This window comes from Sebastes umbrosus, chromosome 14 (assembly GCF_015220745.1).
Source record: "Sebastes umbrosus isolate fSebUmb1 chromosome 14, fSebUmb1.pri, whole genome shotgun sequence".
In the NCBI taxonomy this organism is placed as follows: domain Eukaryota; kingdom Metazoa; phylum Chordata; class Actinopteri; order Perciformes; family Sebastidae; genus Sebastes; species Sebastes umbrosus.
In genome coordinates this window covers 11,570,064-11,714,242 of record NC_051282.1, presented here as the reverse complement: position 1 = coordinate 11,714,242, position 144,179 = coordinate 11,570,064, and the positions used below count along the sequence as shown (strand labels likewise).

The following is a 144,179-nucleotide window of genomic DNA, read 5'->3' as shown; positions in this document are numbered from 1 at the left end:
GTGACTGACTGGGTGACTGGGTGACTGACTGAGTGACTGACTGAGTGACTGAGTGACTGACTGACTGAGTGACTGACTGAGTGAGTGACTGAGTGAGAAACTGAGTGACTGACTGAGTGACTGACTGAGTGACTGACTGAGTGAGTGACTGAGTGACTGAGTGAGTGACTGACTGAGTGACTGAGTGACTGACTGGGTGACTGACTGACTGAGTGACTGAGTGACTGACTGAGTGACTGGGTGACTGACTGAGTGAGTGAGTGAGTGAGTGACTGAGTGACTGAATGGGTGACTGACAGTGACTGAGTGACTGACTGACTGACTGGGTGACTGACTGAGTGAGTGAGTGAGTGAGGAGTGAACTGAGTGACTGAATGGGTGACTGACAGTGACTGAGCTGACTGACTGACTGACTGGGTGACTGACTGACTGAGTGAGTGAGTGAGTGAGGAGTGAGTGACTGAAGTGACTGACTGGGTGACTGACTGAGTGGACTGGGTGACTGACTGGAGTGAGTGAGTGAGTGAGTGACTGAGTGACTGACTGGGTGACTGACTGAGTGACTGAGTGACTGACTGGGTGACTGACTGACTGAGTGACTGAGTGAGAAACTGAGTGACTGACTGAGTGACTGAGTGAGTGACTGACTGAGTGACTGACTGAGTGAGTGACTGAGTGACTGAGTGAGTGACTGAGTGAGTGACTGAGTGACTGAGTGACTGAGTGACTGACTGAGTGACTGAGCGACTGAGTGACTGACTGAGTGACTGACTGAGTGAGTGACTGAGTGAGTGACTGAGTGACTGAGTGACTGACTGAGTGAGTGAGTGAGTGACTGAGTGAGTGACTGAGTGACTTACTGAGTGAGTGAGTGAGTGAGTGAGTGAGTGAGTGACTGACTGAGTGACTGACTGAGTGACTGAGTGACTGACTGGGTGACTGACTGAGTGACTGGGTGACTGACTGAGTGACTGAGTGACTGACTGGGTGACTGAGTGACTGACTGGGTGACTGAGTGACTGACTGAGCGAGTGAGTGAGTGAGTGAGTGACTGACTGACTGGGTGACTGAGTGACTGACTGAGTGACTGACTGAGTGACTGAGCGACTGAGTGACTGACTGAGTGACTGACTGAGTGAGTGACTGAGTGAGTGACTGAGTGACTGAGTGACTGAGTGACTGACTGACTGACTGGGTGACTGACTGAGTGACTGGGTGACTGACTGAGTGAGTGAGTGAGTGAGTGACTGAGTGACTGACTGGGTGACTGACTGAGTGACTGGGTGACTGACTGAGTGAGTGAGTGAGTGAGTGACTGAGTGACTGACTGGGTGACTGACTGAGTGACTGACTGACTGACTGGGTGACTGACTGAGTGACTGGGTGACTGACTGAGTGAGTGAGTGAGTGAGTGACTGAGTGACTGACTGGGTGACTGACTGAGTGACTGGGTGACTGACTGAGTGAGTGAGTGAGTGAGTGACTGAGTGACTGACTGGGTGACTGACTGAGTGACTGAGTGACTGACTGAGTGACTGGGTGACTGACTGAGTGAGTGAGTGAGTGAGTGACTGACTGGGTGACTGGGTGACTGACTGAGTGACTGAGTGACTGAGTGACTGACTGACTGACTGGGTGACTGACTGAGTGAGTGAGTGAGTGAGTGACTGAGTGACTGACTGGGTGACTGGGTGACTGACTGAGTGACTGAGTGACTGAGTGACTGACTGACTGACTGGGTGACTGACTGAGTGACTGGGTGACTGACTGAGTGAGTGAGTGAGTGAGTGAGTGACTGAGTGACTGACTGGGTGACTGACTGAGTGACTGGGTGACTGACTGAGTGAGTGAGTGAGTGAGTGACTGACTGACTGACTTGGTGACTGACTGAGTGACTGAGTGACTGACTGAGTGACTGACTGACTGACTGGGTGACTGACTGAGTGAGTGAGTGAGTGAGTGAGTGAGTGACTGACTGGGTGACTGGGTGACTGACTGAGTGACTGAGTGACTGAGTGACTGACTGACTGACTGGGTGACTGACTGAGTGAGTGAGTGAGTGAGTGACTGAGTGACTGACTGGGTGACTGGGTGACTGACTGAGTGACTGAGTGACTGAGTGACTGACTGACTGACTGGGTGACTGACTGAGTGACTGGGTGACTGACTGAGTGAGTGAGTGAGTGAGTGAGTGACTGAGTGACTGACTGGGTGACTGACTGAGTGACTGGGTGACTGACTGAGTGAGTGAGTGAGTGAGTGAGTGACTGACTGACTGACTTGGTGACTGACTGAGTGACTGAGTGACTGACTGAGTGACTGGGTGACTGACTGAGTGAGTGAGTGAGTGAGTGACTGAGTGACTGACTGACTGACTGAGTGACTGACTGAGTGACTGGGTGACTGACTGGGTGACTGACTGGGTGACTGAGTGACTGACTGACTGACTGAGTGACTGGGTGACTGACTGAGTGAGTGAGTGAGTGAGTGACTGAGTGACTGACTGGGTGACTGGGTGACTGACTGAGTGACTGACTGAGTGACTGAGTGACTGACTGGGTGACTGACTGACTGAGTGACTGAGTGAGAAACTGAGTGACTGACTGAGTGACTGACTGAGTGACTGACTGAGTGACTGACTGAGTGAGTGACTGAGTGACTGAGTGAGTGACTGAGTGAGTGACTGAGTGACTGACTGGGTGACTGACTGAGTGACTGAGTGACTGACTGAGTGACTGGGTGACTGACTGAGTGAGTGAGTGAGTGAGTGACTGAGTGACTGAATGGGTGACTGACAGTGACTGAGTGACTGACTGACTGACTGGGTGACTGACTGAGTGAGTGAGTGAGTGAGTGAGTGACTGAGTGACTGAATGGGTGACTGACAGTGACTGAGTGACTGACTGACTGACTGGGTGACTGACTGACTGAGTGAGTGAGTGAGTGAGTGACTGAGTGACTGACTGGGTGACTGACTGAGTGACTGGGTGACTGACTGAGTGAGTGAGTGAGTGAGTGACTGAGTGACTGACTGGGTGACTGACTGAGTGACTGAGTGACTGACTGGGTGACTGACTGACTGAGTGACTGAGTGAGAAACTGAGTGACTGACTGAGTGACTGAGTGAGTGACTGACTGAGTGACTGACTGAGTGAGTGACTGAGTGACTGAGTGAGTGACTGAGTGAGTGACTGAGTGACTGAGTGACTGAGTGACTGACTGAGTGACTGAGCGACTGAGTGACTGACTGAGTGACTGACTGAGTGAGTGACTGAGTGAGTGACTGAGTGACTGAGTGACTGACTGAGTGAGTGAGTGAGTGACTGAGTGAGTGACTGAGTGACTTACTGAGTGAGTGAGTGAGTGAGTGAGTGAGTGAGTGACTGACTGAGTGACTGAGTGACTGACTGGGTGACTGACTGAGTGACTGGGTGACTGACTGAGTGACTGAGTGACTGACTGGGTGACTGAGTGACTGACTGGGTGACTGAGTGACTGACTGAGCGAGTGAGTGAGTGAGTGAGTGACTGACTGACTGGGTGACTGAGTGACTGACTGAGTGACTGACTGAGTGACTGAGTGACTGAGTGACTGACTGAGTGACTGACTGAGTGAGTGACTGAGTGAGTGACTGAGTGACTGAGTGACTGACTGAGTGAGTGAGTGAGTGACTGAGTGAGTGACTGAGTGACTGACTGGGTGACTGAGTGACTGAGTGACTGACTGAGCGAGTGAGTGAGTGAGTGAGTGAGTGAGTGAGCGAGTGAGTGAGTGAGTGAGTGAGTGAGTGAGTGAGTGAGTGAGTGGTGTAGTAACAGTGCTGGTCATCGACCAATGAGGAAACTCCATCAGTCGGTAGACGGTTGGAGTTTCCTCATAGTTGCTCTTTCTAAATGAAAAGGAGGAGAACAGTTCTGTGTTTAGGTTTTCTGTGGAGTGTGTCAGTGGTTCAATGTATCATCACATAGTGCTGTTGTTGAGCATGTGCTGTTGTTTATATTCGTTTAAGTTACGTTATGTTGTGCTTCGTATTGTATTATCGTGCATTCACACCAAGCGAGAAGCAAATGTTCGCCTCTCTTTCCTCCATCAGCCACAGCGGACAATTTTCCAAAAGCTCCCTCTTTCCACCGGGAGGAGAGAGAGTGTTTTTATTGTCCTCAGACCACACACACATTATTGTGAGTTGCTTGCTCCTCAAACGCGAAAGGAGCAGCAGCAATCTTCACCTGATGTGTCCCAACCCAAAGACATATAGGTTTGATTAAATCAGTATCACCTGTAGTTCCAGCTGGCCAGAGTGAACATGATGTTGAGAGTCCAGATCCAGATGTTTTAAGCCCTTTGTATTGGACGGGCTGGTGTCACTGACAGGTGAGCCAGAGGACCAGACACCCGGGCGTATTTTACGCGTCACGGGCGGATCGTAGTCTGTGATTCTATCAGTGCTGACCGGCTCCTACTACTACTACTACTACTACTACTAATACTACTACTAATAATAATACTACTAATAATACTACTACTAATAATAATACTACTACTAATAATAAAAATTATACAAAATGTCAATATTTGTGTTTTAAATATGGAATGCACCCAGTAATATGTGTAATTTGATTGTAATGCGATTATATTTTGTGTTAATAATCTGAATCTGTAAAGTAACTAAAGTTGTCAGATAAATGTAGTGGAGTAAAAAGTCTACTATTCCCTCTGAGATGTAGAAGTAGAAAGTAGCAGAACATGGAAATACTCAAGTAAAGTAGAAGTATACCTCAAAATTGTATTTAAGTACTTAGTTACATTCCGCCACTGAGTACATTTTATACTGTTGTGTTTTTTCAAAGTATTATTTACTCTTCCTGTTGGAATAAAATAATTGTTAATTATTTAACTGCAAGGTAGTAATGTGTTTTTGATGCATTAAATCATACCGGGATGTTTGCTGAAATTGATTGGATGTGGCACAGCCAAACCGAGAAACAATTCCACCAGCCGCCACTGGAAACGATATTACCGGAGGAAAAGTATCTCCTGCTCTGGAGGTGTTTAATTCACCTGCTGATCACGTTGAGGCCGACGTACAGCCAAACTGTACCCTTCGTGCGTAATTACGCGCGATCAGGCAACAGAAACAGCAGGACATCATGTTGTCTGACAGTGTTTGTATGCCAATCTTTGCAGGAGAGACAGAACCGGAGAGTGAACCGGTGTCAAGAGTCTTGTGTGGACATCAAAACGGCCGAGGTACCGCGAAACCACCGTTCCTGATGAACCCCGGTTAGTTGGAACGAGGGCAGCTCGTTATGGATAAAAAGGTGGACCAGAGTCCTCAGAAATGTTCCGCGGCTGTGGTGAGAGGAGAACAGCTCAAAGAGGCAGATGTCGGTTACTTTGTTGATAGTGATGTGTTCATGAGTGAGGAAGGTGTAGACTGGAATAATGCGCTGATTAGCTCACAATCTGGGATGAAAACTCAAGCTGATCGTTCTGCTGATTATCGCCACTTTGTAGTGGGTGATAACGTTTTGGCTCTTCTGCCCATTGTTGGTTCTGCTATCACTGCATGTTTTTTCCGGCCTTGTCCTGTGTGTAACCAGGCTCTCTCTCTCCAGAGGAGGTCTGAACCTGGTCCCCGCGGCTCCTGTTCTGAGAAGGGCTGATAATCCTCATGTAGCTCAGAGGAGAGCCGGTCCGAGCCTCTACTCCAGACTGACCCCGTTGTCAGAAAGGAGCTGTCCTCTAGGCTGACCTTCAGTCAGTGACCTTCCAGTCAGTGACCTTCAGTCAGTGACCTTCCAGTCAGCCTACAGCAGAGGTTCCGGCCGGATCTGCTCCGGACAACCTAGCTTTTCAGCAATCTCCTAGGTAGGAAAGGACTATGACGTCAGTCATGACATCACAGACGATGATCGATCAACCAATCAGTGGGCTAAATGCGGTAGTTTATTCAACGTCAGCATAAACATTATTTAATAATATTATGAATAGCTCTGAACCAGAATCAGGGTTATTAAATGACCGTATTCCTATGATGAAATATAGTCATTTAAATGCTGTTGAAACAACAGTTATACTGTATATAATGTATATGTTCTTAATGTATATGTTCTTAATATGCCCTTGTACAAAGTATTTCCTTTTATAATTGTAATGTAAATGTAATATAACTTATTATTTTAACGGAGCTTCCCAGCAAAAAGTATTTCACACGTTTGTACCTGTATAACCGGCGTGACAATAAACATCTTGAATCTTGAATATAGTCATTTAAATGCTGTTGAAACAACAGTTATACTGGATGTAACCTGGACATTTCATAAAAACTTGTTGTGTGGAATCAGGTTGGAGCGTCATAGCCCTTTAACATTTGACGTAGTAATGTGCAGAAATTGTCAGGAAATAAAAGTAAAGATGAGCAAAATCAATATAATGACAAGTTGTAGTATTAGAATTACCTGTAATTACTATTGGGTAATTATAGAGTCAAATCAAAACATAAACTCTTTATGACTTTATGACAGCTGCTAAATCAGGCCATGTGGCAGACGGTGACGTCACACATGACATAGAACATAACTGGTAGGACTGCTGACATCTTCTGTGACGTCGTACATGACATCACAGAACATAAGAATCCCCACAAGAATTGTGACGTCACTTCACAGATAGTCTGCACTCAATTACGGTCAAATCAAATAGAATAATCCAATAATCCGACCATGCTCACTTTGATTAGTAGCCTGATGATCAAATGTTGCTGCCAGCAGCAGGTGGAGTTAAGGGAAGCTTCAATAGCCTAATGCCAAGCTAGAGGGAAATGTTGATTTACCAGAAGATAAAGGAAGAAATCATTAATATGTTTTCAGTTATACTCAATGTATGTTGACTTACACTGTAGCCTATTCAAGGTGACATTTGATGTGACTGCATCATTAGAGCTAAATAAATGCAGTATTGCCTTTGGTATTGGGCTAATATCATATTTGTTTACAATTTGATTTGTATAAATAGCTACATAAAAACCTTTTTATTAAACAAATATAGCCTACATTTATGTACAAAATGTGGAAATGTATGGTGTATGTAGCCTAATGTAATGCATACAAAATACATTTGACATAGATATATATATATATAGATATATATAGATATATTGGATGAAATGTCAGGTTACATCCAGTATAACTGTTGTTTCAACAGCATTTAAATGACGATATTTCATCATTGGAATACGGTCATTTAATAACCCTGATTCTGGGTCAGAGCTATTCATGATATCATTAAATAATGTTGATGATGACGTTGAATAAACTATCGCATTTAACCCATTGATTGGTTGATCGGAGATCATCGTCTTTGATGTCATGACGTCATGACTGACGTCAAAGTCCTCGCTCGAAAAGTTTACTTATAGGACCCGCTCTGCGATCAGGTTCAAATTTCGTACCTAGGAGATTGCTGAAAAGCTTTTTAAGCTTTTTCTAAAGGGGGAACCCGTGTAAGGGATTGGCTGAAAAGCTAGGTTGTTCGGAGCAGATCCGGCCGGAACCTCTCCTCTAGGCTGACTGAAGGTCACTGAAGGTCAGCCTAGAGGACAGCTCCTTTCTGACAATGCGTCAGTCTGGAGTAGAGGCTCGGACCGGCTCTCCTCTGAGCTACATGAGGACTATCAGCCCTTCTCAGGCCTGGAGCCCGCGGGGACCAGGTTCAGACCTCCTCTGGAGAGAGAGAGCCTGGTTAGTCTCAGGACTGGTCGGCCAGATTGGCTGAGAGAATGATGAAGTAACAGTTCTGGTCAACGACCAATGATCATGACTCATTGTTGCTCTTTCAAAATGAAAAGCGGAGAACAGTTTTCTGTTTACGTTTTCTTTCTTAACTTACCCTGTAAAGTCCAAATGCGTTGTCCTTTCCCTCAAACCAACATTCGCGCACTCACAAGCCGATCCGGTTACCTGCGGTACTACAGCAGGTAAACAGAGGAGCAGAGCGCGCCGTGCTGCGGGCGCTCCAAACCAACTTTACGCACACGCGCACCAAATTTTCTGAAACACACAAACAGGCCACGATCAAACTTCTGCTGCAGACAGCTTTTACCGTTTAACTGACCCAAATGGTCCAAACAAATCACAAAGAGCTCGACTAATTATCAAAATGCCCAAAAGCACAAAAATACACATTACCAGATCTTATCTACACGTCGCGGCAGGAAACAGCTGGACGAGCCCTCAATCTGTCATAGCCCGGCTCCTAGGACATGACAAATACGGGAAAGGACGCAGTGAATGATTGTAAATTAAAGATATTTATTATAAATAAATTAAGGATATACAGAAGTAACTACCAATGTGGAGTGTGTCAGTCAGTAACATCAGTAATGTAGATGTGGATGTGTGAGCATGATGAAGTGTGATGTGTTGTGAGTGAAAACTAAAGAAAAGACAAACAAAGGCAGCAGGTTCTGGCAGGGATGAGTCCAGGTGAAGGAGAGAGAAAGAGAAAGAGAAAGAGAGAGAGCATCGCTTGATTGGGGCTTTTCTGCTCAGGGCGCACCAGCATCAGGTGGTGCTCTGCATCAGGTGCTGCTCTGCATCAGGCACCTTCTCCATCATTACATAGTGCTGTTGTTGAGCATGTGCTATTGTTTATGTTCATTTAAGTTACGTTATGTTGTGCTTCAAATTTTCGCCTCTCTTTCCTCCATCAACCATGAAAGAAAGAACCACTGCTGCTGCTTTGTACATGTTGTAGAAGTCACAGATATGTCAGAAAACTGGGATGTCATGAACCTGTATGAGCTGCATCACATACAGTGCCATTGCACTGACTGTATATAGCAAGCCACCGGTCGCTACTGTCGCTACTATTAATATTACTATTTAAAAACATCACACAACTATCGCATAGCTCATTAATTGATTGATTGATTGATTGATCGGAGACGTCGATATTGTCACTTTCGAAAAGAGTTTCTTTCTTTCTCAAATGAAATAAGATGACATATAGAATATATCTGAATAGTCTACTATGTGTCTCAGCTTCATAACTGTCACCAGAGGTGGAATGTAACTAAGTACATTTACTCAAGTACTAATCAATTCTGAGATGTCAGCAGTTCTCACTTTATGCATCATGTAAGCAGCCAGATTACACAGTATTTAGGCTCCAATAGAGGCAGTATTGAGCACAGCACGGAAATGTAACCTGATGCAGCAACTTTATCAATTCATAATAAAAGACATGTTTGTACCTCAACTTGTAACCCACAGATATAATCGTCCCTTACAAAATACACACACTGCATGTTGTGTCTCCTGACACAGACGCTCAAATATTCCCTGGAAAGCGTATTTGGGATGCTGTATAATAAATGTGGGTTGCTTTTCTATTCATATTTGCGGTGCTGTATACTGATATTTAGTCGAGTTTATATTTTGGGCTTGGGAAGAATGTGACCCACACAGAATGTAATCACATTGAAGTTTAAGTATTTATTGTGTTTTGATGTAAGATGAAGTGTATTTTTGGGATTCCTATTGTGTTAGTCCACTGTGGATCAGTGTTGGATCCTGTCCTGGCCAGCAGGAGGCAGTAGAGGAGCGTTTGTAACTCAGGGAGTGTCTTTACTCAGGGACTGCTGGCTGAGAGACCTGTCTAACAATAGCATGATGCTTCTGTCTCACCATTTCTCCTGTCTAACAGGACATTTATGTCTGGCTGCTTGTCCTGCAACACCAATGAGCTTATTTACCCTGAGTGTGGCCTGTCCTGTGAGATTTTCTGTTGTTGAAGTTTGTGTTTCTGTAAATTCTATCTTTTACCCTCTCTCTTCACAGCGTTTCTAATTAGGAAATACATACTACAAATAAGAAATACATAGTTATTGCTGCTGTAAAAACACTCAATTTCTGTGCACAAGAGGACCTTTCATAGCATTTGTGTTGCATATAGCAATCAGAAGATAATGCACTGAATGATTCATATGAAAACATAATGGATTATTACTTAAAGCTACTGCATTCAAGTAAATATCTGAGCAAGTGTGTGTTGGATATATTTATACGCATATCTTGGCAATATATCCTACTTCAAATGTATTTTGTATGCATTTCATTAGGCTACATACAACATACATTTCAACAGTGTGTACATAAATGTAGGCTATATTTGTTTAGTAAAAAGGTTTTTATGTAGCTATTTATATAAGTCAAATTGTAAAGAAATATGATATTGCATTTATGCTACAATGAAACCAACTGAAAATATGATATCTGTTGGCCTACAGATTGAATTGGATAATGAGAAAGAATACCAAAGGCAATACTGCATTTATTTAGCTCTAATGATGCAGTCACATCAAATGTCACCTTGAATAGGCTACAGTGTAAGTCAACATAAATTGAGAATAACTGAAAAATTATTAATGATTTCTTCCTTTATCTTCTGGTAAATCAACATTTCCCTCTAGCTTGGCATTAGGCTATTGAAGCTTCCCTTAACTCCACCTGCTGCTGGCAGCAACATTTGATCATCAGGCCACTAATCAAAGTGAGCATGGTCGGATTATTGGATTATTCTATTTGATTTGACTGTAATTAAGTGCAGATATCTGTGAGGTGACGTCACAATTCTTGTGGGAATTCTTATGTGCATTGATGTCATGTACGACGTCACAGAAGATGTCAGCAGTCCTACCAGTTATGTTCTGTGTCACGTGTGACGTCACCGGCCTCCCTATATTAGATTAGTATTAGCATTAGTAATAACAGCATACATGATATCTCTGCTTTTTGCCAGCACACTTTGCCAAATGTGTAACGTTATTTTAAAAAGTGTTATATAGGTAAAGCTTGACTCATGCAGAATTGTATCAATACTATACTTGAATGTTTTCTGCATATTTGTGGATCACCTTACACCCGTTTTTGATTATTTGATTATATTGTTATCCAAAGCATCCGTCTGCCACATGGCCTGATTTAGCAGCTGTCATAAAGTCATAAAGAGTTTATGTTTTGATTTGACTCTATAATTACCCAATAGTAATTACAGGTAATTCTAATACTACAACTTGTCATTATATTGATTTTGCTCATCTTACTTTACTGTTATTTCCTGACAATTTCTGCACATTACTGCGTAAAATTTTAAAAGGCTATGACGCTCCAACCTGATTCCACACAACAAGTTTTTATGAAATGTCCAGGTTACATCCAGTATAACTGTTGTTTCAACAGCATTTAAATGACTATATTCAAGATTCAAGATTCAAGATGTTTATTGTCACGCCGGTTATACAGGTACAAACGTGTGAAATACTTTTTGCTGGAACCTCCATTAAAATAATAAGTTATATTACATTTACATTACAGTTACATTCACATTACAATTATAAAAGGAAATACTTTGTACAAGGGCATATTAAGAACATATACATTAAGAACATAACATAAGATAAGATAAGATAAGATAAGATGAACCTTTATTAATCCCCAGAGGGAAATTCAGGTGTTAAAGCAGCAACATCAGCAAACAGAGTGAAACAAAGGAGAGGTAAAGGTATACAACAATTATAAAAACAATAAATAGAGATATAAAAGATACAGAGTGAATGGGTGAACATAGTGTGTGCAGTCCGTCAATAAATACATGTAATATGTGCATATGTGCAGCCTATAAAGTGATATATAGGATGTAGAGTAATAATGAATACGGTCATTTAATAACCCTGATTCTGGGTCAGAGCTATTCATGATATCATTAAATAATGTAGATGCTGACGTTGAATAAACTATCGCATTTAGCCCAAAATATATCTTATACTGTATATACTGTATATATTCTTAATATACTTTCAGATTTCTTCTCCCTGTGTGTCCTGTATGTCGCTCTGTGTCTCACTCAGGGATGCAGGCGTTGGCCCTGACAGACGCCGGCTCTACTACAGACGCAGCTGACCGGCATTCACCTCCTCTCTCTGGGCATGAACGGATCAAGTGTTCATCCATTCTTCACCCGAAACACTTCATCGTATCTGAAGTTAAGTGGCATGAATAGTAGGGATGCACCGATACCGATCCGAATACGGTCATTTAATAATATTCAGAGCTAGGGTGTGTGCCTTTGTGTTTTCCTTTTTGCGCCACCCGAAACCCTCGTTTTTGGTTATTATAATTCAAACCATTGTATGCTTTATTTTACTTTAATTTCATTCACGGCAATAAAACAAGCGATTGCCTGATAACACCGGCTGTATGTTACTTCCTTCACCCCTACACCACCTCTGGGTTGTAACACATCCAGTATAACTGTTGTTTCAACAGCATTTAAATGACTATATTTCATCACTGTAATACGGTCATTTATTAACCCTGATCTGGGTCAGAGCTATTCATGATATCATTAAATTATGTTTATGCTGACGTTGAATAAACTATCACATTTAGCCCACTGATTGGTTGATCGGAGATCATCGTCATCACTACACAGACGTCATGACTGACGTCATGACAACAGAGACGTCATGACTGACGTCACAGTCCTCGCTCGAAAAGTTTACTTATAGGACCCGCGCTGCGATCAGGTTCAGATCATCGTGGTTAATATTGCTGGAAAGCTGGGTTGTTCGGTGCCGGTCGGGGTTCTCTATGAGGCCTCTCCGGATCAACATTGAGCAATCGAGGACTATCAGCTGTTAACTGAAGAAGACGGAAGACTGAAGACTGAAGACGGAAGACTGAAGACTGAAGAAGCAACGTGGTGGGTGGTGGGGGGTAAGTGAGTGACTGACTGGGTGACTGACTGGGTGACTGACTGGGTGACTGAGTGACTGACTGACTGAGTAACTGACTGGGTGACTGACTGGGTGACTGACTGGGTGACTGAGTGACTGACTGGGTGAGTGAGTGAGTGAGTGAGTGAGTGAGTGACTGAGTGACTGACTGGGTGACTGACTGAGTGACTGAGTGACTGACTGACTGAGTGACTGACTGGGTGACTGACTGAGTGACTGAGTGACTGACTGACTGACTGGGTGACTGACTGAGTGACTGGGTGACTGACTGGGTGACTGACTGAGTGAGTGAGTGAGTGAGTGACTGAGTGACTGACTGGGTGACTGACTGAGTGACTGGGTGACTGAGTGAGTGAGTGAGTGAGTGAGTGAGTGACTGAGTGACTGACTGGGTGACTGACTGAGTGACTGAGTGACTGACTGAGTGACTGGGTGACTGACTGAGTGAGTGAGTGAGTGACTGAGTGACTGACTGACTGACTGGGTGACTGACTGACTGACTGACTGAGTGACTGGGTGACTGACTGAGTGAGTGACTGAGTGAGTGAGTGACTGAGTGACTGACTGGGTGACTGAGTGACTGACTGGGTGAGTGAGTGACTGAGTGACTGACTGAGTGACTGAGTGACTGACTGGGTGACTGAGTGACTGACTGGGTGACTGAGTGACTGACTGAGTGAGTGAGTGACTGGGTGACTGACTGGGTGACTGAGTGACTGACTGGGTGACTGAGTGACTGACTGAGTGAGTGACTGACTGACTGAGTGACTGAGTGACTCACTGGGTGACTGAGTGACTGACTGAGTGAGTGACTGACTGAGTGACTGAGCGAGTGAGTGAGTGAGTGAGTGAGTGACTGACTGACTGACTGAGTGAGTGACTGACTGAGTGACTGAGTGACTGACTGAGCGAGTGAGTGAGTGAGTGAGTGAGTGAGTGAGTGAGTGGTGAAGTAACAGTGCTGGTCATCGACCAATGAGGAAACTCCATCAGTCGGTAGACGGTTGGAGTTTCCTCATAGTTGCTCTTTCTAAATGAAAAGGAGGAGAACAGTTCTGTGTTTAGGTTTTCTGTGGAGTGTGTCAGTGGTTCAATGTATCATCACATAGTGCTGTTGTTGAGCATGTGCTGTTGTTTATATTCGTTTAAGTTTCGTTATGTTGTGCTTCGTATTGTATTATCGTGCATTCACACCAAGCGAGAAGCAAATGTTCGCCTCTCTTTCCTCCATCAGCCACAGCGGACAATTTTCCAAAAGCTCCCTCTTTCCACCGGGAGGAGAGAGAGTGTTTTTATTGTCCTCAGACCACACACACATTATTGTGAGTTGCTTGCTCCTCAAACGCGAAAGGAGCAGCAGCAATCTTCACCTGATGTGTCCCAACCCAAAGACATATAGGTTTGATTAAATCAGTATCACCTGTAGTTCCAGCTGGCCAGAGTGAACATGATGTTGAGAGTCCAGATCCAGATGTTTTAAGCCCTTTGTATTGGACGGGCTGGTGTCACTGACAGGTGAGCCAGAGGACCAGACACCCGGGCGTATTTTACGCGTCACGGGCGGATCGTAGTCTGTGATTCTATCAGTGCTGACCGGCTCCTACTACTACTACTAATACTACTACTAATACTACTACTAATACTACTACTAATACTACTACTAATACTACTACTAATAATAATACTACTAATAATACTACTACTAATAATAATACTACTACTAATAATAAAAATTATACAAAATGTCAATATTTGTGTTTTAAATATGGAATGCACCCAGTAATATGTGTAATTTGATTGTAATGCGATTATATTTTGTGTTAATAATCTGAATCTGTAAAGTAACTAAAGTTGTCAGATAAATGTAGTGGAGTAAAAAGTCTACTATTCCCTCTGAGATGTAGAAGTAGAAAGTAGCAGAACATGGAAATACTCAAGTAAAGTAGAAGTATACCTCAAAATTGTATTTAAGTACTTAGTTACATTCCGCCACTGAGTACATTTTATACTGTTGTGTTTTTTCAAAGTATTATTTACTCTTCCTGTTGGAATAAAATAATTGTTAATTATTTAACTGCAAGGTAGTAATGTGTTTTTGATGCATTAAATCATACCGGGATGTTTGCTGAAATTGATTGGATGTGGCACAGCCAAACCGAGAAACAATTCCACCAGCCGCCACTGGAAACGATATTACCGGAGGAAAAGTATCTCCTGCTCTGGAGGTGTTCACAGTTTTTCTCAATTGTTTACACACAAATACTGGTACTTGACACACAATGACCACAACATGTAACTCATGCACCAACCCCCTGAACCAATTCTGCTAAACTACAAGCACAATTCCTGCTTTACACTCAAATTGCAGTTCTAAAACACACTTTTTTCAAAACACTACACACAATTCTCTGCATTTGGCACAATTTTCATGAAGAAAATCTCGTTTTCACAAGGAACACACTGTCATTCAAAATTCTAAAGTCAATTGCCCTACTATGCACACTGACTCATCACATGGGCAAACACCTGTCACACAGTGTTACAATTAGCAATCAGTTGATGCTTTTCATGGCTGGATTCGACATGCTAAGCGATATTTCCCCCGCTGCTTGGCCAGGGAAAACATTGCTTGTGATGTGGATGAGGTGCTGTGGCCAGACCGAAACAGAAGAGAGGATGCAGCATAGTTGTTTTTTTTCGTTTTTTTTACTGTAACTGTATACAGTAAATTCCTCTGTTGTTTTGTATGTAGACCACTGTATGTGCAACTTTGTGTTGGTTGGGATGTACACTGTGTACATTGTTTTTGTGGGGAAAATAAAATATATGTGTTACCGTGTATTTGTGTGTTCTGAGTATAAAAACAATATTCTAAATTATTTTACAACACACTTATGTATGTACTGTCTGTAGTAAGTGTAACACTGAACAAAAAAAAGACAAGTCATTATGATGAATGGAGAAGAAGTGTTTTCCATTCATCATAGTGTTTTACATTGAGCACATCAGTGTTCAACTGGTTCTTATAAATGTCTATTCATATGATGGTTTGTGTGTGTCATTTGAAAACAAAATACCATTTTGAGAAGAAATAACATTGTTTTGAATGTAAAGTTTCATTTTGCAGGAGAATTGAGGGGTTTTGCCCATTGTGTGTGTGTTTTTTGATTTGTGTGTAGAGTTCTGAGAGTATGAGGCATGCTTTCAGAAAATGTGTGTAAACAATCGAGAAAAACTGTAATTCACCTGCTGATCACGTTGAGGCCGACGTACAGCCAAACTGTACCCTTCGTGCGTAATTACGCGCGATCAGGCAACAGAAACAGCAGGACATCATGTTGTCTGACAGTGTTTGTATGCCAATCTTTGCAGGAGAGACAGAACCGGAGAGTGAACCGGTGTCAAGAGTCTTGTGTGGACATCAAAACGGCCGAGGTACCGCGAAACCACCGTTCCTGATGAACCCCGGTTAGTTGGAACGAGGGCAGCTCGTTATGGATAAAAAGGTGGACCAGAGTCCTCAGAAATGTTCCGCGGCTGTGGTGAGAGGAGAACAGCTCAAAGAGGCAGATGTCGGTTACTTTGTTGATAGTGATGTGTTCATGAGTGAGGAAGGTGTAGACTGGAATAATGCGCTGATTAGCTCACAATCTGGGATGAAAACTCAAGCTGATCGTTCTGCTGATTATCGCCACTTTGTAGTGGGTGATAACGTTTTGGCTCTTCTGCCCATTGTTGGTTCTGCTATCACTGCATGTTTTTCCGGCCTTGTCCTGTGTGTAACCAGGCTCTCTCTCTCCAGAGGAGGTCTGAACCTGGTCCCCGCGGCTCCTGTTCTGAGAAGGGCTGATAGTCCTCATGTAGCTCAGAGGAGAGCCGGTCCGAGCCTCTACTCCAGACTGACCCCGTTGTCAGAAAGGAGCTGTCCTCTAGGCTGACCTTCAGTCAGTGACCTTCCAGTCAGTGACCTTCAGTCAGTGACCTTCCAGTCAGCCTACAGCAGAGGTTCCGGCCGGATCTGCTCCGGACAACCTAGCTTTTCAGCAATCTCCTAGGTAGGAAAGGACTATGACGTCAGTCATGACATCACAGACGATGATCGATCAACCAATCAGTGGGCTAAATGCGGTAGTTTATTCAACGTCAGCATAAACATTATTTAATGATATCATGAATAGCTCTGACCCAGAATCAGGGTTATTAAATGACCGTATTCCTATGATGAAATATAGTCATTTAAATGCTGTTGAAACAACAGTTATACTGTATATAATGTATATGTTCTTAATGTATATGTTCTTAATATGCCCTTGTACAAAGTATTTCCTTTTATAATTGTAATGTAAATGTAATATAACTTATTATTTTAACGGAGCTTCCCAGCAAAAAGTATTTCACACGTTTGTACCTGTATAACCGGCGTGACAATAAACATCTTGAATCTTGAATATAGTCATTTAAATGCTGTTGAAACAACAGTTATACTGGATGTAACCTGGACATTTCATAAAAACTTGTTGTGTGGAATCAGGTTGGAGCGTCATAGCCCTTTAACATTTGACGTAGTAATGTGCAGAAATTGTCAGGAAATAACAGTAAAGTAAAGATGAGCAAAATCAATATAATGACAAGTTGTAGTATTAGAATTACCTGTAATTACTATTGGGTAATTATAGAGTCAAATCAAAACATAAACTCTTTATGACTTTATGACAGCTGCTAAATCAGGCCATGTGGCAGACGGTGACGTCACACATGACATAGAACATAACTGGTAGGACTGCTGACATCTTCTGTGACGTCGTACATGACATCACAGAACATAAGAATCCCCACAAGAATTGTGACGTCACTTCACAGATAGTCTGCACTCAATTACGGTCAAATCAAATAGAATAATCCAATAATCCGACCATGCTCACTTTGATTAGTGGCCTGATGATCAAATGTTGCTGCCAGCAGCAGGTGGAGTTAAGGGAAGCTTCAATAGCCTAATGCCAAGCTAGAGGGAAATGTTGATTTACCAGAAGATAAAGGAAGAAATCATTAATATGTTTTCAGTTATACTCAATGTATGTTGACTTACACTGTAGCCTATTCAAGGTGACATTTGATGTGACTGCATCATTAGAGCTAAATAAATGCTGTATTGCCTTTGGTATTGGGCTAATATCATATTTGTTTACAATTTGATTTGTATAAATAGCTACATAAAAAACTTTTTATTAAACAAATATAGCCTACATTTATGTACAAAATGTGGAAATGTATGTTGTATGTAGCCTAATGTAATGCATACAAAATACATTTGACATAGATATATATATATATAGATATATATAGATATATTGGATGAAATGTCAGGTTACATCCAGTATAACTGTTGTTTCAACAGCATTTAAATGACGATATTTCATCATTGGAATACGGTCATTTAATAACCCTGATCTGGGTCAGAGCTTTTCATGATATCATTAAATAATGTTGATGATGACGTTGAATAAACTATCGCATTTAACCCATTGATTGGTTGATCGGAGATCATCGTCTTTGATGTCATGACGTCATGACTGACGTCAAAGTCCTCGCTCGAAAAGTTTACTTATAGGACCCGCTCTGCGATCAGGTTCAAATTTCCTACCTAGGAGATTGCTGAAAAGCTTTTTAAGCTTTTTCTAAAGGGGGAACCCGTGTAAGGGATTGGCTGAAAAGCTAGGTTGTTCGGAGCAGATCCGGCCGGAACCTCTCCTCTAGGCTGACTGAAGGTCACTGAAGGTCAGCCTAGAGGACAGCTCCTTTCTGACAATGCGTCAGTCTGGAGTAGAGGCTCGGACCGGCTCTCCTCTGAGCTACATGAGGACTATCAGCCCTTCTCACCAGGTTCAGACCTCCTCTGGAGAGAGAGAGCCTGGTTAGTCTCAGGACTGGTCGGCCAGATTGGCTGAGAGAATGATGAAGTAACAGTTCTGGTCAACGACCAATGATCATGACTCATTGTTGCTCTTTCAAAATGAAAAGCGGAGAACAGTTTTCTGTTTACGTTTTCTTTCTTAACTTACCCTGTAAAGTCCAAATGCGTTGTCCTTTCCCTCAAACCAACATTCGCGCACTCACAAGCCGATCCGGTTACCTGCGGTACTACAGCAGGTAAACAGAGGAGCAGAGCGCGCCGTGCTGCGGGCGCTCCAAACCAACTTTACGCACACGCGCACCAAATTTTCTGAAACACACAAACAGGCCACGATCAAACTTCTGCTGCAGACAGCTTTTACCGTTTAACTGACCCAAATGGTCCAAACAAATCACAAAGAGCTCGACTAATTATCAAAATGCCCAAAAGCACAAAAATACACATTACCAGATCTTATCTACACGTCGCGGCAGGAAACAGCTGGACGAGCCCTCAATCTGTCATAGCCCGGCTCCTAGGACATGACAAATACGGGAAAGGACGCAGTGAATGATTGTAAATTAAAGATATTTATTATAAATAAATTAAGGATATACAGAAGTAACTACCAATGTGGAGTGTGTCAGTCAGTAACATCAGTAATGTAGATGTGGATGTGTGAGCATGATGAAGTGTGATGTGTTGTGAGTGAAAACTAAAGAAAAGACAAACAAAGGCAGCAGGTTCTGGCAGGGATGAGTCCAGGTGAAGGAGAGAGAAAGAGAAAGAGAAAGAGAGAGAGCATCGCTTGATTGGGGCTTTTCTGCTCAGGGCGCGCCAGCATCAGGTGGTGCTCTGCATCAGGTGGTGCTCTGCATCAGGTGGTGCTCTGCATCAGGTGCTGCTCTGCATCAGGCACCTTCTCCATCATTACATAGTGCTGTTGTTGAGCATGTGCTATTGTTTATGTTCATTTAAGTTACGTTATGTTGTGCTTCAAATTTTCGCCTCTCTTTCCTCCATCAACCATGAAAGAAAGAACCACTGCTGCTGCTTTGTACATGTTGTAGAAGTCACAGATATGTCAGAAAACTGGGATGTCATGAACCTGTATGAGCTGCATCACATACAGTGCCATTGCACTGACTGTATATAGCAAGCCACCGGTCGCTACTGTCGCTACTATTAATATTACTATTTAAAAAACATCACACAACTATCGCATAGCTCATTAATTGATTGATTGATTGATTGATCGGAGACGTCGATATTGTCACTTTCGAAAAGAGTTTCTTTCTTTCTCAAATGAAATAAGATGACATATAGAATATATCTGAATAGTCTACTATGTGTCTCAGCTTCATAACTGTCACCAGAGGTGGAATGTAACTAAGTACATTTACTCAAGTACTAATCAATTCTGAGATGTCAGCAGTTCTCACTTTATGCATCATGTAAGCAGCCAGATTACACAGTATTTAGGCTCCAATAGAGGCAGTATTGAGCACAGCACGGAAATGTAACCTGATGCAGCAACTTTATCAATTCATAATAAAAGACATGTTTGTACCTCAACTTGTAACCCACAGATATAATCGTCCCTTACAAAATACACACACTGCATGTTGTGTCTCCTGACACAGACGCTGAAATATTCCCTGGAAAGCGTATTTGGGATGCTGTATAATAAATGTGGGTTGCTTTTCTATTCATATTTGCGGTGCTGTATACTGATATTTAGTCGAGTTTATATTTTGGGCTTGGGAAGAATGTGACCCACACAGAATGTAATCACATTGAAGTTGAAGTATTTATTGTGTTTTGATGTAAGATGAAGTGTATTTTTGGGATTCCTATTGTGTTAGTCCACTGTGGATCAGTGTTGGATCCTGTCCTGGCCAGCAGGAGGCAGTAGAGGAGCGTTTGTAACTCAGGGAGTGTCTTTACTCAGGGACTGCTGGCTGAGAGACCTGTCTAACAATAGCATGATGCTTCTGTCTCACCATTTCTCCTGTCTAACAGGACATTTATGTCTGGCTGCTTGTCCTGCAACACCAATGAGCTTATTTACCCTGAGTGTGGCCTGTCCTGTGAGATTTTCTGTTGTTGAAGTTTGTGTTTCTGTAAATTCTATCTTTTACCCTCTCTCTTCACAGCGTTTCTAATGAGGAAATACATACTACAAATAAGAAATACATAGTTATTGCTGCTGTAAAAACACTCAATTTCTGTGCACAAGAGGACCTTTCATAGCATTTGTGTTGCATATAGCAATCAGAAGATAATGCACTGAATGATTCATATGAAAACATAATGGATTATTACTTAAAGCTACTGCATTCAAGTAAATATCTGAGCAAGTGTGTGTTGGATATATTTATACGCATATCTTGGCAATATATCCTACTTCAAATGTATTTTGTATGCATTTCATTAGGCTACATACAACATACATTTCAACAGTGTGTACATAAATGTAGGCTATATTTGTTTAGTAAAAAGGTTTTTATGTAGCTATTTATATAAGTCAAATTGTAAAGAAATATGATATTGCATTTATGCTACAATGAAACCAACTGAAAATATGATATCTGTTGGCCTACAGATTGAATTGGATAATGAGAAAGAATACCAAAGGCAATACTGCATTTATTTAGCTCTAATGATGCAGTCACATCAAATGTCACCTTGAATAGGCTACAGTGTAAGTCAACATAAATTGAGAATAACTGAAAAAATTATTAATGATTTCTTCCTTTATCTTCTGGTAAATCAACATTTCCCTCTAGCTTGGCATTAGGCTATTGAAGCTTCCCTTAACTCCACCTGCTGCTGGCAGCAACATTTGATCATCAGGCCACTAATCAAAGTGAGCATGGTTGGATTATTGGATTATTCTATTTGATTTGACTGTAATTAAGTGCAGACTATCTGTGAGGTGACGTCACAATTCTTGTGGGAATTCTTATGTGCATTGATGTCATGTACGACGTCACAGAAGATGTCAGCAGTCCTACCAGTTATGTTCTGTGTCACGTGTGACGTCACCGGCCTCCCTATATTAGATTAGTATTAGCATTAGTAATAACAGCATACATGATATCTCTGCTTTTTGCCAGATGTGTAACGTTATTACAAAAAGTTTTATATAGCTAAAGCTTGACTCATGCAGAATTGTATCAATGCTATACTATTATATTTAAATATATTATTATCTTTAAATAATAAACAATAATAACGTCTTAAATTCTCTTATTAATACATGAAATATGTTTACACCAACCAACATGTCAACACCAGATGTTTTCAGACGGTAAAATTCACATCAGTTCAATTTATAATATTTCAATATAAATGTTCATTCTTTTAGGATCAAGTACTGGATAGGAATAGAAATGTCCATCCCATAGTAAACCATGGAAAATACAGTATTTGGATCTTTTGGGTACTAAACCATGTGATGTTTATTAAAACAAGACTATGGCTGGATCGTAGGCTATATGGTCAGTATGTGAATTTGTGGCTAAATTGTTACACAGATAGTCAGTGGTCATGTCTATTGTGTTTTGTGAACAGTTTTTCCCACTTATACCTTAATATTTGATTGAAAGACAACTTAAAATGAAGCAAATGACATTCAGTAATAGTAAATGATAACATTTACTAGTCATACATTTTATACAAGGTGAAAAGGTATTAACATGACATAAGCAAGGTTAAAAGTATTTTAGTTTTTTTTATTAAAGCATGTGTATCAAAAGCATTCATATAAGTGGTGTGTAACAAAATACATACTATACCCCATTCAGAAAACACGCGTTTTAAAAATTGTTTGCTTGTCGTGTTGTGGACAGACCTGACATAGCATGAATTCAGACTTTTTACTAATCAGCATCATTATGTAGTTATTTCGGCACACTTTTGATCCGTTTACAACAACTGTCATATTCATGCCTGGATGACGTTATGTTGAGTGTTGATGGAGTAGCTCTAATGTTAACATAGCCTGGTATTGATCGATCCAGACTCCGTTCAGAAAACAAGCATTTTAAAAGTTGTTTGCTTGTTGTGTTGCGGACAGACCTGACAAAGCATAGATTCGGTCTTTTTACAAATCGGCATCATAATGTCGTTATTTCGGCATCATTTTGATCCGTTTATTGCAAATAAATCACAGCACAGTCTGTTTATTTTGGGTTCATACCGCCTAACTGTGCTGCGTCTGCTCCAGGGTGTTCTGCCCAAAGAGTCCCTGGGGGGTACGAACGCAGAAAGAAACGTTCCGGGAAGAACCAAGTGATACCTGGAGGTAAAGCATTGTAAATAGTTATTGTGTTACATTTTATTCTCTATTTATTGTTTATTGTAATTAGCCACGTGATAATATTATGAGAACACCTGCTAATGTAAGGTCCTTCCTTCCTGCAGCTGTCAGACTCCACAACCAGCACTGCTCCCAGTAGACCACTTACACACCAAAAAACTGACAATAACCTGATATTTTCAGGTGGAATTTCATTCATTCGTTCAATCATTCATTCATTCATTCATTCATTCTCACTGTGCAATATCATTTTCCACCTGTGCAATTTTGTTAATAGTCTGTTTACTGTCAATACTATATATACTGCTACTATTTTTATACTTCCCTCTATTTAAATGGTTCATATTTTGTTACACTTTGTTTAGCTCTTTTTTTACTGTGTTAGCTGATACATCTTGTTTTCTGCACTATCCCCTTTGCAGCTGTACACTGCAAATTTCCCCATTGTGGGACTAATAAAGGAATATCTTATCTTATCTTATCTTATCTTAAACATCCAGTTTAGTGTAAGCCAACCAGTGACAGTATAAAATAAGTCCAACAGACTCAGAAGAGCTCAGTTAGAAGCTCAGTTTTTAGTGAAAATCCAGAGATCTCTACTCTATGCTTATTATACTATATTTATTGTCTTTTGTTCATTTAGAAACAACAGAGCAAACATTCACAAACGTCCCCAATAACAACATTCTCGGTACAAAGAAGCTTAAAAACATAATATTAATATAAAATAAGACATTATAGATACAGGAAAAACATACGCATACAAAAATAAATAAATACAAATAAAATAAAAAGAATATACACAAGTAAAAAGATAAAAATTAAAAAGAATAGAATCAAATAAAAAGTATTTCTATATATATACATACGCATATACAGTAAATGCATGTACAAAAATAAATATATAATCAATTTAAAATCAGTGTACAATTCAGTCATTATCCTATTCTCTCTCCCTATTCATACTCTATGCTTATTAAACTGTCTGCTGTTTATGAGATCCTTCTTCTTCCATACAATGCAATACCATATTTTGGCCAACAGATGTCGCTATATTGACTGTCAAACTTACTTAATTTAATTAAATAATAACACTAAAGGCAACCACAACTGGTTTACATACTTCTGAATTTTTTTCAATTTCTATATATTCATTAATGTCCCCTTTTTGTCAGATCATTGTGAAGATAGACTGTGTTTTAGTGGTACACTTTTTTTTTTTTGCAGGAAAATAGTTCACGTTTCCTCGTTCTGGTGAGGAGAAGTCAAACAGGTTTGACACAGTACATTCAAGGGAAAAATTCACCCTAAGATTAGAAAGGATTTGACGTTGTGAGTTGTTCATAAAACCTGTTATTAGTTCTTAGGAAAGCACCAGTTATTCCAAAATGTCAATAATGTTACTGTCCTCCCTTGACAATAAAATGTCCCTGCTCTAATTGTTGGGAGCTCTGGTCTTTATGGACTACTCATGTTAAACGTATCTTATGCATTAACACCCTGTGTATTTAAATCAACAACAGTGCAGTCTTATAAACCTCCTGGAGCAATCTAATTCATGCAACTCCACTTGTAATCAAGAAGTGATGTGAGATTTCAGCCTCATGTACGCAGAACAAAATAAAGAATCCTAACATGTTCAACATTAAATAAATAAAAACATTATGAAATAATCATATGAATAAATCATGTAAAATATCTAAATGAAACAATATTTTTTTAAATAATTGGAGAAATATTGAAGCTCAACTCAATTATGAAATGTTATTTCGTCATTTATTTTCATAAATTAAATTTATAAGATATCATTTTTTATTTCATTGAAGATATTTTTCATCTCAAGCTTGTAATGAAATGTGTCATTGGGAAAAATGCCATAATGAAATAAAAGCAGACTTTTTAAGAAGGGCATTTTGAAATAAAAATGTCTATTATGAAAAAAAAGTCCTCTAAATGAGTGTAATTATGAAATTTGAGAAGGAATGATAACATTTTATAATGAGTTGAGTTTTAATTATTCCTTAAATTAATTATTAATTAGTTTAATATTATCAATTATTTTGTAATTATTTATTGTGTTTCTTCTAATTTATTCATGTGATTATTAGCTTCATAATTATTTATTTATTTGAGCTCCTGAACAATGATACCAACAGCAAGTTTTACATATTGTAAATTTAGGAAGACAATGTATAAGTATTGGAATCATGACACAAAAAGTAAGATTGGTGCATGTTTAGTATGTAGGTTTGTTTATTTGTTTCACACGTATAAAACATAAAAAAAAGGTGTGGTAGCAACCTATAATGGCTTATATAAAAAACTACACCCAAAGGATATACAATAGGTAAAAATAACTATCATGACAAAAATCAACAGGACATTTTAGATATTAGTGTTGAAAACATTTTACATATAAAAAAAATACAGTGTAAAGTTCAAACAAAACAAAAAAATTACAAAGAAGCAGGAGTAATTGTCATATTAACAGTTTCACTTGGTATAGCAGCATTCGACAAACAAACATGACTCTCAATAATCAAATAATCACAACAAACACAAATCCTTTACCTGTTTTGTAAGTGCTTTGTTGTTTTTTTAGCTCATTTCGAAGCAAAATGAAAGAGCAGATACAGTATGAAGTGCAAAAGCTTTCTTATATGTAAACAGCGACCGACACTTGCCAACGCCTGAATAAAATGTTCTACTCAACATCCTCTGACATCAAATAATAATTACACTCTGAGAAGATAATTGGTGCCTTGGGACTCCAAGTGTTCCCATAAAGCATGAAGCACGTCAATGGTGCAGTCATGACGGCAGCAAATACAACACTTAATTCCTTCTTCAATGATCATTCAATTGACTTTTCACCCACTGCTATTGCATTGGATCAGCTTTGTGTCATCTTAATCCATTCAAAAGTCCAATACTCTTCATTATATACATATATATAGTTTGATGGTGAACATATCTAAGAGCCTGTACTAGTCTTGATGTGGTTGTGTTTTATTGGGGCCAGAGCCGGCCCTGACTAATGTAAGGCTAGGTAGTTATGTTGTTGTGGGATTTTAGTGTAAAAATAATAGTATTAAAATGGTATGAGTAAAAAAAAGTTATAAAAGTTATATATGTAAAAACAATTTGTCCGTCATTTGGTTTGCCCTTATGGATGGATGACACCCCTAACATCCGCTTATGATGCCCATGCCCAGGGCCGGCTCTGATTGGGGCCGCTGATTCATTGGCCTTGGGTAAACATAGGTGCCCGTGTGTCCCCAGGTGCCCATGCGGGAGTTCAGCCAGGAGCTATCACCGTGCTTCTGCATCATCTCCTCTCCCTCCTCTTCATCACTGGATGCTGCCTCATAGTCCTCCTCTGAGCTGTTCTTTCCAGTGCTGTCTCCTCTCAGGCGAGACAGCTCATCTTCCGTATTCCTGGTGTGGCAGAGGCTGCAGACCCTCAACTGCTTGGTGGGGTGAATGTGGCCTATAACTGCACGCTTCTTGGAGCACGCATTGCAGACCAAAAAGCCACATTTTCGGCAGTGGTGCCGGCGTTTGGTCGTAGTGAACTTCTTGAGGCAGCGCATGCATTTGAAGGCGGCCTGGTCTGGGATCCAGGTGACGGCTAAGGCGGAAGTGGGTCGGCTGCTGCTGCCGCCCTGCAGCAGTTTTGACCGGCAGTCTTCGATGTGCTCCATCCAGGCCCGCTTCTCCTCGCAAGTATTGGCGGACACAAAAAACGACTTGCGTGGTGTACGCATCAGCCATTGGTTCCCCAATCCCTCACTGTTCTCCATGTCCTCCATTTGGATGTCCTCTGAAATGACAGTGAAGATGGCATATTGGTAACAGCGCAAAAAATATGTGGATACTATAGTATGGTCAACACGCTTGTCCAGAAAAACTGATTTCTTTGCTTTTCTACCTGTAAACTTCTCATTTCTGCACAACAGGACCAGGCATGAATTGAGTTGAATGCAGTTCAATCAACAAATCAACATGTGTTCTGACTTTGCCTTGACTTGCAATGAAGGTTTTCATTGTTTTGCGCAGCATAAATTTAATTTAATTTACCTCCATTGTATTGCCTTGTTGTGAAAAGGCAACACCAAAGCAACAGCAAATACTTGGTCACTATATCTTGTATGGAGCTTTAGATACAAATGCTAGTTTGATCACTATCTTTCTGCCTGACTGGATAAAAGTGTTCTGCTCGGCCACAGGAAAGAGCAGATGCAGTTGCTCACCTAGAGGGATCATCTTCTGTTTTTTGTGCCAGCGGCCGTTCAGTATGATGCTGCCGTACACCAGCACGTCGTTGAAGAGGAAGAAAACCTTAGGCTGGGACTTCCGGCGACCCTGCTTCATCAGGCGGCCCTGTCCCATCAGAACCCGACCTGGCTTGGATAAAGGCTTTCCTGTCGGACCAAATGAATTCTCAACCGCCTGGATACGCTCAATGTTCTCCCTCTCAAACGTTAACAGGTCCATCGTGGTGACCGAATGTCTGTCGTATCACTGAGCTCACACATGAACAAGGTGTCAGCGGCAGGTTGGGTGGTGTTTTATAGAGGATTGTTTCCTGATGATGACTCAATGGGACTTCATTGCAGACAAACAAGTTATACAAGAAATAGGGCGAGGTGTTGGGCAACATGTTGAAGTACACTTACAAGTCTGTTTATTTAGGATATAGGCCTATGTGTTTTTAAAGTTAAGAAGTTACTCGGCAATTTCAGAGCAAACAATAACAGGTGAAAAGTAACTACAATTTTGAGCTACTTGTGCTTCATTATTAACATTTTATACTACTTTGTACTTCCACTGTAGCACATTTCAGAGGAAAATAATGTATTTTTTACTCCTCTGCAGTTATTTAACAGACACAGTTGCTAGTTAAATATTTAGATAAGGAACTTACATGCAAAACATACAGTATGATCAGCTTATAAAACACAATACACTGTTATAGATTAAACACCCAACAATATATAAAACAGTTCAAATTAGCTACACCTCCATCAATTACGACATTTAAATGATGGCTTTCGTGTTAATGCATCAATAATAATGATCCAGTAATAATAATAATAATACACTGACAGGGGTCATTATTATGTTCTGCATAATGAATAGCCTAATTTGAACTTCTCCATACTTTGTTGACATAGCCGGGCCAGTCGTGCGTGCTTTTAGTGCACGTGACCGTGCCCCACTGGCTAGCTCACGGCCGCAATGCTCTCATACAGCGGTTACAGCTGACTCGCCGTTGCAATGTTGAGAGCCGTTGAGAGGCAATAGAAATGCTCCCAATCCCGTATTTAGCAGCTTTAAGTATTTAATGTTCAAATGTTTATCATGTTTACCATGTTAGGTTAGCATGTTAGCATGCGGACATTTGCTAATCAGCATACAACACAAAGTAGCCTGCAGCTGATGCTGATGGGAATGTTATTAATTTTGCAGGTATTTGGTCATAAACCAAAGTACTGGAAAATTCAAAATTTGACCTTATATTAGCGCTAGAGATGAAACGTCGGAAGTTCTGATCTGTTCAAAACAATAATAAATAGAACAAACTAAAATACATGAATCAACTCTTATGTCAAAAAATTTAGCTATTATGAAATTTCGGTGTCAATATAAGCTACAACTTGGATGAAATTGGAGAAATGAAGCAGCATCTTCAATACAAATGCGTCACAAGAGACTGAGATCCTTACACTAGGCCTACATATACATATATATATATATATATATATATAAAAGGAATACTGACTACACAAGATATTTCACAATCTGTCATGGTATTATGTTATCGGATTGAGCAACTCAGCCAGCAGCTGGACTGAAAACAAAACAAACTTTACTGCCAACATAGTGACTCACATGCTACCTGTCACAACTCTTGTTGAAAGGTACTTCCTTGATCAACAGTGATACTACACAGTGTGTGGTAAACACTGGCATGGGAATCTCCAAAGGGTGAGGGAAAAGAGGTTTTGATTATTCCCTCTTCGGATAAGGAAATAATCCCTTCATGAGAATCACACAAAGCCTTATTTGGACAAGAAGATTGACAACAAGTTTATAAAGAAAACATGAAGCCACATCCAGCCGCTGGTTAAGTTAGCTTAGCATAAAGACTGGAAACATGGGGAAACAGCTAGCCTGGCTCTATCCAGAGGGAACACAATTTGCCAACCAGCCCCTCTAAAGCTCAATTAACATGTGTGTCAACTGCAGTGTCCAACCAGCAGAGGCTCCAGAGCCAGGCTAGCTGTTTCCCCCTGTTTCCAGTCTTTGTGCTAAGCCAGGGGTCAGCAACCTTTACTATCAAAAGAGCCATTTCAGGCAAAAACAAAAAAAAGAAAATCTGTCTGGAGTCGCAAAACATTTGAGCAGTGTGATGAAGGTAACACAGTTTATAGTCTAAGTATATAGTATATAAGTCTAATGCAGTGAGGGCCAAAGTGCAAATGTACTACGGAGTATTAGGGCCACATTGAGGGAAAAAACATCTGAGATTTCCAGAATGAAGTCGTAATATTACGAGAAAAAAGTTGTAATATTATGAGAATAAAGTCATAACTTTATGAGAAACAAAATCGTAATATTACGCTGCTGGCTTTGGCTACATTTTATGAGAGTGGTATCGATCTTCTTGAATAATCAAGCTTTATTTTGTCCAAATGACATATTAATAATAGTGTTCATCACACATTAAAGTATTCATAAAGTTATGTGTCATTTAGCTTTTTATGCTAATAAAGTAACTATAAAATGTTACAAAGCTCCCCCTCTTCTCTGTTTCTCTCTCTGTTATCTCCGTCACACCACAGTTGAATGTATTGTCCTTTCGCATTAGTGAAGAAAAACAAAAACTGACAAAGGTAAGGAGACTGGAGTCCGTAACAGACTTGTTTGTGTAGATACTCCAGGTCTGTAAGCATCAAGGCCAGTATGTTGCAGAGCCTCGCCGCACCCCTGACAGCTGCAACAAAACAGATTAACAGGCTACACTTCACAAGAGGCAGTTTCAGGCAAGAAAAAATATCCCCAGGTCTCCATAAAATGTGCCACAGAGGCTCGTGATTTGTGTAATGTTTAGAGGAAAAGAATAAACCAAACTTAATATCCACTTTCAGTATCTGGTTTATATATGGAGCCACTGTGAAAAGTGTATTTACTCTGAATTCAAGAGGTATCTATCAACTGTAGAAACATCAGTTGTTGGATCAGAGGTGGTGGGTTTTGCTGTAGGTCAGCGAAATATGATCAAAATAAGCTTTGAAGAAAAAATCGTCTTTAATATCTTATCCAAGCCAAACGTAAAGGACATGTGTGCATATCAAATAAAGGTTTGGCCCTTTGTTTGGCAGGGCTGGCTTAAGGAATAGGCTATAGGCGGTCGCCTATAGGGCGCCATATTCTGGGGGGCGCTGGTCTCCCTCTAAAAAAACCTCATTTTCTGCATTAAGGTAACAAATGAACAAATAAAGAAAGAAATACACTTTTCACCCATGTAACTCTTTCTCACACTTTTTCATCTGCCCTGCACTGTGCCATGCGCATCACACCAGCCCGAGGACGGGTCAGGACGTAAGATCTCTAGACGGACAAATGTCAAGAGGTGCAGATCTATTTTTTTCACATTTTATTTCTTCATAATGAAAAGGTCCAAGCCTTCAGGTGCAGAAGTGTAACCGGTGGACTTTGCGTTGTGTTGGTTAGAGAGCAAAGTTGCCGTGACACCGGGATCTCTTCATAGTTGGCCTCTGTTTATTCTGATAAACACACAGGGAAACAGAACCTCCAGGTTAAATCTACTGCCTGCTCAAGTTCCTCTCCCACAGGATAATTGTACAAAAGGGCGAGCACAGTGGCAAAAATATTAACCCTGGAATAAAGTCAAATATACAGTAAAACATACCAGATAAACACACAGGAAAACAAAACCTCCATGTTAAATCTACCACCCGCTACAGCTCCTACATACACGATTACAGTATACAAAACGGAAGTTAGCTGAACTCGCCGTAACTTTAAACTAGCAGCATTTACTCTTAAAACAACTATTTTTAAATGCAAGTTCGTTGAAATCAATATATTGACAGGTTTGGATTGACCTTTTAACATTATAGGAAACAAAAACATAAACAAAACTACGATAATTAATGGGATGGATAAGGATAATAAATGAGCCAAAACAAATGACAGCCACCTCTCCCACAGGATAACTGCACAAAAGGGGAGAGGGGATTTATAGCAGGGACCACAGAAGAAGAACTTCACATATACTGGAGTTTGGAGGTTCTCTCAGTCAAAATAAACTATAACCAGATCAATTTTGTGTAATTATAAAAACCAGTGAACAAGATAGATATAGGGTACATAATGACCCTTTTACATGAGGAAGAAAACAGAGAAAAGAGTGAGAGAAAGAGGTCTGATGTTGGCCTGATTCATATGTTTCTTATCTCTGTTATTCTTTGATTCTAATCTCTTATCTAGAAGCCGGGGATCTTAAGTTGCACAGTTGATGACTGGTTTTCTTTCTCTTCTTCGAGTGGCAGATTTACAAATATTCAGGAGGAAAACAGATTATGTGAACTACGTGACACTACACAACCAAGCAAACCTCAAGGAAACAAACTCGGCATATTTTTGATTTTCTTGAGGACAAAAGTGAGTAATATGTATCTCTTATAGTCCAGTAAATGCTCCTTCACTTTATGATATGTCATGATCAACAGGGACATCTAGTGGCCACAAGTTGTCAAAGCTGTTCCAGTAGTAAGTGCATGTTTTATATCCAGAGTCCCAGGTTATAAAAGAGCACACACAGCAGAGTTTTATTCATCTTTATTTAATTTCATCACACTACTCTACAGACTTACAGCAATTATATAATTACAGAGACAATAATATGCAGGATGGAAAAATAAAATTCCCATGCAGATATTATCCCCACTTTTCTCACTTTGTGCAAGACTTTGACATAATGGCACACTTTTTTTTTTTTTAAACGTTTACTCATGCTTTTTTTTTGGCTTAACTGCAAATAAAATCAGTCGTGGTGGTTTGGCGTCTAATAGGGGATTGGTCCGTAGTAGGCGGTGTAGGCGGCGATGATTCCCTGCGTGTCCATCATGTCCTCACAACCCAGGTTGGCCTCACACACTTCTCTCAGGCTGAGTGGAGACAGAGAGAGAGAGACATGACCACAGTGAAGCAACATAGATGCTATTCATACAGACATGGCTTCGAGTCATACATAGAGAACTTTCTGTGTAATTCTTGAGTCAAAAATGTTAGATTAACGTTAGATTAAAAAGCACATGCTGTATGCTATTGGAGGGACATACTGTACCTCTCCAGCTGTGTCAGGGATAACTGTCCGGCAGCTCTCTTCTGCCTCACCACCTCGGAGGCCTGCTCCCTCTCCACAAACAGACCTGCACATATAACATCACTGTTTTTTTAATTGTATTTAAACACACAAAATGTCTATCAATCAATTTAAATCAAATGCATGTGAAAGATTCAACCTAGAAACTCAGCAGAAATCAGTGTTAAAATATGGATTAATGTAGATTTAATGCAGCGTGTGGAAGACTGAAATATATGTTTAAACTGTCTTTATCAATGTTCTATAAGTTTGTGTGTATAAATATATATTAGGGCTGTCAATGTATGCCATCATATGAAACTAGAAAACCTAAGGAATCCATTGGTGCCAACCATGTCATACTAGATTGTAGCTTCTAAATAACGCTCAGAACTTATTCTAAATTTTGGGGAGGAAAAACAAGCATGGACATTTTCAAAGGGGTCCCTTGACCTCTGACCTCATCATATGTGAATGAAAATGGGTTCTATGGGTACCCACGAGTCTCCCCTTAACAGACATGCCCACTTTATAATAATCACATGCAGTTTTGGGCAAGTCATAGTCAAGTCAGCACACTGACACACTGACAGCTGTTGTAGCCTGTTGGGCTGCAGTTTACCATGTTATGATTTGAACATTATTTTTTATGCTAAATGCAGTACCTGTGAGGGTTTCTGGACAATATTTGTCATTGTTTTGTGTTGTTAATTGATTTCCAATAATAAATATATACATATATTTGCTTAAAGCCGCATATTTGTCCACTCCCATGTTGATAAGAGTATTAAATACTTGACAAATCTCCCTTTTAAGGTACATTTTGAACAGATTATATATATATATTAAACCTTTATTTAGCAAAAGATCCATTTAGACCGAGGTCTCATGGGTGCCATGGCTGAATATCATACATAAAATAATTTTATAATCACAAACAATGAAATAATAAAAAAATAAATGAACCATTAATTTAAGAAATCAGATTAGTATTAAACTAAATGTTAAACTAATAATCTGTTAAATTATTTTACTGTTTCATCTGGAAATGTTTTCCACTCAAACTGACTCAAATATGTCACATATTAATGTGACATTGATCAAACAGTCAAAAACAATATTGCTGAATCATAATCTTACCCTCCTGAGCGGGGCTGTCAGCAGGCTGGGAGCCGGTGGAGGCATCTGAGAGAAATAATATGAATAACAAGTCAGTTGTCCGGACCTTTATTAGTAGTAGTAGTATTTTTTAAAACTTTGTTTGCAGATATACTTGAAATAATATAATAATATACTATAATAATGAGCTTTTCTACTTCTTACCTGAAGTCAGACAGATGACAGCCAGGGAGCAGAGAACCAAGATGACCAAAGTCTTCATCTTTCAGCTTCTTTCTTCAGCGTCAGCAGTATCAGGCAGCAAAGTTCGACAGCTCTGTCACTCTTCTCTCTCTCGCTCTTTCTTTTCTCAAATTTATGCATAAATACACAGTGGTTTTATAGATGCGGCCCTCACTGTGACGTGGGTATGTGATTGGTTAGGGAATCATATATCACACACCCACGCCGATGCAGAGACACAAAGCTCCACAAAAATCACGTATGCAAAAAACTGATTTTATGTATCTGTTTGCATAAATGGACACACAAGTAAACGCATATTGAGAAAGAATGTGTGCTTCCAAAAGGTGGGTATTTGTTTTAAAGCAGAGGTGATGAGGAATAAAATGTGGGTGAATCACAGACACAAATATCAGCCACTGGGTGTCTTTCAAAGAAAATATTTGACACCTTGTTCAGGTCACTTTAGCTGCTGAGAAACCAGGTTGTCCTTGTGCAGTTTTCTTCTTCTACATCTTGAAATGGAAGAGGGTTTTTTTGTACAAAGATGAAAGAAAAGTAGCAAAAGAAATAAAGAAGAAATGCTTAAAAAGATGTAGAATGATGTGAAATGACTACTCGCTGTCAGTAATAAAACATTGAATGAAATCTAAGGAATGTAACAATGTCTATTTATTATCTATTTTTTTCTCTTTTTATCTATTTTATTGCTATTTATTATATTTTTTTAACTTATCTGCTTTCCTTTTCTGACCTCTGTTTGTCAGTTTTACTGATCTGTGATTGACATTACATTTTGTATGTTTGTCTGGATGTTGTCTGTCTGTGTGTGTTTGTGATGGGGTAAGCTGTGAATTGAATTGCCCTTCTTGGGATCAATAAAGTTGTCTGAATCTGAATCTGAATCTGTATCTGAATCTCAGGAATGCAATGCCAGTTGGCAGCCTGGAGAGGTCAGAGTTTTCCAGCGCACCCACACACTTTTACATGCAGGTCACTAAGTGCACACAGCAGAGAAAAGCATGTTAGGCAAACTGAATGGGAGAAACCGCAGTCCCACACGATGTGACATGATTTGAATCCGAGGGTTCTCTGTTTTATTGCAGACCGCTGCGATTTCCTACAGAAAGAAAAGCAACATTTAGAGAAAAAACCCCAGCGTGTTTGAAGATTTGTGGGAGGGCAGTTTGAAATGGAAATATTATTTTTACCCAAAACAAGAGGGTGGTTTGCCAGTGAAGTGTCAGAGAGAGCTTCATACAGTGGAGTGGAACATATTCATTAAAACATGTAATTCTTTTGTATTTTATTGGTTAATTAGAAAGGGATGTTGATGCTAAATGTAAGACACAACTCACTTTACAACATATTGTTACATTTCCAAAAACTTAAGAACTTCCTTGATTTATGATGTGAAAATGTCCTCTCAGATTTTCTTCTTGTTGCTTTTTCTGACCTGGATATTTAGATTCTGGACCGGTCCTGACAGTATTCTACCGGGGTGTAATTTGACTGTCTGGGTCAACGTCGGTGCCTCGACGGACCTCAAGGATTCAACTTTAATTGTGCACATCTGCAGCCTTGTGGCAACATGAACAAATAAACATCCAGTCTTTTGAGGACGGTGCCATGCTGACGTCTACTGAGTGCTGACCTGTCTTTGTTTGTGTGACTGTCTGCAGCAGCAGCGAGGATGCATTGCACAGATTCCTCCTGAGGTTACAATCAACCACGTCTTCACTACAAAATCAGCAGTAGGTTGGATACGAATTAAAATACTTACTTCAGTACTATACTCAAGTGCGGTTTTGAGGTACTTTTAAGTTGCTTTCGGGGGTAAATATTGAACTTTTTACTGTGCTACATTTATTTGAAAAATATAGTTACTAGTTACTTTGCAGATTTAGATTTTACATTAAAAACATCAACAGTTCATAAGATAAAATACATTGTTAAAGATTAAACCCAACCCGATCTCATGGGAAAGCGTATATATATATACCACGAGATTACAAGGACATTCCGCGTGCCATGAGATGGCATTTTAGGCTTTTCTTTAGGCTTTTCGAGTGGCATTTTTACGCCACGCAACAAATCAGTAACAGCCGCAGTTAGGTTTAGGCAACAAAACCACTTAGTTAGGTTAATGAAGACCATCATGGTTTGACTTAAAATAAGTACGGATACGGAAATATAATTCGTATGGAAAGAACGTAACAGAAGTACGAAAAACACATCACTAACCTCACTAAAAAACCTGTCACAAACGTCACTAACGTAACTTCAAAGTAACTCAACAACACTTTGGGACACGAACATCGGTCTCCTGGTTGAAAGTCCTGTTTGTTCCCTCTCCCGTTCACCATACGCAGTCTTTCTCACTTTTTATTCTAAGTCGCTAGCTCTGAACGTAGCATATTTACGCAGATGCGTTTACATTGTAGTCATTACAGACTACATGGCGTACAAATGACATGCCAAAAGCGAGAACGGTGTTCTTATAACACACAAAATGACTTGTGATTACCGTGTCTTTCATACGCCTTTTACTGCGACCGGGCTGATTAAACCAGTGGTTCAGAACCTTTTTCAGAAGCGTGTGAGTGTGCAGTTTGGGACTCTTCGTCACGTTTCTGATGTCTATGAGTTGTAAGTTCCAACAAAACGACCTATCCTCAAGAAATGGCTTAAGAATGAGTAAAAAATTGTACAGCAGAACATTTTTCTTTTTCCAAACCCAATAAACTAGAAAATGGTACATAAAGCAGAACAAAACATTATCTAATAATGTCATATTTAAATTACAAACTAGTACTGAAACTCTTCTGAATGAAATCCTTTCTTAAATATTTTCCCTGGCTGTTTTCAAAAGCCTCTATGTTAATCTCCTAAAACGTAAAAAGGAAAATATAAGGGCTGTCAAAGTTAACGTGATAATAACGCATTAACGCAACGTTTTGAAGTTAGAGTGAAGATACTGGTATCAAACTAGAAAACCTCAGGAATACATTGGTACCAACCATGTCATGCTAGCTTGTCGCAAAGGAGGTTAAATAACGCTAATTTTGGCGAGGAAACACTGGCATGGTAATTTTCAAAGGGGTCCCTTAACCTCTGACCTAAAGATATATAGGTAGATATATACATACATTTGCATAAAGCAGCATATTTGCCCACTCCCAGGTTGATAAGAGTATTAAATACTTAACAAATCTGCCTTTAAGGTACATCTTGAACAGAAAAAATGTGCGGTTGATTTCTCATTAATTGCAATTAACTATGAACAATCATGCGATTAATCATGATTAAATATTTCAATCGATTGACAGCCCTATAAAATATATGTGCTTAACTTACCCATTCAACTCTATTCTTGGTGTGGCCTTTAAAACACATGGAGCTGTAAAGTTATCTTGAGCAGTCACAGAAATTGGACCAATACTATCATTCTAACATCTGCCACGCATTGCAAACACTGACACTGAACGCCACATGTTCTCACACACACCCATGTGGCAAAGAAATTGCATAAACAGGATTAAGAGAAAACCCAATAAAGGGGATTTTATTGAATCATTTCAAAGCAGTGTAAATAATCACTGACAGCAGTGCCGGCCTGGATAAAAAAAAAGTGGATAATGTGAGAAACGGTTAGTGGATAGTGAGCGAAAAAAAAGCACTTCACTCGTGCACAGATCACATAAAGCTCATAAATGCTGTGAAGGTGTGATAATAGTGGATATAAAGTTATCTTGAGATTACACAAGAGATGGGCCGTGAATTCTCTACACGGGTGTAATGATGGGTTGCAAGCCACACTGTGTTTATAAAAATGTGTTTTCTTCTAGGAGTCGTCCAGAAGAGGCCACAAAAACAGCCACATAAATTATACAAAAAGTCGTCATATGTGGAATGAAGGAACGCGCAGACGTTAATGATGATTCTGCGTTTGACAGACAGATGCTTTCTGTTCAGTATCGACGGGTCGCGGCTGGTCTCTGGGGTTGAGTTTGGGGGCCAAAGTATCTCTGGTAGGCCCGCTGGAAGCCGTGGCTGTAGGCGTAGAAGCGGCAGGGAGAGTAGTCCTCGCAGGTCTCTGCACGCCTCTCCTGCGGAGACTTTATCGTCCTGGACAAGAGGGGAGGACAGATATACATCAAAAAAGGCTAGACAGAGATAGTTAGAGGGAAGGATGGTGAGAAGAAGGAAGAGGATTGTAATCAGAAACAGCTTGTGTTTTTGTTTTGTCGCCTCTCTTCTTAAATTCTTTCATTCTAGGATTTAGTTTCAAGCACATGTAGACGTTTAATAGTGTAATTACTAGGTTTTGCCTTAATGGCTTACTATAATGTCTGTGCCTCTCTGTGGTTTTACATATGTTATGTGCTGTGTATGCATGTCTGTGGTCATGTCCTGTATACCTCATCAAGTTGTAATGGTTGTGGCCGTTCCCTCTGGGTGGGTTCTGTACATTACCCCTCTGCGGCGTGATGAACGAGTTGGCTCGGTTCGGAGGCACAAACAGATCTGGAACCACAAATGTTTACTTGACAAAAAATCCCTATTTCAATCGGGTAAAGGCATGCCCATCGTGCAACTGATCTGAGTTAAGGGTAGGGGGTATGTTAGTGAGGGTTTATACTGTATAAACAGGCGGTGTCTAACTGTTAGAATTGCATGCATGTTTTTCCACGAACGAGAGACAACGTTTAATCACCTTCAGCGGATTCTGAGCTTTCACTAGAGTCTACGGGAAAAACATGGAATCAGGTTAATCATAAATGATTGATGAATGGGATGTATATTATATGTTATGAATAGATGAATGATAGAGAAGTGAGGATGTCGGCGGAGGGATCCGTACCATAGCAGACGCAGAAAGAGACCGCGGCGAAGAGTGCCAGAAACTGAAGAAGGTTCCTCATCCTGGGGCTTGTTTATGTGTCTGTCGTGCTGGAAGAGAGGAGAAAGGTGTTTCATGTGAGTCATGTCGGCACCGAAGTTAAGAGTTAGATGGGAAAAGAAGGAGAAAAATGAAAGAGAGAGAGAGAGAAAGAGGCTCAGGTTTTGAAAGTGAGGGTAAACAGGAAAGAACCACAGATGGCTGAAAGTGGCAGCGTTTCTAAATTGGTGCCTGTGGTTTTGTGCATATGACCCGTATATATACATCTATACATGCTGGCGAGTTACTGCAGTGGACAAACCAAAGTTATATATATATTCATAAGACCAGGGCCACAAACGCCACTGAATCTCTAGTAACCTCAGTTTCTAGGGAACAACCACAAGAGAAGATCTGTCTAACAGCTAATAGAGTCCACATAGACTGAAGCTTAACACAGGGAGATAAGTGGTCATTATAGAGAGGCAGACCCACACACACACATCTGCACTCAATCACATGCACAAGTGACCTAAGGTAAGGTGTTTGTGTGACACCTGTACAAACAGTAATGGCAGATGTGTGCAACAGGCCAACACACACACGCTATTCGCATGCCTGCACTCCAGAAAAGCTTTCATCCCCGTCTTCTGTTTGTGGGATTTGGACGGTATTCTGTTTTCAGCAGCCCTCCTTTTCACCGTCAATAGCAGCTTTCATTATACATAAACACACACACACACATGCACGGCGCGTGTGTGTGTGTGTGTGTAACATCAGCCCCTCAGGCATATCTTGGCTTACAGTCGTACCCAGGCTCACGGCGGGCGCAAAAACAGAGAGCCTCGAGCCCAAAAGTTCACAGAGACTGGCAGAGACATCTAGACAAGTGTGTGTGTGTGTGTGTGTGTGTGTGTGTGTGCGTGCGTGTGTGTGTGCGTGTGTGTGTGTGTGTGTGTGTGTGTGTGAGGTGCTGACAACAGTGTCTACAGAGTTTTACGCCTGTCTGAGTCTTAGTAGGGGTCCTGGTGGGTTCGTATACCCTGCAGGCAGAATGTGCCCACCACATTGGAAAAAGCCACAGGCATGATGCTGGGCACGCACACAACCAACCTGAGGCTACATATTAAGTACTCTTCACACAAACAGACTGTATAGGCCTATTGTGCTATGAGGACTGCAGCATTATACAACAACATTACAAAAATGCATCAGCTAATAAATAAAGTGAGCAGCCGAAGTTTGGCTTGTTTAAAAAGAACTACTTCTACTTTTCACCTGCTGTTAAGATGATTTGTTTTACTCACCGTGAAAAGGTAATTATGGAGTGAGAAGTCTTGGAAATATCTCTCTGTGCGTGTTTTTCTCCCAAGGAATATCCCCTAATTCCTCACAGCGAGACTTTTATACTCACCTCTCTTCCCCCCACCCCTTCACTTCTACCCACCGACTCCCTCCCCCTTTAGCCCTCGCCCTCTCTCTCCTCCCTCCTCATACTATCAGCCCATGTTTTCCACCGTTTCATCAGACCGGGGTATTAGCTCACTCTCTCCCAGACTCCCACTCCCTCCACCGAAAAACACAGAAGGTGACGGAAAGGCGAGATGGAGGAATTCGAGGGAAAAACAAGTAGGGAGTAAACAGAGAGGAGGGTGAGGGTAAGGCTGGCACGGGGACATCTAACCTGCTTCGTAGCAGGTACATGATAATATTCGCTGCTGTTTGCCAGCACGGCAGCATGATATTAAAAGCCCATCCATACACACACACAACACGGACTGACTGACACCTTTTGACCCCGAATGTCTCAGCAAAACTTGGGTTGGTATTTTGTTCTCCAGAGAACACGGACCGTTGTTTAAAGGCAGATAAGGAGGGAACTATCCCTTTAACATTCATGAATAGAAGCTGTGTTCTCATCTAGGCAATGAACTCAGTTTGGGAGTCAGCCCGGTTGCAGGAAAAGGAGTATGGATGACACGCTAATGCGCAAGGCAATATAGAACACCTTTCTTGCTTTTCGTGTATCATTTGTACGCCATGTAGACTGTACTGACTGTAATGTATATGCATCCGCGGAAATATGCTACGCTCAGAGCTTTAGTGATGTAGAATAAAAAGTGAGAAAGACTGCTTATGGCGGGCGGGAGGGAGAGTGGATGGGTCCAACAAACACAGGACTTTCAACCAGGAGACCTTTATTCAAGACCGGTGTTTTGTTTGTAACTTACGTTAGTGTGTTCGGTAGTTAATGTTACGCTGTTTACGTATGTATTTTACTTAGTTTATGTTTTTATATTAAGCCAAACCATGACAGTTTTGTTGCCTAAACCTACGTAACTGCGGATGTTACTGTAGTTTTGTTGTGTGGCGCACAAATGACGTGAAAAGGGGTGTACAAACCTGGAAATGCAACCCGTTTTCACTCCCAACTCGTCAAAAACCTCTTGCGTTTGCTAACCCTAACTAAGTGGTTGTGTTGCCTAAACCTAATTCCCTGTGAAAACTGAAGTTTATTTTGAAAGGACACTATGCATGAAACGAGTTTATATTGACATGCCGTCCCTGGTCCGTCCAAAAGTAACGCAAGAGGGGTACCCCGTGCGTTGGTCTCCGATGCTGATGGGCACTGACCAAACGGCGGTATTTGACGAGTTGGGAGTGAGGATGTGTTGGGAAATGAGTTAGCATTTTTGCCTTTCCTGTTCCCTCGTCTGGAAGTCAATGGGTTTTTTAAATGGGTTTTTAATTAGATGCCTGAAATAAGGTCTGTGATTAACACATGCTTAAGAGATTATAACGTTTTGTTCTATGATATAAAGTGGCTAAATGAGAATACAAAACGTCATCACGGCGAGCACTAGTCCACCTTTAGCTTAGTGGTGGCGACGGGAAATCATGCAACCGTGGTATAGTTTGTTTACAGCCTAACGTCAGCTTTTTACTTCTTCCGATTGCATTTACTCTTCTAAAATCATGAAAGTGGTGTTAATTTGTGGAGATTATCTGGCTGAACAAAACGTGTAAGTATCATTTTGCCACAGAACTTGTTTTCTGCAATAATTCAAAACCCAACGGTAAGTTCCCATTGGCTTTTTGTCGAGGGAAGCAGTGCAATTCTAACTTCCTGGTTGAGCCTACAAAAATATGTTGTCCCTGCACCGCTCTATTTATACGTCTTCCCACGGGATCAGGTTGATAAAAACATCCAGGTCCACTGTATTACTGCTGCTATTCTAGCAACATAACACAACACCACTTTGGACACTTTACTCTCCGGCATGTACTAACCTTTTTAACGACTCAGCAAGTCTTTAGTGCACCTACTTTAAAGTGAGAGTAGACATACAAAACAACAAACCCCATGGTGTAGGCTATATCTAGGAGTTACGTTACACCACATCACATTTGGCTGAGGTAAAACATCTGTGAATAGCTGCGTGAAAAGCAGACTCTCTCCCAACAGTAAACAAACCAGAATAGGAGGACGGGCCATGCCAGGAATCAGCTGGACTCAGACGGAGAGATAAACATTAAGACAGACATAAAGATGGAGATAAACCCCTCTGACAGATAAGAGAGACATTCAGACGGAGCTGAGAGAGAGAGAGAGAAAGAAAGCACATGTTACTGGATGTTCTTGGCACTGCGGCTGCAGACATATTCAGTGATGTGGTCGTATTATTAGGCTGTTAACTCTGGAACCATTGAGCAGCGGTTTGGTCCTCAAGTGCAGATATTACATGTAAAATTTCCACAGGCAGATACCAAAACAAAGGAGGGGAAGAAGGATGAATGAGAGGGACTGTTTTCGTCAAGATTTTAAAGTTTGTTCCTAAACTGAAAGGTGGAGTGGGTGATTGCATGGAAAAAAATAGTCAAATAGAGTCTTCACCCCTCTCCTCCATATGTTCTCTTTTATTTATGCCCTCTCTAAAGCCGTATTTCTGCTGTTCTCCTCATCTGCATCCCCCTCTTCAGTACTTTTCCCTTTTCTCACTCCCTCTTATGCAGTCAACGTCCTGCTATGACCAGACTCCCCCTCAGCCTTTCCACGTCTATTCGGTGCGAGACGATATCCAGTTCTTGAGAAATGTTATGAATGCGTGTTAGATGTTTTTTGTAAGCAGCGAAGTGTGCCAGAGGCCCAGATAAATGATAAATGAAAAACAGAGGGAAGGGAAAAACAGGATGGGATACGCCCAGCGGATATGAACATGATGGTTGTGACTAACAGAGAGCACCTGTGCAGTACATCTGGACTTGGCCTGAAGAGAGAGTTACATTACGGGAGCAGGAGGGGATTAAAAGGCCAATTCAAGTAAGCAATGTGACCTTGGAGGCGGGTAAATTACTGGATCAGATTCTATTGAGGCTGAACATTATGATAGCAAGAGTCTGTGGAAGAAGAAGAAGTGCAGGGTGTGGATGGAAGACAGAGGAATGGAAGGAAAGAATGAGCATTTGGCGGGAGAATTAATGCGAAAAAAAGTGAGGGAAAGTGCATGAATTTCATAAGGAGGGCATGACCACAAATGTGTAAACTACCCAAGTAATGTCTGCAAAAACACATATTGCAACCTGTCTGGGCAGGCTCGTATTTCCCTCAGTGGTTGGACAGGTGTAGCTGTGGCTGCTCCGTGGCTGTAGGTCAGAACGCAGACAAACAGTAATGTAACAACAACTCCCAAACAAAGTTTTTTAGCCCTAAACTGGCAAGCCCAGATATTTTTCCCCTATTTTTACGTCTTATTTTCTCATTGCTGTGATTCACTTTTTAAGAATTCTATTTGAAAACAGTAGACCGAAACATTAAGGAGTGAGTGACTCAGATAGAAAACATCATGTGAGGTAAACTCTGTCTGTGGGATGGAGGAGGATGGCCAGACTGGACAGAGGACAGACATTACTCAGGACTGTCCTCCTTCGCTCAGCCTCTGATGGCCCTGTTGTCCTGCGGCTGTGAATTTTAACATATGAATGTCGACATGTCATCGTGCAGATTTATGACTGTTGCATAACGCTGGCATGGATCTTCAAGTCTGCTTGTTTGTTATTGACTGATTTGATCTGAATCTGTGGAATTTGCACACGCAGAGATAAATTGTTTCATTATCTTTCTTGTCGGGAAGTCATTTGAAACCAAAGGCAGTTTTTTTCCCGTCAGTTCTTTTTTCCATTTGGTGTCTCTCCAAGGCCTCATCACCGATTAACAAAATCCAGGGCACACATACAGTGTAAGTATGTGATGAACAACGATCATGTATCCGGGTCCTACCTCCATGCCTACATACTCTATGCTTGGATACCAAAACTGACCTCTTAAACTTAGAGTGGAAATTTTAGGTTCAACATTTTAGGAGATACGCTTCGGTGCTTTCTTGCCTAGAGTTAGTTGAGAAGGTCAATACCACTCTCATGTCTGGACGGTAAATATGTAGCTGGAGCCAGCAGCTGATTAGGGACTGTACACAAATTCTTGAGGTGGGGACGGGCACGTGAACCTTTCACAAAAAAAGAAAAAAGAATCTCCCCGCTGGTCATAGACTGTATATAGGAAGTGCAGGTAGTCACCGTGACATCACCCATTGGTTTGTGGACTGCCGTTTTGAAGCCTCAAGTTTGGCATTTTGGCAGCAGAGGGTGGAGCTAAGTACAACTGAACGCTGAATAAGACATATTTAGGCGCCCACAATCTTACAATTAACTTTCATGAACTGAAAACACACTGTGAAAGGGTTAAAGTTGTAAGACGAAAACACAGCTAACTCCCAGACCGGACAACGCCGTGGTAGCGACCTGTCAATCACAAGGTAGCCACGCCCTAAAGCATACCCTGCTTTATGGTCTATCTGACTCTAAATGGGACCATCATTTACTAAATGAACATCATGCTGTATTGAAGAAGACTTGAAACTAGTGATTGAGACCATGAACTCATGTTTACAATGTTTACTGAGGTAATAAATCAAGTGAGAAGTAGGGTCATTTTCTCATAGACTTATATACAATCGGACTTCTTTTTGCAACCAGAGGAGTCGCCCCCTGCTGGCTGTTAGAAAGAATGTAAGTTTAAGGCACTTCTGCATTGGCCTCATTTTTCAGACCCTGAGGTTGCTGCCTGCCGCTGGTAGGTTTTGTCACTTTTGAACAGAGCCAGGCCAGCTGTTTGCCCCTGTTTGCAGTCTAAACTAAGCTAACTGGCAGCAGCTTCATATTTACCTAATTGTACTTTTCCAAAAATGTTGAACGATTCCTTTAAATTTCTTTGCTTTTTTATTCATGCACCTTTGCATCTTGCCCATCAGTCCTAAAATCAACCACATTTTCCTATGTTCCTCAAACGTAACAATGCAGTGCTAACCAGAGCACGTTGCTTATGATAAAGAACAGCTTCTACTCCGGCAATCATTTCATTAACGTAATTCCTGCTGTTACATGACTGAGTAGAAATAAATTTGGATTGCTAATTCCTCTGGCTGAATCGAGGTTTAGAGGTGGATTTTGGATCTCGAGCCACAAATGACTCATAATATTTAAACACTCTCATGATCCAGAGTATCCTTCTCTCCAAACAAATCTTCTAACTGTCAAGCTGATTGGTGGTGGGGATAAGCGAGCGAGCTTGCTGAACGCTGTGCACCGTCTCACCTCTTTCCCTCCATCTCCTCTAATCTCCCACTGCTGCAGTCAACCTGTTATTACACAGAGATCACATAAGTACACATAATTCCAATTAGGAAATAATTTGCTTCAGTGCGAGAAAAATGGCATCAGGTTGAGTCCTGCATGATTTTGGGTTTAATCTTCAGTGAGAGGTTGGTTTCACAAGATTGTTCTACGTTCATCTGTAGCCCACGCAGGTGCATAGTTGTTTTTAACCTTATTTTACGTCTACCTAGAAGTCTTCATATAAACCTACCAGGATTTGGATGTGCTTGGCTTTGGCATGTGAGCTGTTCAATTTTACACACAGACTTGATTATTGAAGTATGTCTTCAATCAATGCTTTAATAATAGGGGTCAATTCAGGAGACGCTGCACGTGTGTGTGTGTGTGTGTGTGTGTGTGTGTGTGTGTACGTGTTTCAGTATAATCTGCCTCTATTTCTCATAAGAGCACTATCCAACTTTTTCTTTTTATGTGCTGTTTGCTTTGGTGGCCCACTGCTCTTCTGTGGTGCCAACTCTAACAAACTGACCTGCAGGGCATGCGACCAGCACCCACCTACTCCTGTCAGGAATCTCACACACACATTCACACACATAAATGCACCGCATCAGATAGCGTTCGCAAACAGACAGCACAAACAGACAGCACAAACAAGCCATCGCAGACGGCGGACTCCGTTTATGAAAGGCAGACGAACGCAGTTATATGAAAGCGCGGCAGATTGCTCTGCTGTGGAGGAATTTCCACGAACCAAGATCCCCACAGTGATTGTTATGCACGGCCACAAACTCACTAACTGCAGCAATCTGTTCATCTATAAACAGCTTCTATTTTCCTCTTTCTGGCTCCTTTCCTCTCCATCTTCCTTTTTAGCAAAGTCTCTCATTCCTTTTCCTTCTATCTATCGTAACATCTTAACAACTTGCCCACTCTCTCCATCAAACACAACAGTGTCGTTGTCCGTTGTTGTTCTGCATCTTTTCCTCTTGGCTATGTATTCCTGCCAATTATGCAAACCCATAAGTCTTGGACTCCTCACCGGTTCTCTTTGGGATTCTAAACTTAAACGTTACAGCTTTAAGCTGACTGTGCAGCCAGACACAGTATGTAAACGGGTTTATGTGTCCGTGAACTGGTCACACCAGCATTTCAAACTGAACAAAATGTTCGCGTCAAGCTTAACGTGGTTGAACTCGGACTTGCAAATTTGCACCTTTGACCACTAGCAAGCGGACTTGACAGTGCTAGATAGTGTCTACAAGGGAACCCACTAATTGGGGAAACTCTTGCGAGATGGTTAAGGTCAGGCATTGATCTCATTGAATAGTTAAGTTTAGGACAGGTTGTTGAGCAGCGAGTCTTGCGAGAGTTTTCACAGATCTCAGATCAGATTTCGCAATTTGCAGGTTACCTTCAAGACACGACCCTTTGAGAGAACGGAGAGCCGGACAGTCCAAAATGGAGGACGCTATCGTAGCTTATTAGCTGTGTTGCACCATGCACTTTTATTTAACCTCCTCTGTCAGAGTATAAACTACTCCAGGAATGGTTTACAGACAGTTACCTGAACCCTAACGTATCGTCTCTTTAGTGACCAAGCTAAGCTAACAATCTAACGAGTTTGGATACCTTTATTTTCTCCTTTAATTTCCTCTGAAATAACTTTTTATTAAACAAAAATGGTATACAATGGTGAACAAATGTCAGGGGAATGGCCCCCTATAGGCTACAGATACAATAGAGAGACGCTCCGAGAGCTGTTGTAACTGACGAGCACTTGCTGGCTATCGTGTTAGTGGTTGGCTCTCCAGCTACGGGAGTTTAAGTAGCCCAGCGAGTAGTCACTAAGGGTTGTTTGTTATTTCTCCTCCATCCCATGAGGCTTAAATAGAGGAAAAGTCACAGCATCATATTGCGTCATATCATTGGGGTGCAACACTTGGGCAGTAAAATCTTGTCTGCACTTGCCGAAAGGCTGGCACACGATCATAGAACATGGAGATGATTGATTCGTTTCACCGGGGCGTCTGTAGTCAGCCTTGGGTCGAAATATATTTTATACGACAATAAAGATATGTCTATAATGGCCACCATTCATTCGAGCGTACCCAAAAAGTTCTGTCAGGCCGAGTTCACCCAGAAAGCATCTGAGTGGACACCATCCCTTTAGTTCCAGCGCCGTCTGCTGTAACCCTCCAACATCGGGTGGGGTCAGAGACTGTGTCTCAGCCTTCATTTAAGCTGACCTTTTCACCCCATCTCTTGTCTACAAGCAACTACCAGCCCAAATTACAGTGTCCTCTCCTATAGTACTGCAAAAGTTTCATTTATCCAGTCATATGCTTAGTACTTCCCAAACACATTCATCTTCGCTAAAACCTTACTATTTAAAACACTTTGCAGTGTACAGTCTCACGCTTGTGCAGGCGCGATACTTGTCCGTGCAAGTCCAAAGATTTTTTAAATAGTAAGGTTTTAGCAAAGATGCATGTTTTTGAGAAGTAGTGAGCATACGACAGGATAAATGAGATTTGGATTATACTGCACGAGTTGTGTGAGTTTGTAAACGGCTGTTTTGATATAGTTTTGCTGTTGTTAAATGTGGACCCCATTTACTTCAGTTCATCAAGACTCTTCTCTGTTCCTGGATTTTCCGTTCACCGTGGAGGCATGCGAGAGGAATAAAGTTTTCTTCAAGAATTCAAGGTAACACAGGGGGAGGTATTGATATACAAATTGTCATGTTGGGGGTGAAGTATTCCTTTAAAGGCTGCTACAGTACCTGTCCTAAACAATTTGTAATTTTGCTCTTCTCTGTCATATTGTCAATATTCTGCTACTGAAATTTCAGCTTGTCATCTCTTTGTGTGTGTCGCCCTCTCTTTATCTGCCAGTTTTTTCATCTCTCTGCAGCCCTCTATCTTTTCTCTCCCTTTGTGGTTGTCAAAAGCGGTCAGCGTAATCACATGTATGCAGCCACTAACACAACAGGCCGAGCGACGAACCAACACATCGTCTGCAACCGAGTGGTGACACGCAGGCAGCCAGTGTACAGAGTGACAGGGAGCCAGTTGCACCCTACAACCCCTTCAGCTTCTTTCAGGCTCACATTCTCTCAGCTGTCATCTTATTTTAGGGTAGCACTGTCTCAGAGAAAAAAACCTACAAGACCTCCATCCCCGAATTACCAAGGCAGGACGTGTCATGATAAAGTTGCATAATCTTGAGTAGCCCGTTCCTTACTAGTAAGTTAGAGATGAGATCAGGGACCAAAATAAGTTTTATTCATTTGAAATTGGTACAAGGTTGGTTCCTGCAGCCTCACCGGTTGAACTTAATATAAATCGAATATTAGTTCGACATATTTTCTTTAAAAATGTTGGCCATCATTACCATAATAATACTACTTTAGGAGCAACGAAAGTCAGACGGCAGCTGGCGGTACCACGGTTTTGCTCTCTGCGGGTCACATTACCGCAGTTTTACAAGCGTGTCGGAGAACTACGGTGGCCTTCAGGTAACGTACAAACGTGAAAGGTTCTCTCGGGCCAGTGTTTGGTTCGCCCATTCTGGGCTACTGTAGAAACATGGTGGAGAAACATGACGGACTCTGTGAACAGTCATGAGTTGAAACGGCAATAAATATTGGACTTTGGACATTAGTCAGGTACATAACATAACACAGCACATAAGCACTTAAAGCTGGGGTCGGTCTTTTTAAGAAACTAGCAAGAGTATGCTAGATTTCAAAACATATCCAACCGAAAAACCAAGCCCAGTGTTGCCAAATCGTTTCCAATTAAATAGCCAATGTTGCCAGATCAGACAGTTTCCAGCCCAATCACGACTTAAAATCCGCCCAATTCAATAAAAACCAGCCCAAATCACAACCTTTCCAGAAACCTGTGTAAAAGAGTAAAAAGATTATGCACAATAGAAAATACATCGTAAGCATGGAAGGCTTCACATCTGCATCAAATAACAAAAGATAACATGTTGGATAAATAGTCGCAAACCACGAAAGAGTGCAGTCAGACAACCAAATACACAAATTCTCATGTCAATGATGATGACGTCAAGGTGAGTAGGTCCTTTGTTATCCCTAACCACAACTGAATACAACTCATGTCAATCAAATATTTCTCAAATTAAATGAGTCAATAATATAACAAAAATTGTATTTGAAGAAGATTACCAACCCTAGCTTTAATAAGCTGATTGTATATCAAGTTATGTTGTTGACTTTGTTTTCAAGTTTGTCTGCCCCCTTGAGGTCAAAGATAGAAACTAGTTGACCAGATATAGCATAAATACGTGGGCTGTATGTCGTAAACCAAATCAATTACAGGTTTACACAGTGGAATATAGCATGGCGTGGTCTGTACCAACATGTATTGGTATATATTATAACTAAAGCAATTATGCATAAGCTCAGGCCTTAGCAGAGGAGCCTCTATCCACTGCAGCTAAAGCCCACATAATATTGTGCAGAGGATTAGAAGTCCACACACAGGGAGCGCTATACCCACAAAACCACATACTTTATTCATAGCTGACTCTGGTATGCATGGAGTTTGTGTGATGCTGAGCTGTGGTCAGATATACAGAGGTGTGAAACCTCATCTGTCCTCTTTCAACCTCTAAACTAAAGCAGAGATTTTCACCTGCAGGATGGCTGCAACAGTGAGACTCATCTGCCCCCTGCAGGTGTAAAGGAGTGATTACCAGTGGTAATGACACCAACATGCATGCATTAACAAACGCTATTGTTTACTGACTGATATAAGCATACATGTATATATGTAATCGTTTAGAAGATATAGCCCTTATCCAAACGAGTGAGTTCATACTTCATGAGGGCCACTCCTTTATTTGGATTTCTTGGCTTCCCTGTTTGTCTCTTTCTCCTGCTTGTGGTCTCGGATCTGTGGCCAACGCAGTAACTCTTCACTTAAAGCTTCAATTTCTGTATTCTTGCACCGGTTCTCCTGCCAAATGAAATGTCAAACATGTCCCTTAAAGTACGATAGACACCAGTGGGCATGAGAAGTCTCCATTTTCTTGATGTATTTTTGGCTTTTCCGCTCATTTTAAAGCAACATATGAATGGGTATATTCATGCGAGTGGTTGCATATACTTTAGTTCCCACAATTAGCTATATGAAAAGCATCTGCTCATGAATCCTCTTTCGAGACCACTCCTCTGAGTCTTTCCATGTCTCTGGACTTTTATGCTATTAAGCTCAATGAGAGCCTCACTGTTAGCCTGTCTCTCTGGAGCTTTCCTGACCTCTCCCTGACTGCCTGAGAGCCGCCAGCTAAGACTGGTAATGAGATATTAGCCCTGACAGTGGTAACAGGGGAGAGTGTTATTCCCTTATCTCTTCTCCTCTTTTCTCTCTTCTCTCCGAGCACCGTCGGAAGATTTACCTCCCTTCACTCTTGTAGGAAGCTGTAGCATCTCTTCTTTATTCCCCTCACTGTTTCCTCTTCTATAGCTTAATGTCTCTTCTGTCACCCTGTTTTTTTGTAGGACCTCTTTCGCACTCCATCTTTCTTTGCTGCCATGTGTCTGCACATTGTAACAGTGTGAGTGGGTGATGGACTAAAGTGAAACTTCCACCTTGGCTCCACATGCCTTACAGCTGGGATCTAGGTGCAGAGGAGGCTGTCAAAGTTCCCTGAAACTAAATCTACTGTAGCAGATTTATGTCTGAGCCATTTAACAAACTGTACAAGTATACAGCAAAATGTCCCCATGGACACATTGATCTCAAATTCTTGCTGCAGAAGTTATAGCGCAGGATGGAAGGCCTGATGTAGAAGGTTTTGGCATTATAAAAATGTTTTTTAATGTCACGTTTTTGGGAGCTACGTTTTTCAGTTTGTTTCTTTTGTGCTTCTTTTTGTTCATTTTGCGTCTCTAGCTATTTTGTGTCTCTTTGTATTCATTTTGTGTGTCTTTGTGGTTGTTTTGTGTCTCTTTTTAGTTGTTTTGTGTATCTTTGCTGTAGTTTTGTATCTCTTTGTAGTCATTTTTTGTATCTTTATGGTCATGTTGTGTCTCTTTGTTGTCATATTGTGTATCTTTGTATGCATTTTGTCTCTGTTATCATTTTGTGTATCTTTGTTGTCGTTTTGTGTCACTTTGAATCTCTCTCAGTGACATTTTGCAGGTGAAGCAGAACTATCGTGTTCTGCTGTCGGTTGAAAAAAGAACTGCACACTGGAGATGAAGAGAGACACTCTGACTTCTGAAAACAAAAACAAATATTGGGTTGGATTTGGTTGGCACACTCAGTATTAAAAGACTCTCAGACTCTTCAGGGGCTTCTTCTAGGCAGAACTTTTTGTTGAGCTAGAGAGACACCTTCATGGACTAAACTCCAAGTGTGCTTTGTGAGGTCACAGGGTTTGTTTTCTGTTCTAAAATACTCGACATGTTGTCGATTTTATTATCTCACAGCCTGTCACAACCTATAGGAGCTATAATGTGTATGCCTCGGCTTCCTGGGTTTTAATGGCTGCCTAAGAGCGGCAATCACCGCATCGCATTGTTACAGACTCTGTTAAGTATTAATGAGTACATTACTACACTGTGGGCTGGAAATGGGATGTTTAGCTAGCCAAGGGCGTATCCTGCCTTGTACGCACACATGGGACTGAATAATGAAGCTGAACAGATTGTGAATTTATGGTCTGCGACCGAAGACATAAACATATAAATAAGCATTAATCGTGTTCATCAACAGTATATCAAGTTATGCGGCAAAAATAGGCACTGGTATTTATGGTGTGAGAGAAAAACACCATGCGCTGATATAGCTAAATAGTGTTTTTGAAAATGTGTTTAACACAAGTTCAAACAGATGTTCCTGTTAAAAGCTCCCAGGATGTTTAGAGGAGTAAAATAATGAATTACTTAATAAGTGCATTTTTCGTCTCTTTGTAGTAATTTTGTGTCTCTTAGTAATCATTGTGTCTCTTTGTAGTCATTTAGTGTCTCTTTGTAGTCATTTAGTGTATCTTTGTAGTCATTTAGTGTCTCTCTGTTGTCATTTAGTGTCTCTCTATAGTCATTTAGTGTCTCTATGTTGTCATTTTGTGTCTCTTAGTAGTCTGTGTGTCTCTTTGAAGTCATTTTGTGTCTCTTTGTAGTCATTAAGTGTCTCTTTGAAGTCATTTTGTGTCTCTTTGAAGTCATTTTGTGTCTCTTTGTAGTCATTTGGTGTCTCTTTTGTAGTCATTTAGTGTCTCTTTGTAGTCATTTTGTGTCTTTGTAGTCATTTAGTGTCTCTTTGTAGTCATTTTGTGTCTCTTTGTAGTCATTTTGTGTCTCTTTGAAGTCATTTTGTGTATCTTTGAAGTCATTTTGTGTCTCTTTGTAGTCATTTTGTGTCTTTGTAGTCATTTAGTGTCTCTTTGTAGTCATTTTGTGACACTTTGTAGTCATTCAGTGTCTCTTTGTAGTCATTGTGCGACAAAAACTGCACGGACTGTAATAGTGTAATAGTGTTTTTTGAAAATCTGTTGAACACTAGTTCAATGTTCCCGTTAAAAGCTCCTAGGATGTTTAGAGCAGTAAAATAATTAATTACATTTATTGTTAATGCTAAACATACAGTATATAGCATTGACAGATGGGCAATGAAACTTTTTAATTTCAAATTTTTCCTATCTTTTTTTTAATATATACAGTAAATATGAGGCTTTTGGAAATAAAATAAAAAACATTCATGAATAAGCTTTTCCTTTTCATGTATCATTCCTTTTCATTCCAATCCAGAAATGAATGCAGCATTTATAAGCTCTGCAGGCAAACGCAGGAAACATGTGCACAATGTAAAATTAAAGGGAACAGAGATGCGGGGGCCGTTCTAGTCTCACAGCGTGCGATATAAGACTGAAAACACGGCTGCGTGACACCACCGAATGTAAAATCACATCACATCAACTCAAAGGACTAATTTCCCCCTGGTGTGCAAAAGCCTCAGAGGGATGTCTCTGAGCACTTGCTACGCTGAATAACCTTTTTGCTTCCTCATTTCTCCTCAATTCAACCTGCTTCCTTTAATCTTTTAGCGCTCCTTTCTGCATTCAGACGCGCAGAATCCATCCTCTATCTGCTCTGCCCTTTTGCTCCCACCTTTTTTTTCCTTCTTCTTCTTCTTCTCCTGGTTGCCTCGCAGCTTTTTGCAGCAGTGTAGTGGATTGATTTGCACGCGATGCCTGAGATTTGTGTGATATGCAGGCAGGCAGTGAGGAACCTAATTACAGCGAAAGCATTCATTCTCCTGACGTGTTGCGCATGCCAACACACAGAGACGCACATTAATCTCTAAACATGTTCCTCCTTATATGTGTGTGTATATGTGATAAAATAAAGCACTTGTGCTACAGTAGCATAACCATGAGTGTGTGTGCGTGCATGTTAGTGTGTATTTCTGTTTCTGGGTTGCCTCAGACTCTATTCATTGCCATTAATGCCGTTTCCATTGCTTTGGAGCCCGTGCGAGCGTCATCCATTCTCTATCCTGTCCTGTGTCATGACAACGTCAGCCTCTCTGATTTGGTGATATCCAATTAGTCTCTCCCTCTGAAGAGAAAACGCTCGCCGCTTCCAATCTAATAAGTATCCTCCCTTAATACCAATGGAAGCCTTAAAGCCCAGATTACAGCCTCACCCAACCTCCCTGCTCCCTCTCTTTTCAAATCTACTGTACCTCACTTTCACTGTTTTGCTTTCTAAACCTCTCTCCGTTGCTCTACACCCACTCTGAGCAGTTGGCTCGACTACTATCACAACGTGGGCATCCCGAAGTGTGAAAGAGGTTTTTCAGGAGGATGAAAAAATACGAACGCATCCCTTGTCAGGTCAAGTTTATTCTCAGTGATTGTCTCTTATCTCTGAACACATTTTGGCCCCTTCTCGAACCTCATGCACACCTCATGCGTATGATGCAGATGTTCCTCACCATTATGTGTAAATGGTATCTCACTGCAGCTATACACAGTCCCTCAGGGAGTAATCAATTCAAATGTGGTCGTTGTGGTCATGATGTGTCCCTTTGTTGTAATTTGGTCCCTTTGTGGTCATTTTTTGTATCTTTGTTGCTATATTTTGTGTCTTTGTAGTCATGTTTTGTATCTTTTAGGTCATTGTGTGTATCTTTGCAGTCATTTTTTGTCTCTTTGTTGTAATTGTGTGTATCTTTGCAGTCATTTTTTGAGCCTCATGCACACCTCATGCGTATGATGCAGATGTTCCTCAGCATTATGTGTAAATGGTATCTCACTGCAGCTATACACAGTCCCTCAGGGAGTAATCAATTCAAATGTAAGTAATGAGGAAAGCGGATTCATTTGTTATTATGGGGTTAAAGTCATTAAAAATGCATAGGAGGCGGGGAAGCTTTTGAGGAAGACAGATGAAACAGCCGTTACTTATAATGATGTTGATATTTGTTAAGAAAACCTATCCACTCCTGCGACTATCTTCCTCTCTGCTCAGTAAATTATTTAATCTTTAAACAAAGAGGAGGGCAGGGTAAGCCTAGTTTAGTTAGTTCATCTTTCTGGTGTGCTTCTCTCCTCAGTGAGACTCTTCACCTGTATAGAACCCTCCTCAATCTCATGTTTTTGTAAACTGCTTTGCAGTTTGTGTGTATATGGCATTTGATGAGGCCAAAAGATCTGCAGAAAGGCGTTTTATTCAGTTGTAGTGAGCTACTTGTTTTCCTAGACCTTTGTTTTTAATAATAGCGTGGTTATGTGTAATTATAACTTGTCTTGCTTCTGCCTTTAATTTAGGCTCTGATTTATTTTGCTTCTTCAAATGTGACTGCAACTAATGCAGTTTAGTTGAATGGGAATGTCATTTTGTAGGAGACAGGGTTGCTGTAGCTGCTCCCGGTTGAGGCTAGCAGCTTGAGATTACATTAGCCGCTACTAGCATAACACACCTGGATTTCTGAATGAACCGTCAGTCGAATTGCATTGTGGGTAATGTTTTGATATGGAAGAACAACGTATGAAATACATTACATACAAGTCTGACAATGTTATAGAAGCACAATACTTGGAGAAGTATTCTTCAAATGATCTGTTATATATTGTAACAAATTAATCAATTGTTCACAACAACAGTTTCGTTGTAGGGGAACGTCATTTTTAGGAGACAGGGCTGGCATTCTTCCTCCATATCAAAACCTACGTTACCCGCGACACAAATCGAACGCTGATGGTTCGTTCAGAGATTCAGGTGTGTTATGCTAGTAGCAGCTAATGTAGCCTCGAGCTGCTAACCTCAAGCAGAGATGAGGGGCAGCTACAGAGGTCTGGTTAGCTCACTTCTTTCTAAATCAACACCCCCAGATTTGTTTCATTTTCAAACTTGTGGTCTTCAAACCCAACTGCCGCTGACTAAAGTGACATCACCCGAGGCAATGTATCAGACTTCACACAGCTCCCTCTGGAGCCACAAAAGGCTTTATACATAATATATACTTATACGTTTTTCACATATAAATAGTTCTAGAAATTTCTGGACTTCTCAGTCTGCATCCTAAACAGCTGTATATACTTCCATCAGGTCGCCGCTACAGAGTGCCGCTGGCCCGGAAAAATACACATAAAAGATCTTTCATTCCCACTGCCATCATCACCTTGAACAGTTTAAAATAGGCAACATACTTAACTTCAGTCTATTCTTACACTGTTCTTGTCAGTTATAATTGTATATCGTGCCCTATGGGCAAGTGTGTATCTCTGTTTTGGCTATGTCTTATATGTGTTTTATCTATTTATTGTTGAGCCTGTCAAAGACAAATTACTTGTGTAATTCTAGTTACTTGTGACACACAATAAAGTGCTTCTTATCTTATCTTATCTTGCTTCTCCTCTATCATTTCTATCACATCAAAGCCAAGGTCACATTTGCATCCGTTTTCTCTCGGTCTCTCTATACTACTTGAAGTTTGTGTGATACTCTGTGTTGAATTTCATACAATAACATGCTTTCTTCTCACCGAGACTGAAACCAATCATCCTTCATGTCCAACCTCACATCAGTTCAGCCTACTCATCTTTACATCTTTATGAAAACGGTCGTTGTGTGGACGGATTTTGATGCAACACTGTACAATCAGTGAGGCGCACGTTTTCCATTGAAGAAATTCTCATTTTGTCCTTGCTTTAATTTCTGATTCATATAACATCAAAGCCAAGGTCGGGGTTCAACAAATAGTATTCAGCGTATGCTGTACAACATGAATCTCAATGTTTATTCTCCTGTTTCATATTCTGATTTCGCTATAATGGCTGCAGGATAGCAAAGTCGTCCGCTGCCTCCTTCCTCTACTTTTGCACAATGTTTTCATTCCTGCCTCAAATGAAATATGGCATATTAATAATTGCACACCCACACACTTGCTGCTGCACATGTAGCTCACAGCTCGCCTCGGTCTGTGAAGCGAAAAATAACAGGATTTTATGGCAGAGGGGGCCTCGCTGTGACTCTTCTGTGAGAAGTTCTGCATTTCTGCAGCGTAATCCCAATTCTTTGAGACTTGCTGAGGAATTTCAGAAGAAAAGTGGGATAGTTTGGCAAAGTGCCTGCCAGGGAAGAACACTTTAGCTGTATGTAAAATGCATGGGCACACAGGAGAGTCAAACGGTAAGATTGATTTTTTTCCCCCTCTGGCGGACAGGCAGCCCGTTCGCACAAAAAGGTGTAAGAATGCCACGTTAATGCGCAAAGCATTTAGCGTGTGATATGAATGCCTTTCTTGCTTTTGGAGTGTCATTTGTACGCCATGTACAATTCTACAATTTCATTTAGCAGATGCTTTTGTCCAAAGCGACGTACATCTGAGAGTTCTTACAACACAAACAAGGATCTAGATAGGAGGGAGCAACGTGAGTAAGTGCCAACAGCAGCTTCAAGGTCGGACACAGGTGCCGACAGGCAGTGCACAGGGTGTATAGAAGCAGATTTTTTTGTCATCATCATCATCATCATTAAAGCTGCAGTGGGTAGAAACGGAGCAAATATGATTAAAATTAGTTATTTTTATATAACGGTCACTATATCCTGACAGTAGTGCATGAGACTGATCGGGAGTCTGCCGTCCAGCTGCCATCTATGAGAGCCGGCTGTCAATCACTTGCAAATATGAATCAATATTCTGTTACTGTAATGCCTATTTCTCGCCTCAAATGTTTTCACAAACATCTTGTAGTGTACTGTTTAGCTGTAAAATGAGAAAGTTTGTGACCCACCAGCCATGTTGAGATCAGTTGAAGAAATACCAAGCACTTTTAAAAGTCTGAAAACAGAGCCATGATGAGGGGCAGAAGTCTAGTTTTCTCCCAGAGCACTCACTTGAATTACAATATGCTGAAAGGTTATTATGTAATTTTTGCCCAATGATGCCAAAAAAATTCTGCCTACTGAAGCTTTAACAACATCAACAACGTCATCAATATCATCAATAACATCAATGTCATTAGGTGCGGAGGTGTTCATGAAAGAGCTGGGTCTTTAGCTAGTAGTCTGTACTGAGTTCAATGTAAACGCATCTGCGTAAACATGCTAGGCTCAGAGCTAGTTACGCAAAATAAAAAGCAAGAGAGAGGGTGGATGGGTGGGGAGTTGGAAGGGTCCAACAAACACACAACTTTCAACCAGGAGACGGTGTTTTGTTTTGTAAGTTACGTTTGAGACGTGTTTTCTGTAGTTATGTTACGCTGTTTCCGTAGGTATTTTACTTAGTTTCCGTACTTATTTTAAGCCCATCCATGAAGTTTTGCCTAAAATAAGTGGTTTTGTTGCCTCAACCTAACTGCGGGCGTTAACATAGTTTTGTTTCGTGGCGCACAAATGACATGCGGAATGGCTAAAATGAGTCCTCATGACACGCGGACTGTCCGTGTAAAATGTTGTGCCATTTATACGCTTTCTCATGAGACCGGGTTGGGATAGGAGTGCAACAAATTCTCAATGACAATTTTCAGCATGTTAATGGATGAGACATTTGTGTGTTAACGTTACACAAAAATCAAACAAACACAACTGCAGCAATTGCAGAAATTCTCCCTGCGATAAATAACTTCATAAATGTCTTCTATATGATTTTCACCTGACAGCTTTGTGTCATGGACAAATACGCTGACAGAAACGATACACACGAAGACATAGAAATACAACCTGCGCTCTGCAAAGGAGGAAAACAAGACTTAAACAGTTCCTGAAAATGTTTTGAGGAACGCCTCGTGACGACAAGCGACATAAGCCAATGAAATGAGATTCAGGTCAATCTGCCCTTCAGAGAATTCTGCCCAGTGTCCAATTAGCTCAGCACGCTGGCTTCTTAAAGTCTTACATAACACTGACACACACAAAGGAAAATTCCCAGCATCCCTGGAACGATCCCAGGAACAGAAATAGAGATTAGCCATAACAATGAAAAGGACAACTCGTCTTTTTATTACTGCAGTAAAAATATGTGTCTCTATTGCAAGGTAAACTGGTAAAATAAAACCACAAGTTGCTGAAAGCTAAGTACCTCAATCAATATGCTAACAAGTCAACACTATGACTTTACAGGCAATGCCAGCATGTTCTTTTTATTTAATGCTTATTCATCAACAGAGAAATACGAAGAAATTGGAATGTTTTTAAAGAGGAAAATTAAAATTAATCAAATAGAAAATGATTATATTTACTACAGGCAAATCCCTATATAAAATAAATTTGCTAGATGCCATGAAAGTAAAAGATTTAGGCTAAAACTGAAGGGATTTTGCACTTCAAAGCTTAAAGAAGCGTGGCAGATAGGAAATGGAAATGCAAAATGTGTTTGCATGAATGAGTAAAATCATTAGTTGCATTTGAAGTGAATTTCTGTGAGCCATGCCATGGAATCCCAATTGAACGGGAGAGGATTGGCCCGTGAATACTGACTGAACTGAAATTAAAATGACTTATGTAAAAATACAAAGCAGGGTTGTTAAGATTCTAATATCTAATATTAATGCAACAGAAACAGCGGTGATCTCTTATGAATAATGTATGCGGCGCATCTGAAAGCAGTTACAAAGTAGCCTAATCAAGAGATATAAAAGAGGTGGCAGATGACATAGATCAGGATAACAACTAGGTACACAATATGAAAATATGAAATAGAATAAATAGAAGATTGCGGCATCAAGGCCATAACAAATGGAAAAAAACAAAAACATCACAGATCTGGCAGATCAAACAGAATAAGAAACTTTACATGAGTAGTTTTTACGAAGAGATTGAACAGGATGATACTACTGACTCTTTGTTTCAGAGTTGCAGAGCCATGACCAAAAAAGCTTGACTAGCCTCATCGTTGAGTCTGTCTGAAGGATCAGGAGATCCTGAATCCAGGGCCAGCCAGCAGGGGAGATAGGCTCCCATCTCATGTGGTTAAAAGCCTCCTTACTAGAGTCACAGCGGTGTCTCATGTGAAACAGGAGCTCCGTATGAGGGATCAGCCTAAACTGAATTGCATACAAAATACTTACAGACAGCACAGACACAAGAGTATGCATCTGTGACACATGTACAGTAACTGTTTGTGTAGTGTGCATGCATGTGATCACAGGTAGGCTTGTGAAGTGTGTCACTAATGATTCCCAACCAGGGGGAAGACATAGGAATGACACGATAATGCTCAAGGCAAAAGCGTGCAATAAGAACGCCGTTCTTGCTTTAGGCGATTTGTACGCCATGTAGTCTGTACTGTCTGCAAAATGCATCCGTGTGAATATGCTACGCTCAGAGCTAGTGACGTAGAATAAAAAGGGAGAAAGACTGCTTATGACGGGCGGGTCCAACAAACACAGGACTTTCAATCAGGAGACCAGCGTTTTGTTTTTCCTAGTTAAATTTCTGTAGTGACATTTGCGTACATGTGACGTGTACTAGGTAGTCTGTGTTACCGGTGTTACGCGGTGGTCGCGCACACACCGATTACATTACGTACCCACTGAAATATTACCTAAATGTAGCCTAATGGATAAATGGTTGTGGAGGTGGAGGTGTTGTTGAAGGACTACTTGAGTTGACTGGGCTGTGGGCGTGTATCTGAAAAAAAAAAAAAAAGGCTGGGAACCACTGACTTAGCGTATGAGTGTGCAGTGTGAAGTCAGAGGTTAATATTGCTGTCAATGTCCCGTCAGCAAGTGTTCAAATGGGATTAGGAAGTGTCCCGTGTGCATGTGATCTGCTGTTTGCACTCTCTGAACATGTCCTACAACTGTCAACACCAATACTGGCCCACCACCATCTGACCTCATATTTACCAGCAGACAGTCTGAACTCTTTGCCCCTATTCATATGGTGCAGACATGTTAGGATACGTGTGGTTCATGCACAAGACTATTATTAGTCTATGCTACATTATACACACATTTAAACTGATATTTTTAACACTCAGCCCCCAAAGGAGGCTTGAAAGGTGGCTGTTAAAACTTTGTAGTTTCGGTCATTGAAAAAGGTTCCAATGGTGTCAAGTTTTCATCTTAGAACAAAAGTATCAAAACATCCATTAAAACCTCTCGAATCACTCTTCCAGCATTATCCACTTCTCTGCTGTATTTTCTCCAATATGGCTAAATACATGCAGAAACAGTGATGGGCTCAGGCTGTCTGAGGGGCACCAGCTGCATGCGGTGGGGGTCTAGCTTGTAGAGCAACCTATATGGTACTGCATCTCATCTTCTCAATTTTAAGGCCATTTATCACGTTTTCTCTACTGGAAGGGCTCCCTAGAGGGCACCTCATCACATTTACTCTACTGGAAGGGCACCCTAGAGGGCACCTCATCACATTTTCTCTACTGGAAGGGCACCCTAGAGGGCACCTCATCACATTTACTCTACTGGAAGGGCACCCTAGAGGGCACTTCATCACACTTTCTCTAGTGGAAGGGCACCCTAGAGGGCACTTCATCACATTTTCTCAACTGGAAGGGCACCCTAGAGGGCACCTCATCACATTTACTCTACTGGAAGGGCACCCTGGAGGGCACTTCATCACATTTTCTCTACTGGAAGGGCACCCTAGAGGGCACTTCATCATACTTTCTCTATTGGAAGGGCACCCTAGAGGGCACTTTATCATGTTTTCGCCATTTAAGGGCCCCCTAGAGGTCACTTCATCACATTTCCTCTACTGGAAGGGCACCCTAAAGGGCATTGCATCGTGTTTTATCTACCACAGGGGAATTCAAGAGGGCACCAAGGGTGGGCAGTCACACCCCCAAGTCCACCAGCGTGCAGAAATATTGGGTTATGAGTGTTTGGAACATACAATCTCTCTCCACCCATAATTTAATAGAGTTATCTTTATGAAGACCATTTCCTCTATCCTACTGTAACCACAAACATCATCAACCACACTGTAGATGGGTCATTATTTAGCCATACAAAGCTGCTGGAAATACAGTTTACATTTCACCCTTAGTGTGTGCAGAGAGGATCAGAGCACAGTAAAGGGTTGACTTGAAGCTGAGTGAATTTTAATGTGTCTGGGGTCTCTTCCCTAAAACCTTAATTCTATCTTTAAATCTTGTGCTAATGGTCACATTTTCCTATTTTTGGAGGAGATGGCTTAGAATTTACACATATAAATTTGTCTTGGACACAAAGCGTGAGTTCAGCATCTGAATCCAAAGTGACAGTAGAGACAGTGGTTCAGTCCCGTCTAGACCCTTTACGCTTAAAAAAAAAAAAAAAGGTGCATTTATATGCCGAGAATAGTCACTCATGGTCTCTTTGAGCTTTTTGCGGGGTGGGAAGCAAACCTCCATACATTCAAAAGAACATATGTTGGCTACTGTATGCCTGCACTGTATATGACGGTCCTCGAGCCAGAAAGCTTGGACGTAAAAAGAGTATGGTTTCCTCTGAACACACACACAAACACTGCGATTCATGAGCTTCATGAAAGAACAGATTTGTCTGTTGAAGTCGTACTTAGCTGATGTTTGACAAGCTGTAATATGCTGCCTGTGAAGCTGAACAAACCCAGTACCCCTTGTGTAATATTGCTTTTTCAAGTCTGAGTCCCTCTGTTAAGCTAATTAGTAGCCTACGCATTAGCGTGTTCTACGCCGACATAAGAAGAGTGGGCTCCAGGATTGACATATTGACCTACACTCGACCCTGCACAGGGTACAGTTCAGCCCAGTTCATTACTGAGGAGTATTATGCTAATTATCTGCCTGCATACTTAAAGAGGCGACAAGCTTAGGTGAGTTAACTGTACCCACAGAAGTATTTCTGGAAAGTCTCCATAAACATTTTCAGCATACTGGCAAGTATAGTAGATTTGTGATGTGAATACATTGATGAAACAGGCCTGTTGCTCATAACTGTGGTTCCCAACCTATAGGCTGATAATCCAGAGTTTACATTAACAGCCTGTGTACTTAAAGAAGCCAGCTCCGTCCTACCTCCAGCCTACATACTGTTTAAGAGGCTTAGTCATTGTCCTGGGCTGCTTTAGGGACCAGATGCCCATCTTGCCCTCAAAACCTCAGCCGATCAATGTGCAGCATATGATAGACCCCTATCCCAAACCAATATGAAATGATAAAAAAAATCGCAAAATAAGTGTATGTTTTCATTGTAAAAGGATATTTGAAATTTGAAAACCAACTAACTTTCATCATTATTTAAAAAAAACAGATAACTCTAATCACCATTTAGTGGCCCTTGCTTCCAATTACACTTGAGTTAATCAGTTGGAGAGAATACATGACTAAATAGATATTTAATAAGTATGATTAGAGCCACTTAAAGTTACTATAAAGAACTTTTAACTAGTTATGAAACACTCTCAATTTAATACTGATGCCTCTTTATGACCTATAGAAGCAAACAAGACCATCAGCAAGAATATTGGCGTTTTCTATGTACTGTAGTTATTCTTAATGAAACAAAATCAGACAAAACGACTTACAGGTTCACCAGAAACTCCTTCAGCTCAGACTCCAGTGGGGCCCCCAGTGGGGCCCCCAGAGGGGCCTCCAGTGGGGCCTCCGGCAGCGAACAGCCCGCCGTGGACAGACCCAGATCCAGACCTGCAGTCGGAGCTCCGGCGGGAAGTAGAGAGCTCTGCGCCACACACACCATGCTGCTGGAGACCTAGGGCGTTTTGCTGGGCCCGCTGGAGGGGACGGAGGCACAGGAGAATCAGAGCCAGGACTGCGAGGGGCAAACTGTCAGACCCTGTTGCAGTAAAATGAAAGGTTATCGAAAAAAGGTTCTCAAACTTTTTGGGGCCAGGGACCCCTTACAGGGAGAAGATTTGCCAAGAACCCCCTCGTAATTGTAACACTGATTAAGCATTATGCCATTTGTACTCTTAGATGCCATTGGAACTATTCTAAAACTTTCCAAACAAAATACTTCAGACCTGTTTCGTAGTGATAAACGGAACCACATTTCAGTTTGAATCATGTCAATATCACTATGTTTTGCCCTGATATTCCAGGTGTTTTGTAATTAGATGTAGTTTTAGCTTGGCTTGCTTCATGGCTTCGCTCGCCAGCACCTGAAAACACACGACGCATTTTGGTCTCCCGTCAGTGTTCTCAATAAAACAAAACTCGATATAACTGTCGTCATATTTTCTCAATTTAGCTAGTTTGGGCTTAGCGTGACTTGACGATGTGGACTGACTCATATATTTCTCCATGCTCGCCAGCTTATAAGTCACGCTAAGCAGCAGCAGGAACAGTTTGTTGCGCCCTGAGTAAAGTGACTGATTCATGACTTGACGTAATGTGTCACAATCATTTCAGAGTTTCTATTGGTCGAAAGCTAACATGGTGGGAGTAATGGACACACAATATGCATGTTTTATTGGCGGAAATAGTCCCCATCTGTAGATGTGTACTTTTTAATGATACAGCACAAATTTAATATATGGCAAATTATTTCACGGACCCCCTGACAGAGTTCCACAGACCCCTGGGGGTCCCCGGACCCCACTTTGAGAATCACTGATCTAAAGGGACTCTGGAGGTCAGAAACACTACCGCTTTTGTTCACAGGGACAGCAAAAATCAACATAAAATTAAAGTTCCTCGTAGTGACTTTAAAGATGTAGCTGTAATTATGAGCATTATGCTATCACCCTTTGGAAAGGATTTCATGGAGATCATTGCTAAACAAGTTGCTAATTTTGTTACAGTTTTGGCAATGTCAGTTAGTTGGTCCCCCACTTCCGTCCAGACTGAAATATCCTCAATAGATTGCCATGATATTTTGTACAGACATTTATGTTCCCCAGAAGACGAATCCCAATGATTTTGGAGATCTTCTGACTTTTCATTTAGCAAATGTTAACATGCTAACACACTAAACAAACATGGTAAACATTAGGCTATAGGCCTACCTGCTAAACATTAGCATGTTAGCATTTCCATTGTGAACATGGTAGCATGCTGACGTTAGCATTTAAATTACAGCAACGCTGTGTCTAAATAATTCAATTCAATTCAATTTATTTATATAAATCATATCACACCTCACCTTTTTGTCATCTCTCAGGTCCAGTGTCGACACAGTAGGCTATAGCACGTTTGTAGTTTGATGTGATGCTGTCACCTTGGTTTCATCTCCCTTAAAAACATATAGAATATATCCAAAAATATATAAGATAATAATTCAAGATAGAATGCAATGAGAGGAGAAATCAATTAATTCATGAATATAAGACATGAAGAACAAAAGAATGAAAAAAGGAACAAACTGAGGCCTTCTGTGAGGAGTTTTTCCTGTGTCTATGTGAGTTAGTGTTAACGTCTCTAAGTCTGTAAATGTCTCTTGAGTTTCAAAAAATGGTTGTTGGATAATTTGAAGACTAAAATGCCTGCTTACATAACTTCCCATCAGCGCTCTGTGGTTGTGTCATGACTGTTTCTCGGTACTTGTCCTGCATCCAAACAAGCTAATCCGGGATCCTCCCTCTAGATCAACATGTTCCACACGCAGCGGCCAAACCATTAAGAGACAACTTTCGATCATTATATCACACCAGTTTAGATGTACTGTACCAATCAGGCGAGGTACATTTTAATATTATTTGACATCTTAAAGGGGAACTACGCCAATTTTCAAAATTCATACATGATCTTATGGTCAAATACAGTTAAAAAAAAATATTATTTAACATGAACTCTCTCCCAAATCCAAAAACTAGAGTGCTAAAACTCAAACTTGTGATGTCATCAAGTATAACGTGTGGAGCTGCTCCACAGACGATGAATTGGTTGAGGTGTTATAGATGACACTGAGAGCACCCAGGGGAATGTCATGAGTATATGGGAACATTTTCTGTTTCACAACTGTGAACACTACAATAGAATAAACCTAATTTGGGTATAAAAAATAAAACAAACATGCAATGTCTCCCATTCATTGTCTATAGAGCAGCTCCAGACTTTCCCCTGATGACATCACAAGTTTGAGACTTACTTCTCTGGTTTCTGGCTTTGAGAGAGAGAGGAGCTCATGTTCACAAATATTGATTGAACTTTACTAGGCCATGGAAATAATATATTGGAATACTTCATTTAGGTGGTGCTCCCCTTTAAACGCGTTATTTTACCTCTCCTTAAATACTGGCAAGAAAGTTAAAAATACTGTTTTTTGAGGATTTTCATTCACCTCATTCAAGGAAGGAGTAGCTAACTATCTAGAGGCCTGAAGACGAAGGCAACTGGACCTGCTAAAACTCCAGGTGCATGTGGCGTTTGATTTTGCACTTCTAGTTAGATGACTGGTGTTAATCCGTTTAATCACTGCACCACTGGCCCTTCCACATGCGGGTGCAAAACCCATGCTGTGAAGCTCAGACACAAATAGACATGTAATCAACTCGAATTTGGAAGAAATACTTCGAAAATAAGCTTACTTAAAGCTGAAAGTGAACAGAAAAATGTGATGTTTGACATTGTTTGGCATCATGGGGGAGGGAGAAGCAGGTCACCTACACTTTTTGGTGTAACAATAACAACGCTTTCACATCTAGAGATGCAGCTTGGCACTTCGACTCAGAGCCAAAACCCGATTAAGGCAATGATTTATCAAAACACTTTCTTAAAACGTCCTCTAATTCACAATCAAAGACGCAACTTATATTGCAGAAAGAAGAGGCTACTTTTATTGAACATTTAATATTTATCAAATTAAAAGTCAAAAGAGACTATATTCTTTTGTATAACGGAAGTAATCTAATAAGAGTGTTGACCACTGTTCAATGGTGGCTCCAACATCCAACACGTGAAAACAGCATCTCACATGGACCTGAAACGCGACCAGCAGGTCGTCTCCTCGCAGCTTAGCTGAATGCAGGCGTGCTGAGGTTTAGAGGGATAAGCCTGATCAAATCCTTCCAGATTGATCTTTGACACCGTCTACCCAGGTAGGGAGGTTTGCGGCGGGCGGGGTGATGAGAACAAGGACAATTAGAGTTAGGTAGGGTGGGAGGGGGGAGAAGATGCTGGCTTTGGTGGAGACGTTTGACCTTTTTCCAGGGCCCATGTGACTGGAAAGAGGAGGACGTGGAGATTACAGATGGAGGTATAAAAGCACAAGGAGGACAACACGCTTCACAAACTCAAGAAGAACAAAGAAGCAATCTCTCAGAGCAGAGATCGGCGGTAGCCTCTTGGGATATCTGTGACAACAGGTGAGAAAAACCTCATTGACTTGACTCCTTTAATTATAGTCTAGCAGCTTTTATAATATTCCCATGGTAATAGTAACTACTTGTGGACTGGTTATAAATCAAATGAGTCATGTCAGCGCTGAACTAGTAGACAATGCATGAATTCAGATGATAGTTTGATGGTTAGGATGGCTTTAACGTAGATATGCATTTGTGCATCGCTGGCTAAAACTCTAGACTGATACAAGGAAGATGAATGATTGAAAACTATGACATGTTCGTCTTATCCTGTGCTAGCAACGTGGTTTGATGTGGCACATTAAATAGCTAAAAAGGTGGATAAAAAATGAGCAAAGTGTAGGTTGAAGTACAGATGTGACTAAGAAATACAATAGTTTAAAACAACAACAAAGAAAGAGTCTTCAAAGACATGAGTAGAAACTTAAAGGAGAGGTCAGGTGTGTGTATTTTCTAACGCCCGATGAAAAGAGGATTGACTTCAGGGGCAACAGTCACAGCAACAGATGGCTGATAACATGTCGGGCAGCGTCTCCACAGATCTCTACACATGAGAGCAGGAAGATAAATATGCTCTTTGTAACCCGATCCACAGGCAACCTAGATCTGCTGCTGCTGCTGCTGCAGGTGGCGCATATGTTTGAGTTACATAACGCGCCAGAGCAGGGTGTTTTCCACCTCTGTCAAATTGCCCTAACAGGATTACCAGCGTCGGCAGTCAGGGGAAGGAGGTTGAAAGCAGGAGCTCGGGCAGGATACTGCTTAAAATCAGGTTGGGGATGAGGACAAGAGGGACAGACAGGGACAGAAAACCCCACCATGGCTAATGTTTTTGATACAGCCTCCCAAGAGGAAAAGAAATTCACTGTGATCAGTGAATTTCTTTGACTGGAATAGTTAATAATTTAGTAATTAAAATGAGATATCTAAAGTACCAAACAGCAGCAGTTGAATGTGTGTCTAAATTGATGACTTAATGGAAAAGTCTGAGGTCCCATTTGGCATCCCTGTTGTTCAAGAAGGGCAATTAGTCCGCTGCGGATTAGAGTGGGATTAGAGCTAATCTGGTTGTTTAAACTAATCTGCATGATCTCCACTGATTGGCATTGAGAGCTGGCAGGAAACAGGATTAGCAGAGGGCAGCAGAGAGAAAGAGGGCAGAGAAACAAAAGAGGAAGCCACAAGAGGAAGCTGTGATCTCTGTGTGTCTGATGACACTTTTTTTTCCTTCTTGTCTTTTAGAGACCCTCAGCAGCAATGAACGCCAACCCCCCTGCGGGAAGCGCCCTGGCCCCCGGCGGATCGACCGGCCCCACCACACCCAAGAAGGGACCACCCAAGTTCAAGCAGAGGCAGACCCGTACATTCAAGAGCAAGGCCCCAAAGCCAGGCCAGAAGGGGTAAAGACAAAAACATTTATATTTATACATAAATGCAAACAATGAAATCAGGCCACTGACCTCGCTGTTTTCTCTCCTCCAGCTTTGGCGACGACATCCCAGGCATGGAGGGTCTCGGCACAGACATCACAGTGGTGTGCCCATGGGAAGCCTTCGGCGACATGGAGCTCAGCGATCTGGCCAAATACGGCATCATCTAAACCTGCTGCCTCCTGCCTTCCTGACCTGCCTGTACCTCTAATCCTCTCCGCCCGGCCTTCTCTCCGCCCCGGCTCGGCACGCCGTGATAAGGCTGCCAGCAAACCCCCTAATGCCCTCTCGTCTATCTACCTCATGCTGCACTCCACTAAGTGGATAGGAAGCATAATAATGTTTTTATATGATTATACGATACTGTTTATATATATATATATACTTGAAATGAGAAGACGAGAAAAAGAACTCCACATACCTTTTCCCCTTCATCCATCTATGATAGTCTTCTCCTTACTTAAAGCTTACCCCCCTCCTCATTTGGACTCCCCTCTCACCCCCCGCCACTCCTGTTCCACGGCAATGGACGCAAGCAAAACACTAGTTATGACTAGCTTGTATTTGCTTCTAGCTGTCTATTAAAATGTAAATAATTTGTTCTCAGCGTTTGAACTTTTTGACCTTGACTCCCGTCCCACCTTTTGTATTTCCTCCCACTTTTATTTTGCGTTGTATTTTCTACTCCTTGTGCACAAGGTTACTGTAAACACCACGGGGATGCGAGGAGAGTGTGTAATATGCTGTGATGGTGAAAACTACAATGCACTTTCTTTCATGTGATCATGGAGGATGTACTCCCTTTTATCCCATCTCTCTCTCCTTGCTGCTATCTGAACCCACGTCCCTCCTTAGAGAAAACAAAAGGATGATACTCAATGTTTTGCGTTGCAAGCACAATACCACAGTAGCTGTACTGTGAGCTGGCATGTCCCGATAGCTGCAGTAAAATGTGTATATTTTAGTACACATGTTGTCCATCTCTTTCTTTTCTGGAACACCTAATAAAAGATGGAAAAAATCATGGCAGTCTTGAAATTAATCACAAGCAAAAATATGTCAAACAAAGGGAAACAAACAACAATCATGACTTGATATCACTAATATGAAACAAAATGACAATACTCTCAAACATTTCCTAGCAGTCTCCTAACTCAAATTGATGACTTCTCTGTCTTAGCTACAATGCTGTCTAATAATAATTACCACTCATTTTAAGGCTTCCTGAAAGCAACACGCTCCCAAGAGGTTCTTCGTTTGGAAAAAGAAAACAAATCATGATATTAACAATGAACTGTGTTCTTTCTCATCTCACAAGGAAAATAAATTATCTACTAAGTATAAGATCTAGCTCACAAATCAAAACCCTCATGGTATTCAAACAGTAAGCCCTGGGACTTATGATGTTATATTTCTCTGTTGAAAATATGATATTTAAGATGTTATATACAATAATATAATAATTTTCTGTAAAATAAGACAACCCAGTCAGTTTTTTGTGGGCGGCCTAGAACAGAAAACACAACTGTCTTTGCAAACGTGCACCATATTTTTCCTCACAAGCCAATCAGAGCAGATTGGGCTTTTCCGCTAAAACGGAGCGTTTTAGACAGAGGGTGAATACAGGTATATTCAGACAGACACTATGAGAGAAATAATGTTCTTTTGAACATTAAAGCATGTAAACATGTTCTAAAAGAAACCCAAAATACCAATATGAACCCGGATATGAGCAAAATATGTCCCCTTTAAATTCACTGTTAGAATGATGACTTGTCAGTGTGTTTTCTTGCCAGATTCGCTCTCAGCTCAAAATAGCGTTAGATCAGACTATCGCTGCAGATAGCGAGCCAGCCCGTCCTGTCCATTAGACCTCTTGACCCGAGACTAACTAATATTACAAACCAACTAAAATAGTAGGTGACACCATCAGTGTTTGCTTTGTAGTTAAATTACAGATACTGGTTGGCTCAGTTGCAAACAAACTAATGTTATAAGTTGCAGGTGCACACAGTGACAGTCTGTCCCACACACAAGGCTAACGTTAGCTAGCGGGCCATAGCCAGCTAACTGTTAGCAACCATTAGTTAACGTTAGTAATCTAGCTACGTTATTGCAATGTTTCTACTCATCGTTTCAATGCTTGGGGAACGGTCCTGGATTTTTTAAATGGATCCTTTCTTCAATATTAATTTAATTATAGCCCCTGACAATGCTAACATGCTTCATTTACCATGTTCACCATTTTGGTTGAGCATGTTAGCATGCTAAAGTTTGCTAATTAGCAGTAAACACAGCGCACATTTGGTCATGAACCAAAGTATTGGACAAATTGAAAATTTGATCTGATGATGGCGCTAGACGAAAGGTCAGGGGGTCAACAACGTTTTTACTCCCTGACGTGGACATAAATGCAACCAGAGGAGTCGCCCCCTGCTGGCTGTTAGAAAGAATGCAAATTTAAGGCACTTCCACATTGGCTTCACTTTTCAGACCTGGAGGTTACCCACTGGACTACAGTGATGCTGCCAGCGTTGCTAAAACATCAAAAACAGAAATCTGGTTGCAAACAGGTTGGAAAAATGAAGATTTTAAGCTGTTAAATTCACCACAGAAACACTAACACATGGATGTTCTGTCAACATCCTTTAACACTGTTGTCCATTGACAGCTTTTCCCCAGACACTTGGGTTGCTATGGTTTCTCTTTCAAAATAATGACGTGCTATCAGCACTGAGTGAAACTGTACACAAATATTTCACTTCTTTCCACTTCAGCCCAACCTAAAGACAGTGACGGGGATTTGTGAGGGACATTCCAAATAAATTATGTCATGCTTGAATACCTCTGGTATTAGGTTACACATCAGGGAGACTTAAGGTTTGAAGTATTCAGTAATTAAGACATTAATGTTGTTACATACTATATACAAAACCTGCATTCATTCTGCTCCTGCAGCAAACAAGCTTGATGATTAAAAACATAAAGCTGTGTTTTGCAGCAGTACAGTGACTTTACAGTTGAAGAAGTGACTTAACCGGACACACCCTGTAAACTCTGTACGTGTAGAGGCATGAGTTGGCCTTGTGAGAGGCAACAGTCGAAAGCACTCTCCATTCTTGACGCAACCCCTGAGGCTAACTCAACACTTCCAAATGTTGTTGCTGTGATTTACCGGTAACTAAGGTGACGGCCGGTCCTGTTCTGTATTCCGATGAGACTGGGATGAGTCAGTCGGATTCTCACCTTAACTCCCTCACAACAACAAGCCCCTCACCCCTTCTGAGCATGTGAATATCTCATTCACACTCTGGTTGCTCCACATAAAGTGAACGTTATCGAGAGCTGGGATGCAAATTCTTATAGGAAATGAATTCATAACTAGGGAGGAGTGAAGTCTCCCTCCCCATGGGTGTTTGTGTGTATCATCACCTCCAGGTGTGTGTGAGCCCCACCTTTAGTCTGAGGGAGGGGCATGGAGACACAGGAGGGGTCTGACTGACAGGAAGGTATGAGTGGGGTTGCAGGTTTCTCTGCTCTTACCCAATCTGTTTATGTAAGGTGAAAGCAATCCTCTTTCCCGGTGGCTCTGGACCTCAGCGACTCCAACTCATTCCCACTCTTCCTCATTGCGTGCTCTTCCTGTTACCTGGCACAGATATGGGAACATCGTTAGGTTAGGAGGCGCATTAAGCCGTTTATTGCAACACTTCAAGCCAAACTTGAAAGACTCTAGACTTTTGCAGTGGGATTTGGAAGTGTTTACTCTCACATCCCAAAGGATAAAAGGTAAGCTCCAATGTTTTTATTATATACTTTTGGTCCAGCTTTGGAGATGGCCTCTTATTGTCGGGTGTAGCTTTAATAGTTTAAATCAGTGGTTCACCACCTATTTTCTTTAAAGCCGCCCCTACTTGTGTCTAAGAAAAACTGAGCCCCTGATCCTCAATTTGAATAAGTCGATACAGTATATTAAATATTAAATGAGTTAGTCTTTTTTTTATTAAATCAACTTTCTTTAATGAATAGAACTCATCAGTTTTGTCAACATGAATAAAGTGATGACGTCTTGACGGATTTGTCTTTATTACGACTTAATTAATTTACTATAATAGTGTTAGAGCCGAAACAGATTTTTTTGTTATTGAGGCTAAATAAATGTAATTCACGATGTTGCTAGATTGCTGCTAGAACGCCCAGCCCACAGGTGCGTCAATAGGTTTTTCACCGCAGTGAAAATGTTGTTTTTGAAAGGCTAAATGCCAACAAATATGAATTGAAACTGAATATTTCATTAGATTTTGCAGGAAGTAGGAAAAAATACTTTTCTCAAATAGTTTTTGATGTACGAACTTCTGTATAAATTATCCAGTAAGTGTGTTATTATGATTTTAGTTATACATGAGCAAATCTAATTGTGACAACTCAGGCAAATCCTGGCGCACCCCGTGATCTTTGTCGTCCCCTAAGAGGGGCCCGGACACCAAGTTGGGAACCTCTGGTTTAAGTCATCGTCACCAAACATGTACATCTATTTTCCTTATAACACTCAATGACATTTCTGGAATTTATGGGCACTCTATGTTATTGGTTTCGTCTAATAACTGCGATTATAATTAACTAATAATCAGCATAAAAATGACATTACAATAGGCTAATCAAAGCCTCTGGGAACTCATAATAAGATGGAAATAATCTCCTTAAGTGGTGTGCTTTGCAGCCATTGTTATACAAATCTTTCCCCACTATGTGATCTCCTGTCTATACAAATGAAGGCCAGTGTTGAGCCAAAGTTGAGGGCGTGGGTCATATTTAATGAGTGATTAATCCGACTAAAGGTCATCTTTGATTCTCTGACGCTGAAACAAAGGCTCTGTTACAGGCTGGAGGAAGTAGCAATCAGCTATCAGGAGTGAATATCTCTCACCTGTACAGCATATAAACCACAACCCCCCCTGTTGTGTGTGTATTCTTGTATGTCTGTGGCAGTTTTATGAGCTGATGCAGCACAAGATTTGCCTTTCATGTCTGCTGCTCTGTCCCAGCCTCACCTCCGTGTTGCAGTATTTTTTTTCCTCCATTCTTCACCCTGGTCTAACACACTCCTCTGCCTTGTTCTGGCATGTTTACGCACTCCCTCCTCCTGCGCTCTTCACTCTGGCTGTCAAACCGCTCTCCCCTTTTTTCTTCTCCACGCTGTGACCTCTGTGTCTTCCATTTCATCCTGCTTGTTTTGCGCAGTCAGTCAGTGCGCTGTTAGCGTGCTTAAGGACACTTCTATTTGATGTCGTTGAAATGTTTTGTGCTTTTTTGTCTCAGGAGAAAAGGATCTTCTATATCAAAGGACACATAAAAAGGAAAGACTGAATCCCCACGGGGATTGCTAAAATGAATATGGCCTTTTCATCCGAGAAGCACACAACCCTTTTCCCCCTCCTCCTCCTCCTCCTCCTCTACGTCCCTCTCACCTGTCTGTGCCAGTCAACCAACAGCAGCTCAATCAATGCCACAACCACAACCAGCACCCCATCCACTTCCTCAAATGTTACTTCCATGAAGGGCGTGCGAGGCTGCGGCAGAGGACTGAACCCCATTTATAGGTACCTGTGTGACCGCCGGGCAGCGTGGGGTATTGTACTGGAGACCCTGGCCTCTTCAGGCTTCCTGTTCAGCATGGTTCTCCTCGTAGGCTTGCTGATCTGGTCCCTGTGGATCTGTGTTTCATCACAGAACCAGCGCAGCAGCATCGGCGGCACCGTAGCCTGCATGTCCATGTACTTGTTGGCCACGGCTGGGATTTTCGCCATCACCTTTGCCTTCATCGTCCGCCTAACCCCTCAGACCTGCCCAACCAGGCTCTTCCTCTTCAGCGTGCTCTTCTCCCTGGCCTTCTCCTGCCTGCTGGCTCGCTGCCTCGCTCTGCTGGGCTTCGCGGCGGCCCGCGGCTGGGGGGAGCCCGCCTTGGCCCTGGGGCTCTTCACCGTGCAGGTTATCATCTCTACCCAGTGGCTGATCCTCGTGTTGGTCCGGGACAAGAAGCCGTGCGGCTACAGCCAGGAGGAATTTGTCATGCTGCAGATTTACGTGCTGTGCCTGCTGGCTATCAGCTTGATCCTCTCCCTACACTTCCTGCACCGCTCCTGCTTCACGTTCAGCTACACTTACACGGTTGCCGCCCGCCAGCACAGCCGAGGACAGGCCACGCTGCTCTTCCTCACACTGCTGCTCTCCGCCTTCATCTGGGTGGTGTGGATCACTATGCTCATCAGGGGGAACCCCGAGTTGGACCGCCGGCCACAGTGGGACGACCCAGTGCTCAGCATTGCCCTGGTGGCGAATGGCTGGGTCTTGCTGATGGGGCACGGGTTGGCCCAGATCGCCTTCTTCTGCAGGGGGGAGGCCAAGTCCAAGGACATCCCTCTGAGCTTCGCAGGCTGGACCAGCCACAACGCTGAAGTCCCAGGACTGGCCAGCCCGAAGTCGGGGAGAGAAAACGGGAGCTTTGAGAGTGACGGTGAGAACGGGAGAGGTGAGAGGCTGTCTGTCCTCATTAGCCAAACTGAGTGGTGCTTATTGAAAGGTTGTGAATCATGCTAAGGGGCGAAGCTAGATGAAAATGATTAAGGCTGCAACTAACAACTCTATTCTGAATCGATCAATCAATTAATTTTGATTTGGTGGATAAAATGTAAGAAATTATGACACAATCTCAATGACATTTCTCAGAGTCCAAGTTGACATCTTCACATTGCTGGCTCGGTTCAACCAACAGTCCAAATAACTATCACATAGACGGGTTTCTTGTATACAAATATTACTGGCCGTGTGCGCTCCCAGGGGGAAAAAACGCTTTGGCAATCGTTGTAATCAACGTAGATTTCACATTGTTTGTACATTCTTGTTGACTATACCAGACCCCTGCAGAGTCCGACGACCAGATACCATTATCATATGACGTATTAGTATGAGATTTGTTTATTATTATCACCCGTTATGAAATGGGTAACGTTAGATCAGACATACGTGTGATTTGTCTTGGGGGATCTGTGTATGTTTGGTTGACATTCCGGTCAGAGTTTAATTTACGTGAGTCCCTCTTGATGGCCGTTGCCAGACACTTTTTCCTTAGCGACTCCTCAACAGGTGTAACGTTGAAATAAAACTGGAGACTTGGATTTTTGTCTTGTTATTCGTACAATCAGTCACACAGCAGCTCTTTGTATGTCGGAAATGTAACACCAAAAGTCAATACAATATTGCAGATATGGCCGAATCAAATGTAAATGAACATTAGCTAACGTTAGCTTCCAAGGCCGCTAGTTGTTGTGACCACGAGGGAAGCGGAGCGGCTGCCTGCAGCTTTGCTAGCGCTGTGTGACTAGAATGCTTTTGCCCATCAAGCCTGGATCCATAATCTCCTTCTGGTTTTTAGCAAAGACGTGATCCCTTCAGATTATTAAACATTTTCAATCCATCTTTTCTGCGGTTGGTGCAGTTTACCCATGGATGTATTAAAATAACTGGATACAGCGTTGGAGGCGGGGCCCCGGTCATTCCTATGAGAGTTGCTCATTGACGCATGAAGCCTAAATGGCTCGACTTCCGTCTGGAAAAGTAACCGTATCTTGGCGTATCTTGGGCAACTGGGACATGCGCAGTAGCATCCGCTCGGTCACATGACTCGGTCACGGGGTCCCTACGTCACGCCGTCATCACGGCTTGCGCTCCAGCCTCGGTCTGGGTCTCACTCACATGAATGGAGGAAGGGAAATAACTCTGGATTCAGCTATTAGTGTATTTTACAACTTTAAAAACTTATTTTTTAAATAAGGTACTGGGAAGTTGATTCACCTCAAAAATAAGTATCCGCTGAGTTACAGACGTCTCTTTCCCCACGTACGTCTATGGGAAAAAGTATTTTTTGGCCCAAGGCATCACGTGACGGACACAGTAGTGACACTACGAAAGTCGGGATCGTCGACCGGCACACTTCCTGGGGGCTTGATGCCTGACCCCTAGCTGCGTGCGCATCTCGGTAATGACGCTGCACAGAAACCAGTCTTGTAGCAGCACCAATGAATTTTGGGATATTTTCCGCTTATCGACTACTCAATGTAGAAACTAATTGTTTCAGCTCTAACAATAATAATAATAACACCTCACAGAATGAAGTCACTTAATCATTTATGTGTTGTAAATACCGGCACAATGACGACAAACTGGCATTAGCTGAATGCTAACATGCTAATGACCATATGAGTGCTAACATTAGAACAAACCCTGACCTGTATGCCTGATAGCTAATAGTACAGTTTAGTTAATGAAAACAACTTACCCAAAATCTCAAGTAGCGCACTAATTTGCCTCCATGCCTGCTGCTTTCTGTTAAAACCATGGTAGCTATGGTTGGTGAAGTCTTTTAGCTCCAGGTAGCTAAGTCACCACAATGAGAGAAAAACAAACCGTTAATGACGTCAGGGCGCTTTCCCGCATTTTTTTTCAACTTGAGGCGTTCAGGGGCTCTGGTAAAAACGAGAGGCGTTCAGGGGCTCCGGTAAAAACGCGTTCAGCAACACAAATAGTGGAGCGGATAACATCCATTTTTCAATCAAATCGTGCAAACAGTGATACAAGCACCAAATTTGGCGTGATGATTGCCGAGCGGTCGTTAAGCAATATATAAACCATCGGCCACTTGAAAATCCAAGATAGCGGCCAAATTGACCTGCTGATAATGATTTATTTATCTCATAGAAATTCATCTACTTGATCGATTTGAGTGATCTTGGTGTCAAATTATATGTTTTCGGGCGTGCTGGATCTAATTTTGATAATTTTAACAATTTCTAACTGCAATGTGGCGGCCATTTTTCAAGATGGCTGTCAAATTTACTTTTTTTCTTAAGGAAATGCGTGTACTTGGTCAATTTGAATGTCTGATGTATAGTAATATGTTTTTTTGTCTGCTTGATCTAATTTTTACAGCTTTAACATCCTGCGGTAAGTTTCGTCTTACTTTCTGGTCGTACTCGGGGGTGTCTTTGCTTTGTGGTTTTGGCGGCTTGAGAGTCCACAGTTCCAGTTCTAGCACCTGGTGTTGGATATGGAGCTTGTCATATTCCTGCTTATCCGGTCTTTCAGGGAAGGAATCTTTGGTCTACTGATCCCCTACTCGACCCAGTAGATGAATTTCTATGAGAGAAACCATTATCGGCAGGTCAATTTGGCGGCCATCTTGGATTTTCAAGTGGCCAATCGTTCATATTTGCTAAGCGTCCCCTCAGGAATCATCATGCCGAAATTTTGTGCTTGTATCACTATTTTCATGATTTTTCCACTATCCGCTCCACTAAAAAGCAGCGCGCAAAACCCTTCACTGTCATTGAAAACAAGCCGCCCCAGACTGTGTGATCAGGGCCTACAGGAGTAGAAGCCATCTTGTTGACGTTTTTTTTCCACTGCGTTAATGACTTTAAAACTATGTAACTTTTTTTCTGACCTGTGAACACAAGTGACTATTATGGAATAAAAGTACATAAAACAGTAGCACAACTAGAGAAGAGTTCACAAACTGACTGTACTGTCAGTTATACAGCAATATCTATCTGAAGTTTAGCTAAGCAGCCTCGTCCTGCATCAGAAGAAATTTGCAGTTTAAACCATAGACATATACACATATATATGTCCAAACAACCAAAGAGCTAATAGAACAATGACCAAGTGTCAGGGAGAAGAAAACACTGCGTTTGTCAAAAACGAAGCCCATTAAATCTGCATGATTGTTAAAAAAATATATATAAAAAAAAACAGAATTGTATTAAAAGTCCTTAAAAATAACGGGAAAACTCATCTCTGATTCAATATTCAGAGGAAATAATCTGCTCAAAATTCAAGCAAATCGCTCCTTTTACACAAACTTCCTGCAGTTATTGCTTTTAGTATTTGAGTTAATTGTACAGTTTATCAGTTGTTGTGTACTGTTATTGTTATGCATTGAATATAATATTAAATATCCATAAAATATGTTAGTTAGGGGTCATCAGTTTATTCAATGACGACAAATGATAGAAAGGGGTCCCTTTAGGAAAAGGTTGGGAACCACTGAGCTAGTCGTCAAACCAAACCAAGTGGCTGTAGCAGGAAAACCCCTGGGTGTATTAAATTCAGCACTGGTGTGTTTTACTGCTTATGAATTCAAATTTTCATTTGTAAAGGAAAAATGTTTTATTCCTTCTGCTTCAGTCTTGCTTTAAAGGAGCCGTGTGTAGGATTTAGGGGGATTTGGTGTCAGAAATCACCTGAATCTGTGTGTTTCCGTTAGCTTAGAATGAGCCTTTTATATCTACATAGGAAGCGGGTCCTCTTCAGAGTCTGCCATGTTGCAGCACCATGTTTCTACAGTAGCCCAGAGTGGACAAACCACTGGCTCTAGAGAGAGCCTTTCATGTTTTTAAGTTACCTGAAGGCCACTGTAGTTCTCCGACATGCTTGGAAAGCGAGGGGTGAGCAGAGGGATATTAAGTTGGTTGCAAAACACTGCTCCTTTAAAAGGCATACTTCACCCCCAAAATTATAATTAGTACATCAATTACTCACCCTGCCTTACCTTGGATTTGTGAAGAAAACTTTGTTTTTCTTGCAAGTCTCCACGGTGAACAATGAATCCAAAAATGGAGAAGAACCTTTATGAATTGAAGTGAATGGGGAGCCGCGTTTAACAACAGCAAAACTATATGAACATAGAACATGCATTTAAACATGCACATACAAACTCTCACACAACTCGTGCACTATAATCCAAGTCTCATTTATCCAGTCGTATGCTCATTACTTCCCACACACATGCATCTTTGCCAAAATCTCACGGTTTAAAATATTTCCACATAAACAGTCTCACGCTTGTGCAGACGCGCTACTCGTCCATGCGAGTCCGGACGAGTACTGGTTATTCAGAAGCGTTTTAAATGCGCTGAAAAACATCCTTTATGCTGAATTATAACTACAAGCCAGAATGAATACAGAGCCGATGTCCAAAACTACAAAATGAATTCCACTATCAGTCAGCTCCGCTCTCACTGTGGGTCTATATGATGAACAGTATATATAATGAACCGATAATTAGCCGACTGTATCATGTGTCTCCCCCTCAGGCAGGAGGAATGAGCAATCGCTGCGATCACCCTACGAGTCTGAATTCTCCGTGACAGTGAGTAATAAACCATTAGGATTAACAATCCCACTTCACACGCTCTGCAATTAAGCACCGTGACCTTTCACTATACTGGAGGCAATTAATAGCCAAGTCATATTGTAAGGTTAATGAAAGCACAGTTGTATGATGGGAATTAACCGCACTGACATGATGAATTTGTGATTCCATGTTTCTGTGTGCGTTTCAGGACATTGACCCTGAAAGAGATTACACCATCCCTCGCCCGCAGACCACCAACTTCCTGGAACCTTATGATGAATTTTGATTGAATTAATTTTCATATCTGGTTCTTACACAAACACACATAACCTGATATACAACGTCAACCAAAGCCGAGGGTGACCCAACTCATGCACTAATCTGTACTTGGCACATGTTTTCATTTTCTTGTGCAAATGTAAATATTTTTGTAAGAACTGTTATTTTCAAATGTGCCAGAAGGATGTGAAAAATCCTCTTCTCCAAAAAAAGAAGAAAGACTCAGCAGAATGACTCATCTGCTGGAGTTTCATCATGAAGGCTGGATGGGTTCAGATAGTCCAGCTTTCTTCTGGCGGGAAATCCACATAACAAATGCTTAGTAGAAGTGAGTCTTTATGATGGTGTGTGTGCATGTGTGTGTGTCTGTGTGTGTGTGTGTGTGTGTGTGTGTGCTGCTCTGAGATGGTATATAATAGCCCCGAGGCGATGGAGGAGGCGTGAAACTGTCACTCTGAAGGTGCCAAACTGCTGAGCGGAGCAGAGGCATCTGTGAGCCGTAGAGAGAGGAGGGATGAAAGGAGGAGAGAGAGAGAGAGAGATGAGGAAGGGAGATGAGATGAGATGCGACAAGACAGGAGGAGGATAGGACAGGAGACCTGTCAGCACCATGGGAGGCTCGTGCCACCACTGATTAACATCTTCATATTCAAAGTTACAGTCGCTGGGTTCTGTTGGTGCTGCACCGAAAAAACAATGGATGTGTTCTGTGCATGGAAAGATACCAGGTGTATGAGCCTCTTTCCGGCAATACGTAATGACTTTCTACACATGTTGGTGTTATCAATAAAAGGTTCGTCTTTAAAAGATGTTTGTCATATTGTCAAACCTTTTGTTTATCCCACTCACAATCTGCACAGATGGCTCAGCCATGCCTATACAACCACTGGGAGCAGAGGTGTAGTACCACACTTTAACCAGCAGGGGGCAGTGTTTAGGCATAGCAAGACAAAACTAGTCAGAAGAGACTGCCAAACTCATACTGTGTGAAAGAATAGGAGTGTTTAAGCAATAGTAGCAGTGTAATACCATGTAACACCTCTTGCCTATGATATAATTTACACAATAAAGAATATATTACATTATTTAGATCTAACAGCAGTAATAATTTAAGATAGATTCAGTCTCCCACAGTGGCCCGTAGGAATTATGGACAGGGGGACAGACTTCCCAAATTGGGCCCCTCTTCCACTCCGACAGTCATACCAGGTGCTTCTTCACTCTTCTTTCTCACTTTCCTCTGTGCGGTGCGCATCCCTCTATCAAACCTCACTGCTTCCCGGGTCGAGTTACGACCAGGGTGTTGGGGTATCAGATGACAAGTTGAAAGGTGTTTTAATGATAACAATACATTTATTTATCATGTAAATACATTTAACTTCTATTGTCAGTGATATAGGTCAGTAAGTAAATTGTTGCACTTGATCCCCCCCTGACGGCAGGCCTGTCTGTAGTGACCCTGCCACCCACAAAAGGTCAATTCCTCACTTCAATAGATACAATCTCCACACACACACACACTCCCCACCTCTTATCAGACAGCCTTCAATCTATTCTTCCAATTAGCCCGACTTCAATTACTCAGAGCAGAGCGTGCCATCAAATTGGCAATTGGCCTCTTGTGCATTAGAGCAATTAGCAGGGATATGAGGTTTCCCGCCACATCCAACCCATTTACGGCCATTAACTCCAGATGCAATTAAAGATTGTTCCAGATTGTGTCCCCCCCCCCGGCCCAAAGCGATGAGGAAGTTGGAGGTGGCAGAAGAGCTTATCGCACAGTAGATTTTTGGTCAGAGCAGCCCAGCCGAGCGGCGTTAATCGCCGTTGCCTCCCGTCAATCATCTGACTCACACTGGCTGAGGAGAAGTTTGTGCTCAGTGTGAGCAGTGATTCTCGGCAAGCCTCTAATCAAAAGGTTGCAACATTCCTCACACCTCCTATACTGCGTTTAATCACAAACAGCTTTATCTCCTTTGGGTGTCTATTCAAAGCGGCCTCTCTCCTGATTGGATAACCTCGTTCCAGCCAAACACTGGAAAAGAAAATGATAAGCCTGAACACAATGGTGGGAAGGAAATACCATAATGGTTACCAGCTGCAAAATCAAGACATATCTGGGTAGTGTGCTCTATCGCCTCCTGGTATACGAGTGCACAATGACAAGCACAGGTAATAATAGAATATTCACAGACCAGTATAAAAACCAAACAGTTTATTTATTATATACATTCAATAATAATGAAGAGAATAAACAGAAAGGCAGACACAAGGATGGCAAAAAATAAAACAATGTGAGAAATATACATGTCACTTGTTGAAAAAAAAAAAAAATCACTTGGATAAATGAGCTTTTAAGAGCATGTGACATTAAAAAAAAATCCACATGCAATTCAAAGTCATTTATGAAATCCCTGTACAAAAAAAACCTAAACTCCCACTGGGTTGACTTGAGCACAGTGCAGGAGAGTCGGGGTCAGCTGCTGAGGAGAACTTCTGCTCGTGTGTCTGCTCCAGCAAAACCTCTGCAGCCTTCCAAATGAGATTTACTCCAATTAGAAGAGACAAAAACAAGCAAAGGCAACCCCGCAGCAGGAGCCGCTGCAGCTGCTCAATAACGATTATTACACCACCTCAATGCAACGCTTTTTCTGCCGACTGGATGAGCGAGGTGGAGACGTTGCTAAATGAGCATCTCTGTGGGGCAGGTTCATAATAAACGCTCTGTAGCAGCTGCTGCCGCATCACCAGCCTCGGTCTCTGCGTGCAAGATCTTTTCACATCTTAAAAGCTGAGTTATCGTTAGGTGTCGTTAATGTTTTCAGGGTTTTATTGTCATTATAAAAGCAAACCACGGGGGGTCCAGACACACCAAATTAAACTTTACGCATCTGATACGGCTGGTGATTACCGCAGCGACTACAGAGGCACAGAGCAGCGATAACCCGGGTTATTGAAGCGGACCGAATCGGCTCCCATAAAGCGGACTGCGGTCTACTTGCTTCTCCCCTCCTCATCCAGACACTCCTCTACCGGACCTTCACTGAGATCACTCCCATCGCCTCGCATCCAACGCAGTCTCACGACAGTTCGTCACATAGTCACAAAATCTAATCGTGTACGTTAGAATTTCCCTTTTTTTTTCTCGTGACACTCAGCACAATTTCCAACCATGTACTTTTCATGTGTTTTCCTACGAATATGATTTTGTGCTCTAGTCTTTTCAAAACAAAACTGCTTGGTTAGGTTTGGGAAAAGATTGTGGTTCGGGTTTAAATAACACCGGAAGTGGCGTAATTTAAGTACGGAAGTTACATGACAAAAACTACTTAGGTTAGCTTTAGAAAAAAGGTCATGGTTTATCTTAAAATAACACCGCAAGTAGCTTTAAGTACAGAAGTTATGCGAGAAATAAATCAATGTTGAGTTATGGTTTCACACCGTACACGAACAGCGGTCTCCTGGGTGAAAGTCCAGGTTTTTATTTTTGACCCACCCATCCACCGCACACTGCGTTTGTTCTCTTTATACTTCTCGGGTCACGTTGATTACATACAACTTGATTTTGTGCTGACCATCACGAAAAAACATGGGAAATTTGTGTCTATGTACACGAATCAAAACATTACATTTCGTGACTATTTCACGAACCGCTGTGCGACTGTGCTGTCCCCATCACATCACATCCGAGTTCTTTCCTCCTCCTGCTTTGTAAACACCCCCCCATCCTCCTCCTGATCTTCCTCCTCCAGCACTATGATTTGAATTCATGCACAAACGGAAAAAAAAAAGGATTCTCTTGACTGACACCCTTCCTCTCTCACAAAAGCATGCATAGCAACACTTCTGATAATACTTGTAAGGAATAATAAGACAAAAAAAGAGGTAATGCGCGTCAAAAATACTCATTGGACCTACTGCACACAGTTTTCACAATCATACAAAAACATCATTACCCCCCCTCCTCCTCCTCTTCCTCGCACTGTCCGCTCCACCCTGAGCGCACTGTACCCCCCCTGAAAAATAATAAAAAAAAGAAAAGACAGCAGGGGACGTTGTTATCCTGTCAGCTAATGATTAATGGCTCAGCTTCTCACCTTCACCATCACAGCCACAATGTCCCTCCGCTAACCACCCACACATTGTTTCATTGTTCAAAAAGCTGGCCGCCGCTGGGCCACGGGGCGCTTTCGACATTGTGTGGATGCTTCCCTCCATTTACTTTGCCTGTAATTTGGCCCTAATGGCAAATGTAATTCAAAATATCCGCTCCTGTCTTTCTGCATATCCCTCATGACTCCGTCTGCTCTGATTTCCCTTGTCTGCAGCAAACACCTCTGCATCGACGGCGTGTTTCATGTGTTAACTAAAAAAAAAAAAAAAAAGCCAATAAATTAAACTGAATTCAATTTAACCGGGTTTGTTTTTGTGTTTGTGGGTCAGAATTCCCCGACCGTTTACATGTGTTCTCTTGTCTTTTTGTAGACGCTGCTTCAATGGTATTTCCCAGGCTGCTGTTTCAACACTGTACTGAAAAATACAGCTTCAACCCACAGATTAAAAACAAATTAAAGGCACACACACACACACAACAACAAAAAAAAAAAAATCAACCACAAAACTAAGAAATACATCAGGACCAAAAAAAAATGTGCTTTCTTCAGAAAAATCTTTGGAACCAAAAAAAGGCAAATAATAGTAATAACAACGTAGTGAGAGTATATGGAGATGTGATACATACAGGACAGAGACTTCTAGGTCGTTTTATGATGCCTTCACACAGACGGGTAACTTTAAAACTATTCGAACAATCCCAGAGAGCATAATGGAGGATTTAAAATTACGAAATGATGTGGACATTAAAAATGATGAATATAAATAGAAAACTGATAAATTCTCATTACTTCAAGACTCCATTACACGACTTGTTTCAAACGTATTCTAATCTGGGCCGTTCTGTTGGGATCTGCTGAGTTTCCACGCACACAGAGAGAGAGAGAGAGAGAGCGGCACTGCCTGAAGCCTGGAGGCAGAAATATCTCAATTGGCCAGGAGGGATTCCCATTTGGCTGACTGGCAGATAGATGATTAGTATCCCGTGTGGGTGTTCCTAAATCTAGTTCATTTGTGTTCGTTGGGTTCTTTGTCCATCTGACCCGTACACTCGCCGCATCGCTGCTGCTGCTGCTGCTGCTGCTGCTGCTGCTGCTGCTGCTGCTGCTGCTGCTGGAATGTCTGACGGTTTTAGGAGACGGAGAGAAATGGGCCGAGTCCTTTTTTGGAAGAAGCGATGTGAGCAGATCCAGGATGTTTAGAGGGGAGGTGCACTCAATTCTCAAAATGGACATACGTAATATAGAGTCAGTTCAAACTGACTCCCATCTTAGTGTTACAGTTACAGTAATAAATGTGTGGACCAGCAATAAAGACAAACGAACGGCTCCGTCGCTGAAGATAATGGACAGTTTCAACGCGTCCACGTTATATATAATGACATTTCTATGCAACTTCTTCTTATCAATAACAGCGAAACTAAATAGATGCAAGAGAAACTGAGGTAATGCAGAAAAAAAGTCACTTGTTTTTTTTTTTCCTTGTCATTTTCACGCTTTTTTGAATTTTTTGTGTTTCCTTTTAAATTCGGAGGGGGAAGTTGTGAAATGCTGGAGTTTTTTTTTTTCCCATGCCGTGTTTGTTGTTGCCAGGACAACAGTGGTTTCTGCAGGCCAGATGCTCCAAATTCCCTCCGGCTGAGTGTTCCAGCTTTACAAAAATCAACAAGAATAATTCCTACATCTTCTGTATTGAGCAGTCCGAGTGTCATTATTATACCACGATGCTAAACCAGAGGGACGTCTCTGCTGTACAGGAGCTTTACGTCAATGTAGTGTTTAAAAACAGAAGTACCTTTTTATAGTAACGCTGTGCTGTGGCGTCATTGTGTGCAGGCCAACACTAAAGGAAGATGTAGAGGAAACCGTATACTTGGTGCTGAGTGTAATATAGGTCTGATTAGGTCTGATAGGGCAGATGATATACTGTAAGTTCAGAGACTTATAGGGGAAAAAAAGGGTGTGCAGGATCACACAAGAACAGCAGTCTGTCTCCTTCCAGGTCCCGTAGTGTTTTAAAAACCGTCCTAAATTGTGCCCCGTAGTTCAAAAGTAGCAGGCTCCGGCTTTCTACGCAGGGAGACACTCGCTGGCAGTTTTGTCTTTGTTTTCCGTGTCAGCGACAGACAGAAGAGTAGAGAAAGTTTGAGACTTTGAGTTGATGATGTGGCAAATGACCTCTCTCTCTCGCCACAAAAAGAAAGAAAAAAAAACAAAAACACATGAGTTGTCACTATAGTCCGCCTGCAGAGAAATGGAGGGGAGCTGCTGCCAAACAAAGAGCTTGAAAAAAGGGTTTTTGGGAGCGATGTGAAATTCCTCGGGTGTGATTTGTGGTTTTAGTAAGGAGCGAACCTACTGTATCCTGCCCGGTATAAACTGGCCTGAAAGAGACAGAAGGGACAACACAGTCATCGAGTGGAAACAATGATGTTACAGCTACATATTATTGTTGTTTTGTGAAAAATATAGGGATCTATTAAATGTAGACAGCTGTGCTACAAATCCACAAATTACATCATTTTGTCTGGAACCACTTGCATTGCAATGTCCTGCTGAGGACATACAAGACAAAGTCCCAGAGTGGATCCAAAGAAGAGCTAAACATATGCAGAACCTCTCAATAAAGAGAGTGATGGGTATCTTTAAAAATACAGCTTATATAATATGTTCCACGCTGGCTGATTTTGTAGAGCTTCTCTACTCACCATGGCTCCCACTCCGTAAGCAGCAGCAGCTGGAGATAAAGCGTGGTAGGGATCTGTAGTGTACACCCGGCCGTAACTAGAAACACAAACAATAGACAAGAAGAAATTATACATTTGAGTTAAAACAAATGAAATGATTAAAAAGGTACCCTGTGGAGTTTCTGACCACTATTAGTGCTGTGGAGCAAAGCTTTATGATTGGGTACACGTTTTGTTTGTTTACATGATGCATGTGTGAGAAGATGCACATGTAAGTGCATGCAGGTGATGCGATACACTGAGTGTGTACATCTTATAATGTTGACTTGGTGTTTCAGTGTGTGAGCTCTTTGCAAATCAATAACATGAGCAGTCGGAGGCTATGTGGTAGTAGAGTTAAGAAGTACTTTCTGTCGCCTCGAACTTATTTATGTATAGCGCCGATCACACAGTGCAGCTGTTGTCGTTAGGGATGTGTACCAAAACTCAAGTGGGCCGTGAGGCAAAAATATTAAAGAAGAAGATTAATGCTCTAGCTCGGCTAACAGCAAATTGCTACAAACAAGCTAAAACACAACCACTCTGTATGTAGTGGAACTCTTTAGCGTAGTTTGCCACGTATCTAAAAAATTGGCAAATTCTTGTAAACTGATCAGCTGGCTGAGACAAAGCAGCCCCTCCTCCCTCTACAGGCAGTGAATCACATCAGCAGAGGGAGGAAGGACAGAGGACAGGAGGAAGGACTTATACTGACTGATTATGGTTTATTATTGATTATTGTAATGATATTTTATATTTGTTTCCAGTAAGATATTATTGAGTTTATATAATGATTTGCTGTTGTTAACATTTATGTTGCTGCTCTAGAAACAACATATAGTTGTATTTAAAATATAAAAACAAATTCTATTCCTGTTTTTCAAATAATATATTAAAAAGCAATTATTTAGTAATGATAAAGAACCAAACTGATAAGGAGTATCGATAAAATCTTAACGATTACCCATTCCTAGTTGCCATTAACCTGTATTTATGTTGCTTTTGTCAGATGATGTTGTAACCATAAAAGAATCACTTGGTCAGCTGAGCTGTTGGTCACACTCCTTACCAGATGTTGGCCGTGATGCAGTTTTGTTGTTTTGTCCTGTATTAAACTCAGTGTTTTGTGGTTTCTTATGCGCAACTGGCACAAAATGCTGCTCCAGAAGGCCCATTAAAAGAAGATGCTGTTTTTCTATTAAGAATTGATATGGTTTCAATCAGGTTATTATGAATGTGTTATCATTCAAATACATTAATTTGGCTGCCTGATCATGTTGCCATTCAGGTAAATGCAACACTGCATCCAATCTTCTAACATACAAGAGTACATTTAATGGTTAAAGTCCTGCTGGCTTTCACTCATCATTATCCATTAGTATCCATCCATTAGTACTTAGTGGCTTACTGAACATAAACGTCCTTATGCATCCATTAATTCTATTACCACTATTGTCTCTCTGTTATCAAAGAACCATGGCGTGATGTATTAACCCAGGGGCCTTGGATTCATCTTCAGATTCTCCTCAGCCAATCAGGCTCGCATCTGTACTGAAAGACATTTCTGACACTATAGACGATCTTTACAGTCTGCATCTCAGCAGCTCTGTTGTACAGTCAGGTGTGTGTGTGTGTGTGTGTGTGTGTGTGTGTGTGTGTGTGTGTGTCCTGGGTTGACCTCACCTGTCACTGTAGGCGGCAGCAGCGGCGGTTGCTTGGGTTACGGCGGTCGGCTGGGCGTAGCGATAGGCGGCGGCGGCGGCAGCAGCAGCAGCAGGGTAGCCTCCCTAGAGACACACACGCAACACAACTAAGTCACGTGCCTCTGAGGAGGAAGACACCTGGGCTAAGGTGTGTAAATGAGGGGAAGGGGGGGGGCGCCATATAGAGATAGAATATACTGACATTTCATTCTAAGAAATACTATATATATGCAAATATTTGTGACTATGTGTCTTTTTTGAATGAATTCTGTAGATATTACAACATAATTACTGTATATTTCCACATAAAATTTGAAAATAACGCATATAAATTACACATTTCCTTGTGTTCGGTAAAAAATAACTTTAATAATAACATTTCCTTACATATATTGTATGTATGCCCAAACCTGTTTATCATATAAATATATACATTCACAACTGAAATACAGCATGTGTCAGTATATTGCATTTCTGTATGGGGAAAGACGGGGGTGGCGTGGTGCTGGATGTGGGACAGGAGTGCTTTATCAGTGAGACAGAGGGAGGAAATTGGACTGTCGAGGTTGAGTTAGATTGTATTATTACCACTACGGGAGACGGGGAGGTAAAACAGTGGAAGACAAAATGTTCACACAGCTGAGGCCGCATAGAAAGCTCATTGTCTCGTCAGGACAGAAGATTAAAGTAATGATTGGATATGTCAAGAGAGCGCCTACAGTTTGAGGAAACTAAAGTTCTAGTGGAAACACATTTATGACACAAAATAACTGCATTTGTTATTATTATTATTATGATTATTTGTGTTCTTACACATGGATTCAGGAGACAGAAAAAAAGAGAGGAAGATGGGGGGGGAGGGAAAAGTCACACACAAACACACCCACACAAGCCTGTGCTGACTAAAAATCATCTCCTTGCACTGAGACCGCATGCATGACCCCAAATTAAAGTTCAAACCTACTCAAAATGGAACACACAACACCACTGCATTTGGGCCTGATCAGAACAGAGCACAGCAAAGCAAACAACAGAAACGGTTCCGGCATTCTCCGAGACGCCTGCAGGACACCGGCGGAGGGGCGGGACAGAGAAAATGGATTTTATTAGGGAGAGGGAGAGAGAGAGAGAGAGAGAGAGAGAGCAAGGCCTTCTGGGTGAGTGGAGGGAGAGGAGGACGTGGAGTAGTAGTACAGTATGTCTGCATGCAGCAGCTGATCAGCACATGCTTCAGTAATCATCCTAGGAGGGGGTCGGGAGGTGGTTAATTCAGGAAGAGACCATGTTCTCCGTTTCAACTTGAAGGAGTATCTCACATCCCGGGCTAACACTGACTGGACCCTTTCTGCAAAAATGGGCCAATGTTAAAGGGATAGTTTGGGTGTTTTGAAGTGGGGTTGTATGAGGTACTTATTCATAGTCAGTGTATTACCTACAGTAGATGAAGGTCGGCACGCCTCCAGCTTGGAGAAGCAGACAGGAGTTACCGGCACAGAACCAAAGCAATGTACTGCTGTGGACGGGGCCGGCAGCAAAATGTATTTTAGCCACCTAAAAGAAAGGCCCACCTAAAAAAATCCAAATCAGCTTAAGTGTACTCTATATTTAGAATATTTTCACCAGTTTACCTTGCCGTGAGACAGCTATACAGTCTATGTTTCTGACGGGGAACTGAGTCCGTTATCTATGCTCTCTTCAAATCCACCAGACTCCATTGAAAAAACTAACTAACTAATTTTACCTCGCACACCACAGGAGTTCCTGGTCTACCGCTGCCTGGATCGGTTAGTTTGTTTGTGTTATTGTGTGACTTAGGATACTTCGGATTCCCCAAAGTCACACAATAGCACAAACAAACTAACCGATTGAGGCAGCAGTAGACCAGGAACTTGCGTGTTCTGAGAGGTAAAATTACTGTTTTTTATTACTGTTTTGTTTCAATGGAGTCTGGTGGCTTTGGCAAGAGCATAGATGGATACAACGGCTTTAGTTCCCTGTCAGAAAGGGCTTTCTGACAGGGAAGGTAAAGCTGTGAAAATATTCTATAGCGTACACTTAAACTGATAATGATATTTTTGGTGGATCTTTCTTTTCGGTGGCTAAAATACGTTTTGCACAAACAGCAGCACATTGCTTTGCTGAGGGGCGTGGCGAACATCATCTACTGTAGGTAATACAATGACTATGGATAAGTACCTCATACAACCCCACTTCAAAACACTCAAACTATCCCTTTAAAGGAATGATGCAGGAAACCTATAATTCAGAATAAACCATCATGGTTGCATCCAATTTGTATTTTCCTGTATTTCTATGTATATAATGTAGGTGTATTGTCTTTTTTGCCGACAAGAGCACAAAATAAGGAGTCTCTCCAAAACAAGCCGACAACACAAAAGAGACCAGGTTCTCTTTTGTACAAAACTGGTAGGAAAACAAATACACACTCAATACAATTTAGTAGTTTAGTAAACAAACAAGCAAAGCCCTTCCCCACAATCGAAAAGAGTGCACATTTCAGTTAGTAGAAAAAATAAAGAAAACAATTCAAAGCAGTGGTAATTTTGTTTTAAACAACTAAAAGACAACATGGTCCAGATCAGATCAGAAGATGATTCATAAGATCAGAGGAGGTAGTACAGTAAAACAATGCACACTGTGGGTTTGGTGTTGAGTTGACCCTACCTGAGGCAATCTGGGACTAAGGACTGAGTCCTGAAACACTAGTCTATAGAGAGAACAGAAACAACCGTCGTCAACCTGGATACACACACACACACACACACACACACACTCTTGTTCATACGCTCAGACACACTGCCGCATCCGCCCACAGAGCAGCCCTTATAGCGGTGTTTGACACCCTCCATCCTATCATTATTAAGGTTTCACAGCTATTTATAAAATCAATTCGACCTATTTTGACCCGAGCTGCGTTCAAACTATATAATAAGGGATGTTTTTGGCAAGAAAACAGCATTTATCATTCACCTTTATGCAGGCAGCTCTGTGCAGCGCATGACTGGACGCACATGCAGAATCAACCCCGAGAGGGAAAAACAGAGCAGGAGAAAGCCGTGAGGGAGGGGGGTGGGGGGGATAGAGAGGGTGTGTTGGTGGGAGGTGAGTTTACTTACATATAAGTCGGCAGCTCCGTAAAACCCATCTTGATACACCACGCTGAGAGAAGAAGAAGAAGAAAACGGGAGGGGCGGAGAGGGGGGGGGGAAGAGGAGTAGGGGGGTTGGTGTTGTGGAGGGGGTGCAAACGGAGTGGTGCACAGTCCCAAAAACCAGAGTGGATGAAGGTCACAACACAGCAAAAAACAAAAGATGGAACAGGAAGAGAGGGAAAGAAAGAGAGAGAGAGAGAGAGAAAAAATAGTTATTTCACACCCATGCAGCATGCAGAGGAAATACAACTTCCATTTAAGCTCCACAACTGAAACTAAAACCATTAAACAATAGACTCGCGGGGCTAATAGATTAAGTTCATTGAGCTGAAATGAGACCATGAAGTGCTATTGTTCCCCAGCTACAAGGAAAAATTGAGGCAGTAAAGAGTGCTTTGAATGGATCGGTTTATGATGTCTGAGAGTTTTTCAGTGGAGCAGATATGGAGAGGGGTATTTCCTGCAGCCCCGCAATTTCATCTTGTTTAGCTTCATCTGAATATCATCACAGTAAAGCAGCCGCGAGGCCCATTAACCAATCAATCCCGCTTTGATCTGAATATCGTTGCATTCGCAAACCCCATTAGCCAATCATCACGGCACAGCGACGACATGCACGGTACACAAAAAACAGATCACAGTCGACGTGAATAATTGGTAGCAAATGTATGAGCAGGGTGACTGCTTCTGCATAATGGCTGAATGAGGTTTGTGTGTGTGTGTCTATGCAAATCTGCTGATGGCGGTTATCTGCGAGTTTATTCAAATGAACCCTCAATGGTGCAATCCCATCAGTGTGTCACACTCTGCTGAATAGCTTGTGAACCGACTGACAATGTGCCAGTTGGACCGCTGAGGAGAGTGAGTAATGTGCGAGCATGAGGAGTGTATGAATCTGGTCAAATAGGATCTGGAAATTGGTATTCATGAGGTGCTCCCCAATAGATTTACTAGATACTAAACTAAACAACTCATCTTGACTTTTATTTCTAAAATGTGTTGTATAAAATGCATACTGCAGACCAGGGGCAGCTACAAAGTAGGGATGTCACCAGAACCGATACTTTGATGCCAAAATTCAGAAAATGTGACGGTACTCATTTTTCTACAGTACCGCAGATACCGTCCCGGGGATGATAGAAAATGTGTTTTGGATGCAGTAACTCACACACCCTATATTTTCCCTGATAATGCTACATAGTGAACAACAAATCTGTGTTGAAATCTGCAGCATGAGACCGTCCTGCATGGAGCTAACAGCTAACGGGAGGTGCCATAGATTTACACTGTGGTGTGTTTGGGCTCTATTCAGTAAAAATGAGTACTGCGTAAAGGTAAATTCTGACGTTATCATGATGTGTTCAAATGTAATCTTGTAAATTGTAGTTTTTGGTTAGAAACTTGAATAAATCCGGTTGTTTGAAGGAGATGTTTTCACAGCAATATAAAATAGATAATAGAGAGGGAATTATTACCTGTTTAACCTCCTAACAAAAACGAATATGGAGACAGTCATAAAGGAGTGTATGTTGAAGTACATGGGATTGGGATGGGTTGTTTTTTACTGTGGTATCGAGAATTGTGGAATTTCACCGGTATCTGTATCGACCTCTAAATTTCCGGTATTGTGACATCCGTACTACAATGTATATAAAGTCAATCACTCTCGTTTATAAGCGGCGTATCTTACCCAGGATAGGTAGGGATGGCCTGCTGAGGCACGGCGGCCCGCACAGCGCTGTAGACGGGCCGGCCTCGGCCCCGGAGGTGGGCGCCGCGGAACGCTGCCGCTGTAGTGGCGGCCGCTGCTGCTGAAGGGTAGGGAAACCCTGGGACTGAAGGAGGAGGTGGAGATAAGGAGAGAACGATAGTGATTCAGGGAAGAAAGATAATGACGTAGGCAGGAAAAGGACAATGTGAATTGAAAAAAGGATGAATTAAGGAGGAGAGAAAGAGCGAAGGGAGAAGGGGAATAATCCCGCTATAGCCTCGAGGGCTTGATATCAATAAAAGTGTCAGGGAGGAGAAATGCAAGGCAAGCAGTGCATTAATATAAATTACAGATGGGAATGTGATTAAAATGTAAAGTAGGCTGTAGAGACAGATTTTAGTGTGGGTGAGGGAGATGGAGACAGGCCTTACCTGCGTAGATCTCTGGTCCGTACACGGCTCCCATCATAGGACTCAATTTCCACCCCGCTGATAGTCACACAGAGAGGAACTTCATTAATATGGGCAGTTCACAAAGACCCTACAGTATATGCCTGCTGCACTTACATGGAGTCTTTATAAAGAAACACATTTCACTACACTATTAGCGCTGTCATTCACCTTTATGTGTTGGCATTCCGAGCTCACTAGGTGCTTAAAGACCAGTTTAATCACGGCGACACAAAAGGAGAAATGGGACAATGGTCGAGCACCACAGAGCAGCGTTTCTTTAAAAATTGATTGTAAAGGCTGCTTGTGTTGAGGCTGCCCAACAGAGCGCTACCTTGTTTTTCATAAGACAGATTCCCTCTGCAAGACTAACTCTAAACTACACTGGAAGCTCTGCCTATGTTAATCTGCGAGGTGAACCAGCACAGTCACTGGATTCAGCTCTGGCTGCTCTTTTTGTTAAGGGCCTGTGTGTTGTCTTGCAAACAGATGGTACAAATGAGCAAGGCCATGACAGAGGAATAGCTGGGAGGCTGGACAACCTGGTAAGATAGAGCAGGTCAACGTTGGCAAGACTTTGTTTTAACCCCCCCTATTTAGCATTTATAAGCAGTATATAAACATTTAAAAGATGGATCCATTGGACTTTTTTTCAGGATTTTGTATCATTCTGTATTTATACAGTGGTGTTCCTTATGTATTCAAATTTTGGGCAAAGTATGAATGTTTTAGCGTGAAAATGCTATTTTCCCAAGCACTGCTGAAAACCTTTTCCCACATGACCTGAGGTTTCTGCATTATGACGCTGCTACATGTACAGTATATCCTTATAGTCAGTGTAGTAACGCTACATACAGTAAGTTAGATGGCGTTCGGCGTGCTCCCTGTTTGGAGAAGCAGACAGGAGTACCGGCACGGAAGCTAAGCAATGTACTGCTGTGGACGCCAAGTGAGTTCGGATCCAAACATCACACAATAACACTAATTAAACTAACTGATCGATGCAGCAGTAGACCAGCAACTCCTGTGTTCTCCAAGGTAAAATTATGTTTTTGTGAATGGAGCCTGGTGGCTTTAAAGAGAGCGCTATAACGGCTTCAGTTCCCCGTCAGAAAGGGCTGGCTGATGGCAAGGTAAAGTTGTTAAAATATTTTAAACATAGCGTACACTTAAACGGATATTAATTATTTTTTAGGTGGCTAAAATATGTTTTTCTGCTGCTCCCGTCCACAGCTGCTTTACCTCACTGTCAGACAGCCCTTTCTGACGGGGAACTGAAGCCGTTATATTGCTCTCTTCAAAGCCTCAAGACCCCATTCACAAAAACAGTAATTTTACCTCACAAAACGCGGGAGTATATATTCAACCCCACTTCAAAAAAGAACTAATCCTTTCAGTCATTTCCAAACTTAGCACAGCTAACTTTGACTCAGCTAGTGCAAGTATTCACATTATTCATAACCTTATTTATAAGCTTATTTTGGTAACCTACGTCACTGCTTTTTGCTAACAGCTGAGTGAGCGTTTCCATTTGGAAAAAACGGAACCGAACGCAGACGGACCCGCCTTTTAATAAACGTTTTACAACACACTTTAATATAGTTGTAAGTAATAAGAAGTAAGTAGTAAAACACAGTTGTAATGATGTAAAACATGTCTACATAGGAGAAGTTATAATTGCTGACAAATACAATATATTAATCAACATTTAAACATGTCCTTATAGCTGCATAATGAATCTACATTACAGTGTGTTATAAACTATTACATGTTTTGTATACTAAAATGTTAAAAAGGGGGGACTGGGGTTAAGCTAACAAAACCTCTTTCTCTCAACTGACATCATGGCTGGTAGGTGGTGGTAAAAATAATAAAACTAAAAATAAACTGCATGAGATTGGTTTGCTGGCGGCCTTACATAATGTGGTCTGCAGCAGAGCCTGCGGGGAGGGAACACTGTGGCTGGACTGTGTGTTTCACGCTGCCTACACATCTGCCTCTCGCTGTGTGTACCTATGCTGTTTGGACTATGAGGCGGGCCAAGCTTCATTGTTAGTGTGTGTCAGTGGGGTTGTTACCGTAAGGCAGCGTGCTGAGAGCCTCTCCGTTAGGGTAGGGGCTGACCATTTTCTTGTTGGTCATCACCCTGGCGGTGGCATTATTCACCTAGGGGGACGGAGGGGCAGACGGTCAAAGACGCAGACACAACGACACGACAGGAAAGTAAAAAAGTACAACACAGACTCAAACGCAGGGGACTAGATAACAAGGCTGATATGTGTGTGTGTTTTTACTGTAGAATTACTAGAAGTATTGCCTCCATTTTTGTACTTGTGAATCTCCGATGTTGACAATGTTATTATCTGTGTACAGTTACTGGGTCATTAAAAGTGAATACTGTCATTTTGCCCATTTACTTGTGTCAAAATCTAATTTACACATCATTCTACCCTGCATAATAAAATCTGTCACACAACCTTGTTTTTATTGTGAAAATGCACTTAGCAGCGTAAAAGCTGGCTTGAATGTTGGCGTCATGTGTATAATACTGCGCACAAAAAAGAGAATAAAACGTGACTTAAACTTAACCGGTGTGATCAATGTGAACTAATTCAACTCCTGACATGACTGCTAACTGTGTGTAAAAGTGGGTGGGGGCTGTTAAGGGGGATTTTTTTAGTCATCATGCAATTAAAAGCAAGTAGCCCAGTAGAGATTTGGTGATTCATTGTGGAGAGATATAAGGGCTGCCATGGGTGACATTGGTTATGTTGCAGCTGTGACTGCACATAAAGGGGGATGGGAGCACAGCAGAAGAAACTGAGCAGTATTTTTTTATTTTTATTTTGGCATGCACAGGTGAAAGTATAGTGGCTTTTTTACATGTTCTGCGCATGCTGGCTGACATTTCAGTCTAATGCTTATAGGCTTTCAATCCAAGATGGCTGAAAATCTCCACTCTGAGCTTCAAAGGCTCACACTCCGGTCCCTTGATCTATCCTCATCTTCCTTTGATGGGTTTTAAGAGAAGGAGATTGTAGCTCTCCATAATAACCCGTACTATCCCGGTGTGATGTTGAAGCTCTGCATCTGACTGTGCGGGGAGCTAAAGATTAATGACCTTTTGGCTAAATGAGGGGAGAGAGCGTGTGAGACAAAGGAGGAGAGAAAGAGCGACTGAGGAATGAGAGTACTTGTGTGTGCGCATACACGCTGCACTCCCATTTAGGAGACCATTAAGGCCGAGACTGCCGTTCGCGCTGCCTCTCTCAGTGAGTCATGGTCTTTATCTGCAGAGCTTCATTCAAATGGAAATGAGGTTTACCTCATTTTTCCCTCATTGCAAATGACAAGGTCAGTGGCAAATGATTCAATTAGCCTAGCCTGGCTAGCTATCAGACGCAGCTGTCCGAAGGTGTCTGAGTGGAGGTAACGTTTTTTTAATCAACTTTTATCCAGACTTGTCAGAAGTTTTATGTTTCCGTTTCGCTGTTAATGATAATGAAGAGTTTAGTCCATAGAAATAGAAGAGGACTAGAACAGACAGTCACGTTCTCACTAAGGTACGGTTTTGCAGTAACGACTCACACGAGCGGTGGAGTAGTTATATCGCATTATGAAACAGAGAACCAGAGTAAATACGTAAAATGTAACAACTTAATGCTTCATGCACAAACTGCTATCGCCAGAAGAGTGACAACTTTGCTCGGCTCATTTTTTGTAACCAGTGTAGCTAGCTAGCTAGTTAACTAGCGGACAGCTGGCTCGTTAGCTAATTCTACCTTGCTTTAGTGCTATTAGCTAACTAGCTACTAAGTGACTAACTGGCTAGCTAACTAGCCCGCTGTCCTCCAGTTAGCTGGCTAGCTGGCTTACTAATTCAGCCATTCTTTAATGCTACAATGGTTACAGAAAATGTGCTAGTGGGCAGCGGCAGCGCCTGGTCTAACAGTCCCTCCGCCTCATTCCCTGCTGCTCCGGCAAAGAGTATAAAAGCCAAGAGATGAAACAGCCGCTACTGCCATTTTGGACTGAATCTATTTATAATATTTTATTGTTCAACACAGTCTATTTTGGTAGAATATGACAGAATACGATAGAATAGAAATAATTTTGTACGGCACTTTTTAGGTGGACGTTTTACTGGCGTCCAGTAGTCACTTTCAGTCCAAAATGGCGGAAGTTAAGCTTTGCTGCTGCGCGCTGATGTTGCAATGGAACGAACAATTAACTTTCACTTCTTGGCAATATACAGTATGATCTTTGGGTCCGGAGAAGAGCAAACTACCTAGCTAACTAGCAAGCCATCCATCTCCGGCGCTTGTTGTCACCACAACAACTAACAACAAACGTCATTTTATTTTGTACTAGTCAAATGACCACGGAAAAACAGTTTAATGTCCGTTCTACTCCTATTCTACTTCTATGAACACAACTGTCTGCGGGCGTCCGAGCGGAGACATTTTGAAATGTTAAGTTAATGAATCAAATTAATTCACTTTTTTGTGTCATGGTGGCATTTCATCCAGACTTGTAAGAAGTTTTATGTTGACTAGTAACAGTTAATGATAATGAAGAGTTAAGCTTATGTTAATGGTGGGTCTGAGTGTGCACAGTAAACTGTATAAACCTGTGTTTGTGTCATGTGCAATCAATGAAATTGGGTAAACTGTTGACAGGAACACATGCAAATCAACAGAATATGGAAGGCAAATCTCATAGTGTTAATAATTAATAAAACATTCAGCCTTTCTCATCCCTCGTTTGCCCTCCCAGTCCAGCCTGAACAATAAACCAGGACAAAATGAAGTCACATTTCCATATGAAACCAAACTTGTGGGGTTTACATACCTAAAAAGAAATATTCGAAAAAAGAAAAAATACAAGGGAGAGAAAGAGGGGGTGCAAAAACATTTGTTTGACAAAATTAATAATTATATAACACAGAAATTACACGCAGCCAAATATGGGCGCAACACATGACCAAGAGTGAGTAACAAACCAAAAAAAGTAAAAAATTCAGCCAATCAGCAAGCGTCGGATGCAGCATAGAGACCAATCAAAACAATCGCAGCACTCCCACATCGAACACATATGAGACAAAGATGGGACAGATAAGTTAAGAGGAAGGGATGCAGGTGAGAAGTAAAGAGACAGAGCCAGTCCATATACAAAAAAAACAGGAGAACATAAAGATGGAGTGAAGAGAAAGAGAAAAAAGGGAGAAAGTTTACATGAGCAACACAAAAAAATAACTAATAACAATTAACTGTTGTAAAACAAAACATATATCCCAAGGTGCATCATTCAAATAAAGCAATTAGATTTGGTGACCATTCTCCTGAAAATCTCATTATATGTGGTGGGTTGAGAAACAGAGCACCAAAGGATGGAGGGAACAGAGAGAGAGAGAGAGAGAGAGAGAGAGAGAGAGAGAGACTGAGAGAGAGAGAGAGAGCAATCCTCATTCCCAAAAAAGGAGAGAAATCAAATAAACATGAGACACTATGCCAGGCATTAGAACTGTGTGTCACAAACTAAGACCAGTACACTACGACTACGACTACAACTACTAGTACACAGACAATCCACTACAAGAAAACCAAACCAAAAAAGAGAAAAACAAAATGGCAGCATAATAGAGACCCAAAACACAGTAAGGTAAACCCCATATCGGTTTAGAAATGCATATGGTTACACAACACTGGCGACACTGATTTGATAAGTGACCACATCTGAAGCAGCATGGTTTCTAAACAGGTTTTTATTATTACATAAATAAAAATAAAAAAAGAACAGTTCCAGTTGAATTTTTAATGGTACTGCAAAAAATGATGTTTTTTGCAAGTTTAGGTATGTACATTTGGAAAGTCTTTGTCTTGGGAGTCAAGACAAGAGCGTCATAGCATCCTTTAACAGTCTGCAATATGGTATGCCAGGATGCTGGCTAGCCACAGGCTGAACGTTTCTTTATCTAACTCTAAAGCGAGGAATCTCCGTCTGTCTATTGGTATGTGTGTGTGTCCTTCACTTATCTCGAGAACCGCTCATCCGATCTACTTCACACTTGCCGGGTGCATTGCTGGGGAGCCAAGAACGTGCAGTGCCAAATTTGGTGCAATTTGGACATGCAACAAGTTAAATATGAATGAACTTTGAATAAACATGCGGACAGCGCTCTGTGCAGCAGCGGGGGCGGGGCTTCAGGGCTCCGCCGGCTGAATTGAGCGTATCATCTGCAGTGGGCAGACTGCAGCTCATTCTGCAGTTCACTTTTGCTGCTGGATGCGGTATATAGCCGGCTAACGCTACATGGATGCTGGATAACGTTACAACTGAACTTTTCTTCACTTCCCTGGAGTCAACCAGCATGAGCGGATAGCCAACAGGAACAGCGTCACGCTGCCATTGCAACTCAAATTGTGTACGTTTTTGCCACATTAACTTATGCTATAATATCATATAAATATTAGTATATCAAATATATAACATTTACCTCTGGCAAAATACCTCCACTCATTAAATGTATGCTCAACTTAATAACCGCGGTGGTTAAGTGTATTTCACCGATGTTGCAGCCAGTACTACTTGCGTCACTTGGGTGTGTTTTTCCCCCGTGAGTAAGACTGTTTTTCCCCACTGTAAGACTTGATACTACATAACATTAATAACTTTACTGCCAGCAAAATACCTCCACTAATTAAATACATGTTCTAATTTATAACCGCAGTGGTTATGTCAAAGCAAGCGACTAATACGCCTATTTCACATTACCTCCACTAAGTGTATTTCACTGTGTGCTCTTTTCTGTGAACCAGAGTGTATTTCACCGCTGTTTCTGACCGTGAGTTGACACGACTTGGGTGTGTGATGCAACTATGTCATGGCAGGTGTATTGCTCAGGGAGTGCAGAGTCGAGTTGTGAAGTTGTTTGTATGAACGGTTCTCGAGAAAGCTGCAAGCAGCAACACCACAGGCCAAGATTTGGGCCCGTTCTGTACAGGCATGTTTTTGAACGGGCACTGCACTCGTTAGCTCAAAGCCCGAATACACTCCTTACCTAAACCTGTGATGTCTTAACTCACATTTTTCCAAATGCACATTGAGTTTAATTGGCTAATATTTGACAAATGTACACTGAGCTAAAAGCAGGCATGTCAATAAAATAAAAATAAATTCAAAACCAGAGCGGCGTTATTTGCCCTGCAGCTCGGGGGGGGCCTGCATTCACTCAAAGCAATCGTAGGCAGCAACGGGGAGCAAAGCTTCATATCATTTATGTTGATTTTTTTTATATTTGTTAATCAAAGAAAATGAATACTATATACATTGAGTCCAAATGGAGAATTAATCAGATGGATTGTGGATAGCCGTGTCATTGCATAGAGGAGGGTGATTACATTCGGTCATTCCCAGTGAGGTGTTAATGACATGGTGGGGGGGGGGACGGGCATGTGGAGAAAATATTACTGCTAAAAGATCCAATCTGTTGAAAGACACTGTGTCCGTCTGTCTGTGTGCCTGTGATACTGTGTTGTGCACTGGAACGTTACATAACAGCAATAGCTTTTCTAGGGCATTACACTGCGTGGGCCCGTCACATTAGAGTCAGTTGATAAATATTGTACTGTACATACTACTGTATCAAATGCCCATTTCAGGGGTGGGGTGGGAAGGGGGATCAGTTCAGTGATAGATGTTTGTACACAACTTACCGTTGCCGTAGAAACAGCGAGTGGTTACCGTGGAGACTGACAACAACACACAGAAGTCGTCAGGGAAACAGAAAAAATATAATAAATAAAGGAACAAATAATCCGGGTAACAAAAGAAACCTAAATGCCCCCCTCCTCTTCCTCTTCCTCCTTGCCCCATGTGAAATAAAAACCTGATAGCAGCAGTGTTACAGCTCAGAACAGAATATAAGAGAGAGAAGAAAGAGGAAGAAAAGGGAGAGAGGATGCTAGCTCTAACGGAGCTCAGAACATCATCAGACCAGTGACAGGAAGGTAGTCGGTGCTCTAGAGAACAAAAGGAGAATGGAAACATGGGGCAACATTGCCTTAACCCCAAAACACTAGCCTGTACAGCGAATTGGAACACTTCCAATGAAAAGTCAGAAGAGCAGATACAAATGCACAACGCCCTCCTTCATAAGAGCAGAATAGTAAAAGGTTGGTTTAGCGCTGTCTGGGTCTATCACAGTCAAAAAGGATAAGTGGACGTATTTTGGTTGTGACTCATTCTTGTGTGGTAAGGTTAAGCCACAAGAGAAGAGCGCGTGTTTGGAAATTGGTCATGGGTAGAGCGGCTGTAATTTCCAGTTGTCACCACAAAATAACATACTGAAGGTTGTTTGATAGTCAAACAATAAAAAATAAGACAGAAAACAAAACAGATGACAGTAAATGGAAACATGAATAAGGCAGACAGAGATGATGGCAAAAAAAAGGTTAAAGTTAGAAAAACAGCTATTTTCAGATTAAACACAAAAGGACAGGAAGACAAACTTGACTGGCAACAAGAGAATGAAGTGATAAGGAAGAGAGAGAGAGAGAGAGAGAGACACAAAGAGGGTTGGAAAGGGCAAAGTGCAAACTCTCTTTCCCCTTTACTTTCAACCTTTTCTACATTTTCACTCATGTACAAAGCAAACACACGTGGATACTCGAACATTTCATTCATTAATCGGTTAAAATCATGCAGTAACAAAGCTCCGATAACAAAACACGACCGGTCAAATCCAAAGCCGGGGGGAGGGGGGTGGAGGGTCATCTTTATGAAACTGGGACACAAGGAGCTGGTAAGCCTTCACCTCAGGCCTTCGCCCATCCAGCGACTCACAATCGTACCAATTCAAACAATAGTAATACTGAATACAATCATCCAAAAGGCTCAGAGTGTTTATGGAAATGATTTAAGGTCCAGGCCAGAGTGAGCTGAAGGCCAACTGTGTCCCGTTGAGGCGTGCGTGGTTGGTGAGGATGTGCATGGTCACTGGGCATGCAGAACCACAGGCACAACTTCCTCTCATCCTTTTCCACCGCACACATCCATGCACTGATGATGACACTCTTTAATCTAATAGTTCCCCCTGCCCCTTTGCATGCAGAGCTGCACCACACACACCTCAGCTATTCTGCTCTATTGTGTCTCTATAAACGTCTGACTAAAACTCTGCGCTGCGGAGGAGCAGTCACTTCTCGTAACACTCAAGCCACACGGATCAACCACAGACACACAACCTTAGAGCAGGAGTTAGTGAATGGGAGTCTATAGGGGTTTAGCATGGTCTCTGTGCCCGCCCAAGCGCCATCTCCTCGGTGGCCGTGTGCGCACTGTCTGAAACCACTGACAAGCACAAACTGCTGTGCTTTTGTCCTTGCCATAGCCCTCCCACACTGTAGTTTGCACTGTGGACTCATCTACAGCAAGAAGACCAGAAAACAACCCAGGAAATCGGTGTAAAACAAGGTAAAGCTTTTGTGCAGTGCTGACTGTTTGGTGCTGATTAGATTAAAAAAAACCTGTGTTCACTATAGTCTCTTTATTTTGTCTTGCATTCCCAGAGAAAATTAATTAAACTATTATGGTTATGTATGATAAATTTCAATTATAATAGCCAGTAAGGATGTCACGAGAACGGATACTTCGGTACCAAGTCGATGCCAAAATTCTGAAAGCGCGACAGTACACATTTTTCTACAGTACTGCATGTACCGAGGATCAGGGCTCGAGACTAACGGCGTCCTGGGTAGGATGGAAAATGTCCCTGATAATGCTACATTGTGAACAAGATATCTGTGTTGAAATTGGCAGGAGGAGAGCTGGTTAACGTTAGCTGTTAGCAGCCAGTGGGCAGCACAGTCCTGCTTGGCTAAATAAGAGCATTAACAGCCAACGTACGGAGGTTACATTGATTTACATTAAGATGCATTCAAGCTCTTTCCAGTAAATATGAGTATTGGGCAAAGGTAAATAAGAACGTTATCATGATGTGTTCAAATGTAATCTTGTAAAATGTTGTTTTTGGCGAGAATCAGGAATTAATAATACATTTGCAAGAAACCGGTATGCAAATGGTAATAAAAGAGTGTTTGTTGAAGTACATGGGATTTATTGTTTTGTTTTTTATCATGGTATCCAATGGGGTATCGAGAATCGTGGAATTTCACTGGTATGGGTATGGATTACTAACCTGACCTGCCAATTAGTTTATTACAGAGAACCATCTGAGAAGCCATCCTTGAAAACTGTTTGGAAAAGGTGAAGCACTTTCAAAAAAATACTTGCCAGGTGATTGGCTGAACCAGCTGTCAATCAAACTCTTGCCGAGGCCAGTCGGGAGAAGAGCGAAAAGATCTTTTCCATCGAGAAAAGCCTTCAGTGTCGTTCTTTGCTCTTCTTTCAATATAGAAACACTCTCCAGTTCTGATATAACTGATGCTATTGCAGCAGCTACACTAACCCCTTCAGGAGTCACTATTGTTGTTTAGAACAGTCACCTCTCTGTGTTGTATCACAGATCCTCATAGGACTCCGATTGATCCGTGCTCTGGCTTGCCAAACACAAACGCATTACTTGAAGTCTGACAAGATGGATTTTTGTTTGCTATGTGATCCTGCGATTCTCCCATGATCTTGTGACATTGCAAGAATCCAGCTGCCGTGACATGGTAAATTGAAAACTAGATTTCTGGTATTGTGACATCCCTACTAGCCAGCAAACATCTTTACCTTCAAATTGTAACCTATTGTGAAACAAGTAAAGAAATGTTAAAAGTGTGTTACCTGGACAAAAGAATAGTTCTCCACATAGCAGGACTCAATCATCAGTAAGAAGCGCAGCTGGCGCAATCACCGACTGCATTATTTTAAATTTCATTAAGGTTATGCAGCATAAACGTAATGATTTCCTGATTTGCGGCTGCTCAAATGAGACCATGCAGGGACCCTACTGCACTTTCTGTACATCTAGTCGTTGCAGCATAAGAATGAAATATGTGACTACACATATGTGACTAAATGGTTTGGAGAGATTCTCTTTGTAGTAGAGTATCCTACAGTCAAAGTAGCAGGAGGCAATGATGCCAAAATGTTACCGCCCGAGGCAGAAAGATGTTATGAGTGAGAACTGCTCAACCATTTATGTTAGAGCATACGCACAATCACAGAGACAGCCATGATGAGTGGGTGGAGATGCATTGAGGTGTGTATGTTTGTGATACACACTGTTGCACCTATATATAGGCCTATAGGACTCTATATATAGAATGAATGGTGATGAGATGGGGTCACAGAGAAGCAGGTAGAGACAAAGTGAATTGTAGTTGGGCCACTTACATGGATACATTGGAAGCACACAGGAAACTGACTTCTTCAAAGCGCAGAGTTTTATTCCAGACAAAGAGAAGTACAGTATAACTTTAAGCACAACAATTCTCTTTCTGTTTCATAGAGGCTAGACACAACACATGCACGCTATGGGGCAGCTGAGCTATGAGAAGAACTACGAACTGACTCCCATTGGCATGCACAAAGAATAAGAAATGTCAGCAGCACTCGAAGTTCAGCGTACCTTCATAAATCATTCAATCAAAAACAAACTGAAAACTAAGAATTCAGCCTTTCTCTCAGTGAGTGGTGCAAGACTATGAGGCACCCAGGTGCAACTGATTTCATGCCAACTGAACGAGTAAGTTAACAGTCCCATCACCAAAACTAACTCAACAAATAACTGTACAGAATAAACATGCAAGAAAAAAAACATCCAGCAGTACTGCCTCAGTTAGGCTACATATTATATTACCATACTAAAATGCCAACCATGCAGCCTACAGTACATCAACTAAACTCATGCCAGTGGATAGCAGTGAACAACACAGTCACACACAATAATAGCCAAGTATTTATGTATAACCATGGTATACAATAGGCCTATATTTCAGAGTTTCTGAATTATTATACAAATATATGATCGTTGTTTTTCTACCATTTTCCCTAAAAAAATAGGGCTGTCAAAGCGATAATAAGGCGTTAACACAAATTCGTTGTAACGCCACCAATTTCTTTAATGCAACTTGCGGTTGTAGCGGGCTCAGTTTTAAAGCTAGAGTGAAGATACCGGCATCATATGAAACTAAAAAACCTAAGGAATCCATTGTTACCAGCCATGTCGTACTGGCTTGTCGCAAAGAAAGCAACTCACGCTCCAAACTTACGCTAAATTTTGGCGAGGAAAAACTGTCATGGCCATTTTCAAAGGGGTCCCTTGACCTCTGACCTCAAGATATGTGAATGAAAATGGGTTCTATGGGTACCCACGAGTCTCCACTTTACAGACATGCCCACTTTATGATAATAACATGCAGTTTTGGGCAAGTCATAGTCAAGTCAGCACACTGACACACTGACAGCTGTTGTTACCTGTTGGGCTTCAGTTTGCCATGTTATGATTTGAACATATTTTTTATGCTAAATGCAGTACCTGTGAGGGTTTCTGGGCAATATTTGTCATTGTTTTGTGTTGTTAATTGATTTACGATAATAAATATATACATACATTTACATAGCATATTTGCCCACTCCCATGTTGATAAGAGTATTAAATATGGGACAAATTTCTCTTTAAGGTACATTTTGAACACATAAAAAATGTGTGATTAATTTGCGATTAATCACGATTAACTATGGACAATCATGCGATTAATCGTGATTAAATATTTTAAACGATTGACAGTCCTACTAAAGACATAATTCAGCAAACTCTGAAATGATAGGACCGATTAAAGCCAGAGTAACGCAGCAACATCTGCAAGAAAGGAGAACCGCCAGATGGCATTGCCTCAAACAGAAATGTCCGTCCCTTTCTCCTCAGTTGAAAAGAATGTATAAACACAAATCCGCGATTTGTCCTGCGCCAGCCTTTTGTCTCTCTTCAAGCCCCATGCACCATGAACAGACACACTCTATAGACTCCCGGCCCCACCATGCAGCCGATGCATGACTCGCTATCAGCCCGACACCACTACTGGAGCACGACATGCAAAGTGACGACTGGAAACAAAGACATACTACTCGCTGATAAGTGACTGATATATCATGCAAAAGGTTTGGGAGAGAAACAAGAGAATCAGGTTACAGCGATGCCAGGGGACAACACAGGTTTGTTGACTGAACGCAAGGAGCGAGACTGATGCGGGGTTAAACTGGCTCCATCAGTATCCATTCAGCTTGCTGATTGACTGAAGGTGGAGGTGGACGGAGGGAGTATGTTGTACCAGTGGTGGATGCAGGTGGCTGTCTTTCATTCTCCACCACACTGCAGCAGAACTGAGAGTACAGAACTAGCCAGCCTCATTCATCATGCAGGACTCGCACACACCCACTCACACACACCCACACACACACACACACACCACGAGGAAATCACCACAGTAAGCCCATGCAGAAATCCTGGCTTACAGCGACGTGGGTCAAAGATCCAATATGGACACAATTGGCTGATTGACACCCCAATTAAAAGAAAAGTGCTTTCAAAAACTCACATGCTTCAGTTAAACAAATATTAAATAAAATAACCTCAACACACAAAAGACTTTACATACATAAAAAAAAGTGCACAGATCTTTGGTAAGAATCCAGACTTCCATAAAGTGAACATGCGTCAGTGTTGCTGTGATTTCCCAGCATGCTGCTGTTGCACCAGGAGCCATAAGCTTGTCACAACCACTTAGCCACAGCACCGGGGAGAGAGGGGGGAACACAGAAGGATTTCTACACTAGGGGAGAAAAATAAGAGCATCTGACAGCAATCTGCCATGCATCATCCTTTCACTGCGTTCCTCTCGTGCCCTCCGGTGCCGACTACACAAACATCATTCCAATGTTGCGGGGAGAAGTTGTAACGTCAGTGTAGCTACGAGTTGCGAATCAGTGAGGGGGGGAAAAATAAAAGGTGAAGAGGCAACAGCTCAATATGAAAAAATAAAAATGCTGCAGAGGAAAAAGTACCCAGCATGCCTTATGTAGTGTTCTTGCACCCCCGATCATTCCCACCACAAAAACAACAACAAAAAAAAAGGAGGAAACAAGTCTTTTGAAATTTAAAACATATTGCAGAGGACCAGGGAGTGGGATACCAGTGGGCTGCATCAGAGCATAACACTACAGGGAGGATGGGAGCTAGCTAGCAGTCAGTCATCAAGCAGAATTACAAGTACAGAGAGAAGACAGAGGAGAAGAAGAGAGAGAGAGAGAGAGAGAGAGAGGAAAATTACCTCAATCTTACGACCTTCCACCAATGTGCCGTGGAGCTTTTCCCTGGCTTTCTCTGCGTCTGCGCTGGTCTCAAATGTCACAAAGCCAAAACCCTGTAGTACACGGCAGAGGTTAAAGAGGTTGGTGGAGGGGCACATCATAAGGGACTGAATCCTTAGACCTTGGGGTGCACTCTGACATTGATTAAAAGGCGGGTCCATCTCTGTTCTGTTTCAAGTGGAAAAGCCCACTCAGCCGTTTCAAAAAGCAGTGACGTAGGGTAGCAAAGTAAGCTAATGAATAAGGTTATGAATAATGTGAACGCTAGCACTAGCTGAGGAAACGTTAGCTGTGCTAAGTTTGAATATAACTGAAAGGGCCAGTTCGTATTTTCTGAATATACTCCCGTGTTCTGTGAGGTAAAATTACTGCTTTTGTGAATGTAGTCTGGTGGCTTTGAAGAGAGTGATATAACGGCTTCAGTTCCCCGTCGAGAAGGGCTGCCTGAAGGCGAGGTAAAGCGGCTGTGGACGTACACATATTTTAGTTATATTGCCGTCTTATATATATCACCAGACTCCATTCATAAAAATGGTGATTTTACCTTGCAGAACATAGGAATTGCTGGTCTACCGCTGCATCCATCGATTAGGTTGTTTGTGTTATTGTGTGACTTTCAAATCTGAACTAACGTGGCCTCCACAACAGTACATTGCTTACTCATCTGCTTCTCCAAACTGGGAGCATGCCAACTGTCATCTAAGTTACTGTAGGTAATACACTGACTATATGGACGTATAGATACTGTACATGTAGCAGCGTCATGATGCAGAAACCTACGTCGGGAAAAGTTTTTTTGACAAAATGCTTTTTTTGAAAGCATTTTGACGCTAAAACATAAATACTTTGACAAAAATTTTAACGTTGGGATTTCAATACATAAGGAACACCACTGTGAAGCTACAGAATGATATAAAACAAATGTAAATAATGGACCCGCCCTTTAAGAGATAATTGGAGTTTCATAACAAAGATTCCCCATGTGGCGTGCTGATACCACATCACATTTACAGAGAAAAAGCATCTAAAGTGAGAATTACTGCCAACAGTAAGGAAGAACTGTAGTGTAGTTTCAGGGACTCAAATCTGTGCACTTACCTTTGAACCCCTCTCATTGAAAATAATCTCTACATCCAGAATCTTCCCATATTGCTGCAAATAAATGTGAGGGAAGAAATTAGCAAACATATACAGGCAAGGAAAGTGGTCAATGACATCTCTGAGTTGTCTCAGGATCCTAACATCTCAGTCTTTTAGGACAAAATCAGAAGCTTCAGACATTGTGTGAGTTACCACTGCTCAGCACTAGGTGTCACTATTACACAAAAGACGACTTCCCACATTTCAATGCGTTTCCTTCTATCCCTCTGCCCTGAACTCTGCTCTGTCCCCTTAAATGGAGGACAGAACCTGCCAAAATAAAAAATAAATTAATATATAAATAAATAAATAAATGACTCGATTCCACTCATTAAATGTATCAAAAATATAAAAAATATTTGTAGCCATTAATTAATTGATCAAATGTGACATAAATTGATATTTCTGTTTTAATTTGCTTTTTTATTTATTTACCTTTGTGTTAATTTCCGTATTTATTTAATATTCTGTTTAATTAAAAATAATTCTTGTTATTTATATATATATTTTATATTTATATTTTATTCATTTTTAAATGTATGTATTATTTAAAAAATAATAAAAATAAATACATAGATAAATAAAAGGGAAAATCTAATAACTAAGGAAATTAATACAAAGATAAATAAATAAAGAAGAAAATAAAAACAGAAATATCAATTAATCATTTTATCAATTAATTAATGGCAACATTTATTTGTAATATTATTTTTTGCTACATTTAATGACATTTATTTATCTATTTTTGATTTTTGCAGGTTCCATCCTCCATACCCTTATTCCTCTCACTTCGTCTCTTATGCTAACACACTGATACAAATAGCAGCCCTTCATGAATCAAGAGAACGCCCATGAGTGTCTTTTACTTTGTGGTAGTTTGACTATTTCGTCTCTCCCTATAAACCACACCCCTCGTGAGGCGCCCCTTCCGTGTAAGACCTGGGAGTCTAGACTGATTTATTCACCCCGTTAAAAAAAGAGGCCCAAAACATTCCCAGCGTCTTACCCCGAACATCTGCCTGAGGTCAGGGTCCCGGAAGCGGAAGGGGATGTTTGAGACGTGGAGGCGTTTCGGGGTCCCTTTGGCCTCTGAGGGGTCCCCCACAGAGCCTCCTCCTGAACCTCCTGTGCCGCACTGTACTCCCGCCTCACCCTGGGACGCCTCCTCTGTCTTTCCCTGAGGGAGGGGGGGAGAAAAGAAGGTCTGTGAGGCTGTACTTAGCAGCGGTGCTTGGAGCTAAATGCTAATAGCTCACAATGACAATGCTGACATGTTTAATGTTTAGCAGGTATAATGTTTACCATGTTCCTTATCTTAGTTCAGCTTGTTAGTAGGGGTGGAGGGGAATGGATACAGCATAGTATGACAATATTTGGCGTGGCAATATTGTATCGATACACAGATACTATTAACCTCTTAACAATCCGACGCTATTCTGACTTTCAGAGGTTGTAGAGGGCTCAGTCTTAAAGCTAGAGTGAAGATACTGTTAACATATTAAACTAGAAAACAATACGAGCTTGTTGGGAAGAACGCTAAATATTGCTCCAAAGTTACACTAAATTTTGGCGAGGAAAAACTGGCAGGTACATTTTCAAAAGGGGCCAAACTGCCTAATTTGCAGTTGACAAAAGGTAATATATAGCAATATATCGTAATATATATTATCGCAATACTCAGCATATCGTAAAATGTTTAAAATCACAATAAGATTGTATTGTGATGATATCGTATCGTGGGGCCTCTAGTGACTCCCACCCCTACTTGTTAGTATGCCAACAATTACTAATTAGTACACAAAGTGCAGCTGAGGCTGATGGGAATGTTTTGTAGGTGTTTGGTCATCAACAGTACTGGACAACATTTTGACCTGATGACAGCACTATTTGGAAAGTGAAGGGATTACGAAAGTTGCAATTCATCCTGAGGGGATTGTGACTGACTGGTACCAAAGTTCATGGCAATCCATTCAAAAGTATTTGAGATATTTCACAAAAAAAAAAAAAAAAAAGCGTCCACAATGTCCATAAGTCATTATGATTCACCTTCCCTGTTCAAGATTTCATGCCAATCTATTCAGATGTTTCACTATCAAATAAAAATGTCACCCTGCTGAGGTACTACAGGTAAAGTAAGGACTGTTATCATTGGTGTGGGACTTTAACTGCAATTTTATTGAATTAAACTATTTAAAAACTTACAGTTCCTTCTAGGGCTGCACGATTATGACCAAAATGACAATCACAATTATTTTGATTAATACTAAGATCACGATTATTTATCATGATTATTCATTGATTTAAGGGACAAAATAATTTCACATTTGAATAATGTCGTTACCCAAAATTAAATTAACAGAGCACCGCTCTCACTGCCATGCTACATTCCTGCTAATTAACAAATCTTTGCATCAAAATAAGACTTAAAATAAGGTTCTTCTTCACCTGAATTCAGTGCATTTTATACATAACACACAGTGTATTTCTCTTCTACTCTTATAGTCTGGACTGCAGCTGCAACATTTAATGAAGTTTTTCAAAGACTGCCGTTGCAGTGTGCGTTTCATATGCAGCGGAGCACGCATTTTAAACGTCAATATCGCAGTTGATCATGTTCGTTTAACTGTGGGAAGCCTAAATCGTGATTGCTATTAATATTCAATTAACTGTGCAGCCCTAGTTCCTTCACAACTTCAAGACATCAAGATCAAGTATGAGAAAAACAGACACGACAAACTATAATGGAAAAATAGCTCAACATCTGACATTACTAAACTAGCTTTATAAAGACAGTGCTTACATTGTTGTTGTTGTTGTTGGTGGTAGTGGTGGCGGCTCCGTTAGCACCAACCCCTACCTCTGCTGTGACTTGGCCCCCAGCACCAAACATAGCCCCGGGGCCAAACTCTGTCCCTGGTAGCCCGTTTTGAGGAGGGGGAGGAGGGGGGAACGCTGAAAAGGGTGGGGCCACCAATCCCTCCTGTCCTCCTGTCGAATCTTGAGAGCCCTGTGGGAGCGGGGGGAGGGAGAGGGAGGAGAGGAGAGGAGACAATTTAACAAATGTACTCCGTAAGCAGTGCTTCCTGATGAAAGCAGAATGAAGGGGTTAAAATCCTGCCTATTAAATTTCACTCTCTCTCCCTCACCACTCCCTGCTATCCTCTCCCCCTCCCTCTACCTCCATATCTCTGACAGGCATGAGTTTTCAGTCAGCCGACCATGAAATATTTACAGCAAACACATCTATTATTAAGAGTCAGAAAATTCGATACACGGTTTGAGATACAAAGATGCTTATGGGATGGATGGACACGCAGGGAGATAAACACCAACTGTGCCATGTTAACCGTGACATGTTTACAGCTGCTGCTGCTGCATTGTACGAATGCTTGTTCCTGTATTTTTGGGGGGATTTCTTTTAGAGGCCATCTATAATTCAGATTAACTGTGTATCAGCTGGGACTTCAGCCTCAGGTTCTTTCTCTCTGCGCTGTTACAACTCTATCAGCAGCAGGATCGTCCACAGATTATTATAGCTGCTGCTGCTACAACGCACACACACACACCTTATCTTGTATGTGTTTGTGTGTGTGTGTGTGTGTGTGTGGTGACTCTGCAATGTTGCTGCTTGCTTCAATCATTTCACACACTCAAGGGCATCTTGGATTTCACAAAATCCTTTTTACAGCAAAGAGTAAAAGAAAGGGATGGATAGAGAGATGAATAGGTAAGCTGTAAAAGGAAGAAAAAGCGAGTGGGTTTGGGGTCAAGGCTGCTCCCTCCACACCAGGCCAGGCAGCATGACACGCAGCATCCAGCACCATTAACCACTGGTCTGGTCTCTGCCGCGGGCTGGATCCGGGCTGGGTGACGCCTAGAGACACTCGGTCTCCAGACAGCCTTTTTAATTAGACAGAGTAACTAAGATGCCGCAAAGCAAACGAGCTCTCTCTCTCTCTCTCCCGCTCCCTTTCTCTAATCCTATAGCCTGACTTGCTCGCTGTTCTTCTGCAGTGTCTACCGCATTGGCTGTAAACAGCCAGCTGAGGCTAAAAGGCCCCATCTGCAAGACAGACAGCTTCTGGGGTCTGGCCCAAAAAGATAGAGGCGGCATCAGAGAGAGAGAGTGCTGCGCGATCCAAAAAACAGGATGGAAAAAAATCTGGGAAACTCGTCCGCTGCCACTCTCGCCGTGGTGAGGCTGAATGTATGTTAGGGAAAAATGTGTGAAAGCTGATTGTGTTTCCCATCTGCTATGGTATCTAGTGATTACGGTTGTGTATAGCCAAGAATCTGGCGATACAATACGCATCATGATACAGGGGTAAAGACTCAATATATTGCGATACTGTAAGCAAGGCAATATATTGTGATTTTTTCAAATCTAATTTTAGGAAATCTGTCATTATAAAGAACACACCACCATATGTATAAAATCTGAGTAATAAAAAGTCACTGTGTGAAATGGCTACTATGAGGACTAACATTGTCACCTACGAATACTTATTGGATCCTCAAGAGTCTTAGCTTTACTGTGATACCCAATCAATGCAATTCCAAAACAGTTTAGGGACCCCAGTGTGCAGAAATATTCAAATACACCATTTTAGAATAGGTGAAAATAAAACATTTGTACTGCATGCACAAAAAAACTGCATTGTTTTTGCCCAAACCTGCATGTGATTATCATAAAGTGGGCATTTCTGTAAAGGGGAGACTTGTGGGTACCCATAGAACCCATTTTCATTCACATATCTTGAGGTCAGAGGTCAAAGAGCCCCTTTGAAAAAACAGTTTTTCCTCGCAAAATTTTTCGCAAGTATGACATGGTTGGTACCAATGGCTTCCTTTGATTTTTTTGTGTCATATGTTGCCAGTACCTTCACTCTAGCTTCAAAACTTAGCCTGCTACAACCTCCGAAATATGGAATTGCGTACCATCAGATTTTTAAGAGGTTAAAAAATCGATACAGAGTTTCGGAGAATCGATACAGTATCGCAAAACATAATATCGCGATACTCCTGTGTATCCATATTTTCTTACACTCCTACAAGTGATAAAAGCGGAACCATCAAAATCCTGTTCAAAAAGAGACTTGGTGGTTAGGCCTTAACCAACCAAGGCTAGTATATATCAAAGCCTAAATGTACTTGTTAGGGCATGTGAGCTCATAAACATGCAGCAGCATGTGTTAAGCCACTAAAGGGTGTGTCCCTATATGCATATCGTAGCCCAGGGCTGAGTCACACACACACACACACACACACACACACACACACACACACACACACACACACACCAGGCAGAGGGATATTAGAGAGAGTAAAAGAATTAGAGAAAAGGGTGACAACAGAACAAGAAGGTTAGCACTTTGATTAGACCTTATCGTGTATGAACAAGAGTGCTCATCCATGTTTTAATTCTCACAGAACAAGAGAGAGAGTCAAGGAGAGCTGGTCCCTCGGAGCAAATTTGTGATTTATGATACGGGGCTATGTAAATAAAAATTGACGTCTTGACTCGACTTGTCAGTGACTGGGTCTCTCTGAACTGACACATTTCATTAACAGAGATGCCGTATCATTAACGCTGATCATCATGTGCTTCTCAGAGACCACTTTAGGACACCAGAGAAGAAGCAGCTCGCGGTTCATAAAAGCAACTTTGTTTGTTCTACCACATGGTTCCCAGCTGAATAAAGCACTGCCAAGCCTGAGCCAACTGGAATAGACGTCACAACACAATGCTCCCGCATGATTAGTCATGTGAAATAAACAAAACATTTTATAATATTTACTGCAGAGGTTTAAAGAATACCGACATGGTGCTTGTGACCATTTTCATTTGAGGGTTCGTTTTAGCGAAACAATAATGAATCGGATTAATTGATGATATCATAAGCAGGCAGACGAATGGAAGCTGTCGGTGGATTAAGAGATGAGAACAGTACCCCCTTAAGTCTACACAGGCATTCCTGACCCGCCGACTGAGGAGCAGCACTGCCCTACATGGCAGCATCATATAGTCAAACGGAGCGGGGGAGAAAGGAAAAAAAAAAAATAATGGAAAAAGAAACAGGGGGAGGGGGGGAAGGGGATTATGGGAAATAATGACGCGCTCTATTAAGAGTTATATCTGGTCCAAACTTTCCAGACTGAATTTTGACATTGTGAGATAAGATACAGGATTGGATGATACATTTAAACAAGCTCCGTATTAAAACGACAAGAAAAAGCGATCGGAGCAAAGCTGAAAACAGGAGAAGTATCGACTGAAATGTATCTGATATTACAAATAAAAAAAGGACCATCTGGAGAAGGACCTATTCATCCATACGGTTTCACTCTCACCTCATGCATGCACGCACACAAACCCGCAGCAGTTGTGTTACCTGAGACACCATATGTTTTTCCATACACGGAGAGGATGACGGGGGGGAGGAGAGGCCTTTTTCACGGCAAACCTTTCAAGCGTGCGTCTGTCTACGTCGGTCTGCTGACGTTCGCCTCTAAGCATCCAACACACACCAGCCACAGAGACACAGCCAAGTGGTGGGGATGCTACTCAAACTCATCAATCATGCAAATATTCATAACAAATTGTCTATTGGAACTATCTGTAAAGTTGCTTGGCTGAAGACAGAAATACTCTTTACAGCTTCTTCTCCCTCTGCAATCCGTCTCTTTTCTTTTCCTTTGGTTGGAGGACTAAGTATGCCTGCATCACCCCCCCACACACACACACACACACCACACACACACACACCCTCCTTTTTCCCCTTCCCTCTCCATGCTTGCCTGCCACACTTGATGAAAGCCAGAGGGAGATATTTTTTTTCTTCTTCTTTTATAACCACCTACACCCGCCCCTCAAGTCACTCAAAGCTCCTACTGCACGGTAATGTCCATCAAAGCGTAGGCCACCGCCCATCTCCTTATACGGTCGCCTCTGTGCAGAGGCTCCCTTCTCTCTTTCCTGACTGTGGGCCAATCAGATTACAGTTAGGCGATTCCTTAGCGATACATCAGTAGTTCAGTGGCTCAGAACTAGAGGACGCATTGATGATCATTTGGAAGGAAAAATTACAGAGAACGCTCTGAATACGCTGTAGTCAACGATAAAACGTAGGAAAACTTAAAAATGTCCCTCCCTAAAATCAAAAAGATGAGTGTCATGATGTAACAACAGGGATCTTAAATGGTTTTATTCTAGGGATGTAAGAAAATATCGATACATGAGTATCACAATATTATGTTTTGCGATACTGTATCGATTCTTCAAAACACTGTATTGATTTTTAATTATAATCTGACGGCCCGCCAGCGGAACCGGACGCTATTCAGTTTTTCGGTTGTAGCGGGCTCAGTTTTAAAGCTAGAGTGAAGGTAATGACATGAAACTACAAAACCTAAGGAATCCATCGGTAACACCATGTCATACATTCAGGAGGCTAAATAACGCTGCAAAGTTACGCTAAATTTTGGCGAGGAAAAACTGCCATGGCCAGATTTCACAGGGGTCCCTCGACCTCTGACCTCGAGACATGTGAATGAAATTGGGTTCTATGGGTACCCACGAGTCTCCCCTTTACAGACATGCCCACCTTATAATAATCACATGCAGTTTTTTGCATGTAGTATAGATGTGTTAACTTGGCCTATTCTAAAAATGGTGTATTTGAATATTTCTGCATACTGGGGTCCCTAAACAGTATTGGAATTGTATGAATTGGGTCTCTGACTCTTGTGGATCCAATGAGCCCAGTTGTAGTCAATTGTATGTGTGATGATGTTAGTCCCCATGGTAACCATTTCATATAGTGACTTTTTTACTCAGATGGTAGTGTGTTCTTTATATTGTGACAGTTTTCCCAAAATTATATAAAAAACAAAACAAAAAAAAAACACAATATATCGCCTTGCTTACAGTATCACGATATATTGAATCATTACCCCTGTATCATAATACCTATCATATCGCTAGATTATCGCAAATAAACAGCCCTATTTCATTCCCATTTAAACTACAGGCAATCCCGTTTGTCAGTGTCAGCAGCTCTGTGGCTGTGCTGAGATCTGTGACATACAGCTCGTCTGTTTTTGACAGTTCAGATCATCATCACCATCAGCATCATGATCATAATCACACTGACAGCCCTTTCTCTAACACTCTGGCTCACCTTAGGCAGGGCAATAGGACCGAAAAATAAAAATCCCATGCACAATTCTAATTATTTTGTGAGAAATTACAACAATTACAACATTACATGAATCATTAGAAATAAAACTATTTATAGGTTTGCGTTTTTAGTAGCAACACGTCTTGCCTGTGCAATAGAATAACAAAAGAACGGCACCGCTTGCAAGGCTGTCATCATTTTTCTGGCTTTATTTGACAGCTGCTAATAAAAGAGCAGCGGGGCAGAGACAGGGGGAGAATCTCAACCACGCCAGATGTTTTGGGGAACCATTGTCTCATTTCCACTGCAGGGGTCGGCTCAACTCGACTCACTTTTTGTACCAGGTATTCTCAGTGACATCCCAGCCTTGACATCATCTTCAATGTGGCACTCGCTGAATCCTTTTATTGGCAACCAAACAAAGGAATGTCTGCACCTCGTCAATTGTATGGTGCAGTTTTGTGGGCTGTCATTTTGTATCTGGGTCGAGTGAATACTATTGACAGTATCTTGGCTATTTGAGAATGGTGGCTTTGTGCAAGATGTCCCATGACCATTCTCTCTGACCAATCAGAGGTCTGCAGTGTTTTAACTCCACCGTCTAGTATCGGCTCAGCTCGCATACAACCTCAGCGGTGGTGCCAAAAACAGTACCAGGTACCAGCCACAACTTTTGCTAATAGAAAACCGAAAATGAGCGAGTCGAGATGAGTAGAGACGTACTGCTGTCATAATTGTGTGTAAAGACCATGGTTATTACTAGTGCTACAATGATTAGTCGATTAAATCGATTGAGAGAAAATTGGTCTGAAATGATTTAGATAATCATTAGGGCTGTCCTGAATACCATTATTTGGGCTTCGAAGCTTCGGAGAGATATATTTGAAGCTGTCTGTCTCCATCTCCCCCGTCTTAGCACCAGGACGGCGCCGCTGCCGCACGCACGCACGCACGCACGCACGCACGCACGCACGCATTTTTTTGTTTTCTTGGGATGTTAGAAGTTATAACTGGCATTTAGGGTTGTTCTCGACCGAAGAAGTTCTTAGTCGACTAACACTCAACACTCAATACAATTTTGTCAACTAATCGACAGATCTGTAAAACTGAGTTTCTCCACAAAGAATCACACAAAAGCACCACTTTAAATCTTGTATTTACCAGAGATGTGCTCATAAGTCTCTTGGTAATAAGTCATTCAGCATGAAAAAAGCATAAAAAACAACTTAGCCAACTGAGACCAAAACGACCAATTAGTCGACTAATCGGCTTAGAGGGGGCAGCCTTTCTGGAAATTTATATATTACTATTATATTATAGGCAAAACGATTAATCCATTAATTTAGAATATAATCAGCAGATTACTCATTAATGAAAATAATCGTTAGTTATAGATGATGACAACTGCAGCAGGCTAAAAAATAATAATAAAAAGGTTAATTTAAATAAAAACTATAACAACATTTCAACAGCGCATCGAAATCAAAATAAAAAGAACTAACAAATACAAATACAGTATAATGGACTAACACAGAATCCTTCTTTATTAGGCTTAATTCAGTCAGTTACTAATATATTATGGTGAGGCTGAGTATCAGTGTAGAGGCACTTATGAACAGCTGTTAGAGAAGCTAAATATTCCTGACAGGATGCAGACAACCCTCAGCTGAAACATGATGAAGTGTCTTAAAATGTTTGTACTAAATGGTGAAAAAGGCAAACTCAGTCCAAATACACTTAACCTCCCTCTGGTTCTCAGCCTGACCTACCAGAGGCATGACGTTTCATCATGTGTCAGTGTAGGACTACCTCTGTAGCACTCTATGTGCTCACTATCATCCACACCGCTCATACCTACATTTACACTTTTTCCCCAACTTTTTATCCCGACTAATTTACACCAAGAATCCATAAAACCAATACTAAAGACAGAATTTGAATGGTTTAATATGCTTGCTGCGCTGCCAGTCCCGCAAGAGGAATCGTTAAGTAAAATCCTGCATTGCTAATTCTAGAGTAGATGCACCAAGATGGGGTTTTTGTACACTGCTGCTGTCACGACTTCTGCAGAAGAAGTTTAAATTCAAAAAACCCCAACGGCACTGACTTGCTGCTGCAGTGTTAGATAGGGTACAGAGAGTGTGTGCAGAGGTACAACGTTACAGTGCTGCTTGTCATGCAGGAGTAGGTATCCGAAGAGATACTGCATACATTTAGGGCTCTGCTGCACCACGTCTGTGCATCGCATCGCTCGCAATGTGCCTTTCTGTTGTGTATCTATGTGCGTTCTGGTGTGAGGTAAGTGTTTTCACACCTCGACCCACTGCATAAAGCCTTGGGCAGTAGCAGTTTAGAGCAGCGTTAGTGTCGGACAATATCATCATGGCTGTATGGGCAGAGGGAGAACGGTTAACCCTGAGGTGGAGTAGTGGCACAATACTGAGGACTCTGCCCTTTGGTTTAGTGCTCTATCTGACTGTGTTTCTGCGAGATCGGACGTATCCGTCACTTTCTACACACAGAGAAAACACCCATAATCCCACAGGATAATTATAATGAATAAAGCTAAATGTACTGTTGGTTTAACTGAGAATGATTTGTGCTGTTTTAACATGACACTTGCAGCAAAACACACGGGTACCTGTCAATTTGTTATGACAGTGCAGCTGCACAACTCTGTCCAATACTCGTGTTTGTACAGCTACACTCTCACAAACACAGAGCACCCTGAGGGTAAAAGACCTGGGTGTGGATCCCTTGCAAATTCCTTGAAGGCCTGTTGTCGTGTTGCCGTGTTGTCGCTGGCTAACCGAGCAGTCTTGTGGAGATAATACAGGAGGTGGAAAAGTTAAGCAGCCTAAACGCTCAGATGCCACTAGGTGCCTTGCAAAAGCACTCGGTGTGACAGCGGCTTGACACCTTTCCTCAAGGGCTCAGCGCTAAGCAGGTGGGTTATAGGGATGATGCAACAACTTTGGACATCTACAAATACAGAGAGAGAGAGAGAGAGAGAGACGTGGGATAAAATGCTAGTGCACTGAGTGTGCACACAGGATTTCTGGCAACCGGTAACGCTGACATGTTTTTTTGTTGAACTGTGAAATTTAGAAAGAAAGAAAAGAAAGAAAGGAATGGAAATACGCAGGCAAACAGGAGTTTTCAGAATCAGCACATCAGCGGGACATGGAGCAATGTCCACCCCCAGCCCAGTATGAGGGGCGTCCACACAGTCCCAACATCACACCACATCTGGAACATCTCAACTAGGGAGGTCACAATACCAGAAATTTAGTAGTCGACACCAATACCAGTGAGATTCCACAATGCTCGATACCAATTCCATACCACGGTAAAATACAACAGTAAATCCCGTGTACTTCAACATCCACTCCTGTATTACCGTTTGCATACCGGTTTTTGTTAGGAAGTTAAACAGGTCATAATTCTCACCAAAAACTACATTTTACAGGATCACATTTGAAAAAATATCCAATTGCGATTATTTTTACTGATATTGTAATGGTGTTATGATTCGCGATATGATAATTTTTACATCATTATTCCCATTTTCATTGAAAAACATAAAAATGAATGATTATGGTAGGATTTTTGCGGGGATGTGTACCAAACAAAGATGTGTAGAATATGATGTGTAGGCCAAGACATCCCTGCAGCACGACAATATCTAATTTAATATGGTATTTTGCCACACATTTGGCCTTTAACGAATATTTTGCCTCCTGCGATTTGAAAATTGCAGTAAGCCATATTAAGATTTAGATCAAATTCAGATTAATTGTGCAGCCCTAGTAGATACACATCTTGCAACAATCAACATTTAAATTAATCAAATTAATTTGATACATCAACCAGCCCTAAATTCCACAGTAGGGTAATGACAAGTTCCCACTACACGACTTTAGCCCCGACAAAAGCCCTAGATCAGGAGCAAATGGACGTTGGCTCAGCACACACACACATCGGTGCTTGAGCGTTATGTGTGAACTTCTCAAAGACGCGAGCCGATGATCCAACACAAACACATTTGTGTTATCTAGCATGCTAAATATCTGGACCTGTTGGGGAGCTACAACCAATGAGAGCGCAAGAAACAGGATGAGGAGAAAGCTGGCGGAGGGGTCGCCTGTAACAATAGGAACTTTACTGTATGTGTTGCAATTGCAACACAGACTAAAGTAGTTATTGGACCTAGGGTGTTGGATGTTTGCATGAATACAGTGGAAACCGCTTATAGTGATCACGTCTGTCTGGGTCAAATTGATGAGTGAATGATTAGTGTAACTGAATTTTTGTTGTCATGCATCATATCTCATGCAGATTAGAATCTAGCTAATTGACATTTGTATATTTATTACATGAATACAAAGTTATGAAACAGACCGCTTCGCTATTTACTGGCTCACCGAGGGCGAGGCATTGCCGTTTTTGGCCGGCTCTGCAGCGCGAGCGTGCATGAAGAACGGCGCTCCTTTGCCGGGGGCTCCTCGTTCTCTCACTAGCGGCATGGAGGGAGATGACGAAGACATTTGTATAGGAGTGATTCTGTCCCAAGCGGTTGATCACGGTAACCGTTATCACTATAAGTGGTTTCCACTGTAAACATAACACAGTGACTACAGTATAGAGCTGTGTCACCCAAAATAGAGGATGGTGCCCTTAAAGTTTTATGGAGGACGGTGTGACTGGTGGTGTGTCACCTTCAAAGTGCATTCCCATATGGAGCTAAGGCCCCCACCCCCTTACACCCTTCTAGTTACCACCGCCATCCTCCATTTGGCGTCATTCTCTTTGAAGACGAATAATGTGTTTAGCTTATAGCTGCTCTCGCCTGCAGGGGGGGTTTGGGGGCAGGGGAGTGGGTAAGAGGGAGAGTGAAAAGAGAACAACAACCTCTACTTCACCATGTTGAAGTAGTGATGTAACAAATAAAGAATAATATTCTACAAAGTTGCACCACTGTCTATCCTTTGAATCTTAAGTATAAACACTGCAGTGGCTACTATTAGTATTGGTTGGTACTGCGGGTCATGCGTCAACGCTGATGAGCAAGGGATTAACCAATGAGAGAATGTCCTATGAATAGCTCAAATGCAGGTAGTGTGTGTCGGTTCCCAAAAGACAGTGTTGCTGTGTGTATTCATTTATAGTATCTATGTGTCCGTTGTACCATAAGAGGGGGGGGGGGGGTAGTAAAGTATTCTGGGCAACAACTGCTGTATGTGTGAGCGCAGAAACAACTGTGCCTTGACACCTGTCTCCCTCACTCCAGACGCAGATGAAGTTTAAACGGCATGGACAGCTTGGATGACAACGTTGAAACGCTTGACAAAACCTCAGCCTCCGCCTCCGTCCTCTGTGCGTGACGTGACATGACACACGCACATATACATAAGAAATATAACATGACAACTGTGTGCAGTCAGCATGGCGAGAGCATGCAACGCCAGCTGTGCATGCACGTCAACGCGGGCGCCCCATTCCAAGCGGTGGTTGCTGCTACCTCGTGTCTGCATGTACCTCCCTTTACCGCCTAGGGGTGTAAGGAAATATTGAATATCGCGATATTATGTTTTGTGATACTGTATTGATTCTCAAAAATGCTGTACTAAGTCAATACTTTATTTCATTTACAAAGATATGCACCCTCTCTGTGTATGTGCCCTCTCAAAGTAGTGCTTTGATGTTGGATGTTACAGGGAGTGTGATAAATGCAAATGCAGATCCCACTGTTCTGATTGCATAAAAAAGCAAACTTTTTAAACTCAGATTTTATGCATACGGTGGTGTTCTTTAAACTATGACAGTTTAACCTAAAATTAGATACAAAAATTATTATAATATATCACGTTGCTTACAGTATCGCAATATATTGAATCGTAACCCCTGCATCATGATACGTGTCGTATCACCAGATTCTTGCCAATACACAGCTCTATTACCACCGCAACAACCCCCGAAAGGCCCAAAGGAACCCGCGACCAGCAGACGTGCTAGAACAGAGCCAGAGAACAGCTCTCATCCTTCGGGCTGTCTCTCAGCTAAAGTAGCACAGACACGCCCACCATATGCTAAGAGCAGCCTAGCACACATCAACTGTAAACATTACACGCTGCAGTGTATTTTAATATAGTCAAATGTCAGCAGCACAACTCGACCGATGCTTCTCCGCGTATCGTCTCCACTCCAGCGACACAAGCGTTGCATGACTACAGAGTGGTAATAATGAGCCATTAGTATGATTTCCTTCAAAATAATTAAAGACACTTGAGCGCAAAGGGTTAAAAAAGTGAAAGGAGCAGAGCTGCAGGGACAAGCCCTGCTGTTAATCTGATGCCCTGCCAACTATGTGACAAAAGGCCTCACCTGGGCCAAGACACAGTGAACCAAAAACAAGGCCAAACCATAAACAGCGCCGAGGCCAACTAAACTAATGAAACTATATCATTAATTATCTCTTGTTTATCTAGTTCTGGTCTCGGCAGTTCTCGACATGTGCACAAAGTTGTTGATAGAAAGAAGCTGTAACTTACCGGCAACAGTGCTTGGTAGTACAGCCCCATCATTGTCTGATCTAGAGGAACAACTGCTGACCAGCTCTCCACTTTCCTTCTCTCCCCGTGTGTCTCTGCTTTGCTTGTGCTCTAAGACCATGAGCCGACGGTGGCTTCAGTCCACGTCTGTCTCGCACATTCAAATTCTCCCTCGTTCACTCCCTCTTCCTCCTCCTTCCCCTTTTTTGCCGGCGTTCCCTTCTTCCACTTCTCCAGCACGCAAGCCTGTCACTCCTCCGCCTCGCTTTTCTCCGTCTCCGCGGCCCTGCTGCTCTGATCCCCCTCGGGCCTTTCTGTCTCTCTCCTCCTGACAGCCCGAGTCTCTTCTCTCCTGTCTCTCTCCTTCTCTTTGCTCTGCGTCTGTCATTCACACGCTCGCCTTACACGTCCTGCTTCTCTCCCCCTCTGCTTCTTCTGGTTCCCGCCCCCTCTTTTTTAAAACTTTCCCTCCCTCTCAGCCTCAGTCCCTCCTATCCATCAAAAGCATCCATCCTTCCATGTAGCCACCTAACCCTGCTTCTGGATGGAGTCAGGAAAGCGGTTGTTGCCGTCTCCTCAAACCCCTGGAGACAGAAAAGGAACAGGAAGGAAGGAGGTGCTGTCTTCTCTATCCACGCACTGGCTGCCTGAGAGTACAGAACACAAATGCGACCCCCACTGCATTGCAGCTTTTTTTGATGATTTATTTATTGCGTGGCAGCCTGTCAGCTCCAAAAAGCAGCGGTAGGTAGGTAAGTCGGTAGACAGCTAGGTAGCTAGCTGCGTGGGTAGGCTCCTAGATCACCAGCTCTCTGCTGCGGCCGCCTTCATCACACAGATGGAAAGTCTCACAAAACTGAGAGAGCGCCAGCCCCCCCGACTCCAGCATCTAAACCTCAACCTGCACATGAATCTGTATTTCGCTGCATTGCGCCTTTTTCCTTCTGGCTCGGGCTCAGATCCCTCCACTTCCCACCACCGTATTGTTAGGAGGCGCTTAATTTGCAGAGATGAGAGTGCAGTTCCTTGCACCGCATTTTCATATGGGAGGGACTGAACTCTGCGGGAAAAAAAAGCCATGATGCCAAGCTTTCAGACATCTGCTGAGGTTGGCGAGAACTGGGTCCAGAGGGATGGAGGGATGGAGGGAGGGCAAGATAAGTGATTGGAGGTGGTGGGGGGAAAAAGGGGGCAAGAGAAGGGAGCTGGGCCGCAGTGGGGGGGGCAGTGGATGCGAGTGAGAGATAACGGGATAGAGGGATAAATGGATAAAAGGGCTGGGTGGAAAAAAAGAGCCAGGGATGACAGGATTAGGACTGTAAGTGAGGAGGATGAGAGGATGAATAGGGGATGATCTGAGGATTAAGCGCACAGACTGAACACTGTGATAAACACACGCAGTCGCGCACACACACAAACACATGCACATAATGTACACAAAGATGTGCCTGTGATCATATGCATGCTGCTGCACTTTGGCTGGCACGCAGACACACACAGGCCCAAACAAAGGGCTATATACCCACCACACACACTCATCAGCTAATTCAAACAAAGGCCTGCTCCTTCAAACACACCATCTACAGTTAATCAATAGCTCACTCTCAACTTTTCTACTGGAGAATTCCAATTACCCATGTGAGGGTCATGACTTGCAATTAGATTTTAATGCAGTATTGCTATTTTCTAAAAAAAAATGCTCAGGTGTGTAGCCTCTACAGCCCCTTTCCCACTGGACTAAAAACCCACTAACACCCTCTAACTTCTGGCTTTTGTCTTTAGTGGGAAAGGTTACTATCAGCATCATTCCCGGGACAAATGACTCTGCAGCAGTCATGGGTATTCATCGGCTACAGCTCCAATCGGTGGTGGTAGAAGCATGACACCCAGGTGGACATGCTAATTTTCACCCCTGTTGAAGTGAATATATAGCACATAAAACCAATGGGATTTGAACAATTGTTATAATTTGACATACAAAACATACAAGTAATATACTCCTCCATAAAGCCACCACACTCCAGTCAGACAACAGTCATTTTATTTTACCTTGCTGATCATCAAAATACATTTCATTCAGGCGTAAGGAAAACATAAACTAAAACTCATCATTTGGTCGAAATAAACCTTTAATTCACAGAGTTAGATGTGAAAAAAAAGAGCCGTTTTATGTGCTCCTCAAAGCCACCAGACTCCGTTGACAGAAACAGTAATTTTACCTCGCTCATCGTCGTAAAACAAACTTCATTCAAAGAAGAAACAAACTAAAACTCATTACTTGGTTGAAAAAAAACACTTTATTCTCAGTTAGATGTGAAAAGAAACAGCCGTTATATGTGCTCTTCAAAGCCACCAGACTCCATTGACAGAAACAGTAATTTTACCTCAATGCTCGTGGTAAAACACACTTCATTCAAAAGTAAGAAACAAACTAAAACTCCTCACTTTGTCGAAATAAACCCTTAATTTACCAAGTTAGATGTGGAAAAAAAACAGTCGTTTTATGTGCTCCTCAAAGCCACCAGACTCCATTGCCAGAAACAGTAATTTTACCTCGCTGATTGTGGTAAAACACACATTATTCAAACTCGACAGAAACAAAATAAAACTCACCAAAACCATCTTTGTGAGTCTTTCCAACAATCACCAACACTGGTTTGAGAGTTTGAAAGAGACTGAATAAATAGTTGATAACGTTCTACTATTTACTAATCCTGCTTCCTGTTTCTGTGACGTTGAGCGAGACACCAGAAAAAATCACAACAGAAAGGCCAGTGCAACGGCATACTCACCATGGGAAAGGAGTCTATCGCTTATTTTAGTGGGTTTTCCTGGCTTTAAAAAAATCGGCATATTGTGCTAATTTTGCTGGAAAAAGGGTATATGACTTGTTTGTGTGTGTGTGTTTGTTGGTAACCCTGATCAAATGGCCATTCACACTCACATACATTTACCCCTCAGTGTGCAGCAGCAGGGACCCACAGCAGCCTGTCGCCACTTAACACACTCATTTTGACACAGGCAGACCTACAGGCAGTTCAAACAATGCATACATAACACTAGACAGGAGCATTACCAAGACAAATGTACTGCAGCAATGAACAAGCCAATCCGGCAGCTAAAGCGAAGCTGGGCTAGCTCCATTTGCATGATAACCAGCAGCTACAGTGCAGGAGTCTGCTAATATGTGTGCTCAAGGGCAGAATACATTAGCAGGGACGACTTTTTAAATCATTTATTAAACAAATGCAGCAGCGGTGTGCGCTGGCTTTGAATTTAACAGATGACAAGGGGGAGTTCAGACGTACTGCAGATCAGAAGTGCTTTCTTCCCAGGTGTTTGTCTTATGAGCAGATGAACCCAGGTCGGGCCAAGACTGGAATATAAGTCTGCTCCGACTGTGTAACTGACTATTGTATGATTCTGTGCCCTGCAGGCGAGCCATCTTAAATAACTTGCTTCCATTTCTGTTTTACCTCTGCTCCACTTCTCTGCCTCATCCTCACATTCCTTCTTTCGGCTGTAATCTCTCTCTCTCAATCTTTATTTTTTGATGTCAGATCAACACCCAAACAAAATACTGGACACAAATTGAAATCTACATAAAATTTACTTTAAACCTGAGAAAGCCAAACGCTCCTTGAGTCTCCTTCTTGCACTCTCAGAGAGCTGTGTTCCCAAGAAAGGGGATGCCGATGATTGGAGAATATATGAGAGGGGATGAGGCCTGTGAGAATCTCCCATGTTGTGATTTGGGGATGGAGTCTGGGGCGAACAGACCAACACTCCCCTCCTGTGGCACTGCCAGAGAGCTGCACATCCCAAACACCAACTAGACGCGCACGTAACACATGCACACATGCACGCATGCACACAAACAAGAGACGAAAGGCGCACGCACGCCAGCTCTCAGATACACAGGCCTTTCTCAAAAACACACTCGAATGGGCTTCGACACACGCGAGTACTGAGCTGGTCTGAGCCGCTCAATGTGCTCTGCTGCTTGGAGGTAGATAAGAAAATAGTCAGCTACCCTGCTGCTACGCTGCGCACATAAGGCACTCATTACTGAGAGCAATATGCATGGAGAGACACTCAGAATGAGGAAGACACAGAGAGACGGAGAGAGAGGCATCAAAAGAGGGAAAGTGTGAGAGGATAGAAACGGTATTGTGAAGCGGTGCTGCAAACAGAGCGTGCAGAGCTTAGTTTAAAGAAGGTGATAGCCTAATTTCTCTTTTCTGAGAAGAGAAGCTCAATCACTACCAGCTCTCCTTTCATCAATTCCTCCAACAGCCATCATTTATATGCAGCAGAGGAAACATAAAAAGACCAGAACTTCAGAATTGTCTCCATAATGATGTGGTAGTGTAACAGAGTCTGCTACAGGACTAGATGGACGACAACACTAGGTTCCCCTGGCCAAGAAGAATTAAAGGGCAGCTCCATTATTTGTTTTTTTTTAGGTTTTTTATATCATTCTGTAGCTTCCCAGTGGTGTTCCTTATGTATTCAAATCCAAACATTCACATTTTGGTCGAAGTATGTATGTTTTAGCGTCAATTTTATTTTCCCCAGCCTTTCTAAAAACCTTTTCCCACGTGACCTGACGTAGGTCTCTGCATGATGACGCTGCTACATGTACAGTATTTATACATCTTTATAGCCAGTGTATTACAGGCAGTAACTTACATGTCGGTCGGTACGCTCCCAGTTTGGAGAAGCAGACTGGAGTACCAGCACGGAAGCTAAGCAATATACTGCTGTGGACGCCATGTTAGTTTGGATCCAAAAGTCACACAATAACACGACTGATCGAGGCAGTGGTAGACCAGCAACTCACGTGTTCTGTGAGGTCAAATTACCGCTTTTGTCAATAGAGTCTGGTGGATTTGAAGAGAATACAGAATGGCTTCAGCTCCACGTTGAAAAGGGCTGTCTGATGGCAATGTAAAGCGCTTAAAATACTCTAAATATAGCGCTCTCTTCAAAGCCACCAGACTCCATTGACAAAAGAAGCAATTTTAGTAACAGTATACATACAACCCCACTTCAAAAAATCTGTACTAACCCTTTCAGTTATTTCCAAACTTAGCACAGCAAACTTTGACTCAGCTAGTGCTAGCTTCACATTATTCATAACCTTATGGATTAGCTTAAGTTGGTAACCTACGTCACTGCTTTTTGCTAACAGCTGAGTGAGCGTTTCCATTTGAAAAAAACCCGGAAAAGAACGCGAATGGACCCGCCCTTTAATTGTTGGTTACTAAAAGTATGCACGTTATACTGTACACAAAAAAAATGCCACTAAAAAATGCCACTTTGTTCCAAATTTGAGAGGAACCAGACTATCAAGAGTGCTACTATCCTTTCACGGTTTCATGCTGGTCTCAATTTTCTATCTTCTTCTACATCTCTTGAGAAAAAAAACTCAATGAGCTTTTGATTCATGGTTATTCAAAGGGGGGCTGGGTGGCTGAAAACTATCTCAAGTGACTCAAGGTTTCTGTGTTCTATTATTTTTTAAGGTTCTTGTTACAGAGGTATTGCAAGCCATCACTAATCTCTTACCTGACTGTGAGTTGGGTAGCCATGGAAACCAGGGTTTAAAGGCTCGTTGTTCTGCAAGAGACAACAGGAGGGGAGAGAGCGGTGTTAAGTGCTTTTGAAAAATGAGTGGATGCAGCACGGCAACTTTTACATTTTGGGTGAAATGCACAAAAAAATATCCACCTAGCTTTTTTTCTAAGTAACTAGAGAAAAAGCGAGAGGTATTAATGTATCCGAGCACAACTCACTACAATTCAAACCATTTCAAAAACCTTAAACAATCTCCAATAATTACTACAATGCTTTGGTTTTTCAACGCCCACGATTATGAAAAACTAAAATGCAGAATAAAGTTCAAACAAGGGCAGAAGACACTTCCCTGAGGAGTGAACTAAGTTAACAGTTAACAGCAGTCTGTGTGGATGCCATGACTGGTGAACCACTACGGCAGAGCTTTCATATCCAGCCGCACGAACCAATCAAAATCCACTAACAGAGGGTGAGCCCCCCCATCCCTCGCCGACCCTGCCCCAGAAACCAGTGTTGTGGTTAATTGCTCTGTAATTACTTTTAATTAGATTATTTCTGTCTCTTTTCTCTCCGACTATTATTTTCCCCTCCGTGTCATTTTTTTTGCCCCGGCGCGAGCGGCCATTGTTTGCTGCAGAGCTAGGTGAAGAGGAGGAGGAGGAGGAGGCGAAAGAAAAGACAAAGAGGGGGAGCAGGAAGAGGACTGGAACAATGGGCAAAGTTAACCAAACGATGATATTTTGACAGCAGAGAAAGAGAGGGAGAGGGGGAGAGAGATGACACCGGCGCGGTTTATCCTGCTGGCATGCCTCGCAGAGAAAACATGACCGCCTAGCGAGACTCATGCCTCAGCTCTCCTTGAGGCATCACAAGGCGAGCAGGGGGGGGGGGGAAGGGGGAGAGAGGGACTGAAGGGGGTAAAAGAGAGAAAGAAAGATGTGTGTATATATATGCGTTGGGGGATGGGGTGGTAGTCCCATAGAACTGCTGATGTTTTCATTACAGTTAATCTGCAGGACTGTGAGGAGCGGACGAAATGTTTCAAATCCATGCGCCTGAACGCACTCCACCATTCAGCAAGCAGCTTGAGAGTGGGCTGCGTGATGCCGCGGCAATGAGAGGGGCAGATTTGGCTCCTGAAGAGTGTCAACACAGTTCACCTCCCGGCCTTGACCTCGAGCTGCCTCCTGCCGGAAATCACTTCCTGATAACATTCATCCAGCCAATCAAGGCCAAGTGTCTGAGACGGAGGGCCACGGCGACGGCAGAATGACACACTGTTTGTCTGAACATACGAATGGCTATCCAAGCTGATCCCAAAGAGCTAGCTTATATATGCATTGTGACTCTTTTGAGAGGCTAGGGCTGTAGTCAAAACCACATACTGCATACTGCATACTACTGACTAGCTCCACCACCCCTCAAACAGCCCCTTAAACATTCTAACAGCTCATGGTGAAGTAAGACCAAGAGAGACAGTAGGCCCTACATATAAAACATTTCTCCACAAAATCGCTTTTTCAGTTACAGCAACAAAATAGTGGAATGATATCCCTACAAATATTAGAGTGATGTTAAAAAAGGGTCATGTTGTCTCAGCAGGTATCTCTCTGCCTTGTCAGAGGCGACTCTTTCCCTCGCCTCTTCCTTTGTCACACTGTAGCCAGTCTGTAGCCAGTCTGTGAGCGTGTCTGACCAGCTCTCCAGCGCTCTACGCCTGCGGGCGATTGTGGAGCTTTCCAACCCCAAAAAGGCAGATAATCACAGGTTCCCTTTAATTTTATAATGGACATTTGTGTTGTGATATTTAAACAAACCATCCGTCAACAAGGAAATAAGAGCCCCTCGTCTACGAGACCGGTCTCTAGAGAGCTCCAGCCAGCTCATAGCGGTCTGTGAGTGTGACTGCCCGGCTGATGAGGTAGCGACCCCGGCAGGCGCCAGCTAGCTGTCACGGCAGTTTGTGGAGCCACTAAGTTCCGAAAATGTTCGATTCGCCAACTAATATCGTAAAACTGCCAATATTCAACATCTATACAGTTGAATTCTCGCCTAAATTTTCAGAGGTTAATTTAGTGATGAAATAGCTACGAAAAATGTAAAAAACGAGCCGTTTTTTTCTGCTGCTGTTATAACCGTAGCCTTTACCGTTCCAGCGCTTTGCATTATGGGATACAGTAGGTGAGGTAGACTGGTCCGATGCATACTGGAGATTTTTTCCAAATCAGTATGACAGCCGGGCATTTTTGGCATACTGTAGATTTGGCTTTTGTTCACATACTGTATACTACATGGTACATTTTGGCCAAATCAGTACGTACTGCTAGTATAGTATGTGGCCTCTAATACAGCCTAGAACTCGGAGATGTGTTGGCTAAGAGCAAAAACAGATGTGGTGATGGTGTATGGATGAATGAAGGAGTGTCTAGACGGAGTGGGATAGAGGGAAGCCAAAGGGGAATGAGAGCATGAGGGGGGGAAAAAACGGGCTCATATGTAAACAATAGGTAAGGATGAGACTTTTTCTTTTGATGCAGTAAACTCTGACTCTGTGTGTATTTGTGTCCACACTCGGGGGGCTGTCCTCCTTTTTCCCCCCTGTCTCAAACAGCCCTTTCTTTGTCTCCTCCACTCTCCACTTCCTGTTTCATCTGGAACCAATTTCCCCCTCGTGCCTCGTCCCCAGGGGGAACGCTCTCCTTGGTGCGCCGCAATTACAGGGGGGAATGGACAAGCTTATATTCAGCGAAATACGGACTGTGTAAAGAAGCTGCTGGTGCTCGCCACGCCACAGATGGGAAGGAGGCTGTTCAGAGCAGAATCTCACGTCTACAAAGCCTTGGGCAATGTCAACGGGAATGAGAAAAACTCTTCCTATTCCAAATAAAAAAAGAGATGCATGTTGGGAGTTACCAACACTGCATTTCAAATAGGACTGAACGGACACTCTGGTTTCAATCAGTGCACCAAAAACTGGAGCTTAACATTGTACTGGTGGGCCAAAGCAGCTGAAATAAGTACAATTGCAGCAGGTGATTAAAATGTTCAGTGCTTTTATCACATTTGCAGTCAGGGCAAAGGCGTCGCACTAGCTAGAAAAACTGGGAGGAAACCTGGAACGCCAGTGAAATGTAAACCAAAATTATACCCAACCATCAAATTATAGAGTCACTGTTTCTGCAGTGGACGGAGTGGAAAGAAGAAAAGAGAAAGAGGAGGAGGAGGAGGAGGAGTTTACGTTAGAAGAGCAGAGCAGGAGGAGGGAGAGTAGGGTAGCAACATCTGGAATCAATCTGTCTGCAAGAGAAGGAGGAGGGAGGGAGCAGGGTGGATGGATGGGGGGAGGACAGAGGAGAAAGAAAAGAAAGAACAGAATGAAAATAAAAGGCAGAGACAGACACACGCAGGAGGTGGAGGAATGTGGGGAATAAGACGGCCAAAGCCAAGAAAGGGGAGAGAAATATAAAGCAGTAAAACGTTTGCGAAATGGAGACAATGAGTCATAAGTGAGGAATGCCATGTGATTTATATTTTCTTAAGGGGTGGAGGAGGGGGAGGGGAGCGGGGGTCTGAACTTGATACCTAGTTTTTAGAGACTCTTATTTACTCTCACTAAAGCACACACACACACTCCCTCTGCTCCATGGCATTGCTTTTAAGTATATTACATGCCTTGAAAAGTGTACAAAAGGCACCCTCATTTATGCCTGCCATACTTTTTTTAAATAAATAAATGGCGAACGAACACGACATGTTGCACTAAGCCTGTCCCGGTTGAAAGCCGGGCTTTTGCGCTGCACTTTTTTTTGCAAGTTTCCATTAAGTTAATTCCATATAGTTTGTGAGCGAGGAGGAGCCTTTGAAGGCGCCGGCCGGCTGGCTGACGGTGAGCGCTTCAGACTGCACTGGCAGGGATCAGCAAAAGCACAGAAAACCAGTCACACACACACATAAACACACGCTCTCTCTTTTGCTGTCTGTCCCCCTCTCCGACTCCACGGAGGGCAAAACTAAAAGGGCGTCTCTCTTGTTTATTTTCACTCTCTCCGACTTGCTATTTTAGGAGGAGAAGGGAAAAGAAGTTGGTGGAGTTGCTGGAGCAAACGGGTAGGACTCGGAGCAGGGGTAGAAAAAAGGAGCAGCAGTGGTGAAGGAAGGCAAAATGACATGAGGTCAACAGATGGTGAGAGGGGAGGGGGACGGAGGGAGGAGGGGAGCGGGGTAATTACTGCTGCAGGCATCCAGTGGTCCCTAACAGAACAGCCTGAGGAGGTGGACCGGGTTTGGCTTTATTATGGCCTCAATCTCATCACCAAATGTACGAAAAATCCCACCTGCCACCACAAACCCATCATTACCCAACAGGCCAAAATCCTGACACCCTCTCTCACCTAAACAGAAGGTGTGATGGGAGATCTAGGAGCCAGAATCAGGTCAAATTACTGTTTAACAGCCTCACTAACATCAGAGGATCTGAGACATGGAAAACCATTCATCCATCAAGTGTTACTCTATGAAGTCAACAAATCAGTGGGAAACAAATGGAGATGAACACTGTTGGAGAGGATCAAACAGAGCCACCATAAAATGCAGAAACTGAAGGAATTAAGAGACCAGGCCGAAGGGCACAGGACACAAAAGTGATGGATGTGATTTATCAATGTGATCTGCTCTAAAAAGGTATCAAAGCCAAATGATGAGGCTGAAAATGACAAATGCAATGGAGATATATGTGGGGACATAAAGACAACCAAGAGGAAGGGGAGAAAGCCAAGAATTGCAGTGTTTCACCTCAGACAGAAAGCATATTTCTTAAGACAGAACCTTTTTCAGAATGGGGAAAGCTACAACTACTAGGGGTGGGGAAAAAAATCGTTTGACATATGTATCACGATTTTTTTTTTACCATTTTGAAATTTCTTTTTTAATGTCAGAATCAATATATTCGCTTCAATTGGGTCTATGTGGAGGTAGAGGGAAGTTACAGCTTTTATTGTTGCAATCAGAGTAAAGTGACATCATAGCTGACGTATAAAGAGAACGGAGCTGACAGGAGAGCTAGCAAAGACCTTGGAGAAGTTAGAGGATGTATACACGTGTGACTACGTCCAGTATTCAAAATAAGATGTTTACAAAAGGAACTGTATATACAACATACATATAAGGAAATAAGATTGATGGATTATATTAAATTCGCTCTTTTTTAGTTATAGTTTATGTTCTTTCTAAAACAGTAGGAGTGTTGGATGCCTCTGATATGAACAGGATACAAGTTAGTTTTTCCAATCTGACACTGACAAAACATGTGGCTGTAGGGCATCAGCTGGATGGATTTATTGATGACTGTCTCCTCTCCTCCGACTGTGTGGCCTGCTAATAACAACAGATGATCTGGAGTTAAGAATGAGTGGGAAGGTGAGTAGGCTACACCTACTTGCAGCACCCTAAACATAGCTACAAGGGTTCCTACAGCAGGAGACAGTCACCTCTGCTTGGGCTGCATTGTTTCCAAAATGTTTGTGAGAAAAAAAAACATTACAATTGCAATTGTGAATAGCAGAGTTCACTGCAATATACTGTAGCTTCTTAGTAGTCAGCACTGGCTAATTAATTTGCCTGTTTCAGATATCACGACACCTTAATCACTTGTCGTTTGTGGAATAAATACCTTTTACTGTGAGTATGAATACCTGAATAACTTCGTGAAGCTTATCAGAGAGGTTATGATAATGTAAATGCTAGCACTAGCTGAGTCAACGTTAGCTGTGCTAACTTTGGAACTAACTGAAAGGGTTGGATCGAATTTTTTTAAGTGGGGTTAGATGTATACTCCCGTGTTCTGCGAGCTAAAATTATTATTTTTGTGAATGGAGTCTGGTGGCTTTGAAGAAAGCGATGCCACAGTTTCAGTTCACTGTCGGAAAGGGCTGTCTGATGGTGAGGCTGCCATCTAAGTTACTGTATGTAACGTTAATACGCTGAACATAAGGATGTATATATACTGCACAGGTAGCAGCGTCATCATGCAGAAACCCACGTCAGGTCATGTGGGGATAAAGGTTTTAGAAGGGCTTGGGAAACTAGCATTTTGATGCTACAACATACATACTTCGACCAAAACTTGAATGTTGGAAGCTACAGAATGATATACTGTAAATACCCTCCCCCCAAAAAAACAACTGAATAATGGATCAGCCCTTTAACTAAAATCCTGGCAGTGTGTTTTATTTATTTAATTTAATTATTTTATTGTATTTCCACATTTTACGTCATTTAAAAAGTGAGATGCTGTCTGTCTGTTTTTTTTTTACCCCGTAACTTGCACCACTTGCACAGGCTGCTTGATTGTTGTCGGATCTAATTATTTCAGTTTGCATTATGTTACGGGGCCTAATAATTGAAACGAGAACACACGTCTATGTGAGGTTTTCATTTCATGCTCTAACAGATCAGCCAGTAGTAAACTTAGTTGGTAATGTGTCACATCAGAGTACTCAGCATCAACTGATCCTCTTAATGAAGAACTTGGTACACAGATTCTGACTCTGTATTAGACATGGCTGATGGCTGACCTTAAAGAGGACAACACATTACACACAACTTAATGGATCCGGGTATATTTCACAACTGAATTTTTCATTATTCATGCCGCTGTGGCAGCTGACAACACTGAGGCAGTGCATCACAGATGACCCCCATGTAAGGGAAACACTGAATTGACATTTCACTCTGTGGGTGGGTGGAGACGGGAGCACATGTGACAGTTTGGGGGCAGCCGTGGGGAGGAGGCATGAAGGGTGGGGGGGGGGGGTGGTGACATGATGACCATAAAGGGAGAGTTAACATGCGAGTGTCATGTTAAGGAGCTGAGACCAGTGTGCTTTACAAGAGTACAGCGAGAGATATCTGCTCTATTTTCTTTTTATGAATGGTGCCTTTCCTTGTTTTTTTTCTTCAATCTGATTATTCCTTTATGCTTTGACAATACGGCTGTTGCACAATAAAGCACCGTGAAAAGAACTGAACACACACATATACACAGAAAGAGAGAGAAAAAATATGAGTTGAGCAACTTTGCTTGGGTAATTTTTAGCTTATCGTTGCCGGTTCAAAAGTCAAGGGTGACTCCGCCGCTGTGCTACGGCTCAAAGTTTAACAGCAATCATTAAACAGCAGTAGAGAGCACAACGTGAGACGAGGGAGTATAGTGTACGACCCTCTGTAACCACTGTTAACACAATCTGCCTGGCTGTAATACTCTTCCCCTTCTGTGGATTTTTCTTCTTTTCTGTGAATAATTCAGGCGGCTGACTTCGGAAGGACTCTTAGGCTACAGTTACACGTGGGCTCTCTGGGTACATGAACGGTACTATTGGAGCTCTGCACTGGGCTTATCGACAATTATGAGTAAAAGCAGCAATAGCATTTTTATATTGCTATTTTACAGTCAATGATTAGGGACACCGAGCAATGATGATTTTGTAACTTTAGTTTGCTACGTCTATAACATGACAAAAATAATAAACGCCCATCAAAAAGACCAAATTGATATCTTATGTTGTACAGTTTGTCCAACTAGTCAAATACAAGTTAATTAGTGATTAGTTAGTTAGTGATTTTTAATATATGAAACTGATAAAACCTACTTTTCACATCTATAAAATGGGGATGTCACAAGAACAGATACTTTGGTGGCAAGCCGAGGCCGAAATTCTGAAACTGTGGCGGTACTCGTTTTTCTACAGTATCGTAGGTACTGTCAGGGCTTGAGATTAACGTTGTCCCGTCGCCCCGGGGACAATATTAAATGTGTTTGGGCCGCAGTAAATGTACTATTCACGTGTCCAGGGGACGCACCCTATTTTTTCTCTGATAATGCTTAACGTTAACTGTTAGCTCCGTGCAGGACTGTGCAGCTCAATGGCTGCTAACAGCTAAGGTTAACTTGCTCTCGCCCTGCCGATTTCAACACGGGAGGTTCCATTTACATTATGATGCGTTCAGGCTCTAATCAGTAAAAATGAGTATTGGACGGAGGTAAATTCTAACATTATCATGATGTGTTCAAATGTAATCTTGTAAAATGTTGTTTTTTGCGAGAAACTTGAATAAATACAGTTGTTTGTCAGCAATATAAAATAGATAATAGAGAGGGTATTATGACCTGTTTAACTTCCTAACAAAAACCAGCATGCAAACGGTAATAAAGGAGTGAATGTTGAAATACATGGGATGTATTGTTTTACTGTCGTTTTTACCGTGGTATCGTATTGGTATCGAGAATCTTGGAATTTCACTGGTATTGCTATCGACTACTAAATTTCTGGTATCGTGACATTCCTTTTATAAATATTTTAATAAATTATTTTAGTAATCAATCAATTATGAAAAAAAATTTCACTGATGTATTTTTATTGACTTTACTGTAAAAATAAATAACATACTGTATGAGCTTAAAATCAAAACGAGATATTCCTGTCAGAGAATGATATTTTGTACACTTAATAGCAGAAACTATTTTAAATTTTAGGTGCAATTTACTTCTAGCACCAATGAAAAAAGTCAAGACACATCTCCAGAGCATCCTTTAATGGCTGTTTTCTAAGGCAAGTGGTCTGGAGCCGACTGTCAGCAGCAATACATTCTCATTAGCGACCAATATGACACACTAAATTTCTCAACGGGCTCCTGGGCGGACAAAAAAAGTGTACATAAGTCTTCTACAGAAACAAGAAACACTCAGAAAACTGTGGTGGGCCCTCCGAAACTAAAACTCACTACTGGTCTGGTAATAAGCTATCTCAGTAATCTGTCCGTTCATATCAACGCACCCCTCGCCTGCTCCCTACCCCCTCCCTTTGCTCTGGCCCGTTAAAGCGATCAGTCTGGTTAATGCCCTCTCCTAAATGAGCTTTGATCTCGTTAGCGCGACACAAAGCCTCTTTACTGCCAACGATAGGACAAATCGGCTCTCCGAAAGAGAGAGAGACGGGCCGAGAGAGAGAGTTATAAACTGATCTGCCACTGCATCTGAGTGGACCACAGCACTGCCTCAAGGGGAAGCATCATACTACAGAGAGAGTGGGATACAAAATTAAAATAGATGGATTGATAGAGGAGGGGATAGACGAGAAGTAGACGAGGAGGAAAACAAGAGACAGTGATAGATGTTGCGTAGATTTGAATGATGGGAGGTGGACCGAGAATGGGAAGGCTAATCAAAGACGGCGTGGGGGGGAGATGGGAATGGAGGTCGGCGGGTTCACCTCATTGGCACACTGTAAGCCCTGTGAACCAGGAGTCAATTAGCAATCTGGAAATATGCTTGGGGGAGAAATGAGAGGACAGCTAGGAGGGGAGAGGAGGGTGTGAGGGGGTCTATGAGGCAGAGTGGGGGAGGAGAGCAGGAGCAACAAAAGAGAGGAGAGGAGGCAGCACTCTCATTTATTATTACAGTCCTGATTTACAGTCAGCCTGGAAGGTCAGCAATCTACTACCTCCAGCCCTCAATGGGAGTACTATGGTAATTGTTGGGTTAGTTATGGGGAGCATCCGCTCAACTCCTCTTCCTCATCCTGAGCACGCACAGCGAGACACTGCATTGCAACTACCATGACTGCATTAGCCCTCAATGTCATTTTCTTTTTTTTATTTATTTATTTACCCTTTGCATAAAGTGTTATTCAACAATTCATCATTCGGGAGCCCATCCTCCTGCTTATCTCTCCTCCAGCCCAACTGATGGTGTCATTCCTGCCATCCATCACGTTCCTCTCATCCTTTATCATGGTCCCTGTTGGATGTAAACTAATGGCTCTGATTTCCTCTCTGTCCGCTCTCTCCTTGCATCCACCCTTCATTTCTCCCTACATCTAATCCATCAAGGCCACAATCTGTTTGAGCCTCCTGTGATACACACAAATAATATTGTGTCCATTCAAACCCCACTCTTTATTGCTCTTTGTCCTCCACCTCCTCGCCCCCTCTCTCTTCCCATGTGCATCCACCGATCACTTTCCATCCATCAACTCTCCCCGTCTCTGCTCCTCCTCTTCATCCTATTTCCAGCCTGACCCCCCTCTCCCCCCCCCCAAACCCCACCAGTGCCCAGCGATCAATACCACTGATGGGCAGCGAGAATCCTCCCCACGCCACGCTACTCATTGTCACGTCATCTTTGCCGGCGGGTTCTAACCTTACCCCATCATCAGCATCCATCCTCTGCGAGGCTCGCCGAGCATCACGGACCTATTTGTCATTGCAGCAGGTCAGCCGCTACAGCCAATTAAAGTATTTTACCAGTTCCCCTGGATTCAATTACCTGCAGATGACCTCAAACCATGTCCGCCTGCCCTTCGACTACTGTTCGTGCTGTTTCCACCGGACTAAAACACCACACGTCAGCTAAAATTTTCCCCTGTGCTGTCGGATTATGGATACTTCAAACAAAGCTAGTGTGTGTGTAGGTGTAAGAACGATGTGTAGTGCATGTGTTTATGAGAGAGAGATGAATAGTAATAGAGCAAGCGTGAGAGGTGCACCCGGTGCCTCGGCAGTCCCCTGGTTTACTGTAATACACACAGATTAGTCCGGCAGGAGGCACGAACGGTTGCTGATGCTGCCTCAGCAGTGGAGTCATGAAAGCAGGGAAGACCCGTGTTAAGGAGGGCCCCCCTTGAGCCCCCTTGCTCCTTCAGCCATCACCAAAAAGGCTCTGTTCTTTGTCTTTCACTGTGGTGACCCCTCCCCCAATCCCTGTCTGCCTCTCTCTCTTAACACCTAGCGACAATCAGGAGAGGGGGGCGATAAATGGCACATGCTGTGTGTATCAGGATTTGATGCCATGACTCACTGTAAATTATCATCATAGGGGTCTGGGTGATTTCATCCACGTGAATAAAACAAAAATACAGTGTGAGAAAAGCACTGGGTTACTCTCTGTGAGACAGTCATGATGAATGGGTCTGATCTTTGCTGTGCTGCTGCTGCTGCTGCCTGTCATAGCAATGGAGCCTGTATCATATTACCTTTGTCTGGCTTGGTCATGCTCCCTCACTGAGCAGCAGCTCCAGGAGCACTACAGCTACAGTATTACAGCCACTTACAAGTCTTTCATTTGGTTTCAATTAAAGGACTATTTGCTGCAATGATGCATGATTATGTTGTAGATGAGGAGGGGGGGGGGTGGTGGTGGGGGGGAATGGGCCTGTCAAAAAAACATTATCATCATTCCCATGGCTGATGCTTTTGGGAACAAAAGCTTTTAGGATGAAGAAGAAGAAGAAGAAAGGGGAGGGCAGATTATACTTTTGTGGCAAAAGCTGCACACATGGGAGCTCAAATGGAAACTACACAATACACTATAGATAGATTTGCATATTCTTACCTGTCCAATGTCACCAACAACAACAACAGCCCCGGTGCCGTCTATCCTGGGTCTTTTGCACTCCGCCCCGGCTAAGTCAGTGAGGACAACGGCTGTCTGAGCGTCGGGCTCCGGGTCTCCTCGCTTCATCCCGCGGACAGCTGCTGCTGCTGCCGCCGCTGCTGCTGCTGGACCTCCGGCCGCGTTGTTTGCAACCATCGCTCCGGCTGCTGCTGCTGGATCAATGTCTCTCTCCATTATCCCCCGACTAACGGGGAGCATTATAGAAGCAACGTCGGTCGACATTAACATTGGACGGCAGACAGACAAGTCACCAGTCAAAAAAAAGTCTTCTTAGGATGTGTCCTCAGCTCTCGATAGTCACACTGGATTTCTCCCAAAAAAACACTGGTTTACATAAATATATATAAGCAGCTGGTACTGTTTAGTGTCTAACTATTCGAGGCTGAACATTATGTTTCTGGACAAAAGAAGCACATTAAGTACAGCTGGGTTTTTTCCCTCAGAAAAAGAAAGTCGCCAAACAGCAGTGACCTATTTCAATAAAAGATCCGGACTCTTTGATAACTGACAAGCTAATTAGCCAGCTAACAGTAGCTAGCGCGCTAGCATTACATTCCGCTAGCTGTGGTTATAAATGTCTCTCTCTCCCTCTCTCTCTCTCTCTCTCGGGGGTGGGAGCGTACACTCCTCTCCTCGCTGCCAGGAATAGATGGAAATTAGCTTCGTGTATTACTTCTCCTTGTACAGAGCCAGGCAGTCCTTTCTTCTTCAACGTGTTTCCGTTAAACCCCCGGTGTTGTTCCTACCAGGTTCCAGTCCGGTTCGTCCGTTGCTCCGCTCTGCTCTGCTCTGCTCTGCTCTGCTCTGGATGATGTGTGTCTTGTCTTGGCGTGCCAGACTGACGACTTGGCTGCACGGTTTCCTCTGGTGTCTGAGTCTGAGTCCCGGTTGGTGTGTGACTCTGGAGCTGATCCGCGGTCAGATTCGTCTGCGGACACCGGGAGCAGAGAGAGAGGACGGTGAGGTGAGGAGGGCTGGTCTGAGGTCTGCGCTTCCTCCTGGATGTCTCCGTGTTTTCCCCCTATAGTTCCCACCAACCACCACCAGAGCTACAAAACCCCTCCCTCCTTTATCCTCACCTATTTATTACCATGTTTACACCAATTACAATGAATATATTACTGTGTTGATGCTCAAAACACTAACATTTGCTACTCAATATTTCAGAACAATTAAATAATAATGGTATATTTGATATTTTTTTGACATAAGTCAATTATATAGTAGGCTAAATAAAATAAAGGCTACATTTTACCACATGACTCAAAGAGGGTTTAAACGAATTAGAATTAATTTATTACTATTTTGATGCTCAAAACACTAACATTTGCTACTCAATATTTCAGAACAATTAAATAATAATGGTATATATATGAAAAAAAATGTCCACAAACAAATCAGACAAATATAAAGTAGGCTAACTTTACAATGTTTAAACGAATTACAATAATTATATTACTATTTTTCTGCTCAAAACACTAACATTTGCTTCTAAATATTTCAGAACAATTAAGTAATAATGGTATATATATGGAAAAAAAATGTCCACAAACAAGACAGACAAAAGTCAATTATATAGTAGGTGAAATAAAATAAAGGCTACATTTACCACAGGACTCAAAGAGGTTTTGTTTTTTTTATCCTCACCTATTTACACGAATTACAATGAATATATTACTATTTTGCTGCTCAAAACACTAACATTTGCTACTAAGTATTTCAGAACAATTAAATAATAATGGTATATATGAAAAAAAATGTCCACAAACAAGACAGACAAAAGTCAATTATATAGCAGGTTAAATAAAATAAGTTTTTTGTTTTTTTTATCCTCACGTATTTACAATGTTTAAACGAATTAGAATGTATATAGTACTATTTTGCTGCTCAAAACAATAACATGTGCTACTAAATATTACAATCTGATATATAAATAGATACATATTACAGAACAATTAAGTAATAATGGTATATATATGAAAAAAAAATTCCACAAACAAGACAGACAAAATTCAATTATATAGTAGGCTAAATAAAATAAAGGCTACATTTTATCACAGGACTCAAAGGTTTGTTTTTTTTATCCTCACCTATTTACACGAATTACAATGAATATATTACTATTTTGCTGCTCAAAATACTAACATTTGCAACTAAATATTTCAGAACAATTAACTAATAATAGTATATATTTGAAAAAAATGTCCACCAACAAGACAGACAAATATAAAGTAGGCTAAATTTACAATGTTTAAACGAATTACAATAATTATATTACTATTTATCTGCTCAAAACACTATCATTTGCTACTAAATATTTCAGAACAATTAAATAATAATGGTATATATGAAAATTATTGACAAAAATCAAATATAAAGTAGGCTAAATAAAATAAAGCCTACATTTTACCACAGGACTCAAAGAGGTTTTTAGTTTTTTTTACATATCCTATGTTATATACGTAAGCAGATGAGTTATACATTTATTGTTTTACATGTAAGGTCTGAACCGCAGTATAATTTTTTTAAATTAAGGGTAAGGGTATTGTTCACAATTATTTGACATAGAACATTTTCACTTTCTCTCAACCCCACTGCCTAGACAAAATAACGTATAATAACATGTACACAGGAATATATATGTATACATAAATAGATTTTATTTTATTTTATTGTTTTTAATTTAATTGTTTTACTTGTGTATATTGTTCTTACTTATTCATCTATTTTTATGTATATAATATGTTTTTCCTGTATCTAAACTGGCTTATTTAATATTAATATTGGTTAAGTTTCTTTGTACTGAGAATGTTATTATTGGGGACGTTTGTGAATGTGTCTTCTGTTGTTTCAAAATGAACAAAAAAACAATAAATATAATATTGAAAAAAATACCATGTACACAGAGAATGATGCTTCAAAATGAAGTGGTAAAATAATAATAATAATAATAATAATAATAAAAATGCAAGGCAGTATCATAACACAATATATATCTGGTGTGTCAAAAACACACACAAAAAAATGATTTAATGTTTTTACATATGTATCTGATTACATTCTTCAGTCATCTAGAAACACATTCAGTTTATACATTCAGTTATATTTGTAGTTTGTATGCGTATTTTTGGAGCATGGCTAAGTCAACTTTT

The 144,179-nt window shown here is 41.8% G+C and overlaps 6 protein-coding genes and 5 long non-coding RNA genes across 23 annotated transcripts in view; 3 read left to right on the top strand and 8 right to left on the bottom strand.

Moving 5' to 3' along the window:
• The window catches only part of LOC119501723, a 22,011-nt gene extending 9,564 nt beyond the window's left edge, over nucleotides 1–12,447 (top strand). For both annotated transcript variants that reach the window (XR_005209902.1, XR_005209901.1), the window contains exon 3: nucleotides 11,912–12,447. This is a non-coding gene — a long non-coding RNA (uncharacterized LOC119501723). The remainder of the gene's footprint in view (nucleotides 1–11,911) is intronic.
• Nucleotides 1–12,858, bottom strand: part of LOC119501720 — a 15,994-nt gene extending 3,136 nt beyond the window's left edge. Inside the window, exons 1-2 of the long non-coding RNA XR_005209888.1 lie at nucleotides 12,723–12,858; nucleotides 7,022–7,029 (exon numbers count right to left, since the gene is read on the bottom strand). This is a non-coding gene — a long non-coding RNA (uncharacterized LOC119501720). The remainder of the gene's footprint in view (nucleotides 1–7,021; nucleotides 7,030–12,722) is intronic.
• LOC119501724 lies at nucleotides 7,480–8,435 on the bottom strand. Its single transcript, XR_005209903.1, has 2 exons — nucleotides 8,190–8,435; nucleotides 7,480–8,051 (listed from the first exon to the last, which is right to left on the bottom strand). It is a non-coding gene; the product is annotated as an uncharacterized LOC119501724 (long non-coding RNA).
• A 5,608-nt stretch (nucleotides 12,859–18,466) lies between the features above and the next one.
• Nucleotides 18,467–19,391, bottom strand: LOC119501163. Its single transcript, XR_005209772.1, has 2 exons — nucleotides 19,158–19,391; nucleotides 18,467–19,019 (listed from the first exon to the last, which is right to left on the bottom strand). It is a non-coding gene; the product is annotated as an uncharacterized LOC119501163 (long non-coding RNA).
• Nucleotides 19,392–25,606: 6,215 nt separating this feature from the next.
• LOC119501057 (pleckstrin homology domain-containing family F member 2-like) lies at nucleotides 25,607–27,583 on the bottom strand. Its single transcript, XM_037791136.1, has 2 exons — nucleotides 27,267–27,583; nucleotides 25,607–26,836 (listed from the first exon to the last, which is right to left on the bottom strand). Exons 1-2 carry the CDS (start codon nucleotides 27,508–27,510, stop codon nucleotides 26,199–26,201), a joined length of 882 nt encoding a protein of 293 aa, XP_037647064.1. The 5' UTR covers nucleotides 27,511–27,583; the 3' UTR covers nucleotides 25,607–26,198.
• A 4,139-nt stretch (nucleotides 27,584–31,722) lies between these two features.
• Nucleotides 31,723–33,932, bottom strand: LOC119501058 (bone gamma-carboxyglutamate (gla) protein). The gene is made up of 4 exons (XM_037791138.1): nucleotides 33,734–33,932; nucleotides 33,551–33,595; nucleotides 32,393–32,477; nucleotides 31,723–32,213 (listed from the first exon to the last, which is right to left on the bottom strand). The coding sequence occupies exons 1-4, from the start codon at nucleotides 33,789–33,791 to the stop codon at nucleotides 32,111–32,113; spliced, it is 291 nt and encodes a 96-aa protein (XP_037647066.1). The 5' UTR covers nucleotides 33,792–33,932; the 3' UTR covers nucleotides 31,723–32,110.
• A 3,357-nt stretch (nucleotides 33,933–37,289) lies between these two features.
• LOC119501735 (matrix Gla protein) lies at nucleotides 37,290–68,637 on the bottom strand. Of its 4 annotated transcripts, XM_037792311.1 has the most exons (8): nucleotides 68,496–68,637; nucleotides 64,878–64,967; nucleotides 63,366–63,507; nucleotides 63,301–63,329; nucleotides 38,616–38,704; nucleotides 38,469–38,498; nucleotides 38,173–38,278; nucleotides 37,290–37,879 (listed from the first exon to the last, which is right to left on the bottom strand). In XM_037792311.1, the coding sequence occupies exons 5-8, from the start codon at nucleotides 38,674–38,676 to the stop codon at nucleotides 37,723–37,725; spliced, it is 354 nt and encodes a 117-aa protein (XP_037648239.1). In that variant the 5' UTR covers nucleotides 38,677–38,704; nucleotides 63,301–63,329; nucleotides 63,366–63,507; nucleotides 64,878–64,967; nucleotides 68,496–68,637; the 3' UTR covers nucleotides 37,290–37,722. The 4 variants fall into 4 exon arrangements, with proteins under 4 accessions (XP_037648239.1, XP_037648240.1, XP_037648238.1 ...); XM_037792312.1 differs by lacking the exon at nucleotides 38,469–38,498; XM_037792310.1 differs by lacking the exons at nucleotides 63,301–63,329; nucleotides 63,366–63,507; nucleotides 64,878–64,967; nucleotides 68,496–68,637 and adding an exon at nucleotides 39,941–40,077.
• Nucleotides 66,881–69,071, top strand: LOC119501736 (retinal cone rhodopsin-sensitive cGMP 3',5'-cyclic phosphodiesterase subunit gamma-like). The gene is made up of 3 exons (XM_037792314.1): nucleotides 66,881–67,038; nucleotides 68,278–68,435; nucleotides 68,518–69,071. Exons 2-3 carry the CDS (start codon nucleotides 68,293–68,295, stop codon nucleotides 68,633–68,635), a joined length of 261 nt encoding a protein of 86 aa, XP_037648242.1. The 5' UTR covers nucleotides 66,881–67,038; nucleotides 68,278–68,292; the 3' UTR covers nucleotides 68,636–69,071.
• Nucleotides 69,072–69,130: 59 nt separating this feature from the next.
• Nucleotides 69,131–76,933, bottom strand: LOC119501737. Its single transcript, XR_005209907.1, has 4 exons — nucleotides 76,801–76,933; nucleotides 72,009–72,107; nucleotides 69,672–69,716; nucleotides 69,131–69,466 (listed from the first exon to the last, which is right to left on the bottom strand). It is a non-coding gene; the product is annotated as an uncharacterized LOC119501737 (long non-coding RNA).
• LOC119501734 (G-protein coupled receptor family C group 5 member D) lies at nucleotides 70,055–80,744 on the top strand. Of its 4 annotated transcripts, none has more exons than XM_037792308.1 (5): nucleotides 70,055–72,254; nucleotides 73,785–74,979; nucleotides 77,451–77,465; nucleotides 79,616–79,671; nucleotides 79,865–80,744. In XM_037792308.1, the coding sequence occupies exons 2-5, from the start codon at nucleotides 73,854–73,856 to the stop codon at nucleotides 79,940–79,942; spliced, it is 1,275 nt and encodes a 424-aa protein (XP_037648236.1). In that variant the 5' UTR covers nucleotides 70,055–72,254; nucleotides 73,785–73,853; the 3' UTR covers nucleotides 79,943–80,744. The 4 variants fall into 4 exon arrangements, with proteins under 4 accessions (XP_037648236.1, XP_037648233.1, XP_037648237.1 ...); XM_037792305.1 differs by having other exon boundaries at nucleotides 73,785–74,994; XM_037792309.1 differs by lacking the exon at nucleotides 77,451–77,465.
• A 4,769-nt stretch (nucleotides 80,745–85,513) lies between these two features.
• On the bottom strand, nucleotides 85,514–142,041 carry LOC119501226 (RNA binding protein fox-1 homolog 2-like). 6 transcript variants are annotated; one of them, XM_037791439.1, is made up of 13 exons: nucleotides 140,965–142,041; nucleotides 129,570–129,620; nucleotides 112,068–112,274; nucleotides 110,274–110,444; nucleotides 109,226–109,279; nucleotides 108,088–108,180; nucleotides 95,887–95,974; nucleotides 93,791–93,847; nucleotides 93,339–93,483; nucleotides 91,614–91,656; nucleotides 88,457–88,560; nucleotides 86,756–86,831; nucleotides 85,514–86,431 (listed from the first exon to the last, which is right to left on the bottom strand). In XM_037791439.1, the coding sequence occupies exons 1-13, from the start codon at nucleotides 141,253–141,255 to the stop codon at nucleotides 86,387–86,389; spliced, it is 1,425 nt and encodes a 474-aa protein (XP_037647367.1). In that variant the 5' UTR covers nucleotides 141,256–142,041; the 3' UTR covers nucleotides 85,514–86,386. The 6 variants fall into 6 exon arrangements, 5 of the variants coding, with proteins under 5 accessions (XP_037647367.1, XP_037647368.1, XP_037647369.1 ...); XM_037791440.1 differs by lacking the exon at nucleotides 91,614–91,656 and adding an exon at nucleotides 91,162–91,204; XR_005209786.1 differs by lacking the exon at nucleotides 91,614–91,656.
• Between the last annotated feature and the right edge of the window lie 2,138 nt (nucleotides 142,042–144,179).

Bases quoted from the DNA above. Each gene is read 5' to 3' on its own strand.
- LOC119501057 (XM_037791136.1), bottom strand. From the start codon at position 27,510: ATGGACCTGTTAACGTTTGAGAGGGAGAACATTGAGCGTATCCAGGCG. The intron at 26,837-27,266 runs GTGAGCAACTGC...CTGTCATTTCAG, and splicing joins ACAGAAGATGATCCCTCTAG to AGGACATCCAAATGGAGGAC.
- LOC119501058 (XM_037791138.1), bottom strand. From the start codon at position 33,791: ATGAAGACTTTGGTCATCTTGGTTCTCTGCTCCCTGGCTGTCATCTGT. The intron at 33,596-33,733 runs GTAAGAAGTAGA...TATTTCTCTCAG, and splicing joins TGTCATCTGTCTGACTTCAG to ATGCCTCCACCGGCTCCCAG. The intron at 32,478-33,550 runs GTAAGATTATGA...TTATATGTGCAG, and splicing joins TGACAGCCCCGCTCAGGAGG to GTCTGTTTGTGGAGAGGGAG.
- LOC119501735 (XM_037792311.1), bottom strand. From the start codon at position 38,676: ATGAGGAACCTTCTTCAGTTTCTGGCACTCTTCGCCGCGGTCTCTTTC. The intron at 38,499-38,615 runs GTACGGATCCCT...TTTTTCCCGTAG, and splicing joins CTCTTTCTGCGTCTGCTATG to ACTCTAGTGAAAGCTCAGAA. The intron at 37,880-38,172 runs GTATACAGGACA...CCTCTTGTCCAG, and splicing joins AACCATTACAACTTGATGAG to GACGATAAAGTCTCCGCAGG.
- LOC119501736 (XM_037792314.1), top strand. From the start codon at position 68,293: ATGAACGCCAACCCCCCTGCGGGAAGCGCCCTGGCCCCCGGCGGATCG. The intron at 68,436-68,517 runs GTAAAGACAAAA...TCTCTCCTCCAG, and splicing joins CCAAAGCCAGGCCAGAAGGG to CTTTGGCGACGACATCCCAG.
- LOC119501734 (XM_037792305.1), top strand. From the start codon at position 73,854: ATGAATATGGCCTTTTCATCCGAGAAGCACACAACCCTTTTCCCCCTC. The intron at 79,672-79,864 runs GTGAGTAATAAA...TGTGCGTTTCAG, and splicing joins AGTCTGAATTCTCCGTGACA to GACATTGACCCTGAAAGAGA.
- LOC119501226 (XM_037791439.1), bottom strand. From the start codon at position 141,255: ATGTTAATGTCGACCGACGTTGCTTCTATAATGCTCCCCGTTAGTCGG. The intron at 95,975-108,087 runs GTAATTTTCCTC...CCGTCCCCCTAG, and splicing joins TGGAAGGTCGTAAGATTGAG to GTGAATAATGCCACCGCCAG. The intron at 88,561-91,613 runs GTAAGTAAACTC...GTGTGTCTCTAG, and splicing joins ACGGAGCTGCCGACTTATAT to GGAGGCTACCCTGCTGCTGC.